General features: G+C 45.5%; 2 protein-coding genes across 6 annotated transcripts; one reads left to right on the forward strand and one right to left on the reverse strand.

The window, feature by feature from the left end:
• Positions 1 to 15,213: 15,213 nt before the first annotated feature.
• LOC140404362 (insulin gene enhancer protein ISL-1-like) lies at positions 15,214 to 25,850 on the reverse strand. Of its 3 annotated transcripts, none has more exons than XM_072492787.1 (6): positions 25,695 to 25,850; positions 25,193 to 25,382; positions 24,460 to 24,716; positions 22,857 to 23,140; positions 20,789 to 20,956; positions 15,214 to 16,094 (listed from the first exon to the last, which is right to left on the reverse strand). In XM_072492787.1, exons 1-6 carry the CDS (start codon positions 25,750 to 25,752, stop codon positions 15,978 to 15,980), a joined length of 1,074 nt encoding a protein of 357 aa, XP_072348888.1. In that variant the 5' UTR covers positions 25,753 to 25,850; the 3' UTR covers positions 15,214 to 15,977. The 3 variants fall into 3 exon arrangements, with proteins under 3 accessions (XP_072348888.1, XP_072348887.1, XP_072348889.1); XM_072492786.1 differs by having other exon boundaries at positions 22,857 to 23,143; XM_072492788.1 differs by having other exon boundaries at positions 22,857 to 23,143; positions 25,193 to 25,474; positions 25,695 to 25,832.
• A 13,930-nt stretch (positions 25,851 to 39,780) lies between these two features.
• Positions 39,781 to 104,658, forward strand: etfa (electron transfer flavoprotein subunit alpha). 3 transcript variants are annotated; one of them, XM_072492789.1, is made up of 12 exons: positions 39,781 to 39,899; positions 49,748 to 49,897; positions 51,842 to 51,923; positions 59,955 to 60,037; positions 63,331 to 63,430; positions 68,816 to 68,926; positions 69,926 to 70,027; positions 70,970 to 71,038; positions 72,444 to 72,526; positions 87,315 to 87,380; positions 98,114 to 98,194; positions 103,634 to 104,658. In XM_072492789.1, exons 1-12 carry the CDS (start codon positions 39,855 to 39,857, stop codon positions 103,667 to 103,669), a joined length of 1,008 nt encoding a protein of 335 aa, XP_072348890.1. In that variant the 5' UTR covers positions 39,781 to 39,854; the 3' UTR covers positions 103,670 to 104,658. The 3 variants fall into 3 exon arrangements, with proteins under 3 accessions (XP_072348890.1, XP_072348892.1, XP_072348891.1); XM_072492791.1 differs by lacking the exon at positions 98,114 to 98,194; XM_072492790.1 differs by lacking the exon at positions 87,315 to 87,380.
• The last annotated feature ends 2,476 nt before the right edge of the window (positions 104,659 to 107,134 follow it).

Here is a 107,134-nt window from a genome sequence, read left to right on the forward strand (position 1 = left end):
TCTCTCCTCATACGTCAACCCTTTCATCCCCGGAATCAATCTGATAAACCTCTCAATGCCACCACACCCTTCCCCAAATAAGGAGACCAAAACTGAACACAATACTCCAGATGTGGGGGCGGCACGGTGGTTAGCACTGTTGCCTCATGCCGCCGAGGATCCGGGTTCGATCCCAGCCCTGGGTCACTGTCCATGTGGAGTTTGCACATTCTCCCCGTGTCTGCGTGGGTTTCACCCCCACAACCAATGATGTGCAGCGTAGGTAGATTGGCGATGCTAAATTGCCCTTAAATGGAAAGAAAATTAATGGAGTACACTAAATTAAAAATGAATACTCCAGATCTGGTCTCACCAACATCCTATACAATTGCAATAACACTACTTTTATGCTCCAGTCCTTTTGCAAAGAACACTATCATTCCATTTGCCTTTTTAATTACATGCTGTACCTGCATACCAACGTCCTGTGATTCATGAACAAGGACACTCAGATCTCTGGCACATTTATGTTCACTTCTAACATTCAATTGACTCCCTCTATCATCAGAGGTGGTCCCAGTCAGTCAGAAGTTATTTGACTATCTCTGCAACCCAGCTAAGCCTGAGGATTGTCCATATCCACTGTGCAGGATTGTTTTCCCTAGCAGGGGTTAGCAGTGGGTAAGATTGCCCAATGTTCCCTTCCATAGCATAATAATAATCTTCATTAGTGTCACAAGTAGGCTTACATTAACACTGCAATGAAGTTACTGTGAAAAGCCCCTAGTCGCCACATTCCGGCGCCGGTCAGGTACACCGGGGGGGGGGGGGGGGGGGGGGGAGAGAATTCAGAATGTCCAATTCACCTAACAAGCATGTCGTTCGGGACATGTGGGAGGAAACCGGAGCATCCCCATGCAGACACAGGGAGAATGTGCAGACTCCATACAGACAGTGACCCAAGTCAGGAATAGAACCCAGGTCCCTGGTGCTGTGAAGCAACAGTGCTACCTACTGTGCTGCCCATCGTAGAGCACAAGAGGAAGCCATTCAGCCCATCATGCCCTTTGAATTTGATCCACTCCCCTGCTCTTTCCCCACAGCCCTGCAAATCCCCCCAGTATTTACCCAATTCGCTTTTCCAAGTTTCATAGAATTTACAGTGCAGAAGGAGGCCATTCGGCCCATCGAGTCTGCACCGGCTCTTGGAAAGAGAACCCTACCCAAGGTCAACACCTCCACCCTATCCCCATAGCCCACTAACCCCACCCAACACTAAGGGCAATTTTGGACACTAAGGGCAATTTAGCATGGCCAATCCACCTAACCTGCACATCTTTGGACTGTGGGAGGAAACCGGAGCACCCGTAGGAAATCCACGCACACACGGGGAGGATGTGCAGACTCCGCACAGACAGTGACGCAAGCCGGAATCGACCCTCGGACCCTGGAGCTGTAAAGCAATTGTGCTATCCACAATGCTACCGTGCTGTAACATCAGGCAGCGCATTCCGGATTTACCTCGTCTCAACTCTACTTCCATCGATCCTGACCTTAAATCTGTGGCATCCACCGGAGCTGGGCCCAGCCCCTCAGTACAAACAGGAACAGGAGAGCTGTCAGCTCCTTGAGCCTGTTATCGATGCTGACACCAATTCCTCTCCTCCCTTCCACGTTGGGAATGTGACATTTGTCAATGGAGTTCAGTGATTTGGGACAAAGGTGTGATTGAGAGGCTGGGGGTCGGGGGGCACTGCTGAAGTCTCAGTGATGGCACTTAACTGTGAAGTTGCCACCCCACCCTCTTCATGGCTGCACAACTTAGAAATAAAGAATTTCCAATTGGTGACGGTGCATTTTTCGAGCAGTAATAGCTGGAGGGAGTTCAGGAGGCTCCTTCCATTAGGTGCCAGGAGTGTTTGATCGAGTGAAGTTAGTGAATGGGAGAAAGCTCTCTCACACCTGGTGCACATTTCTCTCCCTGTAACAGACTCTGTGCAATGTTACCAGCTCCTGGGAATCCAGGAATTCATGACGGGGGTTGCAAAGCATAAGATGAAACGGGGGGTGACGCCAAACAGGCGTTTTAAGAAGCCGGAAGGTTGTAGCAGGAAGAGAGGGGGAAAGGGGCTAAAGAGTTTTCCAAAATATTGAGTTCAAGAAAGTTTGGGATTCTTGGCTGGAGAGAAGATGTGACACCCCGAGGAAGAGGCCGTGAGTTGGTGGGGTGTGAGGGTTGGCGGTTTGGACAGTGGGACAAAAATAACTGGGTGGGATTGAGTGCAGAAAATTAACTCCGTGGGTGAGCGGGGGGGGGGGTGGGGGGACGGGGGAACAAGTGATCCTGTGGGTGGGAGCATCTCAAAGTGAAAGGTGGAGAAATCGGATTTGTAACTGAATCACTGCTGGGGGCGGGGGGGGGGGGGGGCGGAGCTTTGCTACATTTATCACAGATGATTTTGTTTTGATCGCCTGGTTTGTGTATTCTCCCCAGTAGAAGGATTTGTCTGGAGGGGGGATTTCGACCCCGGATTTGGAAATCGGCCTCTTTATTAAGCCCTGCAGTTTGATTAAAATTGCAATCTGACCACTTGTAACTTCAAATTTCCACCTCTATTGTGGAGCTTCACGTTTTTTTGTTCAGTTATCTCCTTAAAGGGGCTAGTTTAGCACAGTGTGCTAAATCGCTGGCTTATAATGTAGAACACAGCCAGCAGCGCGGGTTCAATTCCCGTACCAGCCTCCCCGAACGGGCGACTAGGGGCTTTTCACAGTAGCTTCACAGTCACCCTACTTATGACAATAAGTGATTATTATTATAAAGCAGAGGGTTGAAGGATCAATCCACATCTGCCCAGCAACTCCCCCTAGTTTAACCAGGGGAATGTTTGGAGGGAGAGCTGGTTCAATAATTTCACATTCTTCAATATTGTTATAGTTAACAGTTAACTTGCTACTTTTTCACCCTTGACTCTGAGCTCCTCTCTCCCCTGTTGCAACTTCCTTGCATGAACTGCAAGGTTAACTGGAGTTAAAGTTCCCAAATAAAACCAGAATCTGCAACATTGACAGGAGGCGGGGCCTCGGCAACAAATTCACCTCCTCTGGGTCGTAACGCCCCTGAATGGACAAGGGGGGCAAAGTGACCTGACACGTTTCGATTTTATAAAAACAAGACTCTATTCCCAGATAAAGCACTGGGACAAAGCACTGAATCGTCGTTTTAAAGACGCAGGAAGAACATTCGAACTGTAGCTGAAAGTGATTAACTGGTCCAATAGTTGGTAGCGCCTCCAATGTCCAGTTTTATTTTGATTCATGTCTTGTCCGCCGTGGGACCCTTAAGGATCCGGTGGGTTTGACAGTCACAGAGTCAGAGAACACGGGAAAGGCCCTTCGGCCCATTGCGACGTCTGTACTGGTCAAAAACAACCACCCCACTATTCCAATCCCAGTTCCCAGCATTTATCCCATAGCCTTGTCTGCCCTGGGATCTCAACTGCACATTTAAATGTTTCTTCAATGTTGTGAGGGTCTCTGCCTCCATCACCCTTTCAGGCAGCGAGTCCCAGACTCCCACCCCCCTCTGGGTGAAAAGGGCTTTCCTCAAATCCCCTCTAAACCTCCTGCCCCTCACCTTAAATCTCTCCTCCAGGGAGAAACGTTTATTCCAGCGATCTGTGAGTGTAAACAAGCCACAAGTGACAGAGAGGAGCAGGAAGCTGACCAGGACTTGGGAGAAATTCACTCACCCCTGAACAGCGTGTGAACGTTGTGTGTTAGTTATCAGCCGAATTATCAGCGAGAGAAAGCAAACGGTGTTAACACTGAAAGATTGTCAGAAAGAGTGTAAATTTGACCCGAGGTAATATTAAATGCTTCGGAGTTTCTTGTGAAGTTTTATCTTGTTCACTATCCAAAGCAGGAGCTGAGACAGAAATAGAAAATAGAAAATCCGTCCCGTCAATTCACTGTGCAGTTTCCAGAGGGTGTATTCGTCAAAGACTTGCATTTATATAGAGCCACATTCACCGCCATGTGTGTGTCAAACGCTGTTGGCAGCCAATCAGCTAATCGTGAAGGGCAATCACTGTTGTAATTTGATTTATTCCACGATTCACTAGATGACAATTTTTAAGGTCTATGTATTATTCATGTTACATGACAAAGACCACTTACAGACTGAATGTGAAATGGGTCGTCTTAAAACGAGGGTGTGTGTGGGGATGGGGGGGCTGTGAGGGGTGTGTGTGGGGGGGAGTGTGGGGGGGGGGGCTGTGAGGGGGGTGTGGGTGTGTATGTGGGGGGGGGGTGAGCGGGGTGTGGGGGGTATGAGGGTGGGCTGTGAGGGGAGTAGGTATGGAGGGGCTGTGAGGTGTGTGGGGGGGGGGGTTGTGAAGGGGGTGGGGGGGGGTGGGGGGGGAGGTGTGAGGGGGGGGGGGGGGAGCGTCTCCGGCCAGGGGTTTGAACATCTGTTGCAAACGGGCCAATTGGAGGAAGACCTGTTCAGTGTCTGACTCCAGAAAGGGAGAGACTTTGCATTTTTCTAGCACCTTTCCCGAGGCCCCACTTTGCAAATGCCGTCGCTCTAGAAATGTGGGAAATGCGCCAGCCAATTTGCACACAGCAAGATCCCACTAAACAGCAATGCGATAATGAGCAAGAGTGATTGTTGAACATTGGTCAGATCACCGGGGAGTTTTCGTCTACTCTGCAAAATAAAATATCTGCAGTGGGATACAGAATCAGGAGAATGGGGCGTGTGGAGAGAGGAACAATCCAGAGTGATTCCCCCACTCTGCAATAGGGTGCTTGTTTTAACCTGGGAGAGCCTCTGGGTTAAACCTCATTACAGAGAAAGAGGGCACATCCCACAGGGCAGCCCTCCCTCAGCACCCTCCCGCCAGTGCCAGTCTCGGTGTTCTGGTTCAAATCTTTGCAATGAGGGATGGCCCAGGGCGAGCAGCGCTGAATCCTTCAGGAAAAATCACTTCTAGAAGAATCTCAGATCAGGAAGCTTCGACTTCAGCAGCTAACGGGCCTGATGTGCGTTTTCGGATTTGATTTCGATTCTTGATGTGATTTTAATGAACGAATTAACCTGGTTACTGTGGTTACGGTGGACTTGTGCAGTTTCGTTGGGGATGGAGTGTCCTCGTTATCATAGAACAGTTCCAAGTTTGAAAACTTGTTAACAAGTGGGATATCTGCAGATTTAAAGTGATTTTTAAAAACATACAGTTTCCTACCCTGAAATAAACACTCCTCACAGGTGAGACTTTAATGACAGAGCATCGTTACAATCCGGTAATAGTTTAGATACATTTACCTTGAACGAAATGACATCGGATATAAACAGAAAGTGGGTCTGACCCAACCAATCAGCTGGACCACCTCGATATTGGCTGTCTCCAGGGAGAATATATTCCAAATTAACTCCACCCTTTCACAGAGTTTACAGGGCAGAGGCCATCCGGCCCGTCGAGTCTGCACCAGCCCTTGTTAAAACCCATTCAAGCAAAATAAAGGTCAGAAAGGAACAATCCTCTTCCAATGGAAGATTAGACAATTTCGGGTCTTAATTGGTTGCAAAGGTGGCGACGGGGGGGGGGGGGGGGGGATTTTAAAAAAATCTACTGAAAGAGAAACTGGAGGTTGTCCAGTGTTGTTGTTGACACAGAGAGAAAAACACTCGGAAAAGGTGTTTTAATTGTCACTCTGGAATGTTGCACTATCTGATTTGGAAAGATCTCTTGAGTGTTGTGTCTGACAGTGCACAGGGACTGGGGGGTGGGAGGGGGGGGGGCTGCTTCATGTAGCGACATGGCTGAAAATTTCCTCAAGGATTTAACTCGATGTGTTCAGCAAGCCCGGCGGAGTTATCATTTCACTGGGAGTTGTGAGGGGGGGGGGGGGGGGGGTCCATTCAGCCCATCGAATCTGCTCTCCCCCATTCAATGACTGATCTGAATGGATAAGCCTCAACTCCATTTTCCTCTTTTATCCTCATACCCCTTGATTCCTCCCTGATTACAAAATCTGTGGGACTGTCCGAAACGACCATCATCATTCCTGAGCTATTTTGCATTGACGCCCTGATATTTTCACAGCAGCTCTGCACCCACTTTAATCTCTTCACTAACGGACCTCTCAACATTGTTTTTTTTAAATTTAGAGAACCCAATTCATTTTTTTCCAATTAAGGGGCAATTTAGCGTGTTCAACCCACCTATCCTGCATCTCTTTGGGTTGTGGGAGCGAAACCCACGCAGACGCGGGGAGAATGTGCAAACTCCACACGGACGGTGACCCAGAGCTGGGATCGAACCTGGGACCTGGGCGCCGTGAGGCAGCAGTGCTAACCCACTGTGCCACCGTGCCGCCCTCTCGTCGCCTCATTGTTAACATTAAACACGGGAATGTCGCTGCTCTGGGAGGAGGGGAGTGGGAGCTTCCAGCGGGAATGCTGATCCGGGAGGGATTTCGTCTTTTCAGAGACACCTGGAGGAATTTTCCTCCGTTTCGCCGGTTACGAAATCCGAAATGTAAAACGAAAAGGAAACTGTTGAATATTCCTCTGCCCATATGTCCAGCAGCCTCTAAATGATTCTGGTAAATTTTACCCTATTTCTGTTGTCAGCCAGCACCAGGTCCCTATAAACTCGCTCTTCCCAATGAATCTCCCGATCAATGGGATGCGTTGGCAGCACTGGAACACCGGATATAACAGGGGATTTGATTAATAACGGGGTTGCAAACAAATCGTTATCATTTGCAAAATGTGTTTGGATTGGGGGTGGGGTGAATGGGTGGATGGACAGGTCAAATCCAAGCAAAATTCGTTTCGTAAAAGCTCCATTCGAATTTTTCCACTGGAGACCGTTACCCCGAAACCTTCAGACTAGACATGGACTGAGGTGTAAAAGGTCCCATCAATTCACAAGGGAACCGATTGCCTGGAAAGGGCCTTGGGACATCCTGGGGATGGGACAGGGCTCTAGATAAATGCAAGTTCCTCCCCTCCTGCCAGCTCTTGAATCACTTCGAGCGTTTCACTGATATAAAACGTGGGTCTATTTGATTGGAGTGGGCTGTGTGAGCGGATAGGAGCTGCTTCCCCGGCGGCGCAGGTTCTCTGCAATTCCAGGTACCGTTCCCTGAATTTTCCAGTCCTTTCCCAGTGATGGGATGTGTTTTCCCAGCGATTGGACTAACCGGCGTTGCACAGGTTTCCACATTCACGTCGAGGGGCGAGTTTGAAGGATTGGCGTCTCCATCCGCCGGCTACTTCCCAAACAAAATTCCCCAAAGCTTTTAAAGCCTGTTTAGGAAAAATAGCAACACGCTGAACAAAATCTGGAATGTCCAAGGACAGGGGCAGACTCGGTGGGCCGAATGGCCTCCTGCTGCACTGTAGATTCTATGAAAACCAACATGGGATAAAATCCACAGATCCCAGAAATTCAGCAGTTTACCAAAAAACATTAAAGTTTCGTGTTTGAAATCCTGTGGAGAGGAAAAGGGTTTTATATTCCTGTTTTACAGTCCAATTAAAATCCAATTAAAATCTATTGATGCAGCTAAGTCAGGCTGTTTGGAAGAGGCCAGTATTCGACATCTCTGCACCTGGAGTTTCTATCAGTGTGTTGCTGATGGTTAGGTGACAATGTCTAACAGGGATTATATCTACGACACAATACCATGTGTGTCTGAAAATTCTCTCATTTGTGTCGCTTGCGTGAACTGCCGAGGATTACAAGTTAATAAATATCTCGCCTTACATTATAAAAGTCTTGCATTTCATATACGGAAATGTATATTGTGCCTGGAATATCCGCCCCGCCTCTTCCCCAAACTTGTCCTTGTGGGACTGGGCGATAATGCAGCACCTTGGGAAGACCTTACCACCTGCAGGGCGCTATACAAATGCAGAAAGTGCCCGGTTGTTGTTTTTTTTCTCTGTCTCTCTCTATCTGCTCCCCACATGAGATCCGGTTTTGATTTAGCACAATAATAATAATCTTTATTATTGCCACAAGTAGGCTTACAGTAACACTGCAATGAAGTTACTGTGGGTCACTAAATTAAAAATAAATCAAAATGGGAACCCTGAGCTCTGAAGCATCCATGCTGGTGTTGGCTAAACAGCTGGCTTGTAATACAGAACAAGGCAGCAGCGCGGGTTCAATTCCCGTACCGGCCTCCCCGAACAGGCGCCGGAATGTGGCGACAAGGGGCTTTTCACAGTAACTTCATTGAAGCCTACTTGTGACAATAAGCAATTATTATTATTAAAACGTTAACTCTCTCTCCCTCGCTCTCTCTCCCTCGCTCTCTCTCTGTCCCTCTCTCTCTCCCCCTCGCTCTCTCCTCAGATGCTGCCTGACCCGCTGAATTTATCCAGCATTTTCTGTCTTGGTTTCAGATTTCCAGCAGCCGCCGCCGTATTTTGCTTTTAATTCAGTAAATTAATCCCTGGGATAGCGGAACTATTCTGTGAGGAAAGATTAGACAGACTGGGTCTCTATCTGTGGAGATTAGAAGAGTGAGGGTGATTTTAGTAACAACAGGGGTAACTCGGCGATTTTCACTGTAACTTTAGTGGCGGCTGAATCTTTGAATTTCTGCGCCCCAGAGGGCTGTGGAGGCCTGGAGTATGGTCAAGGCTGAGATTGATGGGGTTCTGCATATCAAAAACACCAAGAGCCGCGGGGATAGTGCGGGAAGAGGGTGTTGAAAGAGATCAGCAATGATCTGATTGAATGGTGTAGGGGGTTCGATGGGCTGTATGGCCGGCTCCTGCTCTTAAATCTTCTGATACTGCAACAAAATCAATCAGTGAAGCGACGCCCGTCGAGTCTCTCCTCTATTCGATCAGCGCTGATACATATGAACATTTGTACATTTCACTGACATCGAGATTATTTTGAAAGTTGCAGGTTTGATTTCACCGGGAGGACAGAATAATGCACAGCTGTTTATATTTCATGAAGCAAATCCCGAAACTCGACGTGTTTATGCTTCAGGCGTTTAATAATGTTTAAAATATCGGGGTGACATTGTAGAACTTTCACCAGAACTCTTGTCTTTCGTATTGTAATGAAATGTTTAAACCGAGAGATCTGGGGTGATTTTCAAATATCTTTAAAACCTGCTCCCTTCACTATTTAAATGGGGTTGAAAACGATTTGCAATTGGAATTGAACAAAACTCAGACAGCTCCGACTTTATTTTAGGATTTGCCTCAATGTAATCAGAGAACTGGGAGCGAGTGAGTTCCCTCTGTCCCTGTGACACAGCTCCGCCATATTCGGGGTTTATTTCAAATAAGCACTTTGTGAATTGGGCCAGCATCTTCGCCGTCTCGGGTGTGTGTGTGTGTGTGGGGGGGGTTGTTCATTGTGATTAGGATTTCTGGGCCCGCATTATTATTGTTTTTAAGTGATTTGGACAAGGTGGAGCTATCGCAGGAAGTGGATGTGTGGGTCCAACTTCAAAGGGACCTTCGATAAGTGCTTGAGGGCGGCAGGAATGGAAGGAAATGCTGCTAGGGTAGAATTAGGAAGGTTGGGCCGAATGGTGTAAAACCTGTGGGTTTATTTTTGTGACCCATGTCAGGTTAATCCATCTATTTCCCCATTTGTAATGTGTTAGGATTCATCTCCGCAAATCTCCGCAGTTTGATGAAATACGATGACAAATCATTTCGTTCCCACTGAATTTTGGGATAATTGTCGTCCCACAGCTTCAAACTTCCAGAGAAATCCCAGTGGATCAGTCACTAATGTTTGTCCTGATTTAAATATTGTAAGTGGCTGGTCTTGTTTGAACTGTGTGTCGTTATATATATATTTTTTAAACTGCAACATCCCAGTGACTTCAGCAGAATATTGTTGTGTCAGACACAGTCCTGGCTGTCCGGCACTGGTCCCAGATTCAGTTTCAAAATCTGGAAAATTGGTGATTTGCCTCCGGCCTGTTTAGCAAAGTAACAACCCGGGTAAACATGTTTCAATAAACACCAAGAAAATCAGACATTTGGGGATCAATGAGAGGCGGGTGTTTTTTTGCGAATGTTGTGGATTGAACTCAATTCTTTTGCGAGTTACCTCTCCTGCGAAAGACTGACAGGCGCTGGGTCACTAGTGGAGGTGTTCCCCCCCACCCCGCCCGCCGCTCCGAAACTGGAGGACAAATTGCCAACGAGCAAGATGTCAGTGCAGTGTGTGAAATGCTGACAGGCTGACCGGGTCACCTCATGTCCAGAGGCGATTCTGCAATCGTCCAGCGGTCAACGCCGCCCCTTGAAGGGGTGGATCTGCAGATCTTTCTCTCTGTCTCTCTCTCTCTGTCTCTCTCACTCTCTCTGTCTTTCTCTGTCCCTCTCACTCACTCTCTTTCTCACTCACTCTGTCTCTCTCACTCTCTGTCACTCACTCTATGTCTCTCTCTCTGTCTCTCTCACTCACTCTCTCTCTCTCTCCCTGTCTCTCTCTCTGTCTCTCTCACTCTCTGTCTTTCTCGCTACTCATTCTCTGCCAGGAACGCCCCTTGCCTGGAAGGGTGGATCTGCAGATCTCTCTCTCTCTGTCCCCCTCTCTCGCTCACTCACTCTCTCTTTCACTCTCTCTCTCACTCACTCTGTCTCTCATTCTCTCTGTCACTCACTCTTTCTCTGTCTATACCCCTCACTCCCTCTCTCTCTCACTCTGCCTGTCTTTCTCACTGTCACTCTCTGTGCCTCTCTCTCATTCTCTCTCCCTCTCTACTCTCTCTCTCACTGCCTCTCTAACTCTCTATCACTCTCTCTCGAAGCAAAATAAACCCATGCCCGCTAGTCTGGACCAGTGGAACCCTCTGCCTAACACAGGGCTGTTTTGTTGCGGTCCTGACTCAATGTATCGTTTGCAGGTGATGCCAGAGAGAGATAAGGTCGCCGCCAATCGCTTCACTTGGTCTAGACTTACACTTAAACAAGTGAAACTCGGCAGGCGAGGAAGTCACAAGTAGGGAGTCTCTCTCTCTCCCGTGCTCTCTCTCCCTCTCTCTTCCTCACACACACATTAAAAACAAAATCCCCGGGTTGCAAACATGGAAATTCACATTCTGCACACAATCTCCAAACACAAACAAATAATATTCACCGAAAACAGCTACTCGAAGCCGGAATTAAAAGGCAGCCGCAACAACTGACAGTGAGGCATTTCCAGACATATAAACACAAAGAGGGGAGTCAGAAATACCAAACATTGAGAAACAAAACACATTCGAAACGAAAACGACCCACTTAAGCTGGTTTAATTTTTTTTCTTTAAATTCAAATAGCTACGAAAAGTCCTTCACATTATTCGTAAATGTGTATTGTTTAAACAAGGTAGGTCTTGCTTTCTGCATCGAGAAGCCTTTCCTCAGCTTTCCAACTGTGTCTCAAACCGTCTGACTTTGATTTAGTTTCATTTGGAAGCAGAGAGAGAATGAGGGAGAGTGAGGAGAGAGAATGAGAGAGGAGAGAGAATGAAAGAGAGAATGAGAGAGGAGAGAGAATGAGAGAGGGAGAACGAGAGAATGAAAAAGAGAAAGAGAGAGAATGAAAGAGAGAATGAGAGAGAGAATGTGAGAGAATGATGGAGAGAGAGAACGAGGGAGAGAGAATGAGAGAGAGAGAATGAAGGAGAGAGAGAATGAGAGAGAGAGAAAAGCCCTGAGTACCCAGAATGTGTGCGAGTCTTTCTGGGGACGCCGATTCTTGGTTTCGGTTTCAGTCCCTTCCTCCTGCACCCCCACCCCCACCCACCCCCAGGACTCCCCCTCCTGAAATATTCCTCAATATATCATTTATAACCGGCACAGGGTCTCCTGAACCGCCCAGAACCTTCTCTGCGTCCCCACAACAGGTTTGATGTTCCATGGGACGCAGTTTGCAGATTTTCTTAACGGGCGATGTGTCAGAAATCAGCATGTTTGAAAATGTGACATTATTCAGGCAGGACTGTGTGACACACCAACCCATCTTGCTCCAGACCGTGGCCCCGAACTCCAATCAAATACTAAACAGAAAGTGCTGGATAAATTCAGCCAATCTGTGGCAAGAGAGAGAGTTCACCTTTCAGATCTAACTGATCCTGCGGCAGAGGTTCTGTAACAAGAGTCACTTGGACCCGAATTCCTCTCCTCCTCTCCCCCCCCCCTTCCCCCCAGATCCTGCCCGACCCGCTGAGTCCTCCCAGCAGTTTCTGGGGGGGCGGGGGGAACTAAATTCCAATCGCGGGGAGTTCGGGTTTGGTTGAGTCTAAAGTTAAACATCCCGGAGCTGAATCAGTTCAATTCCACATCACACAGCGAGACACCTAAAGTTGTCTTTTCTTTGAGAATGAGTGGGCTAAAGTTTAGTCATAAATCGAACGCTTTACCTACAGGGGGAGATACAGGGAAGGGTTGGAATCTGCTGTGTGACTGGGGACATCAGCCATTCTTGCAAAGATCCAGGTGTTCATAAATTACCTAACGCCGATACACAAGAGGCGGGGGGGGGGGGGTGCAAAATGGCAAATTTAAAAGTTCTTCTTCATTCAGATTATTTTGTGTGAGCTGGACCTCTGGACGAGGCCGTGTCCAGGCAGATTACAGACTGTTCTATCCTGGCCCAGTTTGTGTAGCCAGAGGCCACACACTCAGAGATCATCGTCACTCCACCCCTCCCCCCCCCCCCTCCCCTGACAGTCCCCCTCAAATCTCGTGGTACATGTCTGCTGTCTGCTAAAGGCTGCTTTCCTGGCCAGTGAGAATCTCTCTCTGCTGCCTTTTGCCTATCCTGGAATCCTTAACCAGTCCGAATCTCTGCAAGAACCTCCCGCACTGCCTGGAACCCATGGTGTCTCTGCAATAGGAACTGTTGGGATTCACTCACAGTTCAGCAGGCAAAAAAGCATCTAGCCGGCAGCTCCCACTTCCCCGTGACTTAGGGTGGGTCTCATTCGTTGTTTCAACTGAGAAGAGGGGGGGGGGGGGGGGGGGGACTAAAAATGCCACCTGGGCCACTCTTCAAATCCTGAAAATTTTGAAGTGAAATGTTCCCCTTTCTTTCCAGTGAGGTTTGCTTCTGAGTAACGTGTCCATCTTGCAATTGCTAAACCTGAAATAGACCCCAATAAAATCAAAGCAATTCTCTTTCCAAATTTCCTGAGCTTTCCAGGGGTTAACTGTGCGATTTTCGGAGGTGTCCTGTGTGTGTTTGTCCCCAGTCTCAGTTATTTGGGAAGTGGTGACTGTCACATCGCAGGAATTGGTTGTGCCTCTAACTGTTAATAAACAGCTCGTTATTCAATATATCGTATTTCTGTTATTAAACAATTTGGAAAAAAAACAACAATAAACTCCTCATATTCTAAGGTGCTGAGACTGAGATTAATTCCCGTTAAATTCCCCCAGTAACCAAACAAACCGACAGTGTTTCACTGCTGGGGAAATGACATTGTAAAACCAAGTCCGAAAATTTGTTTCGTGTGTTTTAAGGGGTTTAGCGCGAGTAATCATAACGTGCTATCGAACCCTCGTATATTTCTTGTATTGGTTATCGGGGCCCGGGTTTAAAGTGAAACATTAAACCCCTTATCAATTTTGTGAGGAATAATTATCTACTCCTACTCCCCCTCCCTCCCCCCCTGGGAAACAGTTAAAGTTAGATTTGCATAAGAGGCTAGCTGACCCCAGCCTCATTCTTATTCAAATCAACATCTCCAAATAATCCACCCTCGATCACTCCCATCGTCAGGAACCTACTGACCCAGTTCAGTTTAATATTGCCACACACAGATCTGATCTAATGTATATCTATCCATTTTCTATCTATCTACCTATCTATCGATCTACGTCTGTCTACCTCTCTCCATCTATCTATCTACCTCCGTCTATCTATCTACCTCCGTCTATCTTTCTACCTATCTATCTATCTACCTCCGTCTATCTATCTATCTATTTATATCTATGTATCTATCTACCTACATCTATCTATGTTTGAAAAAATGAAATTAAAATTGCTTATTGTCACAAGTAGGCTTCAAATGAAGTTACTGTGAAAAGCCCCTAGTCGCCACATTCCGGCGCCTGTTCGGGGAGGCCGGCACGGAAATTGAACTGTGCTGCTGGCCTGCCTTGGTCTGCTTTAAAAGCCAGCGATTTAGCCCAGTGTGCTAAACCAGCCCCTCTATCTACCTCCGTCTATCTATGTATCTATCTACCTCCATCTAGCTATCTATCTATCTACCTCTGTCTATCTGTCTATCTATCTATATATCTATCTACCTACCTCCATCTATCTATGTATCTATCTATCTATGTATCTATCTACTTCCGTCTATCTATAAATCTACCTAGGTCTATCTATCTACCTATCTACATCTATGCATCTATCTACCTCTGTCTATCTATGTATCTATTTACCTCCATCTATAAATCTACCTATGTCTATCTATCTACCTATCTACATCTATCTATGTATCTATCTACCTACCTACATCTATCTATGTATCTATTTACCTCTGTCTATCTATCTATGTATCTATCTATCTACCTCCGTCTATCTATCTACCTACCTTCATCTATCTATCTATGTATCTATCTACCTCCGTCTATCTACCCCCATCTATCTACCTATCTATCTATCCCCCCCACCACTCCTATGTTTGGTATTTCGGTGCCTTTATCTCAACTTCATTAATCTTAATATATGAATTACTAACTACTGATACTGTGGGTGAGGCCATAAGAGCAGCCGTGAGTCGAGATCTGAAGTATCGGCTTGACCCCGCCGAGCTGTCACTCAGATCCAACCCTTGGTAATTGATGTCTCCACGTCTGAAACATATTTACAGGGAAACCGCCGTTCCCTGTCTCAATCTCGTGGACATGTCAGTTTCTACAGAATATATATGTAAGGATATATTCTACTCACAAATTGGATTTTAAACTCTTTCACTTTATATACATGGTTATTGTAAATGCCCATAATATTCCCCTACCACTTTCTGGTGTTTTAAATATATATAGAGAGAGAGATCAGATTTAATTCTTATTGACCATCTTTACTGCCTCTCTTTTCTAAAGTGGTGATGAAATAATGGTTAAATTCCCTGCAAGTTGGGAATTTCAGGTTATTTGGGAGACCGTTTATTGAGATTTCCCTCGCCCCTTCCAGTTTGAACGGTGTCTCTGTTCTAACATTTTACACAACTGACAGATGGCAGAACTGATAACTTTATTAAGATCAAATATTTAATCCCATTATCAACTGTGTCTCTTACAATAAATAGCAAATAACTTACTTCCATTCTTTAAGAGATTCACATAGTTTCTCTCTCCGTCGAGTTTGGTACATATACACTTTTAACTCGTGTGTTTTTTTTCTAGAAAAAAAATGCTTCCATACTGTAACATTTTCCAGTGATCATGCTGATTTTTTGTTGTTGTTGAAACAATCAAGAAGAGATTGTGGGAGGGTGTTTAGTGTCTTGTCTGAGAATCGAATCGCTGGAGTGAGACAATAAATGGACGTTTTCAGATCTAGTAGAGAGGGAGGGAGGCGAAATTCCACCAGGCTCACAACCCTGAGTGAGAGGCAACATTTTCAAGCTAACTTCAGGAAGAATAGATTTGTGTGTTTTTTTTTAAAGACAATCGTGTTCTGGTCCTCACCCGTTCGATATCTTGAATATTCAACCCTCCACAATCCGCCTCCTGTCTCTCCCGTCAGTCTATAGTCTCCGAATTTGGCTTCGATGTATTTACAACTCGAAGATTCATCAACAAGTTGTCTGTGGTGGCAGTATGTTCGTATGTAAAAATTCCATGTGCATATTGTTGGAAGCCATTGCGAGTCTCTCTGATATATATCTATATATATATAAAAGTGGGAGCGAGGAGAGGTTTTCTTGCTCTGTAGCTGCTCTTTCAACATGCGGGGGTCTTGGGAACATGCAGTGACGGGTCTGCAGGAGCATCTCTCACGTCTGCACAGGGCTGGGTACCATGCTGTTCGGGGTGTCCGGCAACTGCGAGGACAGGGAGGTCACATCACTTCCAGAGGAGTTGGGCAGAGAGCCGGCTTCTGAGAAGGTTACCTGTGGGAGGCCAAAAGTGGGGGATAAATACACAGGGAGAGCAGTCCTATCACTCCAAGAGTCGCCCCGGGCGTGTAGAGCTAAACAAAAAGCACACATGCCTCAATAAAAAGCGCCAATGTTCATAGGTGGTTTAACAAGGGGCAGAGGGGACACATATTCAGCAGCGTTACCCTTTGTCAGATTGGGCAATGTGAAATTCACAAGTTACAAATTCATTAGGTTACATCGTAAATGCAGTCTGTAACCATTTAACACGATGTAGCCGGGAATAGGCCAATCGATTTGGACACTTGCAAAGCAGAAATATTCGAAGGAATATTCGAATTGCATGGTAGATGGAGAAAATTCCTCTCTGCGCTAACGAACCCTCTTTTTTCCCAGTCCTCTGTCCGCCCCACAACCTCCAGCACAGGAGCCCCCCCCCCCCCCCGCCCCCCCAAAAAAAACAGAAAAAGAATTGAGCCCAGTGCTGTCAGCAGCAATCAGATTCTCCCCCCCCCCCCCCCCCCCCTCCCCCCCCCAGTTGCAACACACACTTCTGACACTGATTAAGTTTCACTCTGAGGTGTTTCGGTACAATTGTGATACATGTAACATTCGCCGTGCACTTTCAATGTGAGTCAGGCAGTCCTGGACAACACTTTCTGTAATTATAATGTTCCTTTGATCGTATTGAAGCGCCTCAACAATGCAACAGAATCTATGTAGTAATCTTATGTATCACTGCATTTCCTGTGATGACCGTTTCGAAACTTTATTTTAGATATTTTATTAATATTAATGCAAAAACAAACCCTGCACGTTTGTACAGGCACATTGCAGCCTGGAGCTACGGATCCTGATAGTAGAGGTTCCAATTTCCTTCCATCCTGTGACTAGCAAGGAATCTCTCCCACTCTTTTCTTTCACTCTCCCACTAAACATATGGATGATAATGGCATAGTGTAGGTTAGATGGCTTTTGTTTCGGTGCAACATCGTGGGCCGAAGGGCCTGTACTGCGCTGTATTGTTCTATGTTCTATGTTCTTACCGCCTCCAAGTGGTGGGTGTTGGAAGGATTTTGCAAGTTGACACTCAGCCTGTTTGACTGCTTGATGAACGCACCTTCCTTTCCAACTTCTCTTATTATAGAAACTGGGTGGGCAGCATGGTGGCGCAGTGGGTTAGCACTGCTGCCTCTCAGCACCAAGGTCCCAGGTTCGATCCCGGCTCTGGGTCACTGTCCGTGTGGAGTTTGCACATTCTCCCCGTGTTTGTGTGGGTTTCGCCCCCACAACCCAAAAGATGTGCAGGCTAGGTGGATTGGTCACGCTAAAAAAAAAAAAATTGCCCCTTAATTGGAAAAAATTGATTGGGTACTCTAAATTTTTTATATTTTTTTAAATAATAGAAACTAGGTGAAATTGAATTAACACCAACCCCACCCTCTCCATTAATAGGCTCAGTAAATTATTCCAAACCCGTATCACTCCGAGAAGCAAATAAAACGTCTTTTTAATAGAATTATAGGCTTTACAGTGCAGGGGGAGGCCATTCGGCCCATCGAGTTTGAACCGGCCCTTGGAACGAGCACCCTACTTAAGCCCACACCTCCAACCGGAGCCCAGTAACCCCACCTAAACCTTTTTGGACACTAAGGGCAATTTAGCATGCCCAATCCACCTAACCTGCACATCTTTGGACTGTGGGAGGAAACCGGAGCACCCGGAGGAAACCCACGCAGACACGGGGAGAACGTGCAGACTCCGCACAGGCAGTGACCCAAGCCGGGAATCGGACCTGGCTCCCTGGAGCTGTGAAGCAACAGTGCTAACCATTGTGCTACCGTGCCACCTAAGAAACAAAACACCTTGAATTGGGGTCAGGAGTCGACTATGCCACATTTTGCACCCTGCTCATCGCAGTGGCTTTCTCTGGGTCCATTGGCTTTGTCTGAATGTGTGCACTGGAGGTTCCCGTCAGTGAAAAGGCAAAGCATCCTGTCCTCTTCAGGGGCTCTAGGACCCATATGATTGGGGCAAGCAACTATGTGTCCCCTTAACTGATCACTTTGAAGAATCCTCAATGAGCCAAACAGAGTTTCAGCCCGGGAGTGCCAATTAGAATATTGAACTCAAAGACAGACCCGGGAGAGAGAATAAAACAAACTGAATGAAACGAATATTCAGTTAAAAGAATGAGATAAAGAGAGTGAAAGAAAAAGTAATAATGTGTTTTCATTTGACGTATTTCTAAAATAGTTCAAATCTGAAGGAATGAGACTCCACACTTTAAAAATAATTTTCAATGCCAGAGAGATAATTTGGCAGTAATTAAGAATGATCACACTGTTAAAAGGGTACTTGGAGGGCAGCATGGTGGTGCAGTGGTTAGCACTGCAGCACCATGGTGCCGAGGTCTCAGGTTCAATCCCGTTTCTGGGTCACTGTCTGTGTGGAGTTTGCACATCCTCCCCGTGTCTTTCGCCCCCACATCCCAAAGATGTGCAGGCTAGGTGGATTGGCCATGCTAAATTGCCCCTTAATTGGAAAAAATGAATTGGGTGCTCTAAATTTATTTTAAAAAATAATGGACTGGTTCTAACTTTTTCTAGCAAGTTTATTCCTTACCTAAGGGAGTAGGTGCAGCAACTTCAGGTTTTGGACAAGATGAAGTGGCACGTTATGGTGCAGATCTTAGAGGAGCCAGAAATATCGGGCAAACACTTCTGCATTTCTGTGTTTAACTACATGTGTGCTTTTGATGACTGATTTCCGGATAAATAATTGGACCTCACCATCATCTCTGCTGCGCAATATGGCCCATTAGGCTTGCTGAAGCACCAGTGCAGTCACAGAGGGGGTGCTGCACTGTCTCAAATGCACACTTTGGATCAGATGTTAAACTGAGGCTTGTCTGTAGGCTCACCCTTATCTAAATAATTTCTCGGAAGAAAGCTAGTGGATTTCCCCTCCTGTCTTGCCTGGTAACTAATACCACCCTCAAAAAATGACTGATCTCTTAGTGGCAGCTGGCAGTGTATAATTTTTAATTCTAGGCTCTAAAGCATTTTGGGAGATACAGGGACCCGAGATCAGTGGTGTATTCTATATAAATACATGCCCATTAGTTGGTGCATGTTTATAATCCAAATGCTGTCCAATCATATATACTATACAGAAATATGCTTGGCATGTGCAATTTATATAGGACATATAATTATACAGAACTGTATAATGTGCATATATTATACACATCTTTCACCATAAATTAATATTTTTTTCAGCAATATACACTGTGCACAAGTATCTGCAGCTCACATTGTAAGCAAAAATTCTAAATATCCCACCTCAATTTATTACATGTTTTATTGCACAGGTCTAGCTGAAGGCCAATTCTGTTTGAGACAGTTAGGAAATAGGCAGAGACTCGGCTGAACTCACTGAACAGGTCCAGGTGATTTTTATTTTTACAAAATATTTGTGGCCTCAAATATATTTGCTGTTCCAAGTGAGGGTGGGGATGGACGGTCTGGTAGGGCGGGCTGGGGTGGGGGTGATTCCTGGGAAGTTACTGTCAGTGTACAGTCTCCGATGTTGAGGGTGGATGACCACTTGATATCTTGCCGGACGTTTCAGGCTGCTGAATCTCACTGAACCATGAGATAATACCATGTAGCGCTTGTATCTAACGAGCACTGAGTGTTACATCTCCGTGCCTTGAGTGAATAGAGGGCACCCAGACAGGGTTAATCTGTCCTGCTGGTGTAATGCCCTTTTCCAATCAGTGATTCGGGGCAGGGGGCACTGCGAGGTGGCCTATTAGTCAGATAACCCAGGACATGATTATGCAAATTGAAATGTGCTCTTCCCCAGTGGTCGAGACCAGGTGGGCTGGGACCCTGTGTTTGACAATGTTGCTATTTTGGTGGATGTGTCTCCACTCACCCAGGAGTAATATTGCATCTTTGTATGCACCCAGATGCCGCGGGAGTTTCTTCCACCCCCTAAACTGCCCCCCCCCCCAAATGCTCATTTCAAAACCAAATCGGAATCAGGCCTCGTTCTGAAAACCAATTTAACAAACTTTGAATTAAATCCGGATTGGGGCCCCCTCAAACAGAACACAAAGCAGAACATCAGATAGCGACTGAATGGATCCCTGCCCCACACACTGGAAGCAGAGGTGTCCGATCTGAATGGCCCTTTAATATTTTACACCTATCACTGCTTTAAAGTTAAACATTTAACTTCCAACGCCATGAATGTTGTAGCGGTAAAACCTGGCCGAGCTATTGGTCATTTAATTAAATTTAATAGCTCCTCATGGAGCTCAATTTCATTTTGTTTGTAATACACGTGTTAAGCGCTTTTGGATGGTACCGGCGCTATAAAAATATAATTGTTTTATTAGGCAGTTCATTCTTCAATTTCCACACAGTTGGGGGAGGTGTTCTGTGCGCTTATATGTAACTTATCGAATCTTCAATTTCGCTAGGGAGAGAAATGATGGAATGTCCCCATGCGAAAAGGGGGTTAAAATGCAACCGTTTTCGAGGTCCCCATCCCATTTATTTACTGGAGGGGGAGGGGATCCCGGGGGTTGGTAGTGGTGGTGGGCTCTCTCTCCTCCCCCCCCCCACCCACCCCCACCACCACCACCACCCCACCCCCACCCCCACACCCCACATGGACTGGGCTCTCACACTTACCAGCTGTTGAAAGGCAGGTTGATCGAGCTCCGTCTGGAGCGCGAACTCGCTGAGTGCTTTCCAGGGCGGCTGGTAGGATTGAACCTCCACCGCGTTCCCTTGCACGGACCCATCGTGCCGGATCGGGCTGCCCGCGACCATCGGCGTCCCCGTCAAGCCTTGCAGACTCTGTGTGTGTGTGTGTGTGTGTGGTGGGGGAGGGAGGGGGACAGAGAGAGAGAGCATCAGCACCGCATACACTACCAGTACCCCACACACGCGATGAGGGCAGTCAGTGCATACGCCAACTCCAATTCCTTCACACCAGGATTTTGTCTCAATTCTTTGTGACTCGATGCCACAATTTAGTTCACCTTTGAGGCTCGCAATTGCTTTTCTAAACAACCCCGTGTCCCTAGACACTGCCTATCAATTGTTTGTTTTGCACAACGATTGGAATAATAACACCAAACATCTCGCCGCACAACCTGATAAATATAACATTGATTGAGTGGCTAAATAAACTGGATGGCGTGTCTGTTTTTTTTATATCGTTCAGACATTGCCCGTCTGCCAAGGTGCTCCCGCATCATTACTGCTGTATAAATATACCACTTTTTAAAAACAGATCTAATTCACAGGCAGGCATCTAGGATTTATTGGGACTACCCTCTGTATTCGCCATAACCGTTCCCCAGACAGATAGGGAGCGAAGCCATGAAATGGTATTTGCATCGTTTAAATGGGCTTCGCACGATTTCTCTCCAACCCAATGTGTGTGTGGGGGGAGTCTAAACAAAGTGTTTATTTTGAATAAATCCACCTCTCCCGCACTAAACGTCCGCCACTGTCTAGAGTGGACCTACAAGACAGAGAGCGAGAGAGAGAAACAGCTACTCTCCCATCGCCCCGAATAGACAATCCTGTAACATTGTTATAACAAAACCGTCCCATCTCCTTTAGAAACCGGCTGAAGCATTGACTGTCCCCGGACCCGTGACCAAATCGTCTCTTCCTCCTACACTATTATCGATGCTGTTTACTCCCATTCTCGCCACAGACTCAATATGAATTGGCACTTCCAACAGGCGCAAAATGGGTCTGTGATAAAATCCAAAACACGTTCTTTGGGGAACGCAATCTTCAGCGGATTCCTCTGTTGAGATTTCGCTGGCTGGGACCTGGTTTTCAAATTACACTTTCACAACACACATGCCGGGGACAGGCTATAAACCCCTCACCCCCCCAAAAACAATCAAAGTGGCTGAAATTCCTCAATCATAACCCATTCTACATCAACCGGTGTAATCTTCGCTACCAGGGGCTTTGTGATTACCGAAGACAGGGAACCTGGGCTGTATTCTTCACACAAGCAGCATTTTTGTTTTGTTCCATACTCCTGTCTACGGCACCCCTAAGGCCCCATCACTCCTGACTGTGTGTGACAGCCGTGTCTACACTTCGTCGGCTGTGATGAACATCTCGTTGACTTTCGACTTGGACCCGGCGCGGTCCCAGTCTGGATATCACTTTAAAACAACCATTTAAATAAACAAGTGAACTTGCGGTCACTGGCGATCTTGGAAACCCTTTACAAACAGGGAACCCGAATCATTTATCAGATTCAGAAGGGGGGGGGGGGGGGGGGGAAGAGTGAGTTCATTCGGGTTTCCCTGTTTTACAGTTTAAAAAAAAAATCCGACCTGCCCAATTATTACCGTCCATCTCAAACTCTTAAAAATCCTATTCTGGGCTATCTACACTTTTATTTTAGACTGGCCCCCACAGGGTCACCGACAATTTCCACCGCTTCCATCATCATCGACCGACTGGCCGCTTGGTTTGAATGTTTGGGAGTTTTTAATCTTAATTGAATGGACTTCCACAAAATCAGCAGCATGTTAACTCTGCCCCACTTGCTCACTGTACAGGCCACTGACTAACGCAGAGCAAACAGCCCGAGTCTATCAGATCAACAAAAATAAAGTCTATTTCTTCCGTGGCTGAGAGAGGGGTTTGTGGGATCTCTCCCCTGCTTGTCATTCCTGAAATTAAATACTTTTTATTCAGGAGTTGCAGGCCTACTCACGGTTTTGTCGCCGTGTTGTTGCTGTTGGATCTGCTTAATGAAGTTGATTTTCTTTTTATCCTTGCAGCGCTTGTTCTGAAACCAGACCCTGATGACCCGGGGACTGAGGCCGGTCATTTCCACCAGTTGTTCCTTCATCAGGGCGTCCGGCCTGGGGTTGGCCGCGTAGCAGGTCCGCAGCGTGTGCAGCTGCTTCTCGTTCAGGACCGTCCGCACCCGGGTCGTCTTCTCCTGCTGCTTGTGGACGTGAGGCCTCAGGGAGGGCTGGCGGGCCGAGATCGGCTCTGCTGCGAAGCAGCCATAACAACAACAATTACAAAAAAATAAAACATACAGGCCCCCCCCCCAAAAAAATAGGCACCAACAAGTCACACACAGACAGACACAGACATGACAAACACAAACCTCTAACATCCACTTGGATTCTCCAATATGGGGCACAGGGTGATTGTTTATTTTTTTTAAAATAAAACATTTAATTCGGACTTCATTTAAACCCGGAGACGGCTCCAAGCCTCTCCTAACAGGACAAACAAGTTTCAAAATGCACCCGACAACAATTCAATTTCGGGGGAAGCTGCACAGTCCCATCTCCAATCTGCACACCAGCCCTTGCACCTTGTGTGTGTATGTATGCAAACGTTGTACAATCTGGCGATCAGTCTACAGTGCCGCGTCCTGATATATTAGCAGTTTGAGCTCTCACGTATATATGTATCTATAGTCAGAGATACATTAAATCACTGAAAATACTGCACTGTAAATTCTATGATAATCTATGATACTCGCCACGCTGTAAACCTACAGCGAAATCTGCAACCCCACGCAACAGCTATTTCGTTAAATCTCAGCGAATTCCGCACCGTGGATTCTTTAAACGTGTCCCTGAAAGGCACAGGGGTGTCAACAGTATTTTGTAAAGCCGAATCTAATTCGCTTTAAACGCCTGCCCCCAATCTCTCGCAACCAAAAGTCTTCCCCGAAACGTTTTGAGCTGAAATATCTGATGTACGAATTCAGATTGTTTACCGTCTCGATTTAAAATTTGTTGAGATTTACAGGGAGCCGCTGGAAATGGATAAGCGAGGCCGGAGGTGTCTTTTTAAAAAAAATTTAGGCCTGAAAAATAAAAGATTTCATTTGTTTTTGCACTCCCAGCTTGCTCGCTTCTTATGTGCGGCTATTTGCACCAGATTCTATATTTTTATGCGGCTTTCCTACAAATATATTTGGTTAAAGGCACATCCTGGAAAATAAGGGAGATTATAAACGGTGACAAAATTGTTTCATTGCTAAACCCGCGACACCAAATTTCTTCGATAATACATAAATCCAGATATATTTAACATCAAGTGCAACTTCAGCTGGGGTAGACTGAAGGACAATGGGTGGGTGGGGGGGATTTATGGGTGTAACAGTATTGTCTGCCTTCTCATACACTTTCCCTCCCCTCAATATTCCTATTTGCTAATTGAAAAATGTGCTTATTAGATTTAGGCTGAAGGTCAAGTCAGCGACTGGGGGGGGGGGGGGGGGGCTGCCTGCCTGTGTGCAGCTGACTGTCTCCCCCACCCTCCCCTCCTCCACCCCCTCCTCTCTTAACCTGCCATCTGGAGGGTTCTGCCGCCGGGGACCGGGCTCAGGGGGTCACCCCCGGCCGAGGCTCTCTCCACCACCTCGTGATCGGCTCGGCAAAAGAGCTCGTCGTCCCGGAGGGCGAACTCGTCGCCGGGGACGAGCTGGCGGCTGCACGCCACACAGCGGAAGCAGTCGATGTGGTAGACGCGGTTCCGAGCCCTCATCACGAAATCGCTCCGGCTGAAAGTCAAACTGCACTTGGCGCACTTAGTCCCGAACAATCTGCGGTGGTGGGAGGAAAGAGGAGGTGGGGAATTGGGGTGAGGGGGGGAATTGGGGTGAGGGGGGGGGGGGGGTGAAGAGAAAAAAAATGTATTTAACTTCAATATGACTGCAACATTCCCCCCCCCCCACACACACACATGTTTGGTGACTGAACGCTTGCTGTTGTCCCGCATTATCAACAAACGAAATTCACACCCCAACCCATGTTTAAAAAACAAAACCAGGCGCTGTACAAATAACATTTTCAGCTGGATGTCCGCCAGGGGAGAGGGAAAAAAATGGATCTAATTCCTGAAATCGGTGATGGTTTAATAAGGATGACATTCGTAGTGCGAGAGTTTTAGTTGCAATCTCCCAGGTTGCAGTTTGTTGCAATCATTTGAAACATTGTGGCGACTCTGGGTTCCTCGTTAGATTCCACTCCCCACCCCCAAACCCCTTTTTGCATTTTGCTCCATGCACCGCTTCCTCACCTAATGTAATCCCTCTTGCAGTAAGTCTTGCCGTCCCTCACGAAACAAGTGCAGCTCTCGTCCAGGTACTGGCTGCACTCGGCGCACTTCAAGCAGGCGGCGTGCCACTCCAGATCCGGGGACACCCGCAGGATGAACTGGTCGTGGATCTGGCTCCCGCACCCTACACACATGGCAATCCCGTGTTTCTCTGACAGGACAAAACATTTGCACTGAGCATTTTACCCTTGGAAACTAATCGTTGCACTTTTTGTTTAATCTTTTCGCGGCTTAGACTGGCATCTAAACATTGAAGGGAGGAGGGGAGAGAAAAAAGCACAAAGGTGAGTTGCGGGCGCTTGAAGAGGCTCAAGGTAACCCACTGAACATCCAGCTAGCACTGACACTTGTTATTACACATATGTATCATTTTCAGTTGTGGGAGAAACTAGGGGGAGTGGGGGGATACAATGCAGGCTTGTTTCCCCCCTCCCACCCTCCCTGCAAGGCATGTTGTACTTACTTTTGCAATGATCCCCCATAGCACCAAGAAAAGGTGTGTTACAAATGATATCCACCATGCAGAAAGAGGGAAGCACCGATCCCAACAAACGGAAGTGTTAAAACTGCGGTGAAAGATCAGCTGCGAGCTGTCGGGATGTCTGATAACAAATATTTGGGGTTAACGGGCTGTCCCCCCCCCCCTCCCCCGCACGTTGTGGATTCCCATCCCCCCGCCTCCCTCCCCTCTGCCGCACGTCCCGCCGGACGTCACCACGCAGGATGGACCGCCTGACGTCACAATGACTTCGGCGTGGCCGGCCGAAGGGCGGGCTCACATTGGTCGGGAGGCGCGGACATGTATCAAATCAGAAAAAGTATCCGCCCGCCCGGCAGCGAAACTGACGAGCGGTTTGTAACCATTTTTGTTTTGTTATTGTTGCAACCGGCAGGTTCCTGTGCTCCCGCTCAGCTGAGCGTCTGCTCCATGAGAGAGATGAGAATTCTGCATGTTCTTACTTTCGAAACGACCTTGTTGCCTTCCTCTCGAACGGCGTTGAAAACTTTTTTTAAATAATAATAATCAGAAATCCTCTCTACCCTCTCGCGTTAAAATCAGCCGTCTAGAAATTATTATGAAATGAAAATCGCTTATTGTCACAAGTAGGCTTCAAATGAAGTTACTGTGAAAAGCTCCTAAATTATTACTTCTTTTTAAATCAAGAATTTACTATTTATAAGAATCTTTCAAAAAAAAAGTTCCCCCCTGCCATTTCTCATGCTGGGGTGGCCAAGGTTAGTGGGATGATGGCAGTTTCAGGTATTCTTAACGATTAATTTGAAGGTAAAGCGCACCCGCGTGTCACCTCAGTTGAGACATTCGTGGATAAAACCTCGGCATTATTGACATTAACTTGCGAGCTCCGTTTAAATGTATTCTGCCACTCGCTCGGGGACAAATATACATTGCAGTCAAATACTTAAATTCCTACATTCGACTGAGACTGTATCACAAATGTGTTACCTATTGGCGAGAACGCGCCTTTAAGGCTAAATCCAATTACAAGCTAAAATACTATTATTTTCAGATATAAAATAGGCGGCCCAGAGTGAAGGTAATTGACAAAGTGTTAGAGGGAAAATTATGCAGCGGGTTGTGATGATGTGGGATGTGCTATCTTCAAGGGCGATGGGAGATGATTCAATAATAACTTTCTGAAGAGAATTGGATCATTACTTGAAGGAAGATTTTTTTTCACGGATTATCAGACAGGAATTGGGGAATGGAACAAATTGGATAAATCTTTCAGAGAGCAAGCACCGGCGCGATGTCTCCTCCTGTGCAGTCCCATTTGATAATTCTGTAACATTTTGTTTGTTGGATTGACAAAGCTGCCTTCTTGCTTAAACATTTGTTGGGTTGTTCCGTTTTGGGTTAGAGTTGTTCGGCGCTTTAGCGAGTCTCATTCTACAATGCTAAACGCATTAAAATTCATTTCAAACCAGACCACCCTGAATAAACTAATGTTCGTTTATTTAAAAAAAAAGTTTTTTTGAGGCGTGACTCTGACGTGCTGGAGTCAGCACCTCTCCAATCCGATTGGGAATGTTTTCTGGGGGGATTCAAATAATATTGGTAAAGTATTAAAATAATGATTACAGATTATTAGCTTTACCTATAATCGGATTATTAAAAATGTGTATTTTACAAAATGCTAACTGCCCATAATATGCACCCGTTTCATAACGGCTGCACTTATCTATCCATAGGCTGCGCTCTTAAAGAGTTCTTTTAGTATTGACATCTCTGGAGGAACCTAATTGATATTGTTTTAGACACTAACAATTTGCAATACTTCTGAGCAACAGAACGAATGTTTCTTTTAATATAAATTTAGAGTGCCCAATTCTTTTTTTTCCCAATTAAGGGGCAATTTAGCCTGTCCAATCCACCTACCCTGCACATCTTTGGGTTGTGGGGGTGAGACTCGCGCAGACACTGGGAGAATGTGCAAACTCCACACGGACGAACGATTATAATGCACTGTATAATTGAAATTCGCTTGCAGGTGAAATAGATTTGGTTGAAGATGGGCATGCGAATAAATGTATATTACAGCAATGATACTTTGAAAAGTAAACACATAAATGTAGTCCTTGTAACTCCGCAGATTTTGTGTGTTTAAAAAAATTGGTATCGTTTTGACTTTATATTTCGAAAGCTCACCTTTTGGTTGTTTTCCTGCCTCCTAAGTAAATATATAAACAAAGATACACGAGGAGAAATATACCGAGGGCCTAATTAGGTTTGAAATGCTGTTTAAAATCTGTTCATCTTGGGATTCTTATAAAATATTTACCGCCTAAAGATAGGCAAAAAGCTTTGTGCGGCGAACTGAAATGAAGGAACCCCCAGTTTGAATTCATTTGCCAAAAAAAATAGACTTAATAGGGTTTGAATTTTTAATAATTGCAACATGTACGGCGTTTCAGCTTTAGAAGCTGCGGGAAGGGACAATTTGATCACTTGCTGACGAATCAAGGTTACAATGGCCCTTTTAATTACAGTTAAACAAATCTATAGCGTGGTCTGCCGTGTTAATAGCGACCGGTGTAATTTACACCAGTTACACAAAGATAGCGTGGTGTGTGTGTGTGCTTTTCGCTGATGCTGCCTGCAGCTTGCTGAAGTGATCTGGAGGAGGTCAGCCGTGCGAGCGCGCCCTCTGCCGTGAGACAGAGGACAAGACAAGACAATAAACCACAATTAACCATTTCTAACAATCGGTCAGATGGTTCCACATGACTTTTGACTGCGGCAGTAAGTGCAGAGCGGCGGGCGTTGCTGCGGGAAGTTCCTTTTCCGCGGGCGGTGGGGATGTCCACTCCAAACATGACCCCTATGAGTGTGGGGACGTTTAGATTCTGCGCCAGAGTTTCACCGAGGAAGGAAATACAGTCACAGTAACTGATACTTTTTCAAAGGGATTTGATCAAACTGATACACTTAGGGCATTGTTTCAGTATTTACCTTCTGAGTGCCGCGTTATGTTGTAACAGTCAAAAACAATTATGGCAGATGGAATTTAATGTAAGCAAGTGTGAGGTTATCCATTTTGGACCAAAAAAGGATAGAGCAGAGTACTTTCTAAAAGGAAAGAGGTTAGCTACAGTCGACGTCAAAACAGACTTGGGGTTCTGGTGCATTGGTCCTTAAAATGCCAGGAACAAGTGCAGAAAATAATCAAAAAGGCTAATGGAACGCTTTATATCTAGAGGATTGGAATATAAAGATACTGGGGATATGCTGCAGATATACAAAACCCTGGTTAGACCTCAGTTGGAGTCACTGTGAGCAGTTCTGGCACCGCACCTTTAGAAGGATAGTTTGGCCTTGGAGGAAGTGCAAGGTAGGTTTACAAAAATGATACTTGGATTGCAGGGGTCGGGTTACGAGGAAAGATTACACAAATTCGACCTGTTTTCGTTAGAATTTAGAAGGTGATCTGCTCAAAGTATTCAAGATATTAACAGGGAAAGACAGGGTAGATAAAGATAAACTATTTCCACTGGTTGGAGATTCTAAAACTAGGGGGATAATCTAAAAATTAGAGCCAAACTGTTCAGGATGGATGTTAGGAAGCACTTCACTCAAAGAGTGGTAGAGGTTTGGAATACTCTCCCACAAACAGCAGTTGAAGCTGGGTCAGTTCATTTTAAATCTGAGATAGATTTTTGTTAAGCAAAGATTTTTTTATTTTAAAAAATTAATTTAGAGTACCCAATTCATTTTTTCCAATTAAGGGGCAATTTAACGTGGCCAATCCACCTACCCTGCACACCTTTTTGGGTTGTGGGGGCGAAACCCACGCAAACACGGGGAGCTTGTTAAGCAAAGATATTAAGGGATATGTGCCAACGGCAGCTACATGGACTTAGGTCACAGATCAGTCATGATCTCATTGAATGGCGGGACAGGCTCGAGGGGCTGAATGGCCTACTCCTGTTCCGATGTTCCAAATAAGGAGGGACTTGCCTAGACGTTGCAGGGTCTTTGGGAATTGAGGTGCCGTGAACAGTGACGGGGAGCTGCTAAATGTGATTAAAAGGTAAACCGAACAAGGAGCAAGTTTCCTGACACCCAGATATCTGTCACTCACTTCTCTGTTAATTCTTTCCTCAATGGCATTGGAAAGGGCAAAGAAGCAGGAATCAACACACCACAGCCCAGGTACCACCCACCGACCTACGTAGGCAAAGAATCCTCCGGGAATATCCTACTTGGGTTATCGTTTGCTGTGCCCACTAATTTCTCTCTGTTTGTCTGTGCGCTGCTTCGGGGCTGTCCCCAAAGTTTCTTCATTAATCCCACCTTTTACCTCGGGGACGCAGTTTACCCGGGGGTCGAGTCTCAATCTGAGGCAGCGGCCGACCTGATGGCTCCTCTCCGCCAAAGATCATTCCTCTTGGAGTCTGCACCTCCTGAGGCTTGTCTATCGCCCACCAGGCAGTGTCCCGCCGGGTGTGTGCGGGGAATGTTTCACAAACTTCAGGAACCTTTTTCACAATAGCTTTAATTCCGGGGTTCTGGGAGACCCCTAAAAGCAGCGTGAAAAAGCCCAGGTCAATCCCTCAGCGCCTCCCTGAAGTGATTAATACTAGTCCAGGAGGCCTGGTCTGGAGCTGCTTCATGTGAAAAAATGCTGGACTCCGGGGGCGGGGGAATCAAAGGGCTCCACCAACGAATACAGCCGGCGTTAAAACACAACTGGTAACTTTTTGAAAAGCGAAAGTAACGAAGTTTCCTCGAGTCTGACCATTGTTGACATTCTGTCGAAAGACAGGGAACAGTGGGAGTTCGGTCTGAGGGTGAATATAAAGTCCCTGGTGTGCGGGACCTTCAAAGATTAAAGACAATCTAACAACGGTGGAAACCCGGGTCTGAATTTCAATCTGGAAGGGGTGAAAGATAATAAATAAATGTTGCTCACCAAAACATTACTATCTCCAGGGGGATGTTACCGCACAATTTACTTGCTGGCTGTGAACATTAACGGGGTATTTCTTATACTTATCACATGATTAATTATTGAATTGTTACTGCCTGGCTGTTCAAAGCTAGATTTCCCTGTGAGCCACCTTGCGCCAATGTTATAAATATCCCATCAAAATGAGACTGAACGACAGTTTTGAATTTGTTTGCAGAATATTATCCATCAGCAGATCTGACTGGGAGATTGGTTGATTCTTTCTAACCTATGCCTCGCGGTTGGGAGGAACGAACCGCGAGTGTGTCCCCGATTCCCTCCAATCTCCGCCAATTGGTATCGAGTTCCACCGTTTCACATTTCACATTTGGAATTTATTTTAAAAGCCAAGTTCAACTGGGGTCCACGGAAGTTGCAACAACTCATACTGGGAATAGAGAGCAAACACACAGCAACACACACACAACACACACTCATACACACACTAACACATTAACACAAACTCTCTCACACGCAAACACTTGACACATCCAAAACCAGTTACATTCTCTCTCACACACACTAACACATCCACACCCCACACAGTAACACACACTCTCTCTCACACACTAACACACCCACACCCCACACAGTAACACTCTCTCTCACACACTAACACATCCAAACCCCACACAGTAACACACTCTCACACACACTAACACATCCACACCCCACACAGTAACACACACTCTCTCTCACACACACTAACACATCCACACCCCACACAGTAACACACTCTCTCTCACACACACTAACACATCCACACCCCACACAGTAACAGACACTCTCTCTCACACACACTAACACATCCACACCCCACACAGTAACACACACTCTCTCTCACACACATTAACACATCCAAACCGCACACAGTAACACACACACTCTCTCTCACACACATTAACACATCCAAATCCCACACAGTAACACACACACTCTCACACACATTTACACATCCAACCCCCACACAGTAACACACACACACACACTCTCACACATATTAACACATCCAAACCCCACACAGTAACACACACACTCTCTCTCACACACATTAACACATCCAAACCCCACACAGTAACACACACACTCTCTCTCACACACATTAACACATCCAAACCCCACACAGTAACACACACACACTCTCTCACACATTTACACATCCAACCCCCACACAGTAACACACACACTCTCACTCACACAAATTAACACATCCAAACCCCACACAGTAAATCTAGCAAATGCAAAATCACACAGCAATACAAACGCGCTGTGTCTCTCACACAGAAACACATACACACTCAACACCATTTACAAACAGCACTCACACACTAAGCCACACCGGGAACCTACACACGAAACACGAAGTGACAGATAGGGTCACGCCAAAACCACATCAAACACAAGAGCACGGCAACACGCTCATAGTGACACCGTTTCACTCACAGACACACACGCGGGACACCGAGGCACAGAAAACAGGCACGGACACCATATTGTGGAATAGAATGAGCACAAGAGGACCAACTACCGAAGGGTCTTTCTCAGCTCCAACTAACTTGACGCTCCAAACTACCACGCACAGAGCCAGGGCAGAAATAGGTCCAGAATTATTGGAATAGAGCTCAAATCCGCTAGACTAAATTTCTAACTCCGGAACTATTCGATGATTTAAAAAGAAGTACTTGTCTTCAGCGGAGGGAACTCTACTGGATTGTGTTTAACGGAAAGTAACACCTAATTTAAAATAAACTGCTGGAGCATCTCTTAGCAGGCGGGGAAGCCTCTGTGGCGAGAGAAGCAACGAAATTATCTTTTTTAAACAACTACTTTTAACATTCCGAGCTGTGTGTTTTTTGCTGAGACCAGCGTGCAGCCTGGAAGAGGAGAGTGGACATTGCAGGAGAGGGAGGGAAGAGAGCGATTAACACGAAGTGAGGTTAGTTCAACGCCAATAGACGCTGAATAGTTCATTCAAGGTCAACACACAACAAAAAGCAAAACCGCCAGCCAACATTGCCACCGAATAACGGATTGTGTACAGATGCATCAGAATCATTTCCCACTTTGTTCCTCAATACTTAAGTCATTCGCTGCAGCCCCCATTCCAACATCCCAGACTGTGGCATCGAATGCACTTTTACCACGGAGCTGGGAACGATTTTCCTCTCACCCAAGGGAACTCCTGTTTAGCACAGTGTCCCACTCTAATTTACGACACCATTTCAGCCTGATCGCCGAGTCAAAGGGAACTGAAAATGATGGAAAGCGGCCCTTTGCACACTCACCCGGGGCACACCGGCCCAAAGTGCCCAGGCTTGACGCCTTCTTAGCAATTGGCTTAAGATGAGAAGCATTTAAAATCTTGCTACATTTGAAAGGGAACAGTGACTGGCGGTGTTCAAGCGCGTTGGGATGTTCTGAGAAATTTTATATAGATTATATGCAAGTTAAAATTTTTTTTTAGAATACCCAATTATTTTCTTTCCAATTAAGGGCAATTTAGCGTGGCCCATCCACCTTCCTTACACATCTTTGTGTTGTGGGGGTGAGACCCACAGGAAGAATGTGCAAACTTCACAAGGGCATGGAGTTTCAAGTGCTGATCTAAATGCTTCTTAAATCATATCATAGAATTTACAGTGCAGAAGGAGGCTATGTGGTCCATGGAGTCTGCACCAGCCCTTGGAAAGAGCACCGTACTTAAGCCCCACACCTCCACCCTATCCCCGTAATCCCCATAACCCAGTAACCCCACCTAACCTTTTTTGGACACTAAGGGCAATTTATCATGGCCAATCCACCTAACCTGCACATCTTTGGGGACTTGTGGGAGGAAACAGGAGCACCCGGAGGAAACCCACGTAGACACGGGGAGAACGTGCAGACTCTGCACAGACAGTGACCCAAGCCAGGAATCGAACCTGGGACCCCTGGAGCTGTGAACCAACTGTGCTAACCACTGTGCTACCGCGCCTCCACCAGGGTTCCTGCCTCCACCACTCTTTCAGGCAATGAGCTCCAGTCTCCCACCACCCACTTCGTGAAAATGTTTTAACTCAAATCCCCTCTTACTTTCCTGGCCCTTCTCTTAAATCTATGCCCCTTGTTATTGGCCCCTCAACATTTTAATGGTGAGGCAGAGCGACGGCAGGGAAGGAGGGAAAAGGATGCAAATCCCGCTCTCCGGATCCCACCGCCTCGCCGGATGTCCAGCTGCCCAAAGATCATGGGGTTGGCAATCGGCCTGCTCAGTCAGATAAAGAACCATGGCAGGAACCCGTGGCTCTGAGTAAACATCATACCCAAATCCAGGGACAGCCACTACTGACTGGTGATATTTCTGATTGCGGTACATATACAGATGAATGATCCCAGAAAGCATTTGCAAGTGTGGCTGCACTTGTTACGAGAGAAGCACAAGGTGGCTCCGGGAATTCTGAGAAAAGCGAGGGTGAGAAGATGTTTTTGCTCCTTAAGCTAAGCCCCGGGGAAATAAGTCAGGCTGGACAATGAAGTTAAAGTTAATTAGATACTTTCTGCTTTGTCTAAGGACATTTCTTTCCTTTTTTAAAAATAATTTTTTAAATTTAAAGCGCCCAATTTTTTTCCAAATAAGGGACAATTTAGCGTGGCCAATCCACCTACCCGGCACATCTTTAGGTTGTGTGGGTGAGACCCACGCAAATACGGAGAGAGTCTAAGGACATTTTTAAAAAGATCTGTATTTGCTTTTATTAATACCGACATGAATTGTTTTTATGTCACTACACCCTTGACTAAATTTTACAGTTGCAATTATATGTTAAGTGAGGCCGCAGGATAGGATAATATTTGTAAAAGCGTGCATTTGTCTTTCTTGAAAAGTAATCCTGAATGTTATCTGTACTCCTAGGATTTAGTTCACTTTTTTGACCCTTCAATACACCCTCAGGGTCTCAGTAAAAACTGACAACCTCCTGGAATAGTGAAGCAGGCATGACCCACAAATGCGTACACTCTCCTAGAACAAATATTGACACAGGCCCCCATAACTTGCCAAGGCTCCTTCGACAGCACCTTCCAAATCTTCGACCTCAGGTGCCTGGGAACACCACCACTTGCAAGTTCCCCTCCAAGCCACGCACCACCCTGACTTGGAAATATATCGCCGTTCCTTCACTGTCACTGGGTCAAAATCCGAGAATTATTTCACTAACAGCACTGTAGCTGTACCTGCACCAGATGGGCTGCAGTGGTTCAAGAAGGCAGCCCACCAGCAACAGCTTCCCAAGAGCAATTGGCTGAAGACTCACAACCCACGAACAACATTTAAAAAACCTTCCAAAATAGTGTTTTTGTCCAAAGGAATGCAATGATTTTTAAAAATGACCACAGAGCAATATGAGGGTTCGATTCCTGCTTGGGTCACCGACTGTGCGGAGTCTGCACATTCTCCCCATGTCTGCGTGGGTTTCCTCTGGGTCCTCCCACAAGTCCCGAAAGACGTGCTTGTTAGGTGAATTGGACATTCTGAATTCTCCCTCAGTGTACCCAAACAAGTGCCGGAGTGTGGTGACTAGGGGATTTTCACAGTAACATCATGCAGTGTTAATGTAAGCCTACTTGTGACAAGAATAAAGATTATTAAAAAAAGATGTGTTTGCAAGTGAATAATTGCAGAGCACCTGAAACCTAATATACATTCCTCCCAGCTTTAGGTTGACAAGAATCTAATAACCTTGCAGATTCATGGTATCAGTAGGTCCTAATATGAATACCTATGATCTAGGTACAAATGTTCATAGATGTAGAACTGTCAACATCAGGAACGTAAGATTTACGATCAAAGGCAGAGAGTGGAGATACTAAAGTAATTTAAACATATGGAGCTGGGCTTTTCAGAGGTGTCAACATCAGGGGAATGTTAAGAGTGACATTTACGATCAGCTCCAGCATCACAATTTGCAAATCCATTTAAACATATGGAGCTTTGTTTATGTCTAAGAGTAAAATACATCAAAAGAAATCACAGTTTCAGAGCAAAATGACTGATTGCTACTCCGATTGGATGACATTTGGTAAGTCTGGTTTTATTTTTCAGAATGAGATAGATGGGGACAGGCTAAACTTTACAACCAAAATGACCGTGGCTTTTAAAAAAAAAATCTTATATTGAAAACCCCCAGGCCATAGTGCAGGACACCAGCAAAGTTGAAAATAGTAAAGAGCAGATGGAATAAATCAAGAAATTGTGACCAGGTTAGAGCAAGTAAGTGCTTCCGTAGCCTGTTGATTGTAGAGGAATGATAAGTGTATAATAAGGTAGAATAACGTACATCATATCTTCCCAAATGGAGGAAGGCCTCCATCGGGATTTGAATTGGAGAAACTGGAGTTGTCCTAATTGGAGAAAAGGAGATTGAGGGGAAATTATTAGAAGAATCCTGGATCATGACTGGCTTGGATAAGGTAGAGATGGAAATTTGTTCTCATTAACTAAAGGTACAAAGGTTGGGGAACACAGATTTAAGACTTTGGGCCATAGATTCAGGGGTTGTGAGGAAGAACATTTTGAGGCAGCAAGTGGTAATACCCCGGGACTTGCTGCCCATGAGGGTGGTGGAAATGGAGCCAATCAATGATTTCAGGAGAACATTTCTTAGCCACTTGAGAGAAATAAACTTCAAGGTGATGGGTGAAGAGCAGGGGAATAGGACTCACTCTACAGAGAACTGTCACGGTCTTGATGGGGGGGAATGCCCTCCATCTGTGCCCTAAATGACTCGATGACTATGGTTCTACAAATCAGGTAGTGCTATTTTGTATGAGTTGTCTATAATGTAGATTGTAAGAATTTCCACATATTTATGCCTAAATGAACACCTGGAGCAGACAAATCAGAGTTGACATGCCAACTAATCAGCACCCATTTCTCATGCAATATAACTGGTTGCTCCCTTTGAAATTCAGTATTCTTTTGTCTGTCCTGATGTGTGCGAGATGAAAAGCTGCGGCAGCACCTTTATTTTTTCAGCTATAACATGTATCTTCTCTAATAAGCGAAGGCATCTATGTGCCTTTGAAACAGGCAATGCTGAGCTGGTGCAAAAAGTATTAGGTGCCCAGGGCAAACTTTCAATTCCCCCCCTGCCTTGCAAATAACTTTCAAAAATGAATAGTGTGCATTTGTACGAATCAAAATGCTGCATCTATAATCACAGATTTATTTTACATAATAAAGGAGAATATCTTGTTACTGATTGCACATTGAGATTGTTCTACATTTTTCACAGTTATGTACTGGATAAAAATGCACATTGTAATGCGTAATTTAATTTATTTATTCTTTCATAGGATGTGGGCATCGTTGGACTGGCTAGCATTTTTTGTCCATCCCTAAGTACCCTTGAACTGAGTAGTGTTCGGGGCCATTCCTGAGGGCAGTTAAGAGTCAACCACATTGCAGTGGATCTGGAGTCACATGTAGGCCAGACCGGGTAAGGACGGCAGATTTCCTTCTCTTTCTTAATATAAATTTAGAGTACCCAATTATTTTTTTCCAATTAAGGGGCAATTTAGCGGGGCCAATCCACCTAACCTACACACCATTGGGTTGTGAGGGTGAAACCCACGCAAACATGGGGAGAATGTGCAAACTCCACACAGACAATGACCCGTGGCCGGGATCGAACCTGGGTCCTCAGTGCCGTAGGCAGCAGTGCTAACCACTGCGCCACCGTGCTGCCCCAGATTTCCTTCCCTCAAGGACATCAGTGATGAAGATGGATTTTGACGACAATCTGTGGTCATTGTCCCGGTCTCCATCACTGAGACTAACTTTACATTCCAGATTTATTGACTGAATTTAAATTCCGCCAGCTGCCGTGGTGAGATTTGAACCCATGCCTCAGGGCATTAGCCTGGGCCTCTGGATCACCACCCCTGCCCCCAACCCAAATGGTGTGCCCGCGCCACTCCCTAACAAGTTGCCCCTGAGCTAGAAGATGGGAAACCATTATCCAATAACAATAGAGGTTATTATTATTATGAGGAGTAAATGTGGTTGATGAGATAAATTCCGACAAACAATTTTTCCTCAATCTCATCGCAACCAAGGACCAGAAGAGTCCGAACAGGAAAGATGAAACCAAAATTTTAAATACGACTGAAGCTCGTAAGAACTCTGCGGAACCATTAAAACCAGGTGGAAATCGATGGAGTTCCTAAACAACACATTATTACAATGCGCCTTTCACACTAAAATTGGACCTAACCTCCGCAGTCGGTCTGCTTTGCACAAGTTGAACGCGCAGCTGAAAGTGGCTGATCGGCCGGGGCTGCCTGTGTACTATGGAACAAGAACAATGGAGCATGCGGACCTGAGCTCTCCGTGGACGACATGAGGTACAGGTTACTGTTTCACATTGTAGACAAGGACATTGAGTCCATCATGGGAGTGCACTCATGTGAATCCCTGAACTTAGTTGAGCGACTGTGTGTCCCGGAAGCCGGCTGAATACTACAGATCCCTACCAGATGTCAGAGTGTGCACGGTTGACGAGGATTCAGGCGAAATCCAGGCGGAGGGCGACAGATCCAGGCGCAGGGGCAGCACGGTTAGCACAGTGGTTCGCACTGTTGTTTCACAGCGCCAGGGACCCGGGTTTGATTCCCTGTTTGGGTCACTGTCTGTGCGGAGTCTGCTCGTCCTCCCAGTGTCTGCGTGGGTTTCCTCCGGGTGCTCCGGTTTGCACCCACAAGCCCCGATAGACGTGCTTGATAGGTAATTTGGACATTCTGAATTCTCCCTTGGTGTACCTGAACAGGCGCCGCAATGTGGCAAGTAGGGGCTTTTCACAGTAACTTCATTGCAGTGTTAATGTCAGCCTACTTGTGACAATAATAAACATTATTTTTAAAAAATCAGACGAGGAGACGGAACAGCCAGCGAGCATTCCCCAATTCTGGTCAACGGTCTTCAAGAAGGTGCACGTGCCCAGGGGTAGGGGACGGGAGCACGGCGAGCCCGTATTGTAGCATCCGCAAGGTGTGAATGTTAAATGGGCAGAGCGTGAGGAGCCGTGGAGATTCACTCTGGAGTTTACATTCGAGTCCAATGAGTATTTCACAAACCAGGCGGTGATGGACGCCTTCCTGACGGAATCTCCGGATCGTGGGGTGCAAAATCGACCTGAGGGAGGACAGAAATGTCACGATGAAGGCAATTAGAACTGAAGTGAAGAAGAAAGGTCGAAGCGCTGGCAGGGCAGTCAGGAGAAGCGGGCCGAAGGGCTCCAAGGTCCCAGGTTCGATTCCGGCTTGGGTCACTGTCTGTGCGGCGTCTGCACATCCTCCCCGTGTCTGCGTGGGTTTCCTCCGGGTGCTCCGGTTTCCTCCCACAGTCCAAAGATGTGCAGGTTAGGTGGATTGGCCATGATAAATTGCCCTTAGAGTCCAAAGTTGCCCTTAGTGTTCGGTGGGGTTACTGGGTTATGGGGATAGGGTGGAGGTGTTGACCTTGGGTAGGGTGCTCTTTCCAAGAGCCGGTGCAGACTCGATGGGCCGAATGGCCTCCTTCTGCACTGTAAATTCTATGAATTCTATGAACAGCAGCTCTGTAATCTCCTCAGTCCCCCTTGGCGGGAAACTGGAACCTGGCGGGGCGTGCGGCGAGGGGGCGGGGCGTGCGGCGAGGGGGCGGGGCGTGCGGGGAGGGGGGGCGGGGCGTGTGCGGAGGGGGGGCGTGCGCAGAGGGCGGGGCGTGCGGTGAGGGGGCGGGGCGTGCGGTGAGGGGGGCGGGGCGTGCGCGGAGGGGGGCGGGGCGTGCGCGGAGGGGGGGCGGGGCGGGCGCAGAGGGTGGGGGCGGGGCGTGCGCGGAGGGGGGGCGTGCGCAGAGGGGGGGGGGCGTGCGCGGAGGGGGGGCGGGGCGTGCGCGGAGGGGGGGGGGGGCGTGCGCGGAGGGGGGGGGGCGTGCGCGGAGGGGGGGGGGGCGTGCGCGGAGGGGGGGGGGGCGTGCGCGGAGGGGGGGCGGGGCGTGCGCGGAGGGGGGGCGGGGCGTGCGCGGAGGGGGGGCGGGGCGTGCGCGGAGGGGGGGCGGGGCGTGCGCGGAGGGGGGGCGGGGCGTGCGCGGAGGGGGAACTCTCGCGAAACCTCGGGCCTGTGGAAGGTGCTGGAAGATGTTCGGGTTCCGCTCCGCAGCCGGGCGGCGGATTGCAGCGGCGGTGAGTGAGATCGGGGCGGGTTGGTGGGGCCCGGGCTAGGCCCGGGGCCGCGGTCGCTCCAGCTCCGTGGGCCGCGCTTGCAGCCTGTGGCGGGCACCCGCTGGGTGTTGGGGCCGGAGGGTCAGGCTTCACTCCGGTGTGGCCGTCCCCACAGTGGGTGGGGGTCAAGGTCACTGCGCCCAAACCCGCTGATTAATTCAACAGCCTGAATTCAATCGGAGAGAAAGACCTGCATTTCTGTAGCACCTTTCACAATCTCAGGAAGCCCCAAATCCCAATAAAATGCCATTGAAGCCCGTTCACTGAATGCATAAACCACAGCAGCCAATTTGCACACAGCAAGCTCCCGCAGGTGGCATCCTGACATTGGCGGCGCTACCTCGTTCTCGAGCTGTAAGCTCCTGACCTCCACCACCATCCGAACTGAAGGACGAGGATAGGCAATGCAGGCGACCCTCCCCACCCGCAGGTTCCCCTCTGAGCCACACCACCCCGACTTGGAAACATATCGGCCGTTCCTTCACTGTCGCTGGGTCAAAATCCTGGAAATTCCTCCCTGAGTGCGCGCTGGGTGTACCTACACCACAGGAAGCAGTCTCACAACACCAGGTTAAAGTCCAACCGGTTTATTTCAAACACTAGCTTTCCTCAGCAGTGCTCCGAAAGCTAGTGTTTGAAACAAACCTGTTGGGCTTTAACCTGGTGTTGTAAGACCTCTTACTGTGCTCACCCCAGTCCAACGCCGGCATCTCCACATCATGGTTACCATCTACACCACAGGGACTGCAGCGGTTCAAGAAAGCAGCTCGTCACCACTTTCTCAAGGGCAATTAGGGATGGGCAATAAACGCTGGCCTAACCAACGACGTCCACATTCTTTATGCAATTAAAAAAAAACTATTTTTGTTATGACAGTTATGCCATAAACATTGGCCAAGATGCCGCAGATAACTCCCTGTTTTCTCTTCGAATTGTGCTGTGGGATCTCTTGACGTCCAGTAGAGTCTTTGATGGTACCTTATTCCCAGCCCTGGATGTCCAAAACCCAAAGTGATCTGCAATCATTGTAATGCTTTTGAAATGCAGTCACTATTGTGTGCAAATCATAGAATCCCTACAGTGCAGAAGGAGGTCATTAAGTCTTATCGAGTCTGCACTGACCCCTGGAAAGATCATCCTACCTAAATCCACGCCCCACCTATGCCCATAACCCAGTAACCTCAACTAATCTTTTGGACACTAAGGGCAATTTAGCATGGCCAATCCATCTGACCTGCACATCTTTGGACTGTGGGAGGAAACCCACGCAGACACGGGGAAGAAGTGCAAACTCCGCACAGTCACCCGAGGCCGGAATTTCGCCCAGGACCCTGGCGCTGTGAGGCAGATATGTCAGCACTGCTTATGCACAGGAACATGTTATAAGCAGCAAACAACTGACTATAATCTTTGATGGTGATTGGCAGAATATTGGCCATCGGGACCTTTTGAATCCAATTGAGCAGCAGCCTGCTCAGAACGATGGAGTTGGAGTTGGTGCTTGTAATCCAGGATCCTTTCAGTTGGATATCATGCCATGATGAAGGAGACATGTAATTCCACACACCTTTCCAGACAATGCCTCTTTAAATAAAGAGTGCAGAATTGATAAATGGGGGAGGAGGGTGCGGAGATACTTGTATTGTGTGTGGTGGGGGGAGTGGGTGTCTGTTTTGGGACTATGAAACTTTCATCACAAGGGTGGCACTTGCTCAGATTATTTTGTTTCTCCTCTTTCCTTGCACCCCTCATTCCGATTGAGAACAAGTAGGGAATAAAAAAGCTTGCCTGGTGACGAGTGGTGAGGAATCCTGTCAATATTCCCAAGGTCAGACCAGTTAGACGAAAAACAAATGACGTAATTGCAAACCTATTGACCTGAATGAAGCTGGGGTTACGCGGGCAGGTGTGCAGAGGTTATGACTTTTCACTTTCATAAGCATCATTGCAACTATGAGTGACCTGATTGAGTTTTTTGTCTGCATATTGTGAACACGGTAGCACTCTGGTTGTAGCAACCCACGATGTTAAAATCCTGATGTGCCAAGTTGTGAAAATGATTGAAGGAATCTGATTGTTTGCGGGGGTAAGACCAGTAAACACAAGCTTGAAAACTGCTGGATTCCTACCCACCCCAAACATAACCCCAACTTGTCTGGCAGCATCTGTAGGGAGAGAAAAGAGCTAACATTTCTAGTCCGATGACTCTTTGGCAAAGCTATGAGAAAGAGTCGTCGGACTCGAAACATTAGCTCCTTTCTCTCCCTACAGATGCTGCCAGACATGCTGAGATTTTCCAGCATTTTCTCTTTCGTTTCAGATTCCAGCATCCGCAGTAAGTTGCTTTTATCCAAAACCCCAACTTGTTCACTTACATTTGCCAAATATAAGAACCTGTCTGTTCTGATTTCCGCGTGACTCCAGTTCCATGTCCTGTGGTTGACTCTTGGGCATCTGAAGTGATTTGCCAGGAAAACACATATCCGACGACATTTAAAAAAAAAAAGTAGGTTAATGCTTCATTCTATCCTTGATCAATTACCACACCTTTTCCACGGAATGTTAAACATATAGATAATTGCAATTTACCTCTTGGTACTCCATTATAATCCTCATATATTTGGGCCCTTCACCAACGACCTGAATCACAGAAAGCATAATAATATGGAAGCAGGTTGGTCCTCCAAACTGCAAGCAGTAATCCCACGTTTCCACTAAGTTCCCAAATCCCTTTGCTTTCCACAACCTTTCTGATCGCTTTTGTAGTGCCAACATGGTCAGCTTCGGTCATTCCGCATTCCACAGCTCTGCAATGCTCTGTGCTCAAAACGTTTTGCGTTTAATCTTGTGGAACCTCGTGCTAGATACCATAATTGCTGGAAGTTGTCCTTTTTTCATTCAAGCTGCATGAGCTTTTCATGTGACCTCTTAATCTCTTTTCTAACAAAACCAGTCAGTCTCCTGATCTGCTTCATCTGCTGCTGCTCATTAAACTTTATGGTACCTGCGGTCGACTCAGAGGTGCAGCACTGCTGCCTCACGGCGCTGAGGACCCAGGTTCTATCCCGGTCCTGGGTCACTGTCCGTGTGGGGTTAGCACATCCTCCCTGCGTCTGTGCGGGTTTCGCCCCCCCCTCCAAAACCCAAAGATGTGCAGGCTAGGTGAACTGGCCTCACTAAATTACCCCTTAATTGGAAAAAAATAATTGGTTATTCTAAATTTATCCCAAAAAAACCTTCATGATACCTAACATTATTTGTAATGCGTTTTGAGAATATCAACCACTGTCATGGACTGCAGGAGAGAAGCTCGAGGTAATAATGTACCTCTAATTGGTTCCCACTCTTCATGCGATGATCCACACTGGGAGTCATTCTATAGATGTCAGTATGGGACTTGTAGGATGTGACAAAGAGCAGCTTTCTACAAACATGATCTGTGATTCGTAGTGAACAGCTTTGTGAGCTGTCCCAACTCCCAGGTAGCATGCTACAGCCCAAACATTTGGATTTTCCAACGTGTGGAAGGATGTTCAAGATCTGGCATTTACTCTGTGGTGCTCACCATAATAGACATCTCTTGTCAAAATAATGAGTGTCTATTGTCTCTTCAAACACGAGGCATCACTGCTAAACCTACTCCCCCTCATTCCTAACGCCTGCTTATATAGATGCACTACCCAGAAGTTAATTGCCAGCAGCAGCACAAGGAAGTTTACCGTTGTCCTAACATGGGGTGCCGAGGTTAACTGAAATTGCTTTACTGCTGTTTCAGAAGAGTTCAGTGGAAGCCTTTCTGACATGTGGTTTAATACCATGTTGGTCAAGTCGTTTTTAACTGAAAATTTGTGGGTTCAACACAGATCTGTATTAGTCTGAGTGCCATGCTTTGGTGGCCCAATTGTGCATAATTGTTTGAAATTGAAAGGAAGATACATCAGCCAATTATCAGAAAATGTTCCAGTAGTTAACTTGCTGGTTATTTCACAAGTCGGCAGTAATGATGCCGCAGTCATTAATCATTTAGCCTGAATGTCCTTGTGGATCAACAGCACTGAGACTTGGTGTTGGCAGTGACATCAGCTACCTCAACAACACTGAAACCTGATGTTGACAGTGAGAGCTCGTGTTTGCTCCAATACTGACCTTGGGCTGTTCGTATTCCGGGATGAGATGTTGGGCCGAGGTCTTGTCTGTTCTTTCAGGTGGAATTATTCCACGGCCACTATTTTGAGAAAGTGTAAAAGGTGGGGAAGTATATGAAGTTTCATTGGGCAAACAACCCAACAGTAGGTTTCCGCTCTTCAAATCTTGCTTGTGTTTGGAGAGAGCACTTTGAAATGAAATGAAGTGAAAATCGCTTATTGTCACAAGTGGGCTTCAAATGAAGTTACTGTGTAAAGCCCCTAGTCGCCACATTCCGGCGCCTGTTCGGGGAGGCTGTTACGGGAATTGAACCGTGCTGCTGGCCTGCCTTGGTCTGCTTTCAAAGCCAGCGATATAGCCTTGTGCTAAACAGCCCCTTTCAGCTACCGAAAGCTAGCATGGTTACACTTGGAAACAGCTTGAGGTGACTAAATGTCACACGGAAATATAATTTAACAATAAACTGTATTAACTCAATTCCCTGTATTTTTGCCATTGTGTATTGGCGCCAATATTATAAAACCAAGTGGCAGTTCAAAGCTTAAATATTGGCTTTCTGAAGTATTATAATATCACGAATTGCATTGTTTTTCACTTGCAACTTTAATTTGGTCCAGGAGATTAAGGAGAACAGATAGCATAGTTTTTTAAAATATGATTTTTATTGCGTTTTTGCTATACAAAACAAATATAAATATGAACAAACAGTGGGAGTTAAAAGGAGAAAATAAGAAGTACAGTGTTTGTAGTGGCAATTGTGGTCCCCTGCGTTTCGCTTTCCACCGGTTGTCCTCCCTTTGCTTTTCTTCCCTTTGGCTCAGGTTGTTGTTGCATATGACCCCCTTCCCCCCCCATTTAGATCGGGATGGATCTAAACAGGAAGAGGAACTGGGCAGTACGTTCATTTTGATTGTCTGCACCCTCCCCGCCAGGGAGAGTGGGAGTGTGTCCATCTCTGCAGGTCCTTTTAATTTTTTAATAATCTTTATTGTCACAAGTAGGCTTACATTAACACTGCAAGGAAGTTACTGTGAAAATCCCCCAGTTGCCACATTCCGGCGCCTGTTCGGGTACACAGAGGGAGAATTCAGAATATCCAAATTACATAATAGCGCGTCTTTTGGGACTTATAGGAGGAAACCGGAGCACCCGGAGAAAGCCCACGCAGACACGGGGAGAACATAAGACCATAAGACATAGGAGCGGAAGTAAGGCCATTCGGCCCATCGAGTCCAGGCCACCATTCAATCATGGCTGATTTCAACTCCATTTACCCGATCTCTCCCCATAGCCCTTAATTTCTCGAGAAATCAAGAATTTATCAACTTCTGTCTCAAAGACACTCAACGTCCCGGCCTCCACCGCCCTCTGTGGCAATGAATTCCACAGACCCACCACACTCTGGCTGAAGAAATTTCTCCTCATCTCTGTTCTAAAGTGACTCACTTTTATTCTAAGGCTGTGCCCCCGGGTGCTAGTCTCCCCTGCTAATGGAAACAACTTCCCTACGTCCACCCTATCTAAGCCATTCATTATCTTGTAAGTTTCTATTAGATCTCCCCTCAACCTCCTAAACTCCAATGAATATAATCAGAGGATCCTCAGACGTTCATCGTATGTTAGGCCTACCATTCCTGGGATCATCCGTGTGACTCTCCGCTAGACACGCTCCAGTGCCAGTCTGTCCTTCCTGAGGTGTGGGGCCCAAAATTGCTCACAGTATTCTAAATGGGGCCTAACTAGTGCTTTATAAAGCTTCAGAAGTACATCCCTGCTTTTATATTCCAAGCCTCTTGAGATAAATGACAACATTGCATTTGCTTTCTTAATTACGGACTCAACCTGCAAGTTTGCCTGTAGAGAATCCTGGACTAGGACTCCCAAGTCCCTTTGCACTTCAGCATTATGAATTTTGTCACCGTTTAGAAAATAGTCCATGCCTCTATTCTTTTTTCCAAAGTGCAAGACCTCGCACTTGCCCACGTTGAATTTCATCAGCCATTTCTTGGACCACTCTCCTAAACTGTCTAAATCTTTCTGCAGCCTCCCCACCTCCTCCATACTACCTGCCCCTCTACCTATATTTGTATCATCGGCAAACTTAGCCAGAATGCCCCCAGTCCCGCCATCTAGATCGTTAATATATAAAGAGAACAGCTGTGGCCCCAACACTGAACCCTGCGGGACACCACTCGTCACCGGTTACCATTCCGAAAAAGAACCTTTTATCCCAACTCTCTGCCTTCTGCCTGACAGCCAATCGTCAATCCATGTTAGTATCTTGCCTCGAATACCATGGACCCTTATTTTACTCAGCAGTCTCCCGTGAGGCACCTTATCAAAGGCCTTTTGGAAGTCAAGATAGATAACATCCATTGGCTCTCCTTGGTCTAACCTATTTGTTATCTCTTCAAAGAACTCTAACAGGTTTGTCAGGCACGACCTCCCCTTACTAAATCCATGCTGACTTGTCCCAATCCAACCCTGCACTTCCAAGAATTTAGAAATCTCATCCTTAACAATGGATTCTAGAATCTTGCCAACAACCGAGGTTAGGCTAATTGGCCTATAATTTTCCATCTTTTTCCTTGTTCCCTTCTTGAACAGGGGGGTTACAACAGCGATTTTCCAATCCTCTGGGACTTTCCCTGACTCCAGTGACTTTTGAAAGATCATAACTAACGCCTCCACTATTTCTTCAGCTATCTCCTTTAGAACTCTAGGATGTAGCCCATCTGGGCCCGGAGATTTATCAATTTTTAGACCTCTTAGTTTCTCTAGCACTTTCTCCTTTGTGATGGCTACCATATTCAACTCTGCCCCCTGACTCTCCTGAATTGTTGGGGTATTACTCATGTCTTCTACTGTGGAGACTGACGCAAAGTACTTATTTAGTTCCTCAGCTATTTCCTTGTCTCCCATCACTAGATTACCAGCGTCACTTTGGAGCGGCCCAATGTCTACTTTTGCCTCCCGTTTGTTTTTAATGTATTTAAAGAAACTTTTACTATCATTCCTAATGTTACTGGCTAGCCTACCTTCATAATTGATCCTCTCTTTCCTTATTTCTCTCTTTGTTATCCTCTGTTTTTGTAGCCTTCCCAATCTTCTAACTTCCCACTACTCTTTGCCACATTATAGGCTTTCTCTTTTGCTTTGATGCATTCCCTAACTTCCTTTGTCAGCCATGGCTGCCTAATCCCCCCTCTGATAACCTTTTCTTTGGGATGAACCTCTGTACTGTGTCCTCAATTACTACCAGAAACTCCTGCCATTGCTGTTCGACTGTCTTTCCCACTAGACTCTGCTCCCAGTCGATTTTCGTCAGTTCCTCCCTCATGCCCCTGTGGTTACCTTTATTTAACTGTAACACCTTTACATCTGATTCTACCTTCTTTCTTTCAAATTGGAGATTGAATTCTACCATATTATGATCACTGCCTCCTAAGTGCTCCCTTACTTTAAGATCTTTAATCAGGTCTGGCTCATTACATAACACTAAAGTCCAGAATGGCCTGTTCCCTCGTGGGCTCCATCACAAGCTGTTCCAAAAAGCCCTCCTGTAAACATTCAATGAATTCCCTTTCCTTGGGTCCACTGGCAGCATTATTTACCCAGTCCACCTGCATATTGAAGTCCCCCATGATCACTGTGACCTTGCCTTTCTGACATGCACTTTCTATTTCGTGGTGCATTTTGTGCCCCTGGTCCTGACCACTGTTAGGAGGCCTGTACATACCTCCCATTATGTTTTTTTTGCCTTTGTGGTTCCTCAACTCTACCCACACAGACTCCACATCATCTGACCCTATGTCGTTTAGTGCTATTGATTTAATTTCATTCCTAATTAACAAGGCAACCCCGCCCCCTCTGCCCACATGGAACAGTACAGCACAGTACAGGCCCTTCAACCCACGATGTTGTGTCGACCATTTATCCTAATCTAAGATCAACCTAACCTACACCTCTTCAATTTACTGCTGTCCATGTGCCTGCCTAAGAGTCGCTTAAATGTCCCTAATAGGGCGGCATGTGGCGCAGTGGATAGCACTGGGACTGCGGCACTGAGGACCTGGGTTCGAATCCCAGCCCTGGGTCAATGTCCGTGTGGAGTTTGCTCATTCTCCCCATGTCTGCATGGGTTTCACCCCACAACCCAAAGATGTTCAGGTTAGGTGGATTGGCCACGCTAAATTGCCCCTTAATTGGGGAAAAAATAATTGGGCACTCTAAATTTAAAGAATTTAAAAAAATAAATAAATGTATATTAAAAATAAAATGTCCCGAATGACTCTGACTCCACCACCTCCGCTGGAAGTGCATTCCACACACCCACCACTCTCTGTGTAAAGAACCTACCCCTGACATCTCCCCTATACCTTCCTCCAATCACCTTAAAATTATGTCCCCTCGTGACAGCCATTTCCACCCTGGGGAAAAGTCTCTGGCTATCCACTCTATCCATGCGTCTGATGTTCGATGTTAGCTGTCTACCCTTGACAAAGTCGGTTTCATCTTCTGCAACTAGCTCTGGTTCGCAGTCCTCCAGCCTTTTGGCTAGGATCTTGGCCAGTATTTTTGCGTCTACGTTTAGCAGCAAGATGGGGCTGTAGGAACTGCATTCATTTGGGTCTTTGTCTTTTTTAGGCATCAGCGAGATTGAGGCTTGTGCTAGCATAGGCGACAGTGTGCCCCTCGCCAGCGAGTCTGTTAACATCTCCCGCAGGTGCGGGGCTGTTGCAAATCTTTTGTAGAGGTCCGTCAGGAAACCGTCTGGTCCCGGCGCCTTCCCCGCCTGCATGGAGCTAATACTCTCCATGACCTCTCCCAGTTCTAGTGGTGCTTCCAGGCCTCGTTTCCTGTCCTCCCCCCACAACTGGCATGGCCAGTCCATCAAGGAACTGCTTCATCCCCGAGTCCCCTGCTGGGGGCTCCGAGGTGTACAGACCCGGGTAGAAGGTCTCAAACGCGTTGTTGACCTTGCCCAGCTCAGCTACTAAGTTCTCTGATCTGCGCTATTTCCCTCATGGCTGCCTGCTTTCTCAGCTGATGAACCAGCAGGCGACTAGCCTTGTCTCTGTGCTCAGATAGCATAGTTTGAGAGAAACTAGTTAAGTTCATTTGTTGCTAGAATCAGATATTCTTTTTAAAAAAAAAAAAAAATTTAGAGTACCCAATTCATTTTTTCCAATTTAAGGGACAATTTAGCGTGTTCAATCCACCTACCTTGTACATCTTTGGGTTGTGGGGGCGAAAACCACGCAAACACGGGGAGAATGTGCAAACTCCACACAGACAGTGACCCGGGGCCGGGATCGAACCTGGGACCTCGGCGCTGTGAGACTGCAGTGCTACCACTGAGCTACCATGCTGCCCTAGAATCAGATATTTCAGCAGTGAAGTTGGGAAACCTTTCTAAGAATGGCAGAGGTTTGGAGCTCTTTTCCACAAATGACAATTGATAATTACATTGATTAGTTCTACGTTTCAGAGTGATAGATTTTTGTTAACCAAAGGTATTAAGGGATATCAGGCAACGGTGGATGTATAGAGTTAGCTCACAGATCTGTCATGATCTTATTGATTGGTAAATAGCCTCATGGGTCCAAGTGGCCTCCTTCCATTCCGCTAAGAGTTTGTAAGATTCTTTTCTTCGGTTCCAGATCTGCTACCTGCGGCGATTTCAGAGCACCCTTGTACTCGCAGAGCACAATAACGAAAAGCTGACTCCCATCACCCTCAATGCCATCACAGCAGCAAAAAAGCTGGGCGGAGATGTTTGCTGCTTGGTTGCCGGCACAAATTGTGGCAAGGTAAGACCGGATCTTTCAAAGGCTCGTGAACATTAGAATCACCATTGGTATTATTAACTATTATCTCGGAGACATTACTGACTGCAAGAACAACTTGCATTTATGCAGCATACTTGATGTAATAAAATGTCCCAAGGTGCTTCACGGGAGTGCAGTCCCAAAACAATGACACTGAGCCAAAGAAGGAGATACTGGGACAGGTGACAAAGCGCATGGTCAAAATGATAGGTTTTTGGGACTGGCAAGAGAGAGAGAGACAGTATTTATTTGATTTGATTTATTATTGTCGCATGTATTAGTATACAGTGAAAAGTATTGTTTCTTGCATGCTGTACAAACAATGCATACCGTACATAGGGAAGGAAGGAGAGAGTGCAGAATATAATGTTACAGTTATAGCAAGGTGTAGAGAAAAGATCAACTTAATACGAGGCAGGTCCATTCAAAAGTCTGATGGCAGTAGGGAAGAAGCTGTTCTTGAGTCGGTTGGTACGTGACCTCAGACTTTGGTATCTTTTTCCTGACTGAAGAAGGTGGAAGAGAGTATGTCCGGAGTGCGTGGGGTCCTTAATTATGCTGGCTGCCTTTCCGAGGCAGCGGGAATTGTAGACAGAGTCAATGGATGGGAGGCTGGTTTGCGGGATGGATTGGGCTACATTCACGGCCTTTTGTAATTTCCTGCAGTCTTGGGCAGAGAAGGATCCATACCAGGCTTTGATACAACCAGAAAGAATGCTTTCTATGGTGCATCTGTAGAAGTTGGTAAGAGTCGTAGGTGACATGCCAAATTTCCTTAGTCTTCTGAGAAAGTAGAGTCATTGGTGGGCTTTCTTAACTATAGTGTCGGCATGGGGGGACCAGGACAGGTTGTTGGTGATCTGGACACCTAAAAACTTGAAGCTCTCGACCCTTTCTACTTTGTTCCCATTGGTGTAGACAGGGGCATGTTCTCCACTACGCTTCCTGAAGTCGATGACAATCTCCTTAGTTTTGTTGACTTTGAGGGAGAGATTATTGTCGTCGCACCAGTTCACCAGATTCTCTATCTCATTCCTGTACTCTGTCTCGTCATTGTTTGAAATCCGACCCATTACTGTGGTGTCATCAGCAAATTTGAAAATCAAGTTGGAGGGGAATTTGTCCACACAGTCATAGGTGTATAAGGAGTATAGTTGGGGGCTAAGGACACAGCCTTATGGGGCACCAGTGTTGAGGATAATGGTGGAGGAGGTGTTGTTGCCTATCCTTACTGATTGTGGCCTGTGGGTCAGAAAGTTCAGGATCCAGTCGCAGAGGGAGGAGCCAAGGCCAAGGCCACGGAGTTTGGAAATGAGTTTTGTAGGAATAATAGTGTTGAAGGCTGAGCTGTAGTCGATAAATAGGAGTCTGACATAGGTGTCTTTGTTATGAAAATGAAATGAAATGAAAATCGCTTATTGTCACAAATAGGCTTCAAATGAAGTTACTGTGAAAAGCCCCTAGTCGCCACATTCTGGCGCCTGTTCGGGGAGGCTGGTACGGGAATTGAACCGTGCTGCTGGCCTGCCTTGGTCTGCTTTAAAAGCCAGCTCTTTAGCCCTGTGCTAAACCAGCCCCACTAGTGTTATCTAGGTGTGCCAGGGTAGAGTGCAGGGCCATGGAGATGGCGTCTGCTGTGGACCTGTTGCAGTGGTAGGCGAACTGTAGTGGATGAAGGCAATCTGGGAGGCTGGAGTTGATTCATGCCATGACTAACCTTTTATGATGTTGGATGTCAGAACCACTGGACGATAGTCATTAAGGCACGCTGCTTGGCCTTTTTTTGGTACAGGGATGATGGTCGTCTATATAACACAGCTGTGCTCTAAAATACGGCCCAGGGATTGTTTGCATACTTCTCTTGGCAATTTGCCTTGTTTCTCTGGGCCTCTTGTTTCAAAGCTGACATTTGCTTCTTTGTTACAGGTAGTGGAAGAGGTCAGCAAAGTGCAGGGTGTGAAGAAGATTCTAGTGGCCGAGAATGACACGTTCAAAGGTTTTCTAGCAGGTGGGCATAGACACTACAGTCTGTTAGTTTCTCTTAATGCAGATGCTGCTGGATCTGCTGGGTATTTGCAGTATTTTCTGGTTTTGTTTCAGATTTCCAGCATCCACGGTATTTTACTTGTGTGATACTACGTTTGCGTTTGATTTTATTTTTAAAAATGGGTTGGGTCAGCGTGGCGCAGTGGGTAGCACTGCTGCCTCACGGCACCGAGGCCCCGGGTCACTGTCCGTGTGGAGCTTGCACATTTTCCCCATGTCTGCGATGGTTCCACCCACACAACCCAAAAAGATGTGCAGGGTAGGTGGATCGGCCACGTTAAATTGCCCCTTAATTGGGAAAATAAAAATAATTGGGTCCTCTAAATTTTAAAAAAAGAAAGAAATGGGCTGGGTACTAATGAACTTTACCTACTGCAACTCGGAAATCTGGGGACAGGTCATTCGCTCTACATTAAAGTGTAACGAGAGTAAGATGGATATGTGACCATTTTCTCTTTGGCAAGATACTTAAAACAAAATTGTTGCACTCCCTCAACATTCCCCATGTGGAATATGTTTAGAGTACATTGTGCAATGGATGATCTTGTACAACCTTTTCAGAAGTACTGGTGTTTAATGTTGTAAGGCTGTAAGTTACAAGGAAGTAGTCGCAAAGATGAACTTTTTTATTTACTGGAGAAAGGAGGTTTGTAGGGCAATGGTTCAAGAAGACGACTTCTGGTTGCGGCTATGCAGAGCTAAGTCGCACGTTCGGCAACTCCCGCTTGGAACGGACTTTTCGGCTCTTTTCAGGGCCCCCAACAGCATTTTTCCGACATTTCCCGGTGTGAGAAGAAGATTGCAATATTCCCCCGACAGTGTATGGCTTGGACCAGGAGCGGGGCGACTAAAAAAGTGGTGGTGAACCCGAAGAAAGTGCGAGGGAAGACGTGCAAGATGGCGGCGGGCAGGGACCAGGCAGCATGGATGCAGTGGGTGCAGGAGCAGCAGGAGGCTATCCAGCGCTGCTTCAGGGAGATCAAAGCGGACCTGCTGGAGCCAATGAAGGCTTCTATCGACAAGCTGCTGGAGACCCAGACGGCCCAGGGGGTGGTCCGCGAGGTCCGACAAAAGATCTCCGACAACGAGGACGAGATCTTAGGCCTTGCGGTAAAGATGGAGGCGCACGAGGCGCTCCACAAGAAATGGCTGGAGCGGTTCGAGGAGATGGAGAATCGGTCGAGGCAGAAGAATTTGCGGATCCTGGGCCTCCAGGAGGGGCTGGAGGGGTCGGATATGGGGGCCTATGTGGTCACCATGTTAAACTCGCTGATGGGAGCGGGGTCCTTCCAGGGGCCCCTGGAGCTGGAAGGGGCCCATAGAGTGCTGGCGAGGAGGCCCAAGGCTAACGAGCTGTCGCGGGCGGTGCTGGTGCGGTTTCATCAGTTCGCTGATCGGGAGTGCGTGCTCAGGTGGGCCAAGAAAGAGAGGAGCAACAGGTGGGAGAACGCGGAGGTTCGAATATATCAGGACTGGAGTGCGGAGGTGGCGAAGAACAGGGCCGGGTACAACCGGGCGAAGGCGGTGCTGCACAGGAAGGGGGTGAAGTTTGGCATGCTGCAGCCGGCGCGACTGTGGGTTACCTACAAGGACCGGCACCATTATTTTGAGTCACCGGAGGAGGCGTGGGCCTTTGTTCAGGCCACGAAGTTGGACACAAACTGGGATGGGTGGTCTGGGATTGCTGTTGGTGTGTTACATTTTGAGGGGGGGTTCTTTGCTCTTGTTTCTTTTTGGTTTTGTGTGGGTGGTTAGGGTGGGTTGGGCACTGTTTTGGTTGGGTCTGTCGGGTGGGCTCTTGGAGGGGGGGGAAGTAAATGGAGTAGGGGTGGATGGCTGGTAGGGGGGGTGGTGCCCCGCGGGGGAGGGTGAGGCCCGGGTCGGGGGTGAGGGTACTGGGCCTGTATAAGGAGCTGCGTCAGAGGTGGCGGGGCTGGGCAGGTGGAAAGCGCGGGCTTTTCCCGTGGTGAAGGCTGGAGGGGCTGGGGCGGGGAAGAGAGGGTTGTTTCCTGCGCTTGGGATGGAAGGGGGAGGCGGAGAGCCTGCTGATGGGTAATGGAGGAGGAGCGTATGTCCCACAATGGGAGGAGTCGAAGGAGGCGGGAGTGGCCGGGGTCAGCAGGAGTCAGCTGACTTGCGGCAGTGCAATGGGGGGAGCAAAGCAGCTAGGAGGTGTCCTAGCTTTTGGCGGGGGGGGTGGAACCGGGTTGCTGCTGGTATGGTCAAGGGGGAGCTGGAGCGAGTAGAGGGGGTTGGCACGGGGGTCTGCCGCCGTGGGGAACGGGCCGGGCGTGGGGTGCGGGCGCGTAGCTGGCCGGGGAGGGGGGGGGCGGGTAGCCCACTGATCCGGCTGATAACCTGGAATGTAAGGGGACTGAACGGGCCGGTCAAGCGGGCCCGGGTGTTCGCGCACCTGAAGGGGCTGAAGGCGGATGTGGTCATGCTCCAGGAGACACACCTGAAGGTGGCAGACCAGGTAAGATTGAGGAAGGGGTGGGGGTAGGTCAGGTGTTTCATTCGGGGCTGGATGCCGAAAATCGGGGGGTGGCGATCTTGGTGGGAAAGAGGGTGTCGTTCGAGGCATCGAGCATTGTGGCAGACAATGGCAGCAGGCACGTAATGGTAAGTGGTAAGCTGCAAGGGGAGAGGGTGGTGCTGGTCAATGTGTATGCCCCGAACTGGGACAACGCGGGTTTCATGCGGCGCATGTTGGGTCGGATCCCGGACTTGGAAGTGGGGGCCTGATAATGGGGGGGGTACTTTAACGCTCCAGGTCTAGGACGGGTAGGAAGCCGGCGGCGGCTAAAGTGCTGAGGGTGTTTATGGACAAGATGGGAGGGGTGGACCCTTGGAGATTTGCAAGGCCGGGGAATTTTCATTCTTCTCGCATGTTCATAAGGCTTATTCCCGGATCGACTTTTTTATTATGAGTAGGGCGCTGATAGCGAGAGTAGAGGATACCGAGTACTCGGCGATAGCCATTTTGGATCATGCACCGCATTGGGTAGACCTAGAGCTGGGGGAGGAGAGGGACCAGCGGCCGTTGTGGCGCTTGGAGGTGGGGCTGTTGGCAGACGAGGAGGTGAATGAGCAGGTCCGAGGAAGCATAGAGAGTTACCTGGAGGCCAATGATAACGGGGAGGTCTGAGTGGGGATGGTATGGGAGGCGCTGAAGGCGGTGGTTAGGGGAGAGCTGATCTCCATTAGGGCCCACAAGGAGAGGAGAGAGCAGAGGGAGAGGCTGGTGAGGGAGATGGTGAGGGTAGGCAGGAGGTATGCGGAGGTGCCTGAGGAGGGACTGTTGAGGGAGAGGCGTAGCCTCCAGGCTGAATTCGACCTGTTGACCACCAGGAAGGCGGAGGTGCAGTGGAGGAAGGCCCAGGGGGCGATTTATGAGTATGGGGAAAAGGCAAGCCGGATGCTGGCGCATCAGCTTCGGAAGCGGGACGCAGCTAGGGAGATCGGGGGAGTTAAGGATAGAGGAGGGAGTGTGGTGCTGAGTGGGGTTGGCATCAATGGGGTCTTCAGGGACTTTTATGAGGAACTGTATCGGTCCGAGCCCCCCCTGGAGGAGGGAGGGATGGGCCATTTTCTGGACCAATTGAGGTTTCCGAAGGTGGCGGAGAGACTGGTGGCAGGATTGGGGGCCCTGATTGGGCTGGAGGAGCTGGCCAAAGGGATAGGGAGCATGCAGGCGGGGAAGGCACCGGGGCCGGATGGTTTCTCGGTCGAATTCTACAAAAAATATGTGGACCTGTTGGGCCCGTTGCTAGTTAGGACCTTCAATGAGGCAAGGGAGGGGGGGGCTTTGCCCCCGACGACGTCCTGGGCACTGATCTCCTTGATCCTGAAACGAGACAAGGATCCCCTGCAGTGTGGTTCTTACAGGTCGATTTCGTTGTTAAACGTAGATGCCAAGGTGCTGGCGAAGGTCTTAGCCACGAGGATTGAGGATTGTGTGCCGCAGGTGATCCACGAAGACCAGACTGGGTTCCAGAAGGGGAGGCAGTTGAACGCGAATGTGCGGAGGCTCCTGAACGTTATTATGATGCCGGCGAGGGAGGGGGAGGCAGGATAGTGGTGGCGATGGACGCTGAGAAGGCCTTCGATAGGGTAGAGTGGGGGTACTTGTGGGAGGTGCTGAAGAGATTCGGGTTCGGGGAGGGGTTTGTCAGGTGGATTAGGCTGTTGTACGAAGTCCCAATGGCGAGTGTGGCCACGAACAAGAGGAGGCCTGAGTACTTTTGGTTGCATCGTGGGACGAGGCAGGGGTGTCCCCTGTCCCCCCTGCTCTTCGCACTGGCGATTGAACCCCTGTCTATGGCACTGATAGAGTCGAGGAACTGGAGGGGGTTGGTGCGGGGTGGGGAGGAGCATAGGGTGTCGCTCTATGCGGATGACTTGCTGCTATATGTGGCGGACCCGGTGGAGGGAATGCCAGAGGTAATGAGGATCCTCAGGGAGTTCAGGGATTTCTCAGGGTACAAGCTCAACATGGGGAAGAGCGAGTTGTTCGTGGTTCACCCAGGGGACCAGGAGAGAGGGGGATTGGCGAGCTCCCACTAAAAAGGGCGGAGAGGAGCTTCAGGTATTTGGGGGTCCAGGTGACCAGGAGCTGGGAGGCCCTGCATATAGACTTAATTTCACGAGGCTAGTGGAGCAAATGGACGAGGAGTTCATGAGGTGGGACGCGTTGCCGCTGTCCCTGGCGGGTAGGGTGCAGTCAGTTAATATGACGGTGCTCCCAAGGTTTTTGTTTCTGTTCCAGTGCCTCCCCATTCTTATCCCGAAGGCCTTCTTCAGGCGGGTCAACAGGAGCATAACGGGGCTTGTGTGGCCGCGAGGGACTCCGAGGTTGAGAAGGGTGTTCCTGGAGCGGAGTAGGGATGGGGGGGAGCTGGCACTGCCCAACCTCTGTGGGTACTACTGGGCCGCCTATGTGGCGATGGTGCGCAAGTGGGTGATGGAGGGGGAGGGGGCTGCATGGTAGAGGCTGGAGACGGCGTCTTGTGAGGGTATGAGTCTGGAGGCGCTGGCAACGACGCCGCTGCCACTGCCTCCAATGAGGTATACCACGAGCCCGGTAGTGGCGGCTAGCCTCAAAATAAGGGGGCAGTGGAGGCGGCACGGGGGGGAAGTAGGGTCCTCGGTGTGGACCCCAATACGGGGGAACCACCGGTTTGTCCCAGGGAGAATGGATGGAGGGTTTTCGAGGTGGCACAGGGCAGGGATAAGAAGGTTGGGGGACCTGTTTGTGGTTGGGAAGTTTGTGAGCCTGGGTGAGCTGGAGGAGAAGTATGGGCTCACCCCGGGGAACACCTTTAGGTATTTACAGGTAAGGGCGTTTGCCAGGCGACAAGTGGTGGAATTCCCGCGGCTGCTGCCACACACAGGACAGGGTGCTCTCGGGGGGGGGGGGGGGGTACGGTGTCGGGGGTGGTAGGATCCAGCGTCAAACCGGGCTGGGGGCTCGCAATATTTGGGGTTGCAGGGGAGCCGGGAGTGCAGGAGGCGAAAGAGCCCGGTATTCTGGCCTTTGCGTCCCTGGTAGCCCGGCGAAGGATTCTTCAGTGGAATGTTGTGAGATCCCCAAGCATGGAATCCTGGATCAACGATATGGCAGGGTTCATTAAATTGGAGAGGGTGAAATTTGCCTAAAGGGGATCTTCAGGTGGTGGCAACCGTTTTTGGACTTCCTGACAGAACGGTAGGCAATGGTCAGCAGCAGCAACACTGGGAGATCTGAGTGGGTGTATATATTTGCTATGTTTGCTTTGTGTTAATTTGGGGTGTTAATTTATTATTTATGTAAAGGGGGGAGGGGGGCGCGGGGGTTGTTTTATTTTCTTCTGTATTTAATTCTATTGGGTTCCTTCTTCATTTTGTTGTTGATATTTTGTGAAAACCTCAATAACATTTTTTTAAAAAATGGTTCAAGATGGCAGCTCACCACCACTTTCTGAAGGGCAACTAGAGATGAGTATTAAATTCCAGGCAAGCCAGCGACACACACATCCCTTGAATGAATAATAAAACAAGTTTAATTTCTTTCAAACTCCTATATAACTAAGCAACACAGTATTTGGAATTGTAACTGCAACTGGGCTATGCTGATACAAAATTCACTGACTGTGAAAAAGGAGATTACAAGAGAATTTGGTTTCCACTGTTTCCGGACATGTTGGTTAATATGTAAAACAGAAAACCCAGTTATTGCTGAGTAGATTAATTCTTTAAAAAAAGAATTGCTTAATAAATGTCTGGTTGAAAATGGGCTTGAAGGTTTTAGAACTTTTTTTCCCGATGTTATGTGTTGAATGACTTTTTGTTCAGTTGCTTTCTTGCAAAGTTGTTTTTGTACTGCCCCTGTGTAATGAGTGTGTGCTTTTAAATGACCCTGCCTGAAATTTATTATTGGATGTCATAACTGGTGGTGGCAGCTTTCTGTCTCATAAGACAATGGTTGGCATTGTGGTGAGCAACTCTTGTGTTAAGCACGGCTTGCTGTGGTTCAGGAACCCACTTGAGCCTGGCAGTGTCTGCAGCGGAAGACAGTGGGCTGAGACGCTGCACTGTTCGCTGGCCTCTTGTTTTCTCTGCGCCCTCTTCTCTGCCAGCTGAGCTTTTCGTTTCTGCTCTTCCTCTTTCAATACCTTTCCAGTCAGCCTTGAGGTCACAATCAACAGAGACTGTCTCCCAGTTTTCAATGACAATGTCCGCTATCTTGACATCTTATTTTCAGGTGTCCTTGTAGCGGAGATGTGGACACCCAGGAGGTCGTGACCTAATGGCCAAGTCGCTGTACAGAAAATCGTTTGGGTGTATGGCTGTCACTCATCTAATGAATGTGGCTGAGCCAGTGCAGATGTTGTTGGTTTAGCAATGAGTGTATACTGATGGAATTAACACGCTCCAGGACTTCAGCTGATGCCCATGTCCTGCCAAGAGATGCTGAAGATATGCCTGAGACAGTGAAGGTGGAAACTGTTCAGTCTTTTCTCCTGCCCAGCATGTGTTGTCGAGGTCTCACCACAGTCGAGCTGTGCACTCAGGACATAGGATTGGTAGCCTCACAGTTTGGTGTTCTTGATCAGGTTGCTATTGTTCCATACTCTTTCACTCAGCTTGGACATAACAGTTGCAACTTTTGCAATGTGTGTGTTGATTTCAGTGCCAAGTAATACACTAATGGTTGTGGAGCCTCAAGATGTGAAGCTATCAACAACCTCCAGTGTCACATTGTCATTGCTGATAGATGGTGGCATGGCAACTTCCTGGACAATGACATTTGTCTTCCTGATGCTGATGGTCCAGCCAAACTCTTCCCAGGCGTGTGAGAGACTGTCCATTTGTGGCTGCAGGTATTCTTCAGCATGGAATGTTACTGCAGCATTGTCAGCCTAGAGCAACTCTCTGATGAGGATTTGGCACACCTTTCTCTTGGCTCTCGGGCAGCCAAGGCTGAACAGTTTTCTGTCAGTTCTGTATGTAAGTAGACATCCTCTGTATATGACCTGAAGTGGAGATGCCGGCGTTGGACTGGGGTGAGCACAGTAAGAAGTCTTACAACACCAGGTTAAAGTCCAACAGGTTTGTTTTGATGTGACATCAAAACAAACCTGTTGGACTTTAACCTGGTGTTGTAAGACTTCTTACTATGACCTGAAGGCATAAGAATAAATGAACATCCTGATAACACATACTGTACATTTAAGTATTTCCTATCATGTCATAAATCTATCCACCATAGCATTAGATAGCAGGCATGTGACAAAACTCTACAACAGCAGCAAAGACAGAAGAGGAACCAAATGAATAGAAGACTAGAAAGTTTCTTAAGATGTGGAGACATGTGCTAGACTCCATTTTATTTCCTATGTGAACATTTCTTGCTTTGCTTCATGGTGCTCATAATTTAGTGTATTTTCTGACATGCAGGTTTTCTATCCCATGATTTGTATTTTTAATGTTCTACTTTCTGTATCATTGACAGAGGAGCTGACGCCGCTGGTGCTGGCTACACATAAACAATTTAAGTTCACACACATATGTGCAGGAGCTTCTGCCTTTGGAAAGGTGAGTTAGCGAGACATTACATAGAATTTACACAGACAGGCCATTTGGCCCAGTAAGTCAATGCCACGGAAATAATTGTGCCAGGAGAAATACTCTTTCCAAAGTATCAAACAAAACATTGCCTTTCAAACAAAAACTGGGTGGCATGGCAGCGCAGTGGTTAGCACTGCTGCCTATGGCGCTGAGGACCCGGGTTCGATCCCGGCTCTGGGTCACTGTCCGTGTGGAGTTTCCACATTCTCCCTGTGTCTGCGTGGGTTTCACCCCCATAACCTGAAGATGTGCAGGTTGGGTGGATTGGCCATGCTAAACTGCCCCTTAATTGGAAAAAAGAATAATTGATTACTCTAAATTTATTTTCAAAAACCTGAGTTACTTACCAGACGGTTTAGTTTTTGTAACATTGCATGCCAGTTTTGGGGCTTAAACTGTGCATTATTTAATTTCGGAATCCAGTGGATTGCCAAGTTTGTCTATTCCTTATAATTTAAGTAAAGTGGCCTTGTATACTCCTGAGCAATTTCTCCATGAGGACGTTAGATTAATTGCTCCATAATTCTGTGCATTTTTGAACAAAGAGATTTAAATCCGTTATCCTATAGAGTAACCGTTTCTTCCACCACATGCATGTGCATTGAGTGTTAGAGGGGTATGGGTTCTTTTGGTGAGTGAACTAAACCAAATAAACTGTTACCATTGCATATTTAGTCCATTCAATGGCATGTTTTTCCTTTTACTTTGATCTTAACTGTCAGGTGATAAGATCAAATGCAGCACTCCTAAACTAGCAAAACCTAACATTCAACAAATTCAGCAAAAATTGGGGATTGGACTTTACAGTAACCTGTTTAACTCAGCAACTTCTTATCCTAACTAGTTGAATCCCCCCCCCCCCCCCCCTCCCCCCGTTCCATATTGAAAAGGTCCTGGCACTTATTGCTTGTCATTTGCTAATTTAATAACATTGAAGCAATGCACTTGGTGCTTATTGTCATATATGTACCTATTTGTATGTGACTTTAATCTTTATGAAGAAGAAATATCAGTATGGGGGACTGAATGAAAACAAAAGTATTTTCCACGGGATAAATAGAAGTTAATCTGTTCCGACTGGGTCCATTGCTGAGTTAGGTAAAGAGGGCTCTGGGGAAAGAGCAGGGTAGTGACATTAATTGGATAACTTTACTAAAGACCCAGTACAGACATGATGGACCGAAAGGCTTTTGTGTGCTGTAAGATTCTGATTCTACAAGATAGAACCGAATCACAGACATTTATGGCACAGAAGGCGGGCATTCGGTCCATCTGTATCTGCTGGTCAACAAAGAACTATCCCTGTTCCACCCTCCAGCTCTTGGGACTGTAGCACTATGGCCTATCCAGCAAGGTAGCATAGTGGTTAGCACTATGGCTTCACAGCGCCAGGGTCCCAGGTTCAATTCCCGGCTTGGGTCAGTGTCTGTGTCGAGTCTGCTCGTTCTCCCGTGTCTGTGCGAGTTTCCTCCGGATGCTCCAGTTTCTTCCCACAAGTCCCGAAAGACGTGCTTGTTAGGTGAATTGGACATTCTGAATTCTCCCTCGGTGCACCCGAACAGGTGGCGGAATGTGGCGACTAGGGGCTTTTCACAGTAACTTCATTGTAGTGTTAATGTAAGCCTACCTGTGACAACAAAGATTATTATTATTTTTTATTTAAATGCGATTCTGGTTTCTGCCTCTGTACTACCTTTTCCAGCAATGAATTCCAGGCCCCTACCATCCTCTGCGTGAGAAACCTTCTCAATTGCTCTCTGATCCTCCTACCAATTACTTTAGCCGCTGATCTGACAGATGCTTGCGGAAAAGAAAAAGGCACTCTCGCTCATATAGGGAGAAATTTTATGTTGCACATGGTTGATCAGGCCCTCTAGTTCTTTAACCGAGCCACTTGAATTGCTATAACACTTCCTGTAGCGTTTTCCTGCAATACTTCATCTTGTCTTGGAGCTGTCAACTCACTGGCTTAATGGCATCCCAATTGAGTTACAGTGCATTACACAGTTCATTATATTTCATAAGTTGTATTTTATTGAATTAGTTCTGCCCTTCTCCCTCGACGTATTCCATCATTTTCTGTGTTTCCCAGCAATATCCTAATTAACTGCCCTTTTCCCACCTGAAAATTACTTTGTGCTCCGGTTTCCAACGTAACACTTCTAATGTTCCGCAAAGGAAGCGGAGAGTAAACTGAAATTGCATATTTTTTAAGAATACAAAACAGGTGTGGACATCAAGAACAAAATGAAAGTACAATGTATTGAGAATTTAGTAAATGGAAACAAAGATGGATGTGTGTGTATTTTGTGACTCAGTAAACACAACGGCAACATTTTGCTTCAAAGACCACACATTACAAAGAAAAATAATTTGTTAATAGCTTCCTGATAAAGGTCTACTCAACAGTAAGAATCAGCATGTCAGAGAAAAGAAGGTTGTGAGTACTGTTATGTGGACTAAGATGGCAGTTGTTTTCCACACAGCAAGATCCCATTAACAACAATGCCCAGCTAATTAGTGCTATTGATTCAGGGCTGCGCGCTGTCCAGGGATATAGAGTGGAATTAGATAATGGATTCCTTCTACCGCGAGGGCAATCTGTTGGGAAATGGTGGACACTCCATTTGGGATTGGAGGGGGGGTGAGGGAGGAGGAGGTAGGGAGGGAAGAGGAGGGAGGATGAGGAGAGGGAAGGGGGGGAGGGAGGAAGGAGGTGGGAGGGAGGATGGACGGGAGGGAGGAAGGAGGGGAAGGAGGAAGGAAGGAGGGGAGGGGGTAGAGGATGGGGTGGCTGGAGACCCGGGTGAATTCAGTTAATAAAAAGTCTGGAGTATAAAGCTAGTCTCTGTAATGGTGACCACAAAACTATCGTTGATTGTCATAGAAGGAAAACCCATCTGGTTCACTAATGCCCTTTGGGAAGCAAATCTGTCCTTACTCAGTCTCGCCTACATGTGACTCCGGACCCACAACAATGTGGTTAACTCTTAACTGCCCTCTGAAATACCCTAAGTAGCCATTAGGTTCAAGGGCAGTTGGCGATGGGCAACAAATGCTGGTCTTTGCATTGACGCCTACATCCCAAAAAATAAACTAGGTTGAGACATGTTGTTTTCCCACCAGCAGTTGTTGTGCTTGTATGTCCCTGTAATAAAAAATGTAACCAAATAAATTTCATTTGACTTTAAAAAAAACCCACTGTTGATTATTGTACTTAATTCGGAAAGTTTATTTTCAACTTTCCATTTGTTTTGCAGAATCTTATACCTAGAATAGCTGCTAAACTTGATGTTGCCGCCATCTCTGACATCACTGAAATTAAATCCCCAGATACATTTGTACGAACTATCTACGCAGGTAGGTACAAGGTGCACACAGTCACTGAGATGATGCTTCAAGGGTACAAATGACTTGCAATTAGTTAGTACGTTTTTTTACTGAATGTAAAATCTAACCATTTTCTTTTGAAGTGCTTTGAGCTATTTGTGTTCTCGTGCAGTATAGAAAGGAATCTGGCATGGAACCAAAGAAACATACACTTAACTTTCATCTGCTCCGCAGACCCCTTTATTTACCTTAAAATTGTAGCAATGGCCTGGGAGCAGCTGTCATTAGTTACTTTCACTGCGAAATCTAGGCTGATGTGTTTCGTACCACATTTGGCACAGCAACGTACATCACCACTACCATGTATACAGTGAAACTTCCTAACGCACGTTCAAAACATACATGGAGGGAGCTGTTTGTTCTTCAGATCAGGGACCGGGATGTTCGAGAATGGAACTGAAGGTGAGGTCAACTGTCAGTCCCAGCCGGGGAGATTCCATCACTGAAGCGAAGAAGAATTGTTAAGACATCCAATAATTTGGCACTCTGGGTGTGGGGTGCCGAATCCCTCCCCCAATACAATAAGGGGAACCTCCCATAGATGACCCGACTGGACCAGGATTTATAACAACACACTGCTCACTCAGATGAAAAGAACAAAAATTCCCTAAGGGAAGAACGGCCGAGCTGACCTAGGAATATTAGCCACTGCCCACCATCACAAGGAGGATGTAAATGGATATAACAGCGCTGCCTTAACAGAGACACAAACACTTCTTCTACATGGAAAATCCAACCGCAATGAAGAGGACATTCTGGAGACCACCATGTAAGACCACTTAGAGGAGACTACCTAACTCCTCCGTCAAACTTACCTCCACACATGGGAAGGGCTCCAACAATGTAGAGGCATGGTGTGATGAATGTAAGAAATTGTCATATTTTATATTTTTGCAGTAATGTTATTAAACCCTGGGTTAAAATGCATACAGACAGTATGACTGCTAGAACGGTCATTAAGGTGGTGTAAAAGTCAGGTAATCATTGATTTGCAGGTGAAGTGTTCTCCTAATAGATCTTGAGATCCATTTACTTGTTTACAGATAGCTAGCTGATAATATTAAACATATTATTTACGTTTGAAGGACATTTGGAATGTAGGTAATTTATGAAGGGTGTTGTGTTTGGTCCTGGCTAAACAAGTCGAGGGACATATTGTAAGAAGAGACCAAATGAATGCCTTATGCTTCGGGTACAGATGATGTAGTTGATGGTTGGAGCCAGGTCTGTCTGGAAAGGTTGTTGGTCCTAGAACATACATTTGAACAGAGGTGTTTCAGTTTGGTCCTGAGAGGTGCTCTCTCCAAAGAACCACAAAGTCACAGCAAAAAGCAAGTGGAAACCTGGTTTTTAACAATATTCATGAGTGGTACTTAAAATATATTGATTTGCTTAATTGGAATATAGTGGCATGTTTAGGAAGTAAGTTAAGGTTTTCTCTTTTACTGAAGAACTGTTGTAACTGTTAACTGTAAATATATTTCTTTGTTGCTAATGTGGTTAATTCTGTGTTTAAATTAAAGTGTGTTTTAACATAAAAGATAGCTATGGGTCTGTGTTATCACTCCTGTTGTGTAGTTGGTTCTTGTCTGGGATCCTAACAATGACAAGCAGTCTCTCTCTTCACAAACCAGTCAAGGATTGACCAAACCTACCCTGGCGTGCACCACCACTCAATTCCTCCTATTCTAATTCAGAAGAAAGAAGATTTTTAAAAAAAAACCTTTAACCGCGAGGAAAAGTCAGAAGGAATTCAGTCCACCCCAAGATATGTAATGTGTCTGGGCCATCGAAGGAGACAAGCATGGATTCTTAAATTCAAAATAACAAAGAACAAATTAAAGACCCGGTACAGTTAGCTCCAACTGGAGGACTATCCTCAGTCTCAGTGAGGACTTACCGAACCGTACCACCCAACTCGACACCAACCAACCACCCTGCCATTGCTCCTCTCATCTTCATTATAAACGAGATAAGGGGTGTCCAAAATGCACTCCCTTCCCATAACTACAAGGATTACGCACATAATTTTAAAAACAGGAGTAAAACTGTGCACAGACCACTTTTGGCTCAATGTGATTTTTGATAGAACAGGAAGAAAGGAAACTCGCCCTCGCGCTCACACTTCGCCCGAGAAAAGGCAACAATCAGCAGCATAATCAGAAGGGTGTAATATCAGGATTATTGACGGATTTCAGGATAATAACACCATATATGTTGCTCGAAAAGGCCAAAGCTACGACAGGATCATAGAGCACTCGGGATCTCTCGAGGATACAAACGAACAAAGCACCTTCACTTCCACCATAGAATCATAGAATTTACAGTGCAGAAGGAGGCCATTCGGCCCATCAAGTCTGCACCGGCTCTTGGAAAGAGCACCCTACCCAAGCCTACACCACCCTATCCCCATAACCAAGTAACCCCACTCAACCAACCCTAAGGGCAATTTTGGACACTAAGGGCAATTTATCACGGCCAATCCACCTAACCTGCACATCTTTGGACTGTGGGAGGAAACCGGAGCACCCGGAAGAAACCCATGCACACACGGGGAGAACGTGCAGACTCCGCACAGACAGTGACCCAGCCGGGAATCTAACCGGGGACCCTGGAGCTGTGAAGCAATTATGCTAACCACTATGCTACCGTGCTGCCCATGTCGCAGCTCCGATGCCCAAGCGACCCATAGTCTAGACTCCGGCCGGGGTGGGGGGTGGTGGGATGACTTGACACAATTGGCCACCTCAAACCCCTCATGACGAGCATCGAGACAGACTAATATAAAGCCAGTGGTTGGAGGGCCCGACCGATCCCAACTCTCGAATACACTGTGCTCTATTGAACCTGTTACGCCCAGCCTCCAGATCAAGATTACTAAAGCAAGGCGGCCAATTGTCATTCAACCAGGAACCCGCTTTCTATTTCTTGCCAGGGACCTGGCTCACGGATAATCCTTGTCTGACCCCTACTTCCTGAGCTCGTTAGGATAGACGACACACATGGAGCGGGATCTCAGTGAATCGAAGGCGGGCCTTTACCCAGGGTAAGTACTCAATTGAATACAAGGGTTCTCTCCTGCGCCTCTCCAAGGATACCTTGCATTCCTCAAAGTGAGCTCCAAAGATCTGCACCATGGAGCCGAGATCCTCATCAATGGCGGCCGTGATCACAATGCACGCAGCACAGCCGGGGCGATGTCCCGTTCACCAGCAACAATGCCATTGCAAGCTGGGCCCCACCCTGACATGGGTGGCATAGTGGTTAGCTGCATCATAGCGCCAGGAATCCGACCTTGGGTCACTGTCTGTGCAGAGACTGCATGTTCTCCTCATCTCTGCGTGGGTTTCCTCCGGGTGCTCCGGTTTCCTCCCACGGTCCAAAGATGTAGCAGTTAGGTGGATTGGCCATGATAAATTGCCAAAAGGTTTGGTGCAGTTACGGGATAGAGTGGTGGTGTGAGCCTAGGTGGGGTGCTCTTTCGGAGTGTCGGTGCAGATTCGATGGGCCGAATGGCCTCCTGCACTGTAGGGATTCTCATTCTCTGTGAACTCAGACCTCCAAGGGAAAACAAGGATTCTCTGTGATTTTGCTCAGCTCCTCATCGCAAAACTTCAATCAAGATCATCCAGGGACATAGTGCAAAATATAAGGCCCCAAAAAAAGACAATTAGGAAACGTGCACTCGGATAAAATACAGGATTAAAATGCGAGCAGAGCCAGAACTCGTGAAAACGCAGCTGCTCCCACGCTCATGTCACATGACTCCCCCTTACTGCATAATTTAAAGGCAGAATTCTTGACCAGCAAGGGGTGAGTTACAGAGTAGAGGGGAGGCAGGAAAGTGGGGTTGAGGCCACAATCAGATCAGCCACGATCTCATCAAATGTTAGAGTAGAGTCAAATGGCTGAATGACCTACCCCTATTCCTAATTCATAATTTGTATGTGGATTCTAGATAAGCTGATGTTTGTGGCGCTTAATGGCCGGTGAGTTGAATGTTAGGAAAGTTGTACTTGAGATTTTCACCAGTGGTGGAATGAGGCAGGAACTGAAGCAGTTGATGTCATCGGGGTACAAATAAGCATGTTTAAAAATGATTGATTGAATATTGGGAGGTACTTGGTACTCAATTCATTGTCATCCAGGGCGTTTCTGCACTGTTGGGTTTAGCAACAGAGTAGACCAAGAAGAGGATGAAATGGGTGGCGTGGGGGATGGTGGCTAGGTTTGAGTATTTGGAGAGGAATGATTGGAATATTTTTAGACTTGAGTGCTATCTTGAAATATGGCTGTGGCTTCATGGGCTGGTTCAGCACAGTGGGCTAAGACAGCTGGCTTGTAATGCAGAACAAGACCAGCAGCGCGGGTTCAATTCCCGTTCCAGCCTCACCGAACAGGTGCCGGAATGTGGCGACTAGGGGCTTTTCACAGTAACTTCATTGAAGCCTACTTGTGACAATAAGCTATTATTATTATTATTATTATTATTATTATTATTATCAACCTTCCACAGAAAGCAGGGAGCACCACCTCATGAGGTGGCTTTGCACCGTGTCTTCAGGAGTATGATGCTGTTATCAGGGCTTCCTGTTGTTCAGACAATTTGGAAAAATTGTTACGATGGCCAGCAATGTGTTTTTCATTTCACATTTGAAGTTGTTCATGGTCAGGAACATAAATTTGAAAACGTTATTTTTGATTCAAAGCACATGCACAATCATTCCAGTGTATCTGAAGTTTTAGATTCCCGCATGCACAATGGAAATGTTCCTCGATTTAAAGTAAGGGTCAGTGGGAAAGAGCTTAAATTTTATTTGCTGATTGGTGGTCCACATCCGTGTGACAGAAAGGACACATCTTTAAATCAACAACAAATATTTTAGATTAATGTTGAGAGAAATGCACAAAGTACTGTCCTGTGCCTGGAGCTAAGTTGCTACAACTGATATTGCTGGCAATTTCAAATGTCCAGTGGCTATTAAATACCAATGACTACTGTTTGAGCCCAGTCAATCCGATGTGTGGCACTATTGCTTTGCTTTCTTTGTTACACAGTCATGCCACTTAGTTGTGCAAAGGAAAATATTAACTGTATAACTTCCTCAGGAGTGAAACTATTTTGAACCCATGCAATCTATACATTTCCACTAACGGGTTTGAATATGAGCCCCCATTTAGTGTGAAATCAGTTTTCTGAGGATGTATTAAACATGTGCTTAAGACTAATGATAATTCCAAAGCCACTTTTTGGAATTTTGAGTTTTCGAAGATTTGGGCTTCAAAAGTCTGCCTTGAAGTCTGAGCCTTCTTACTCTTCCGTAATTTTTGTTCTTAATTCGTGAACTTCCGCAGGAAATGCTTTGTGCACAGTGAAGTCCGACGATGAAGTGAAAGTGTTCTCTGTACGAGGCACATCTTTTGAAGCTGCTTCTGTGGATGGAGGCAATGCGAGTTCTGAAAATGGTAAATGACAAACTCTTGAACTTTTCAAGCACTTTCATTGGGTCACTTTATAGGTTTGAGCAAACTGGTTTCCTGGCCAGCATTACTCTAGGTTTCTGCGAGTACCATCATTCCTTTGTTGTATATAAGCTTGGAAATGAGCTGCAGGCAGTGTGGACGCGCTTTGTGATCATCTGTTTTGTGGGAAAGCTCAGCAGTCACTTGCCAAGATCTTGCAAACTGCGAATAAATGACCAGACAAGGTGTTTTCCAGTTAGCATTTGCGGAAAGGAATCCTCTCCAGAATGCTGAAAGAACTCACTGATCCGCTTTGAGTAGTTTCACGAGATCTTGATTGGAAGGTGGAGCTCTGAAGATTAAGTTGGTGTTTGCTGGGGGAGCTTTCCTTTGCCCCTGACCTCTCAAGATGCTTCATTCTATCCAATTTCCTGTATACAGTAAACTCCCGCCATTCATGATGCTTTCGCATATTGGTTTGCCCGCGCAAAAAGGGTGTACACCTGATCGCGCATTGCGGCCCAAATCTCCACCCATTCGAGGTATTGGTTCCAAAATATCTTCAGAAATTGGAAAGATTTCTCTTGAGGTTCTTTTTAAAGTACATGTTTATTACCTTCAAGGGATTACATATGAGGGAAAGAGTCTAATAGTAAGAGTTTGACTCCCCAGTGGTCGGCTTTGAAAGCACAGGACTGTAGATTGGTGGAGGGGGTGGGCAGTCAGCTGGTGAGCCGCTTCATAGATTAATGTTCTGCAGGTATTAATTTGTTGAAACAATAATATGGATGTTCTACAGCATGAAAAGCACTGTATCAGTGCACAATTTCTATTCCAGGTAAATAATGTTGCTTTCTGTGTGCTTTGGCCAGACTATCCTTCAACTAAGTCGATTTCCTAAAAAGGTGATTTCTTGTATATATTGTGTAGTGCTTATTTATATTGTATGATGCTTTCTATAATAATCTTCCTAAAATTCCCTCCCAATGTTTTTGTGGTTAGTTTCACCCCCACCTGGAGCTGGTGTGTCTGAGTGGGTTGGGCAAAGCTTGACCAAAAGTGACCGCCCAGAGCTGACCAGTGCTAAGATTGTTATATCTGGGGGTAAGTAGGTAACATTGTGCCTAATATTTTAATCTTCGAAGTGTAATAAGACATGAACATGGCAAGTCAATATGATACAGAACTTTGTACATTGGATTCCTCCCGCACATATCAGTTTTCCGGATCATTCATGTATTTTCTTGCTCAAATGCCCCCCACAAACCCCCCCCCCCCCCCCCCCAAAGAAAGATCCCCCCCCGGGTTGCTGCTGCTGTCCGACCTTCATCTAACGCTCCGCGAGATAGTCTAGGAACGGTTGCCACCGCCTGTAGAACCCCTGCGCAGACCCTCTCAAGGCAAACTTTATCCTCTCCAACTTGATAAACCCTGCCGTATCATTTATCCAGGCTTCCACGCTGGGGGGCTTCGCCTTTTTCCTCATTAACAAGATCCTTCGCCGGGCTACTAGGGAGAGAAACAGTTAACGGTTCAAGTCGATGACATTTCATCAGAACACTTCCCGACCTGAGTATTTCCAGCACTTTTTGTTTTTATCCGTTCGCTGAAAGGTGCTGCAAATCAATTCTGTTTTTCATGGCTGTCATTTCTGACTAGTCCACTGGTTAGCAGGTTACTTGAATTCAGTTTCATAGTGGTAAGTAAATGACATCCCACTGGTTCTGGACAAGCTCTCCTATGACAAGCTGTGAAATTGAATCCAATAGCTCTAGTTATTTGTGGCCTAGCGTCAGAAAGAAAATAAACATGAGCGCTGTTGAATTGGTGTGAATTCCCAGACTGTTTTATCGACGTTTTTCAGGAGAAATTGCCAATCCCTTCCAGTATAGTCTGCATGTGACTTCAGTCCCATATTATGCAGTTTATTCTTAATAAGGCAGCCAAGCAATTGCAGCTCCGTTGCTACCATATTGAAACCTATTAGCAATTCTCTGTTGTATAGACTGTTTAAATGGTTGATATGATTGCCTTAATGTTTACTAGGGCGTGGATTAAGGAGCGGAGAAAACTTCAAGTTGTTGTACGACCTCGCGGATAAGATGCATGCTGCAGGTGGGTGCATTTTTGACACCTTTCTCCTTTTGTTAGGTGAACATAATTTGTCATTAATGGTTGCTACCGTTGAGCCACGATGTAGTGTTCTAAAATTAGCCGGGAGAGGTGCACCTTATTTGTTAACTTTTTCCCCCTCAAATTAGAAATTTATTGGAAACAAATTTAATGAGGTATTCCAATAACTCCTTATCACAATTATTGTCATGCATAGGTGAAGGCAAAGAAGGGACAGGTAAATAGCTCTCTCTTGCAGCCTGATTTGCATCATTCCCTGGTTGAGAGGGTGAGCCATTGAGTGCTGCTTTGGCAGTGCTGACACGGCTACTTAGCCTACAAAAGGAGGCAACACAGCTTGTGGTGGCTTATTCTATTGGAGTGTAGTTACTGCATCGTGAGGCATGTTCCATTTCTTGAATTTTAGTTTTGGAAATAAAATTTCTTCACCCAGATAGTGGCGAGCCTGTGGAATTCGTTACCACAGGAAGTGGTCAATGTCAAAACATTGTATGTTTTCAAGAAGCAGTTAGACATAGCACTTGGAGCGAAGGGGATCTAATGATATTGGGGGAAAAGTGGAAATAGGCTATTGAGTTGGATGATCAGCCGCGATCATAATGGCGGAGGGCGATCGAATGGCCACCTCCTCCTACTTTTCAAACCAAATTTAATACATCTGTCTAACAGCACTTCATCAACTTTCCTCTTTGTGCACTTCATGTCCACGTTTTCCATTTAAAACTCGACTTGCTCATTTCCAATGGGAACTATCTATGTAAATTTGTCAGGCTGTTATTACTTTTGTCAAGATCTGCAGGGTCACCTCTCATGTAAGAGAGCATAACTGTCAAGTCTCTACAGACAATTTCCATTATAAATTGACACAAGAATTTATAATGGAAATACAGAGAAGGTATGACAATTGGGATTGGATTCCATCTGCACACCCTGGTCCAATTATACCCCCCCCCCCCACCCCCCAGTTCAAAAAATAAAACTTCGTCTTGATGCCTTATGCCATAATCCAGGAGATTGACTAGAATTTATATTAAAAATGAGATGTTCTGTCATTTTGAGTTATAGGCACACATGATCCGTGTTGAGCCACAGTTAGCCTGATATGAGAGGATGCTTCCCAAACATTTAAGAGAAAATACTAAGCACTAAAATCATAAACCAACCTTTTAAAAATAATATTTCAATCTGTGTTTACATTGAATTCAATCCTGGTTTACTAGTTGGATAAAGTTATTGCGGTTTTGATGCCGTTACAATTTTGAACCTTGATTTCTCATTTATAAAATATCGTTTTGTAAGCCGATACTTTAATTGTGTTCACCGTGTTATAATTTACTGCAAGGTCTAAGACAAGACACAGAGTAATTATTTTTCATGTTTGTTACAGTTGGAGCTTCTCGAGCTGCAGTAGATGCAGGGTTTGTACCCAATGATTTGCAAGTTGGACAGACTGGAAAGATTGTAGCACCTGTAAGTTGATATCCATTAAACTGTTTAACCTATTGGTAGGGTGATTAAGGGCAGTATATATTGATAATTTGGGAGAATCATCGAATTTACAGTGCAGAAGGATGCCATTCGGCCCATCGAGTCAGCACAGCTCTTGGAAAGAGCATCCCACTTAAACCCACGCCTCCACCCTATCCCCGTAACCCCACCTAACCTTTTGGACACTAAGGGGCAATTTAGCATGGCCAATCCACCTAACCTGCAAATCTTAGGACTGTGGGAGGAAACCGGAGCACGTGGAGCAAACCCACACAGACACGTGGAGGAAGTACAGATTCCACACAGACAGTCACCCGAGGCCGGAATTGAACCCGGGATCCTGGAGCTGTGAGGTAGCAGTGCTAACCACTGTGCCACCCTTAAAATTACCAATGGAGCTCCTGGACAATTACAAAGCTCCCTGTCGGGAAATTGAATGCTGGCTCCCGCGTGACAGGCAGGGGCATTAACCACTATACTAACGTGAAACTAGAAGGTATTGCCCCTTAATTGGAAAAAAAGAATTAGGTACTCTAACAAGAAGGTATTGACAAAAAGGTTGATGTCTGTGTCCTGATAAGCCAACGTTAAAACAGACTTTAAATGAAATGCATATGTACAGCTCTCACTGGCTTGATGTATATAAATCTGGTTCTGAATTCACACCTGTTGTAATGGACACTAGGATTTTCTTTTTATTACTCCAAGGTGAGGGAAGTAGAAGTTATTGAGTTTATTTTAAAGGCATATTTACAGTGGATAAGGCAGGCATGCCTTGCACTTTAACAGTAAATGACTGATGCAAAGGCACTATAAGCTATGGAGCCCTGACTTGTGCATAGAACCGCACTCTTGATGCTCAAGCTGTTAGGTTTCTATTTAAATATTTAACTGGTGGATTTTCTCCCTTTTGCCGCTGGGATTCGTAGCTCTCGGACTTCTGGCACGACTTGAAAGGAGAGGCAGCAATGGGTGAAATAAGTTGGCGAGAGCAGTGTGCGAGGATTCTTCTGTTTGGGCAAGGACCCATGCAGCCAGTGCAGAAATATCTTAAGCCACACTTTAAATAGCATTGATTATTTTAATCATCTCTAGCCATTGCTAAGTTAATAATACCACGCAGATTTTTCCAGTATCTGTTATATTTTTCAGAATTAACATTCCAGCATTTACTGATATTTTAAATCTGTTTTTTTTCTCGGAGCATTAAATTATAAATTTATTTGGGACCAGCAAACACAATTAAGCATGAATGATTTACGGGAATAAGATAAACAAATTCCTGTGTATTCAAAGCCAAGCATTTGCCCTGGGGGTATAAAGCTAATTAGTTGTGTGGACTCTGCTGTCATTTGCTAATTTAATGATAAGTGTACACACTGGAAAGAGTTTAATGCACAAGAAAATTGTGCATATATGCAGCTAGGTATTTTGAATTGGTATTTTAATTCCCTGAAGGTGGACGGTAAGATGTTTCGCTAAAGTGTTCCAGCAAACATGACTAGAATGCGAAGGTTCCATTAGTGCGCAATTCAGGGTCATGAGGTTCCTAGTTTGAATTGAAGTCTCCTGGAAAATTTTACATGTTGGCTACTGGGTCAGGTACATCCTTTGAAATCGGGTTTATTTTCTCGAACATTTGCTAAGCTTATTGCACGATGTAACCATGAAGCGAAAGCTCTTGCACCTCTTGTGCTGTGACATATCTTCCCAAACTTGAGCTGTTTTTCTTGTTGAATGAAAGACGTGTGCGATGTCGATCGCCATTTCAATTAGTTATTTAACCCTGAGTGCTCCAACCTGCATATTTGAGCCTCAATTGCCTGCTGGTTATTTTAAATGAGCAATACGATCAGATTTTTGCGACAATGTGTGCTGTTTGTTGCAGCAATTCTTGTTTTTTTTTTCATTCAAGAGATATTGTGCATATTATACAACCAAAATCTTGCTTTGAATAATGACAAAACTTGGACAAGATAACTTGGGACATTGAGAGAACTGTGGTTTTGCAAGTCATTTTGAGATTTGGTTAACCTACAATTTACCTACATTTAAGAATGGAATATTATTGTTGAACTAATGTTTTTTTTTTAAACAGCTGCATGAGCGTTATTGCTGACAGCCAGGGAAGAATGTGGAAGTATTTATTTTGCAGTGGTGTTCAGAAACAAAATTAATTTTTTTCAATTACGTTTTGTTTACTGGACTGCTCGATTTTAAGATTTTTTTATGGGGTGCAGCTCCGAAATTAATGTTCAATTGATGACAGATAAACTACTTCAGTGCACTACAAAAGACTGAATTCTATACTGGAAATCATAGTAGTTTATCAGTGTCTTTTTCCCGGGGTAGAGGGGTCAATTACCAGGGGGCATAGGTTTAAGGGGCGAGGTTTAGAGGAGATGTACGAGGCAAGTTTTTTTACACAGAGGGTAGTGGGTGCCTGGAACTCGCTGTCGGAGGAGGTGGTGGAAGCAGGGACGATAATGACGTTTAAGGGGCATCTTGACAAATACATGAATAGGATGGGAATAGAGGGATACAGACTCCGGAAGTGTAGAAGATTTTAGTTTAGACGGGCAGCATGGTCGGCGCAGGCTTGGAGGACCGAAGGGCCTGTTCCTGTGCAGTACTTTTCTTTGTTCTTTGTGTACTAACATATAGTGCATTGTACCATTAATGTTAATGCAACCCTGCTTTATTTGGTTACCTTGCTGACTTGCAGCAGTTTGCATCTAATGCAAAGGAAATACTGATTGCAGGTAAATACTTCTTTGTTTAAAAAAAATAAATTTAGAGTACCCAATTCTTTTTTTTCCCCAATTTAAGGGGCAATTTAGCTTGGCCAATTCCCCCTGCAGGCACATCTTTGGGTCGTGGGGGTGAGACCCACGCATACACGGGGAGAATATGCAAGCTCCACACGGACAATGACCTGGGGCTGGGATCGAACCCGGGTCCTTGGCACCGTGAGGCAGCAGTGCTAACCACTGCACCACTGTGCCGCCAAATACTTCTTTGCTAGTTGCAAAATGTCGCAGGCACTCAAATGGTTAATTGGTTAGCATTCTGTTGGCACAGCTTTTAAAAAATCTTTCATATAAGCTTCCATTAAAGGATGTTGGACATTACAAAGTTTGACTAAGGAGACCTGTACATGTTCTCTGCGGTTCAACTAAAGCTCTCAATGGTTAGTGAGATCCATAAGTGCACATAAATAATGTGTCCTGAGAATAGAGACAGCCTCTAAACGCAGAAGTGCCCCACAAAGGATGGCATAAGTGCTATTCTGTTGCTCTTTCGATATACTTGTTACGTATAATTTGAATATGATTCAGTTGACTTTTTTTCATCTTCCTAGCAAGGTGCACGACACGGGTTTAACCAACAATCTGAGGTAAAACCCCACCTGATTGTAGTTCATGAGTTGCTTTAGTCCACAGAATGGTATGCTAGTTTATTTTAATAAAATATCTTCTGTCACACTGTCTTAGCAAAAGATTCAAATGAAAATGAGGAGTTGTACTTCATTCCAGGAACTCTCATTTCAGTTATACTGTAACTGCTGATCTGATTTGCACAGTCTGTGGATCTTATTCTCATTAGCAGAGCTTTTTTAAATTTAATTTAAAAAAAATATACATTTAAAGTCCCCAATTATTATTTTTTCAGTAAGGGGCAATTTAGCGTGGCCAATCCACCTACCCTGCACATCTTTGCGTTGTGGGGGTGAGACCCACGTAGACACGGGGAGAATGTGCAAATTCCGTACGGACTCCACAGTGACTCGGGGCCGGGATCAGAACCTGGATCCTCACTGCTGTGAGGCAGCAGTGCTAACCACTGTGCCATCATGCCGCCCCCCAGTTGACAGTAAATGGCACTTATGCATAGTGTTCTTTGCCCTACTGAAAATCTGTTGGGGAAAGACTGGTTTACATTAGGACTTTAAGTTTCAACGTGCTTATAATATCCAACTTAGCTTAATGAGTACTTTTTAAACTTTTGAAATTAGAATTTACAGCACATCAGCTTTCTTCCACCTATTTCAGTTACCCTATTCCTTTCATTCCTTTCTCCGCATTTCTATCTAGCTTTTCTTTAAATGTGTGCTGAAGTTACCCCAGAGCAATGTTGAGCCAGGTTGATGTGACAAAGTCTCCCCTGGGCCAGGGGCCATCTCATTCCGGTTTCGCCGCAGAGCATTAACACAACATGGGAGACAGCAGTTAAGAGTGATAAGCCCAACTCCACTGGCGTAGAAAACCAGTGCTATGGGCTGTCTCCAATGGCGGGAGGGACCATTGTGCCCCGTTGGTCAGCCACCTTCCACTGGGGCCGCTGACTAGTCAGTCGCTGACCTACCACAGTCCATCCGCTCCATTTGGTGCTTGGAGCTTAAGAGTCTCTGCTCAACAAGTGGGACAGAATCTATCACACCAGGCAAACAAAACAAAACTGAAAAGAAAGAAGATGCCAACTCTGATTGGCAAGCTGGAATGTCAGGACTATGTTGCTGGGATTGACAGACAACTTGCAGCTCGTTGCTAACGTGTGTAAGACAACTGTGATTGACATTGATAGGCTGAAAATTGACAGAGCTTCCTTACTTGAGAACCGGCTTGCCGAGAGGCAATCACTGAGAGAAAAACATTGCATGTTGATTTGCCAAGAAAGATTTCAGATAGTTGGGCTTGTAGCGCAATGGTAGCCCGTCTGACTGCAGATCAGGAAAGAGTTCAGAAGAAATGCATGAGTGTGGTGGCAAACCGCCAACGCAACTAACAAATGGTTTAGAATGTGTTCTATCCATCCATCCCTCAGCTTAAGCAGGGCTAGTTAATCTCATGAATTTCAATGCTCCAACACTATGTCCCACTACAGTTAAGAAAGAACAGTTATGTGACGAACTTGGCACTGCTATCAGCAGAATCCTTAATCGGGCCATTTTTACTTCTGGGGATTTCAACTCGAGTGGCCACGGATGAAGAGACTTGGCCTTTCTGCCTCCGACATCATGGCCTGGAAAAGAAATAAGAATGGACGGGAACTACTTAAGTTTTACTGCTACCCATGAGCTTCTTTAAGAACAAACCATACTGCAAGGTGTTCTGGAGGCATCCAAGATAAGGGCATCGGCACCAGCTGGATCTGATCATCACTCGACTTGACTCGCTGTCCTCGCAACACATACAACAGCTGCCCTGTGATACAGACGCAACTCTTGAAGATTTCATTCAAAGCAGAAATGCCATCTTCACATCAACATCAGCCATACTGCCTAGCCAGATAAAAACCAACAGTCCCTCACCTCGATTGACCAGGTGCTCGCTGGCCTCCCCATATCGAATGCAGGAGTAAAATGAACATACTCCAGGACCCCTCTACAATACTGCACTCCATGGGCAGCAAGAGCAGAAAAATGCTGATTGGTTCAAGACTAACATCACTGATGTATTGAAGCCAAGTAGCGCACTCTCAATAATTACCCGAGACTCTGAATGCACTAAGGGCTGCTGGGTGTGTGGCAATGACTACTAGTTACAACTGCTAAAATGTCCAGATGCCCTTCGGCATAAGATGCTAAGAGCATGTTTGCAGGATTCAAAACAGCTCCATTGAAAACAAAGGCAGGCGAGGTAATCGCCGACTGCAATAAACAGTTGGAAAGGTGTGTGGAACACTATCTTGTTGTACTGTAGAGAGAACGCTGTCACCGAGGAAGCTCTAGACATCATGGCGAGCCTGCCTGCCATGGCAGAGTGGGATATCGAACCCACAGTGGAGGTGCGTTGCCTCACTTACCACAGGCAAAGCTCCAGGTGCTGATGCTATGCCGCATGAACTCATCAAACAGCCAATCCGAAAGCACCTGCTCAAACTTCTGTTCCTGCTGGAGAGAGGAGGGGTCAGTGCCCCAGGATAGATGTGATGCAAAGATTGTGACCCTGTATAAGAACAAGAGTGGCTGCAGCGATTTCAACAACTGGCAAGATATCTCCCTGCTGAGCATTGAGGGAAACGTATTTGCCTTTCAGACTGCAGATCCTGGCTAAACAATGTACCCCCAATTTCTTTTTTCAAATTTAGAGTACCCAATTTTTTTTTCTCCAATTAAGGGGCAATTTAGAGTGGCCAATCCACCTAACCTGCATATCTTTGGGTTGGGGTGAAACTCACGCAGACACGGGGAGAATGTGCAAACTCCACACGGTCAGTGGTCCAGGGGCGGGATTCAAACCCGGGTCCTCAGCGCCGCCATCCCAGTGCTAACCACTGGGTCACCGTGCTGCCCTCAATGTACCCCAAATTGAGTATCAATTCAAAAATGGAAGATCTACAATTGACGGGGTCTTCTCAGTCCAGCAGCTATAAGAAAAATGCCATGAGTAAAGAGACCACTAAACTTCATTGATCTCATTAAGGTGTTTGACCATGTGAACAGAGGCAGTCTATTTAAACTGCTGGAGAAAATTGTACTGAAGCTTCTCAATGTAATCTCCTCTTTCCATGACGACATGATGGGTGAAGTCAACTATGACAGGGCAGCATTGGAACCCTTTTAGATCTGCAGTGGGGTTAAATAGACTTCAGTTGTGTCTGGCAACAGCACTTTAAAAAAAAAAATGTTCTTCTCTTTATTGCTGTCATGTGCCTTCAGGACATCTACAAAGATTATCAACTTACATACAGAATTTATAGAAAGCTGTTCAGCCTTGCAATATCCAGGCTTGGGCTGACGGTGGCATGTTACATTTGCGGTAGATAAGTGCCAGGCAATGACCATCTCTGACAATAGAGGACCTGACCATTGCCCCATGACATTCAATGGCATTCCATTGCTGAATCCCCCACAATCAACATCCTGGGGTTACCATTGATTTGAAACTGAACTGGGATAGCCATATTAATACTGTGGCTACCAGGGCTAGGAATCCTACGGCGAGCAACTCGCCTCCTGGACACCCCCCCTCCCCCCCAAAAAACAAAAAGCCTGTCCGCCATCTACAAGGCACAAGTCAGGAGTGTAATGGAACGCTCTCCACTTGCCTGGATGAGTGCAGCACCAACAACACTGCAACAGGTCAAACCTTCTCCTTCCACAGATGCAAACCTTCCACCACCGACAAACTCACTTGGAAAATATATGACTTGGAAATATATCACCGTTCCTTCACTGTCGTTGGGGCCAAATCCCAGAAATCCCTCCCTAACAGCACAGTGGATGTACCTACACCTCAAGGACTGCAGCGGTTCAAGAAGGCAACTCGCCACCACCCTCTGATGGACAACTAGGGATGGGCAATAAATGCTGCCTGAACCAACGACACCCACATCCCGTAAACAAATTTAAATAAAATTCTGCACTAACGTTCCATAATGAGGAGCACCTGAAGTGGCAAATGGACAGATTCTTTCACTGATAAAAGTTTGGTTTGACCATCAGCATCAAGAAGCCAAAGGTCATGGTCCAGGCTGATGCCATATCGGCATCTATCAGTATTGACACTGTGATGCTGGAGGTTGTTGAAGCTGCACATGTCTAGGCTCCGCAATCACTAGCAATCTGTCACTTGATGCTGAAATCAAGTATGCATTAAAAAAGCTGCAGCTGCTATGCCCAAGCGTAGCAAGAGAACATAAAACAGTAGCAAACTGAGAACACCAAACCCTGAGACTACGAATCCTGAGTCCTCAGTGCACTGCTTTACAGTGATGAGACCTGGGCAACACATGCTGGGCTGGAGGAAAGCCTGACCAATTTCTGACTTCACTGTCTGAGACATATTCTCGGCATCTTCCTGGAATGTCAAGGTCATCAACTCCATGATTCCGATGTGTGCTAATTCCGTCAGCACACACATTTTGTTACGCCAGTGAAGTCTGTGCTGACTTGGCTATGTTCTTTGGATAGATGATGGCCGTATACTGGAAGACATTCTGAATGGTCAACTGGGAGTTGAGTCATGACCTCCTGGTTGTCCAAACCTCCAACACAGGGACACCTGCAAACGAGATATGAAGATGGCAGAATTGACACACACAACTGAGAGACGATCATCAGCCTCTGGAGGCTGGCTGTTTGAAAGGCATTGGAAGAGGTGAGCAGAAACTTGAAACTCAACTTACTGAGCCAGAGGATACATAGATACATAGAAGATAGGAGCAGGAGGAGGCCTTTTGGCCCTTCAAGCTGTAAGATCCCTCCCACCCGGCTTACTCACTCTTCCAACTTCTTCCATCGGGCAGGAGATACAGAAGTCTGAGAAAACGCACGAACAGACTCAAAAACAGCTTCTTCCCCACTGTCACCAGACTCCTAAATGACCCTCTTATGGACTGACCTAATTAACACTACACCCTGTATGCTTCATCCGATGCCAGTGCTTATGTAGTTATATTGTATATGTTGTGTTGCCCTATTATGTATTTTCTTTTATTCCCTTTTCTTCTCATGTACTTAATGATCTGTTGAGCTGCTCGCAGAAAAATACTTTTCACTGTACCTCGGTACACGTGACAATAAACAAATCCAACCCAATCCAATCCAATCATGGCTGATCATCCAACTCGATAGCCTAATCCTGCTTTCTCCTCATAGCCTTTGATCCCATTCACCCCAAATGCTATATCGAGCCATCTCTTGAATATAGTCAATGTTTTAGCATCAACTACTTCCTGTGGTGATGAATGCCACAGGCTCACCACTCTTTGGGTGAGGAAATGTCTCAGTGAGTAGTGCACCTGATTAGTACCCTGTCTTCCTCTGCATACCAAAATGGCATTCCTCAGCCACACTTTGAGATACTTAAAGCTGAATTGACCGCCACAATATAAACCATTGTCTTCTGAAATGGAAGGCTGCTACCGCTATCGCAATATTACATGGCCCTACTTGAAATCCCATCTGATGCTATTTTTGTACAGAAATGAGATGGTAAGCATGTCAAACCTCTGGCATGGTGAGTCAAATCCAAATATTCTTACTCTAAATCGGAAAGCAATATTTTGAAATATAGTACATGAGTAAATTGAGGCATGACTTGTGGTAAGTGTATCGGCATTGGGAGGAGCAAATGACTTTGGACCAATAGCCAAAGCTGTCTGTTACTGGGGCTTTTCCTCACCTCCTATCTGTGTCTCTTGTGAAATGATTGATAGGGATATGATTCGCCAGCAATGCCACGATTGTATTGCATGGCAGCTAAGATAGTAGAAGGTGAGCTAGATGTACCTTGGGTCACTTTTGTCCAGCAATTCCTACATTCCAGGTGTACTCCTGGATTTGAGACCTGCCCATTGAATCAGTGACCAGACGGCACCAAGAGTGATGTAAAGAAATAAGGGAAACATTCGTATACCAGATTTAAACAAAAAAGGATTTTTCACAATCTTGGTATGGGGCGGCATGTAACACAGTGGTTAGCATTGGGACTACGGCACTGAGGACCTGGGTCACTGTCCGTGTGGAATTTGCACGTTCTCCCCATGTCTGCGTGGGTTTCACCCCCACAACCCAAAGATGTGCAGCTTAGGTGGATTGGCCACGCTAAATTGCCCCTTAATTGGAAAAAAATAGTTGGTACTCTAAATTTATAAAAAAGAAAAAAAAAACCAAAAAAACAATCTTAGTATGAAAGCAGCTTAGAAGTCCCAATAAGAAAACTTTTTAAAAACCTGTATAATACACACTAATGTAAATAGCAGGGGCTGGTTTAGCACACTGGGCTAAATCGCTGGCTTTGAAAGCAGACCAAGGCAGGCCAGCAGCACGGTTCAATTCCCATTCCAGCCTTCCAGAACAGGCGCCGGAATGTGGCGACTAGGGGCTTTTCACAGTAACTTCATTTGAAGCCTACTTGTGAAAATAAGCGATTTTCATTTCATTTTCCATTTTACTGTCGCAGACGTGGTGGCAGCTTGTGATACTTGATGTTGTTATTGTTTTGGTTATTATTATTGTTTTTATAATCTGCGAAATATTAAATGGAAAATTCCAATAAAAGTATTTTTTAAAAGCGAAAGCAGCGTAGAGCATCCATATGGTATTTAATCCCCGCACTATGAAGATATGGGCTCTTAACCATGAACAATGTAGACTTCCAGATTGTGGTGGGTGGGAAAGGAGCTGTTTTTCCTTTCTGTTTTCTGACTCTGTGTTACTAATCTTTCGTCATTTTATTCAAATCTTCCTGTTGAATACAAAGTACAGCAACCACTAATCACAGAAGGCACAAAGGTACTTTCTGTGTTCACAGTTGCAAAGACGATCGCAAAGTTCTCCCTGGCGTCCTGGCCAATATTTATCCTTCAACCAACATTCCTAAAATGGCAGATTATCTGGTCATTTATTTAATTAAGGTCTGTGGGAACCTAGTGACAAATTTCCTAATTCTAGCATTGACGGCATTTCAAAAGGGCATGATTTGTTGTTAAGCATTTTAAAACATCCTGAGGTGATGAAAGATGCTATATCATTGAAAGTTCTTTCTAACGGTCAAGTTTTGTTCCCAGTATTGAGAGTAAAATAAAGCACCAGTTCAATGGAGTGTCCTACCTTCATGAGCTCCTCCTACAATAGTAGTGAGTGATAGTGTGTGTGTTGGGGTGGGAGGGGGGTGGGGGAGGTGACTGCTTGTATTTGTGTAGCACAAACGAGAAAAAGATTGAGTGCTCAAATGGTTGAAGTAGCAGGTGGCCTATGAGCGTGTGGCACAGTAGTCTGTTAAGTGTTGTCATGCACCTGCAGAGTGTGACCATGTCTGATTGAGTTAGCTCCAGCCTGAGAAACTGGTCAGTATCTTTGTGTTCTCACACACAAAACAATCGTTAATAAATGGAGTTGCAACACTTTTATCTTTCGCTAGCAGGCCAGCTCGGTGTGTGTGTCTGTATGTGTGCGCTGCTGTGATCAGATCAGTAGAAAAGCCGAAACACTGACAAATATAGGTAGCTTTGGGGATCCTGGTCAAGCTTGGCGAATCGTTTTGCTTTCCATGTTGTGTTTTTATGAAAAACAAAATTATTCAGTCATGCCTAGGAGTTGGTCCGCTGAAAACTTCTGAGTGTATGTTTATTCGCAGCTGGGACCCCTTAGCGACAGGCTTCTCTGCTGGCTCCTGCTTTTCCTTAAAAAAAAGATAAATTCCCACCAGATTGACAGACTTTTTGATATTGCAATATCTGCTCTAGCTTTTAACTCTACCAGAGTTCTGTTCACAAATTGATGCTGTGCTCCCGCGGGATTTGTGCAGAAACATTAAATTGTACTGAAATATTCATGTGCGAGTGCATTTAGCTGAGAGCAATTTATGTGCTGCTCCCTGGAGGCCAGAAGGAAACGTTGCGGGGCCTCTCACTCCAGCAGACACCCTAAGCACTCATCTTAAGGGTAATTACATGGCTTCCTTGATCAAAGCTGGGGAAAATCTTCTTAAGAGTGGGATGGGATAAGTGCGGATCTGTTGTGGCTCATGCTCCACATTCTCTCCATCTGAGTATAAATATGCCTATCACTCGTTCAAACAATATTAGAGAGCTCATTAGTGAAACTTGGTAAAAGATAACTTGATGCAATGTATTTTTCCTTGCCTCTATTTCGCCGAGTTCAAAATTGAACCTAACCCCCTCACATCATTTAGTAAGATTTTGGGAAAGCCTCCCTTGTGGAATGTTTGAATGTGTATCACAACTGCCTTTATGTTGATTCATTCATGATATTGGGGGCTCTTTAGAAATTTAATTTTGTGTTTCTCATGTTAAATGGCCGGCTTCATGTAAAGTCACTAAGAAGGGAGCTACTGGTGAATCTGCAGTACTCATCACCTGACACTGTGTGTGCCTTCTGCACCCCACTCCGTCTACCAAAGCATATGTTTGGTGTATCCTCTTTCATGTAAGCAGGAACTGGGACAGATTGTCTGAAGTATATCAATTCTATAAAACAATCTGTTTGCCAGGCTGTATGATTAAATCTCAACAGTCTAAAGTAATGATTAACAAAACTTATTTGATCTTCCTATAACATTTTAAGTGTCTGCAGCATAATCTCATGCTAAGTTTGATTTGTCCCATTCATGCAGGATTTAGAAGGTTGCACATTAAAACAAATGTGATGGCTGTACATTGAATCTGCCTTCTGGGGAGACATTCTCGATGTCGCACGGCAAATGTATGGATCCTTGTCGAACAAAGTGATTAAGTTGTAATTGGTTATTGAGTGTCAGAAAAAGTGAGGTTGCTAACCATCTGAAACCAGAAATTAAAGCTGCTGGCTCCTAGCCTATTTGATCTCGTAAGACACAAAAGATTGTATTGTTGGCTTTACATTTGCAAAAAAGTGACGGCTATGAAACTTGAGAACAAGCCACAAAGTAGTAAGTCAGCATCGATCGCTTGCTAGGGTGCAGATACTTGCTCCCAATACCTTGAGCATTATAATGCACGGAGGTGTCACACGTCAGGGGATTGATATGTGATTTTCCTGGCCTGAATGAGTCAGGTATTCGATGGATAAACCCATTTAAGATGCTGGAGGGTTACAGGATACTGATACATATTGGAGTGGCCAGGGCAGATGTCTAGGGATAGAGGAAGATAGAACCTTCACGTCACACTGTTAATTACAAGAGAGTCTGAAACAAAGTGATGTGCTGGCTACAATGGGACTTCATATTTTGTTTCTGTGCTTATGTTGTGATGGATTGAAAGCTCTCCTAATAGCTAGTGGTCAGATAATGCAGCATTGTTTCAGACAACACATTATTTCTGTCGACGACACTGTTTACTTTTAATTTAAAAGCACTTAACATGATGCAATTGTTTTTCCAGCGTTGTACACCTGATTACGCCATTGACACAAAATTATAATTTCATTTTATTCTATATTATCAACTCCAAATTGTAGTTTACATTTTTACGAAGCAGTCTGTATTCAAATTTATTTCAATTTTGCAGGAATGTGATTACTTAAGCAGAAAAGTGCTAACTGGTACATTTAATGTATCTTCTAAGGGCTCGAGTAGGTAGGAGAGGCACTGTTTTTGTAACCGGGGGATATAGATTTAAAACAATTGGCAAAAAGGCTGGAGATGAGTGGCTTGGTGATGGGAGAGGACAGTTGGGAGATGAGAAATGTTTCGTTCTCGGCGATTGTTACGACCTGGAATGCGCTGCCTACAAGGGTGATGGAAGGAAATTCAGTGACGCTTTTCGAAGGGAATTTGAAGAAATACCTCAAAAGGAAAAAAATTCAGGTCACCGAGAAAAGAGCAGGGGAGTGGAACTGATTGGATAGCTCTTTCAGAGAACTGGGAGAGGCTTGATGGACCCAATGGTCACCACCTCAGCATCTGTGATTCTATAATTATGTGAATGTGTGGTTTAATAAAACTCTTACGACAGTAAACCCTAACTTTTACTCGCTATTTATAAGTAATTACATACTACCATCTTAACTGAAACTATTTGACTTTCCAGTTCATGGTTATGATATTTAAAAAAAATTAATTTAGAGTACCTAATTCATTTTTTCCAATTCAGGGGCAATTTAGCGTGGCCAATCCACCTAACCTGCACATCTTTGGGTTATGGGGGCGCAACCCACACAAACACGGGGAGAATGTGCAAACTCCACACGGACAGTGACCCAGAGCCAGGGACCTCGGCGCCGTGAGGCAACAGGGCTAACCCACCGCCACCGTGCTACCCTATGGTTATGATATTTTAACCCGAATCCTAATGCACGGTTAATAGGAAATTTTCACTACACTTAGTTGCCAACAACTCCTTTTGACTTTCAAAGCCCAAAGATTCTGGCATTATGTGGAATCTGCAACCTTTGTGTCTGATTTAAGTATCATGGAATCATAGAATTTACAGTGCAGAAGGAGGCCATTCAGCCCATCAACTCTGCAACAGCCCTTGGAAAGAGCACCCCAGTTAAGGACACTAAGGGCATTTTAGCGTGGCCAATCCACCTAACCGGCACACCTTTGGACTGTGGGAGGAAACCGGAACACCCGGAGGAAACCCACACAAACACGGAGAGAACGTGCAGACTCCGCACAGGCAGTGACCCAAGCTGGGAATCGAACCTGGGACCCTGGAGCTGTGAAGCAACGGTGCTAACCACTGTGCTACCGTGCTGCCCTATCATGTTAACTAAGTCAATGCAAATCTGAATTCTGTAATTTCTTCTGAGACATTGTTTTTTTAGTGCCATTTTCGGAAAGTAACCTTACCCAAAATCCTTTTATTTTAACTACTTTCAGCTTTTCTGTGTTTATTCAGATTGATGGATAGATGCTGAAGTTATTAACACATTTTATGAACAATTTTGAACTGAGTTTTTGGTTGGATTGACAAGGTGGGAAAGCATTTAACAACAACTCACACTTATTTAGAGCCTTTAATGTATTAAAACGTCCAATGTGCTTCACAGGAGTGTTAGTGGGCAAAACCTGACACCGAGTCATATGAGATACTAGGGCAAGATTGATCGCAGAGGAAGGTTTTGAGGACTGATGGTTAGGGAGGGAATTTCAGAGCCCAGGACCTAGGCACAGCTGCTAGTGGCAGAGCAAAAGAAATCAGAGATGCACAAGAGTCCAGAATTGCAAGGGCACATTGATATTGGATGGTTGTAACCAGTTATGTGATGTAGAATGTATACTGAATTACACTGTGACTCTTGAAATAATTGTTAAGACAAAGGAATACCTTGCATTTTACTCTCTGTGACAAAAATGTTCTTTTAAAACATTTTTAGGAGCTGTATATTGCTGTTGGGATTTCGGGAGCGATACAGCATCTGGCAGGAATGAAGGACAGCAAGGTATTTTAAACCGAACATGCTCTTTTGGTGGCTAATTTTGGCTGGCATAGTCAAAATGGGACGGGAAGGTTGATGTCTTGTTGCTCTTTCGGAGTAGGATGGTGTAGTGCTTACGTTATTAAACTAATAATCCAGGGAATGAGAGTTAAAATCCTGCCATGCTAGTTTCAGGATTTGCATTAAAAACAAAATCTGGGAATGAAAACCTTAGGGTCAATAATGTTTTAAAAATATAAATTTAGAGTACCCAATTCTTTTTTTTTTCCAATTAAGGGGCAATTTAGCATGGCCAATCCACCTGCCCTGCCCATCTTTGGGATGTGGGGATGAGACCCACGCAGACACAGGGGGAATGTGTAAACTCCACACGGACAGTGACCCGGGACTAGGATCGAATCCAGGTCCTCGGCGCCGTGAGGCAGCAGTGCTAACCAATGCGCCACCATGCCGCCTCTCCTAGGGATCAATCATAGTGAACCTGAAACTGCCTGATTGTTGTATAACCGCAGCAGCTTCAGTAACAGTCTTTTGGCATGGAAACCCTGACCCAGTCTGGCTTGCTTTGTGACTCCATTCCCTCACCAACCTCTTTGACTCCTTTATTGTCCTATGGAGTAGCCCAGCAAACCACTCCACATGGACTGCAGTCGACCTCAAAGGTTCACCGCCACTTTTGCGGGTGACTAAGGATGGACAATAAATATCAGCCTTGCCAATGACCCACATTCTGCGAATGAATGAATGTATTAAAAAAAAATAATTACATTCTTGAAGTACGTAACAGTGGGGAAAAAAACTTGAAAAATTAGCCTTGAGGTCAGACTGTTTTTCTTTTTTTCTTGTGGATTTTATTTATTGAACATTCTTGTTTAAACTGATGACCTAATTGTGATCCCAGCAGAGAGAGAAAAACTCATTCTAATGGTGTAAGGAAAATATAGTAGCATGGTCTGCCATTTCAACTCTGAATAATTCAGCTCCCTTGCTCTGTGGGGCTTTATTCTCCCGACCACTTCCCCAGTGATGATCAAAATTTGATTAAAATATTACGAAATGGCAGGGACAAAAACCAAGGTTCATCATTTATGTTTATGTTTGAATCGTTCTCTTCTGAAGCCAAGTTACTCCTGACATTTCAGGCAGTAATGAGTTTAAAAAAATAAATTTAGAGTACCCAATTCATTTTTTATTTCCAATTAAGGGGCAATTTAGCGTGGCCAATCCACCTACCCTGCACACCTTTGGGTTGTGGGGGCGAGACCCACGCAGACACGGGGAGAATGTGCAAGCTCCACACGGACAGTAACCCAGGGCCGGGATCGAACCTGGGTCCTCGGCGCCATGAGGCAGCAGCGCTAACCATTGTGCCGTCTATAGGTGCTAATGAGTTATTGTGAATTTTATTAGTTCACTATGACAGCAAAAGGAAACAGGAATGTCATGTCAATTCTTAGCCATGTTCATATGCTTAGATTGCACTGTGTAATTTTTCTCTCTCTTTATCTTTACAAAGTGCTTTTCTTGAACCCAATGACTTTTAATTCTAGTTCTCAGTTTGCACAGAAGCTTCCAAGGAATTTCCTTTACTTTTATGAGCCGTGAAATACCTGTGCAATATAAATTTCTTCCTGTCATCCATTTGCTGTCCTTGTTAAGTTGTTGTATTGAGAACTAGACACGGACGCCATGATCCTCAGTGGCTTAATCTTTCCTCTGGGTTTGGGTGCTGTTGCTGCAAATAATAATCGGCCAGGAGGGTTTGAATTCAGATTGTTTCCACGTGTCACCTAATCTGCAGTGTTTACATTTGATCCGACATAGCACTACTGTAATGAGGGGTTGGACCATTGAGCCCCTTGATTTAGATCCTGGCTGATTTGTCCCTCAACTCCATTTATTCGTCTTTATTTCATGTCCCTAGGTACTCTTACCGAACAAAAATCTATTGATTTCTGTCTTGAAAAATTTAGTGAACACAGCATCCGTAGCCTTTTGAGGGAGTGAGCTCCAGATTTCATTATCTTACATGTGACGAGTTTTTATTTTCCTCTGATGTTGTGGTAGGGTCAAGAGTTACCAGAACCTAATTAAACCAAAGTAATTCTGACCAGTGATAAAATAATGTTTTCTCCCTTTCTGCTGTTTAATATTGCAATTTATAATTAGTGTGTTTATATAATGTTTCTTGTGGTTTCCTTTTTCATGTAGTTATATTTCCAAATGTTGCATTATTAATGCACAATCTCTTACTGTATAATGATTTTGTGTGAATTCGGTATCTGAGGCCGTTACTTAAGTACTGCTTCCAATTTTAACATTAAAATGGACTGAATTTATTTGGTTTAAAGATCTGTCAAATGAACTCAAACATAACAATGCACAATATAAACTATACATGGAATCATCCGCAGTGAAATTTGCTTTTTACTCCTTGGCTGGCAATGTACCAAAAAAAAACGTTAACCCCTTATGGCATGATCATAGAGATGTTTTAAATAGTATTGGCATTTAGTTAAAAACTGCAACCAAAATATTCTGAAAAATTATAATGTATTGAGATTATTTCTAGTTGTACCAGGGCAGCACGGTAACAGAAGTGGATAGCACTGTGGCTTCTCAGCGCCAGGATCCCAGGTTCGATTCCCCGCTGGGTCACTGTCTGTGCGGAGTCTGCACGTTCTCCCCGTGTCTGCGTGGGTTTCCTCCGGGTGCTCCGGTTTCCTCCCACAGTCCAAAGGCGTGCAGGTTAGGTGGATTGGCCATGATAAAAAAGATTAGGAGGGGTTATTGGGCTACGGGGATAGGGTGGAAGTGAGGGCTTAAGTGCGTCGGTGCAGACTCGATGGGCCGAATGGACTCCTCCTGCACTGTATGTTTTATGTTCTGTGATATTAAAATACCACTGTGACACATCACCGTTAATAATGTAGTTGGGAGGGGCAGCACGGTGGCGCAGTGGTTAGCACTGCTGCCTCATGGCGCCGACGTCCCAGGTTCGATCCCGGCTCCGGGTCACTGCCCGTGTGGAGTTTGCACATTCTCCCCGTGTTTGCGTGGGTTTCGTTTCCGCAACCCAAAACCGCAGGGTAGGTGGATTGACCACCTATGCAGGGTAGGTGGATTGACCACGCTAAATTGCTTCTTAATTGGAAAAATGAAATGGGTACTCTAAATGTATTTTTAAAAATTAATGTGGTTGGATTAAAATGCCCTTCCGCCAGCGGGTCTAATGCGGCATAACAAGTTCTTATTGGGAAATAAATAAATTGAGTCCTCACTAAATCTCCACCAGTTGTGAGTGAAATGGAATAACTCCTCCAAAGAAACCACAGATCCTGAAGACATAGTAATTTCAAAATAACCGTATTGAGGAGGAAATGCATCTGACTGTTGCAGAATAAAATCATACGGTCATTTATTATATACGGTTTTATGATTTTGTAACATGGGGAAAGTAGAACATAGAACATTACAGCGCAGTACAGGCCCTTCGGCCCTCGATGTTGCGCCGACCTGTGAAACCACTCTAAAGCCCATCTACACTATTCCCTTATCGTCCATATGTCTATCCAATGACCATTTGAATACCCTTAGTGTTGGCGAGTCCACTTCTGTTGCAGGCAGGGTTCCACACCTTTGCTACTCTCTGAGTAAAGAACCTACCTCTGGCATCTGTCTTATAATCTATCACCCCTCAATTTAAAGCTATGTCCCCTCGTGCTAGACATCACCATCCGAGGAAAAAGGCTCTCACTGTCCACCCTATCCAATCCTCTGATCATCTTGTATGCCTCAATTAAGTCACCTCTTAACCACCTTCTCTCTAATGAAAACAGCCTCAAGTCTCTCAACCTTTCCTCATAAGATCTTCCCTCCATACCAGGCAACATTCTGGTAAATCTCCTCTGCACCCTTTCCAATGCTTCCACATCCTTCCTATAATGCGGCGACCAGAATTGCACGCAATACTCCAAATGCAACCGCACCAGAGTTTTGTACAGCTGCAACATGACCTCATGGCTCCGAAACCCAATCCCTCTACCAATAAAAGCTAACACACCGTACGCCTTCTTAACAACCCTCTCAACCTGAGTGGCAACTTTCAGGGATCTATGTACATGGACACCGAGATCTCTCTGCTCATCCACACTGCCAAGAATCTTACCATAAGCCCAGTACTCTGTCTTCCTGTTATTCCTTCCAAAATGAATCACCTCACACTTTTCTGCATTCAACTGCATTTGCCACCTCTCAGCCCAGCACTGCAGCTTATCTATGTCCCTCTGTAACTTGTAACATCCTTCCGCACTGTCCACAGCTCCACCGACTTTAGTCCCATCAACCACCACCCTTTGTCTTCTTCCAGCTAGCCAATTTCTAATCCAAACTGCTAAATCTCCCTGAATCCCATGCTTCCGTATTTTCTGCAGTAGCCTACCGTGGGGAACCTTATCAAACGCTTGACTGAAATCCATATACACCACATCAACTGCTTTACCCTCATCCACCTGTTTGGTCACCTTCTCAAAGAACTCAATAAGGTTTGTGAGGCACGACCTACCCTTCACGAAACCGTGTTGACTATGTCTAATCAAATTATTCCTTTCCAGATGATTATGCACCCTATCTCTTATAAACCTTTCCAAGATTTTGCCCACAACAGAAGTAAGGCTCACTGGTTTATAGTTACCGGGGTTGTCTCTACTCCCCTTCTTGAACAAGGGGACAACATTTGCTATCCTCCAGTCTTCTGGCACTATTCCTGTTGACAAAGATGACTTAAAGATCAAAGCCAAAGGCTCAGCAATCTCCTGCCTAGCTTCCCAGAGAATCCTAGGGTATATCCCATCCGGCCCACGGGACTTATTTTTCACCCTTTCTAGAATTGTTAACACCTCCTCCTTATGAACCTCAAGCCCTTCTAGTCTAGTAGCCTGAATCTCAGTATTCTCCTTGACAACATTGTCTTTTTCCTGTGTGAATACTGACGAAAAATATTCATTTAGCACCTCCCCTATCTCCTCGGACTCCAAGCACAACTTCCCACTACTGTCCTTGACTGGCCCTACTCTTACCCTAGTCATTCTTTTATTCCTGACACATTTATAGAAAGCTTTAGGGTTATCCTTGATCCTACCTGCCAAAGACTTCTCATGTCCCCTCCTGGCTCTTAGCTCTCTCTTTAGGTCCTTCCTAGCTAACTTGTAACTCTCGAGCGCCCTAACTGAACCTTCATGTCTCATCTTTACATAAGCCTCCTTCCTCTTGACAAGTGTTTCGACTGCCTTAGTAAACCACGGTTCCCTTGCTCGACCACTTCCTCCCTGCCTGACAGGTACATACTTATCAAGGACACGCAGTAGCTGTTCCTTGAACAAGCTCCACATTTCCATTGTGCCCAACCCCTGCAGTTTTCCTCTCCATCTGATGCATCCTAAGTCTTGCCTCATCACATCATAATTGCCTTTCCTCCAGATATAACTCTTGCCATGCGGTACATACCTATCCCTTTCCTTCACTAAAGTAAACGTAATCGAATTGCGGTCACTATCACCAAAGTGCCATGCGGTATATACCTATCCCTTTCCTTCACTAAAGTAAACGTAATCGAATTGTGGTCACTATCACCAAAGTGCTAACCTACCTCCAAATCTAACACCTGTCCTGGTTCATTACCTAGTACCAAATCCAATACAGCCTCGCCTCTCGTTGGCCTATCTACATACTGTGTCAGGAAACCCTCCTGCACACATTGGACAAAAATGGACCCATCTAAAGTACTCGAACTATAGCGTTTCCAGTCAATATTTGAAAAGTTAAAGACCCCATAACAACTACCCTGTTGCTTTCGCTCCTATCTAGAATCATCTTTGCAATCCTTTCCTCTACATCTCTGGAACTTTTCGGAGGCCTATAGAAAACCCCTAACAGGGTGACCTCTCTTTTCATGTTTCTAACCTCAGCCCATACTACCTCAATCGACGAGTCCTCATCAAACGTCCTTTCTGCCACCGTAATACTGTCCTTGACTAACAATGCCACCCCTCCCCCTCTTTTACCACCTTCCCTGAGTTTACTGAAATATCTAAACCCCGGCACCTGCAACAACCATTCCTGTCCCTGCTCTATCCATGTCTCCGAAATGGCCACAACATCGAAGTCCCAGGTACCAACCCATGCCGCAAGTTCACCCACCTTATTCCGGATGCTCCTAGCATTGAAGAAGACACACTTTAAACCACCTTCCTGCCTGCCGGTACACTCCTGCAACTTTAAAACCTTACTCATGACCTCGCTACTCTCAACCTCCTGTATATTGGAGCTACAATTCAGGTTGCCAAGCCCCTGCTGAACTAGTTTAAACCCTCCCGAAGAGCATTAGCAAATTTCCCCCCCAGGATATTGGTACCCCTCTGGTCCAGGTGTAGACCATCCCGTTTGTAGAAGTCCCACCGACCCCAGAATGAGCCCCAATTATCCAGAAATCTGAAACCCTCCCTCCTGCACCATCCCTGTAGCCTCGCGTTCAACTCTTCTCTTTCCCTATTCCTCGTCTCGCTATCACGTGGCATTGGTAACAACCCAGAGATAATAACTCTGTTTGTCCTAGATCTAAGTTTCCACCCTAGCTCCCTGAATTCCTGCCTTACATCCCTATCCCTTTTCCTACCTATGTCGTTGGTATCTATGTGGACCACGACTTGGGGCTGCTCCCCCTACCCCTTCAGGATCCCGAAAACACGATCCAAGACATCACGCACCCTGGCACCTGGGAGGCAACACACAAGTCTTCACTCATTGTATGATGGGAGTATAAAAGTTTCAGGGTTTTTTCTATTTTAGTTTGGATTAGTTTTAAAATTGGCCAGAAACCAGAAATCGTGACGGCATTGAAGATTATATGTAACCAAGTCAGACTTGGTTCGGTGAAATGAGGCCAAATTTACCATTGCTAAAGAAGGGTGTTAAATGATAGAATAAGGCTATCACAAAGCAGTGGTGTTATTATGCAGCTTCCTTATTTGCATTTGGGAGAGAAAGGGGAGTTAACATTTTAGGATCAGACCCGTCATTAGAATTCAAACCCTACCCTAAGCTTCCGTATTTTTTTTGAGTGTTAGGTGACTGGCTGGCTGTGTTTTCACTTTCTCTTTGTTCACTTTGCAAAGAATCAATCAAATGTAACCGTATGAAAATTTATTTTCTTCCCAGTCCCTTACGCAAAGTTGTAGCAAGTGCTTTTAATTCTTGACTGTGTACTCCTGTGTTCTCCAGTGCTGGTGTTGGCTCTGCAGGAGCACACTCATTTACACCCTGCCCCAAAAACTTGCTCACAAAATCCACGCTGGAATTTTTAGTGCAGTAGTGAAGAATTTCTCTGCTGTCATTGATGATGCCCGTTGGATAAGACATTAAATTGAGGCTCCACCTGCCAACCACCTGTACAGAAAATCCCATGGCGCTATTCAAAGAGCAGGTGAATTCTCTCCAGTGTCCTAATCTAACATTTATTCCTCAACCAACGTCATAAGAACACATTGACTTGTCATTCAATTCATTGCTGATTGTTGCACCTTGGGTGCAAGTTGGCTGTTTAATTTCCATTCAACAAGTGACGACCCTTAAATTTATTTAACTACTTTGTGAAGCATTTTGGGACATCCCAAAGCTGTGAAAGGTGTTAAATGAATGCAAATTTGGTTTATTCTTTTTAAGACAAATAATTGATCAATTGAGGGTACTGATGTTCTTGGTACTGCCCATGTGACGCTTGTGATCCTGTCTGATTCTATTGTGTCTTGGAATGGTTATTTTGAAGATTGGGTATCACTCAGCAGGTGCCCTGAGTCCAGAAGCTCTGCCACTTTGTGTCACAGAAAGATGTACTGTTGTAAGTAATTGCTGATGAAAATGTAGATGAAGAAATTAATTCCTTTCTATTTAACATGAACCAATTTTTAAAATGGAGAAAGTCTTTTGCTTATTGCAGCTTGGAGTCTGAGCACTATAATTTCAGTTTTTCCTGGGCGGCACTGGTTAGCACTGTTGCTTCACAGCGCCAGGGTCCCAGGTTCTATTCCCGACTTGGGTGACTGTGCGGAGTCTGCACGTTCTCCCTATGTCTGCGTGGGTTTCCTCCGGGTGCTCCGGTTTCCTCCCACAGTCCTGAAAGACATGCTTGTTAGGTGAATTGGACATTCTGAATTCTCCCTCTGTGTACCCGAACAGGCGCCGGAATGTGACAACTAGGGTCTTTTCACAGTAACTTCATTGCAGTGTTAATGTAAGCCTACTTATGACACTAATAAAATTATTATTATCATTATTACTTCCTGTAAATATGTTGTCAGTTATAGTCATGTCCCACTCTCTTTCTGCACTTTTTCCCCCCAGTTCTTTTGAGCAGTTTAACATTTTATCCACTACAAACCTACATGGAAATGTTCTGCTGGAACCTAAATGGTTCTACCCCCTCATGCTAAAAAAGATCGTACCTCTCGGTCACTTTCCACCAACTTTTCCCATTGGAGTTCCCAAGGACTCCACCGTGCTGCCCGCCTTGAACATACTTAGCGACCCAGTCTCTCCAGCCCTCTGCAGTAAAGAATTCCACAGATTTGCTATGCTCTGAGAGAGGAAATTCCTGGGTGACCCCCTTATTCTGAGATTGTTTACTGATCCTAGACACTCCCACCCTCTGAGCATCTGCCCTGCCAAGTCCCCTGTGAATTCTATATGTCTCAATAAGGTTGCCTCTCATTCCTCTAAACTCCAATGAGTACAGTTGGTGGAAAACATTTGTAAATGTTTACTCCCACACCACCTGTGTCGCCTTGTCACACTGTTAATTATACAAGTGAAGGTGTGATAGCGCCACCACTGGCAGGAAGGCATAATTAACAGTGTGACCAGTTTACATAGGCCTTGGTATGTACAAATCGTATAATGGAAATATTTGAACAAGGGCAGGATGTGTGACTTCAAATTGAAGACTGAACCACAGCAGCACACTCTGGCTCAATGATTCCTCAACCCCTCTAACACCAATTCATCTTGGTCGTAACTCCTTGTCTGCAAGTTTGCAGGTTCCGCTAAGTTATATTTTAGTTCTAGTAACCATGGTGACTTCTTCCAGAGTAGGTTTTGCTACCGCAGGCATGAGCCACATCGCAATCTTGTGCACTAAGTCATTATAAAAGCGGTCGGAAAAGCTTTTGTCCTTGCGATATCTATAATTTATATCTTTTTTTCTGTAACATGCTTTTTGAAATCTAAGGAACCTTTTTGCAGGTTGAGTTTTCTGTTTTTGAAGATTTGCTTTGAAATTATTTAAAACCCTGGATGCATGCTTCCCAGAAACATCGTAAGTTATAGAGCAGTCAATTTCTGGGGAGGTTACACTCGGGCAGGTACTTTAATATCTTGGCTATGAATTGTAACGGTATAAAATACATTTCTTTCACTTCACTGACTCAATTTATCATAAGATCATAAGGTGTAGGAGCAGAAGTCGACCATTTAGCTCATCGAGTCTGCTCTGCCATTGAATGAGATCATAGTTGATCAAATAATAATCCTCAACTCCACTTTCCCACCGTGTCCCCATAACCTTTGATACCCTCCTGATTAAATATCTGTCTATCTCAGCCTTGAACATACTTTTTTAAATATAAAATTAGAGTACTCAATTATTTTTTTCAATTATTTTTTCCAATTAAAGGGCAATTTATCGTGGCCAATCCACCTATTCTGCAGATCTTTGGGTTGTGGGGGTGAAACCCACAAAGACATGGGGAAAATGCAAACTCCACACGGATTCGAACCCGGGTCCTCAGCGCTGTAGACAGCAGTGCTAACCACTGTGCCACCGTGCTGCCCGCCTTGAACATACTTAGCGACCCAGTCTCTCCAGCCCTCTGCAGTAAAGAATTCCACAGATTTGCTATGCTCTGAGAGAGGAAATTCCTGGGTGACCCCCTTATTCTGAGATTATGTTTACTGATCCTAGACACTCCCACCCTCTGAGCATCTGCCCTGCCAAGCCCCCTGTGAATTCTATATGTCTCAATAAGGTCGCCACTCATTCTTCTAAACTCCAATGAGTACAGGCCCAACCTACTCATCCGCTCCTCATAAGAAAATCCCTCCATACTCAGGGTCAACCTAGTGAACCTTCTCTGGACTGACCCCTAGAAAAGGGGATCAAAACTGTTCAGACCACAGAGATTTTAGGAGGCTTAATTTAACGATAATTGACAAAAGTAGATTCAAGCCCTAGTTATTGCTGAGTTAGCTGAGCTCAGTTGGAGAGGGAGTGGTTGGGTTTTCATGGAGGGTGTTGGGTGCAGCGGGAGTTGACCAGGGATCAAGGTCCAGCAATGCCAGCCGCTTAGTGAACTCTGTGGAGATATGGTGACTTCCCAGAAATTATGCCAACTGCAGAGCGAAGCCCAGAAGTGGAATATTTAAACCAGTAACGCAAGCCTGTGGAATTCTGAAGAATCATTTGTTTTTTATAATTACTAACTTGCTTGGTAACTTCTTCACAGGATATTTGGCTTCAGATCCAGGAGAGAAATTCCTGAGAGCGCGTTGGCTTTCTTTAAAACTACCCAATTTGGTGAAGCAAATTTACTTCCACTGCTTTGTGCTTTACTGTTGCTAGTCGGAAGAATCATTGTTGGAAAATCGTTATGGGAAAGTCATTAATGAGTGTGCTGCTTTGCTTGCAGACCATTGTGGCCATTAACAAGGATCCTGAGGCTCCCATCTTCCAGGTAGCGGACTATGGCTTGGTGGCAGATCTCTTCAAAGTGAGTCTTGTTTGTTTTGAATGTATGAAGGACGTTAGCCAACCTGACCCAGTGGCAGAGGAATATTGGGAGTGAAACCCTCTTTCCACAGGAACATAGGACAATTCTTCTGTTTTCTGAGTAACCAATGGCCTGTGAACCAAATTGTAGACATGGCTAAAAATGCGTTGTTGGTGTAAATGCCATATTCCCTGTCCAATTCAGTGTTCCCCTTTTTAAATTTACATTTTGCTGAGCAGTCGCAGCAATTTTTAGGCATGAAAGTTACATGGAAACAGTACAGCATGGAAGAAGATAACAACATGCATCTATTTAGCACCTTTAACGTATTAAAATATCCCAGTGCGCTTCATAGGAGCATTGTAAAGCAAAATTTGATACCAATCCACGTGAGATATTAGGGCAAAAGCTTGGTTAAAGAGAGAGGCTTAAGGAGTGGCTTAATTATACAAGGAGAGGCTTTGCTTTGCTGAACAGATGAATAAATGAGAGTTGGTGTACGAGCAGAGTTTTGGATAAAGGGTAATGAAATAATGTGCCCTAATGCATGTTTATGTCATGATATTTAATTTTATTTGTTCATGGCTGTGCCTGCATTTATTGCCCATCCCTAATTGTCCTTGAGGGGGCAGTTAAGAGTCAACCACATTGCTGTGGATCTGGAGTCACATGTAGGCCAGACCAGGAAAGGACGGCAGATTTCCTTCCCTAAAAGACATTAATGAACCAGATGGGTTTCATGACAATCATCAATGGGTTCATGGTCACCTTTATTTTTATTGAATTCAAATTTTACCATCTGCAGCATTACGCTAGGTCTCTGGTTTGCTAGTCCAGTGACAGTACCACCATGCCACCACGTCCCCGGATATGTGCATTCATCTATTTAAAGGGTATTTAGAAAGGTTAATCCTCCAGTATGCAATATAGTGGTAATGTGTATTGTCACATTGTATAGTCTTGGAATTCTTGCTCTTAATTAATGATGAAAGTAATAATTTGGTCTAAATTGCCATTAGTAAAAGAAGACTTAGAAACATCGAAAATGAGAGTAAGGAGGAGGCCATTCGGCCCTTCGAGCCTGCTCCGCCATGCATTATGATCATGGCTGATCATCCAACTAAATAGCCTGTTACTGTATGTAATTAAAGCATTGCTAATACTTTACTCGGTACAATTTAAATAGAATTTTGTAGAATTTACAGTGCAGAAGGAGGCCATTCGGCCCATCGAGTCTGCACCGGCTCTTGGAAAGAGCACCCTACCCAAGGTCAACACCTCCAGCCTATCCCCATAACCCAGTAACCCCACCCAACACTAAGGGCAATTTTGGACACTAAGGGCAATTTAGCATGGTCAATCCACCTAACCCGCACATCTTTGGACTGTGGGAGGAAACCGGAGCACCCGGAGGAAACCCACGCACACACGGGGAGGATGTGCAGACTCCGCACAGACAGTGACCCAAGCCGGAATCGAACCTGGGACCCTGGAGCTGTGAAGCAATTGTGCTAACCACCATGCTACCATGCTGCCCTTAAAGCTGTCATAAAACTAAATAAATGAGGAAATGACTCGGTTGGAAACAAAATACAAACTGAACACAGCACAAGATTTGTAATTGTTTAACCGTTCGCTCTCCCAATGACTGTTTGTTAATGCAGCGATACAGACCAGGCAAGTGCCAGGTCCAATTTCCAGTTTACTTTGAGCTTATTATGGGCACCACGTTAGCATGGTGGTTAGCACTGTTGCTTCACAGTGCCAGGGTCCCAGTTTCGATTCCCGGCTTGGGTCACTGTCTGTGCGGAGTCTGCACGTTCTCCCCGTGTCTGCGTGGGTTTCCTCCGGGCGCTCCAGTTTCCTCCCACAAGTCCCAAAAGACTTGCTTGTTAGGTGAATTGGACATTCTGAATTCTCCTCGGTGTGGGAGCAGGCGCCGGAGTGTGGCGACTAGGGGATTTTCACAGTAACTTCATTACAGTGTTAATGTAAGCCTACTTGTGGCACTGATAAAGATTGTTATTATCAGCAGGAATGGCAGCATTGGTGCATTAGCATCTTGGGGTTAAGGAGGGGAATATCAGACCGGGTCTTGCTCCTGATTGTCATCAGGCAGATGGTGTTGGGAGTACTTGAAGGATAGGATTTGGCATCAAGTCCCATTCACCTATCATCCCTGTACTTGCTTGCTTACCTACTTGCTGATCACTTTACAAACCCACAGTCTTTAGGGAAAGCCTTAAAAGCTAATTTTGTGAAGTTGTAAATTCGTTATCCATAATTTTGATATCTCCAGATTTGATCATTCTAATGTTGTCCAGGCTGCTCTCCCATCTGTCCCTCTCAATAGTCTTCAATTTATCCGAACTCTGGTTCTTATATCCTAATTAACAACGAGTCCTCTTAACCCACCACCCCCATGCTCACTGACCTACAATGGCTCCCAGTCTGGCAACACCTCAACTTTGCTTTAAAATCCTTTCATGGTTTCACCTCCTCCCCCTCTTATCTGTGTAACTGCCCGTGATCCTCTGCATTCTCCCTGTTCTGACCTCTTGCAATCCCATATTTTAATTACTCCACCATTGGGTGCCTGGATCCCAAGCTCTTGAATTTCCCCTCTAAAACTCGAGCCTCTCTTCCCCCCTCCTCCTGTTAAGATGGTCCTTGAAGCCAACATCTTTGACCATGCATAAAAGCAAATAACTGCGGATGCTGGAATCTGAAACCAAAAGAGAAAATGCTGGAAAATCTCAGCAGGTCTGGCAGCATCTGTAGGGAGGGCAAAGAGCTAACGTTTCGAGGCTAGGTGACCCTTTGTCAAAGCCAAGCTTTGACCTAGCTTTTGGTCATCTGTCTTGATATCGCTCAATGTCAAATTTTGTTTGATAATACTGCTGTAAAGTGCCCTGTAGTGTTAAAGGTGCTATGTGAATGCAAGTGATTGTGCTTTTGTATTTCCACCAAACATACATCATTTTTAACAAGGGTAATTGTTAAAAATGGATATCAATTGGATAACTATGAGCTGTGGATAGCTGTGACAACCATAGGCCCTTTCATAGTTGGATAGCAAGACTCTACCTACTCTCTTTCCCCCTTCTCCTCTTCCCTGACTCCGCGGGGATCCTGCAGCATCTCTCTCGCTGCACAGTTGACATGAGCTCAGAGGAGCCCAGGCACCAAACTTGGAAGTATCTACTGTGGCCTTTTGCGCCACCGAGGTGTACGGTTGCCCTTGGGGTAGTTGCTCTTTTTTGCTGCTCTTGTTATGTACAGGGCTCTATCTATGTGTGTGAGATGCCACAGGGCAGTAGCATCCCCAAAAGGCAAGTTGGAAGAATCCTTGCCAAGTGTAATAGTTTTCTCGACTAATGCCTGCTGGCTGGGCAGTAAACATGCGGTTTTTAATAGGCCAGAGAGAAAGTGATGGGAGGTAGAAACAACATGTAGACAATTTCCTTAATAAATTTTGTACGGTGCCATTATTCCCAGCTAATGGAAGCGCAGATCTCCTGAATAATTGAGGGAATGTATTCACCATTGGCGAGTTTAGCTGCGATCCTTTAGCGCTGTGACAACCACAGGCCCTTTCATCTGAAGCAGTAACTGATACGTAACACGAATGACAGGGTTTAGTATTGAAGCTGGTTTTGCTTTACCTTCAGACAAACATTTACATGCCTAGCTGAGTCACCATTTTTCTTTGGCCAAATACCTGCGATGAGCAATGAGCTGTAGTTACCGTTGATAAATGGTGGTGAGAGCTGGAAGGAGCTTTGTTTACTGTGACTGAAACGGCTTGAGGTTTTTTTTATTCATTTGGCTTATCTTTACTCATTAATTATTTACCAAGCTTCCAAAGCATGAATGGCCGCTGAAGTGTTTTAGTGAATTCCCTCTCATAAACAATGGGTAATCATAGCTATGTGAGCTCAGATCTTAGCGCTGTCTTTATTATCTATGATCAGCCCATTGCCTACCTTCTCCTCCTGAGAGCCGGTTTAACAAATTAAACTGCAGGTTTTGGGAATAACTTGAATGGCACTTGTGTATTGAAGCTTTTTTGTTCTTATTCTGTACTCTCCGGTCCTGTCCCTGGGACTGTGCGATAGCAAGCTATTCGACCAGGAGAGCATTACATAATAGTAATAATCTTTATTAGTGTCACAAGTAGGCTTACAATTAACACTGTAATGAAGTTACTGTGAAAATCCCCTAGTCGCCACATTCCGGCGCCTGCTCCCACACCGAGGAGAATTCAGAATGTCCAATTCACCTGACAAGCATGTCTTTCGGGACTTGTGGGAGGAAACCGGAGCACCCGGAGGAAACCCCCGCAGACACGGGGAGAATGTGTCGACTTCGCACAGACAGTGACCCAAGCCGCGTATCAAACCCCTGTCCCTGGCGCTATGAAACAACAGTGCTAACCACTACTACCCTGCCGCCCAACCAAACCTGATCTTGTTCTCATGCATGCACTTTCCACTGGGGTTCATGGTTGGTGATCAGGAGTGTGAGCCTTAATCAATGTTCCTCTTCCTTAGCCCTGGAGAGCTAATAGTGGCTTCACTATTACCCTGATTTTCAACTTTGTCCTGTCACAATCCTGGAGCTCCCGACGTAACAGCACCATGGGAGCACCCTTACCAAACGGGCGGCAGCAGTTCAAGACTGCTCTCCACCATCTTCTCAAGGGGCAGCCATGGATGGGTAATCCATGCTGACCTTGCCAGCATTGCCCACAAAACGAGAATTAATTTTAAAAGCCCTTCACAGTCCAACCTGCCTTTTCGATTAAATAGTGATTCATTTTTAAGTTTTCCCAGAGTAAACAGCCCCAGTAGGTTTCCATTGAAATTAAACGGGGCCCTGAATTGAGGTGTTTGCTCCTGTTGTGAACGTGATCACTGAGCAATTAATTAATCAATTAGATCTTGTAGAAGTGGCAGACGCATTCAGATAGAGGCTTCTACTTTTTAAAGGGAGAGGGTGTCAAACCTGTAGGGAGCAATCAATGATTTCACTCACAAATGTCCTTTCTATTGCGGCTCATAAAGTAAATCAATTTTGTGTGGTTATTTATGCTGGTGAATGGATAATTTTCTTACGCACTCCCAGGTCAGGCTATGTGCAAACTGCATCCCGTATTCCCTACATTATAACAGCGATTACATTTCAAAATACTTTACTGGCTTTACATATAAATGCATGTGTTTCTTTCTTTACCACATAGACGCAAGTTGTTCATAGAAATCATAGAAATCCTACAATGCAGAAGGAGGCAATGTTGTTGAAATTACAAGTGCTGTGGGTTCATCCTTTTGTTAAGTTTACATTTGTCTTCGAAGAAAGCTTCAGAAATGCCTTGAATGAGTTTGAGTCTCATAAATGATGGGGTTCAGTCCTGACTATGTTTGTTTTCCTCTTCAGGCAGTCCCAGAGATGACGGCTCTATTAGAGAAATAATGCTGAGGTCCTCCAACTTGGTCAATAATCTGGCGCTGATTTGCTAATTGGACCTGTACGGATAATGTGTACATCAATGCTGAACATTATTTTTGATGCACCCAGTGTTTGTCTCTAAATTATCGATACAGCTAATTGATTACACTAGAAGATCTGTTTAGTTTATTGGACTGTGGTTCCAGAATTTGAATGTTACCTGTGTATGTACCAAGTCAGCTACGAGAGGAAGGTACACGACCACATTCCCTAGCCCAGCCCTACCCCGCAATTGACAGCTTGGGCACATGTAAGCTACTTCTAAAATCTCTCTTCCTTCAGGGCCTCCCCTGACACCGTCCTGGGTATATTGTGGAGAAACTGCCTTAAGTGAGCCTTTAAGCTATCAATGTGTTTCATGTTTTAAAGAGTTTTCAGAAGAATCTTAACCAGCAGTATTGCAGGGGTCCACCTTGCAGTGGGATTACTAAGAAATTCTGCCTCTAACCTAACACTGCAGCTGTGATATACTCGGATAGCTCTGGGGAAGCCTCTGATCACTGAAGATCATGTTGACTATTTCACTAGCCTTGGCTACTACAGAAATTCCTTCCTGTTGCAATTTTTGAAAAGTCCTCAAAAAAAGTTTATAGAGTATTTTTAATTTAGATTAAGATTCTAACGCATTGCAACGTGAGGTAGAGCAACATGAATTGACCTCCATGGTTTTCTATTTTATGAATGTTTACAGGGAATGTCTATTAATCTGTGCCATGGTGGAGAGAGGCGTGACTGCAGATACATAGACATTGTGTCAAGGAATGTCTGAAAGGGAACATACGTAGGGCTGGTGTCCTGGAAAGTAATACATTATCGAGAAAAGGTGACTGAGTTGTTAGATTGGTAACTGATTTACATGCAAGAATTTTCTTCAGTTGCAATATATACAATGTCAAAATTTGTGGTAATTAACTGGAGACTATTTTGTAATAAACTGTGTGGCCATCCTCTTGTATCTGTGTCTTCGCACATCAGGAATACTGATTTTACTGACCAGGTAATAAACCAAAGTTGCAAACATTGTTTAAGTTGAGGAAATGCACAGGGGAGTTGGGCTTGACATTGAGCGCTTGGGGTCCGGATGCAGGTGATAAGCCAGTTGGCTTTGAGAATTCTGCCTGCTCCCCATCAACCAAAGACGACTTCTGTGCAAAAGGAACGGAACTGTTTTTAAAACGTGATCAAATTTATTTGAACAATAAGTCCTGTTTTGAGGGAATGCTGACTTTGAATACCTTCTATTTTCTTCCTGTGAATCTAACAACTTTTACACCAGCCGGCTCAGTATGACGTTGCCAGTGACTGTCAGATCTTAGGAGGTGTCTGCACGGGCAGCCTCGGAGCCATACTCTAATTTGTCTGGTGGAGAAAAATACTTCACCTGTGCACAAGTCAAGAGCTTAGAGGCGGAACTCTCGCCTCTTAAGACACAAAGTCATTGTTTCAAGCTCTACTCCTGAAACTTGAGCAAATGAACCAGGCTGATGCTTCAGTGCAGTACTGAGTGCGTGTTGGAGATGGCCTGAGGTCACATTTTCACAATTGGATGAATGTAATAGGTCCAGTATCACGACTCAAAGAGTAGGGGAGTTCTCCAGGCATCTTGGCTAACTGTTATCCCTTGACCAACGCCACAAACAAACCGATTAGATGGGCATTATTCACATTGCCGCTTGTAGGATCTCACTGCGCAGGGTGGCTGCTGTGTTTCCCTACGGTTATCACAAGTGACTGCCTTTTAAAGGCACTTCATTGATCATGAAATGCTTTGGGATGACAAATGTTCGTGAAAGTTTGAAATCAACTTTGTTCTTTCTATAATTTCCATTGTAAAATGCAATAGGTCATGGAACACGCAAAAGGCCATTTGGCCCAGCAAGAGATCTTTCTACATTTTATATACAACAGTTATCTGTGTCAATGTCAAAACCACCTATCTAATCTGAAAGATCTGTTTTAACACTATTAGCAAAAGATGAATGTGATTGAGGCGTGTGAGATTAGTATCTGTTCTTCAAAGTATATCCAATGGTTTTCCTCTCGCAATCTCTTCAGTCAGCACCTGATTCCTAATTGTTCTCAATACATCTGGATTCTGCAGAAGTGTCATTTGAGATAACATCGCTGATTTCAGGTGATGGGGCCTCAAAATCTTGGTGGACATCCATACTTTGCAGAGGAAAACTCTAGTTCAAATCTGTGCAATGGGAATAACCTATTCAATGGCAGTCCATTAAAATCCCTTCATTGCAGAAGGAACCCATTCGGCCCATCGAGTCTGCACCAACCTCTGAAAGAGTTCCCTACCTAGGCCCACTCCACCGCCCTATCCCCGAAACTCTACCTAATCTGCACATCTTTGGACACTAAGGGGCAATTTAGTACAGCCACTCCACCCAATCTACACATCTTTAGACTGTGGGAGGAAATCGTCGAACCTGGAGGAAACCCACGCGGACACGGAGAACGTGCAAACTCCACACAGGGACAGTCACCCAAGGCTGGAATTGAACCCGGGCGCTGTGAGGCAGCAGTGCTATCCACTGTGCCTCGAGGTTGCATATGAAGGCTTTCTTGTATCTCCCTCATTAACTCTCCGCTACTGCGCACAGACAGCTTTCATCTTCTGTGCACCATTACCTTTCCCTTGGTACTGAAGCCATTAAACTTCATGAAAACTCTCATGCAAGCTTACCTTTATAACTTTGTCTGGTGCCTAAGCAGATACTTATAATTTCTTCAAAAGGAAGTGATACTCTTCAACTTTTATTTCCTTGGAGTCTGTCCCATACCCAGGTTACTCTGGGAGAGGGAGAAACTTCAGAGCGAGAAATGAAAATACAGGAGAGAAAGGGTAAACCCAAAGCAATATTTTGATACACCAAACTGCGGACGGTCAAGATTCAGGATTGGGTAGATCAAATTTACAACTGGGATTTGTAAATTTTAAAATAAAAAAACAGCTGATTGACAGCTGAACAGGTTTGCAAGGATTAGGTGCTGTGACTGGGACGATGAACAGTGATGGGGCTGATTTGTGGACAGATAAAACCAAAAAGGCTCACCTTTGATCAGACTAGTTTTAGGAGCTGAACTCTCGAAGGTTGTTCAGTTTGAACAGCTGCGGTGTTTGAATCTGAATTACTGTCGAAACGCAGAATGATGTATTGATAAAAATTTCACTGAAACCTGACCTCCCCGCCTTCACGATTCTGTCTGGTTTGACAAATGATATTTTGACAGTCTGCTAAATTTAGCAGAAGCATGGGCAAACTCCAGTAGATGTCCAATACTAGCATGAAGTCGGGTGTGACGTTGCTATACATCAGAACTCTCAAAGTAGCAGCAAGTTTCATTCCTTCATCTAAAAATGCTGCATTATCCCATGCTTTACATTTCCTGGTAAGTATTACATCAGGTCTGTGGTGA

This window comes from Scyliorhinus torazame, chromosome 30 (genome assembly GCF_047496885.1).
Source record: "Scyliorhinus torazame isolate Kashiwa2021f chromosome 30, sScyTor2.1, whole genome shotgun sequence".
Lineage (NCBI taxonomy): Eukaryota > Metazoa > Chordata > Chondrichthyes > Carcharhiniformes > Scyliorhinidae > Scyliorhinus > Scyliorhinus torazame.

Coding starts and splice junctions, on each gene's coding strand:
- LOC140404362 (XM_072492786.1), bottom strand. CDS start 25,752: ATGGTGGATATCATTTGTAACACACCTTTTCTTGGTGCTATGGGGGAT. Junction 25,383..25,694: donor TATGGGGGATCATTGCAAAA/GTAAGTACAACA, acceptor TTGTCCTGTCAG/AGAAACACGGGATTGCCATG. Junction 16,095..20,788: donor AACCTGCCTTTCAACAGCTG/GTAAGTGTGAGA, acceptor GGCCTCCCACAG/GTAACCTTCTCAGAAGCCGG.
- etfa (XM_072492789.1), top strand. CDS start 39,855: ATGTTCGGGTTCCGCTCCGCAGCCGGGCGGCGGATTGCAGCGGCG. Junction 87,381..98,113: donor CAGGAATGAAGGACAGCAAG/GTATTTTAAACC, acceptor CTTTGCTTGCAG/ACCATTGTGGCCATTAACAA. Junction 98,195..103,633: donor TGGTGGCAGATCTCTTCAAA/GTGAGTCTTGTT, acceptor TTTCCTCTTCAG/GCAGTCCCAGAGATGACGGC.